General features: G+C 40.9%; 4 protein-coding genes, 1 long non-coding RNA gene and 1 pseudogene across 18 annotated transcripts, besides 7 other annotated features; 1 reads left to right on the top strand and 5 right to left on the bottom strand.

Moving 5' to 3' along the window:
- ZNF449 (zinc finger protein 449) lies at positions 26788-45405 on the bottom strand. 4 transcript variants are annotated; one of them, XM_047441915.1, is made up of 6 exons: positions 44301-45405; positions 42019-43182; positions 41317-41447; positions 40887-41091; positions 30196-30309; positions 26788-30008 (listed from the first exon to the last, which is right to left on the bottom strand). In XM_047441915.1, exons 3-6 carry the CDS (start codon positions 41323-41325, stop codon positions 29125-29127), a joined length of 1212 nt encoding a protein of 403 aa, XP_047297871.1. In that variant the 5' UTR covers positions 41326-41447; positions 42019-43182; positions 44301-45405; the 3' UTR covers positions 26788-29124. The 4 variants fall into 4 exon arrangements, with proteins under 4 accessions (XP_047297871.1, XP_016884840.1, XP_047297870.1 ...); XM_017029351.2 differs by having other exon boundaries at positions 45366-45405; XM_047441914.1 differs by lacking the exon at positions 41317-41447 and having other exon boundaries at positions 42729-43182.
- Positions 45144-45363: a silencer, noted in NCBI's record as "silent region_21019". NCBI's record gives its function as "represses an Ori minimal core promoter by ATAC-STARR-seq in GM12878 lymphoblastoid cells {active_cell/tissue: GM12878}" and the evidence as "EXISTENCE:reporter gene assay evidence [ECO:0000049][PMID:35858748]".
- ZNF75D (zinc finger protein 75D) lies at positions 46092-141612 on the top strand. 8 transcript variants are annotated; one of them, XM_047442485.1, is made up of 7 exons: positions 46092-46940; positions 94162-94433; positions 95943-96471; positions 97728-97920; positions 98638-98729; positions 99066-99192; positions 102355-104410. In XM_047442485.1, exons 3-7 carry the CDS (start codon positions 96061-96063, stop codon positions 103062-103064), a joined length of 1533 nt encoding a protein of 510 aa, XP_047298441.1. In that variant the 5' UTR covers positions 46092-46940; positions 94162-94433; positions 95943-96060; the 3' UTR covers positions 103065-104410. The 8 variants fall into 8 exon arrangements, 7 of the variants coding, with proteins under 7 accessions (XP_047298441.1, NP_009062.2, XP_047298443.1 ...); NM_007131.5 differs by having other exon boundaries at positions 46092-48433; XM_047442487.1 differs by lacking the exon at positions 98638-98729.
- Positions 46334-46493: an enhancer, noted in NCBI's record as "active region_29980". NCBI's record gives its function as "activates an Ori minimal core promoter by ATAC-STARR-seq in GM12878 lymphoblastoid cells {active_cell/tissue: GM12878}" and the evidence as "EXISTENCE:reporter gene assay evidence [ECO:0000049][PMID:35858748]".
- Positions 51687-52187: an enhancer, noted in NCBI's record as "H3K4me1 hESC enhancer chrX:134471939-134472439 (GRCh37/hg19 assembly coordinates)". NCBI's record gives its function as "activates a minimal SCP1, AML or CMV promoter by ChIP-STARR-seq in primed H9 embryonic stem cells {active_cell/tissue: H9 hESC(primed)}" and the evidence as "EXISTENCE:reporter gene assay evidence [ECO:0000049][PMID:30033119]".
- Positions 52188-52688: an enhancer, noted in NCBI's record as "H3K4me1 hESC enhancer chrX:134471438-134471938 (GRCh37/hg19 assembly coordinates)". NCBI's record gives its function as "activates a minimal SCP1, AML or CMV promoter by ChIP-STARR-seq in primed H9 embryonic stem cells {active_cell/tissue: H9 hESC(primed)}" and the evidence as "EXISTENCE:reporter gene assay evidence [ECO:0000049][PMID:30033119]".
- LOC105373342 (uncharacterized) lies at positions 59691-62759 on the bottom strand. 3 transcript variants are annotated; one of them, XR_007068342.1, is made up of 4 exons: positions 62645-62759; positions 62366-62443; positions 61610-61723; positions 59691-59827 (listed from the first exon to the last, which is right to left on the bottom strand). It is a non-coding gene; the product is annotated as an uncharacterized LOC105373342 (long non-coding RNA). The 3 variants fall into 3 exon arrangements; XR_007068341.1 differs by having other exon boundaries at positions 62649-62759; XR_007068343.1 differs by lacking the exon at positions 61610-61723 and having other exon boundaries at positions 62649-62759.
- ETDC (embryonic testis differentiation homolog C) lies at positions 80542-80721 on the bottom strand. Its single transcript, NM_001358449.1, has one exon. It carries the CDS (start codon positions 80719-80721, stop codon positions 80542-80544), a length of 180 nt encoding a protein of 59 aa, NP_001345378.1.
- Positions 86663-87290: an enhancer, noted in NCBI's record as "NANOG-H3K27ac hESC enhancer chrX:134436837-134437464 (GRCh37/hg19 assembly coordinates)". NCBI's record gives its function as "activates a minimal SCP1, AML or CMV promoter by ChIP-STARR-seq in naive H9 embryonic stem cells {active_cell/tissue: H9 hESC(naive)}" and the evidence as "EXISTENCE:reporter gene assay evidence [ECO:0000049][PMID:30033119]".
- Positions 87291-87919: an enhancer, noted in NCBI's record as "NANOG-H3K27ac hESC enhancer chrX:134436208-134436836 (GRCh37/hg19 assembly coordinates)". NCBI's record gives its function as "activates a minimal SCP1, AML or CMV promoter by ChIP-STARR-seq in primed H9 embryonic stem cells {active_cell/tissue: H9 hESC(primed)}" and the evidence as "EXISTENCE:reporter gene assay evidence [ECO:0000049][PMID:30033119]".
- On the bottom strand, positions 92367-93160 carry LOC100421043 (tigger transposable element derived 7 pseudogene; annotated as a pseudogene).
- Positions 116518-117060: an enhancer, noted in NCBI's record as "OCT4-NANOG hESC enhancer chrX:134407073-134407615 (GRCh37/hg19 assembly coordinates)". NCBI's record gives its function as "activates a minimal SCP1, AML or CMV promoter by ChIP-STARR-seq in primed H9 embryonic stem cells {active_cell/tissue: H9 hESC(primed)}" and the evidence as "EXISTENCE:reporter gene assay evidence [ECO:0000049][PMID:30033119]".
- Positions 136617-138340, bottom strand: ETDA (embryonic testis differentiation homolog A). 2 transcript variants are annotated; one of them, NM_001355522.1, is made up of 3 exons: positions 138103-138140; positions 137397-137634; positions 136618-136973 (listed from the first exon to the last, which is right to left on the bottom strand). In NM_001355522.1, the coding sequence occupies exon 3, from the start codon at positions 136922-136924 to the stop codon at positions 136745-136747; it is 180 nt and encodes a 59-aa protein (NP_001342451.1). In that variant the 5' UTR covers positions 136925-136973; positions 137397-137634; positions 138103-138140; the 3' UTR covers positions 136618-136744. The 2 variants fall into 2 exon arrangements, with proteins under 2 accessions (XP_024308092.2, NP_001342451.1); XM_024452324.2 differs by lacking the exon at positions 137397-137634 and having other exon boundaries at positions 136617-136973; positions 138103-138340.

Raw genomic sequence — 143802 nt, 5'->3', positions numbered from 1 at the left:
CATAAGGAAGATACAAAGGCCCATCAGTCAACATATTATCATGGGGTGATGTCAAACCAATCATAATCCCACCTGTAACCCAAATTATAACCTTAATGATTACCAGTACTTTTTCAATAGTCATGAAAATCACAGGGAGAAAGCATTCTCACTTTTCTTCCTGTGACATCAATTCCACGTTCTCCTTAATCTATGCTGGCAGCTCAAGTTCCTGGTGAATATTTACCTGGCAGGGTGACTCAAGCATTCATTGCCAAAGGATCTGAGTCCTTGCAGGTGATGTCATCATGGAGTTGCATCAGTTTTCCACTGAACTTTAGAACTGGACTTGGGAGTGCTAAGTGATGCCCCAGTGAATCTCCTCAGTTCCAGAAGTAGTCTTCTTTTCCCCATTGTGATGCAGCAACCCAAATTCCCTTTGGTAATCTGGATGAGTCACTCACTCTTTCAGTATGGTAATTTCTTCTCAATTATCGGTTTTTTGGGGCAAGGGGATGAAAATGGACAGAGGACAATAGCTCAGTGTCAGTTTCCAATTTAATGGAACCATAGATACATTTCTTTGGAGAGTCATTCTTGATTTGAGCTTTTAAAATTCCAAACCACTAAGCCTAATTTTGGGGGAAAGAAAAAGGAGAAAATATGTAAGTAGGTTTCGGGTGTTTAAATTCTGGTCTTGGTTATTTTTCATACATTTTCTTAAAAATGACAGGTAGGGAAATGAATCATCTGACTGAGTGCTTGTGGGTTTTATGACAGTAGATGCTATTCAGCCTCTCCAGTCAGTTGCCAAAGAATACAGTTTGGAATTTTGTTATACAAAACAATTGTTATTTAATGTCCTTTTATTATTTAACTAAAATTTGGGACTGGTCTTTTTCAAAAGCTTTATTTAACTTACTCTCTTCTTTTTAATTTATAAATAAGGAAAGTATTTGGCTAAGTGCTTATGGTTTTATGCCACTGAATATCCCCAAGCTGCCAGCAAGGCTAGTTTTGTGTTTTGTTTTATAACATAAATGTATTTTCTATAACATTCTGCTGTTTAAAAATTCTTATTATTTAATACCTTTCCTTGTCTAATAACGTGATGGTTAATTTTATGTGTCAGCTTGGCTGGGACAATGGGTGCCTAGATATTTGGTCAAACTTTATTCTGGGTGTGTCTGTGATGGTGTTTCTGGATGAGATTAACATTTGAATTAGTAGACGGAGTAAAGTAGATTGCCCTCCATCATGTGAGTGGGCTTCATTCAATCAGTTGAAGGCCTGACTAGAATAAAAAGGCTGACCTTTCCTCAAGTAAGAAGGAATTTTTCCTGCCTTTGGACTCAATCTGAAACATTGGCTTTTGTGGGGCCTGAAGTCTGCCAGCCTTTAGAATGGAACTACCTGTGAACCCCGAACATCTGAGACAGGTCTCAGTTAATTTAGAAAGTTTATTTTGCCATGAGAATGTGCACCCGTGACACAACCTCAGGAGGTCCTGACAACATGTGCCCAAGGTGGTCAGAGCACAGTTTAGTTTTATGCATTTTAGGGTGACATGAGTCATCAGTCAATATATGTAAGACGAACATTGGCTTGGTACGGAAAGGTGGGACAACTGGAAGCAAAGGTGGGACAACTCAAAGTGGGGAAGGGAGTCCCAAGGCATAGGTAGATAAGAGTTTCTATGCTTCATTACGTTTATTGATTTGCATATGTTGAACCAGGCTTGCATCCCAGGGATGAAGCCCACTTGATCATGGTGGATAAGCTTTTGGATGTGCTGCTGGATTCGGTTTGCCAGTATTTTACTGAGGATTTTTGCATCAATGTTCATCAGGGATATTGGTCTAAAATTCTCTTTTTTTGTTGTGTCTCTGCCAGAGTTTGGTATCAGGATGATGCTGGCCTCATAAAATGAGTTAGGGAGGATTCCCTCTTTTTCTATTGATTGGAATAGTTTCAGAAGGAATGGTACCAGTTCCTCCTCGTACCTCTGGTAGAATTTGGCTGTGAATCCATCTGGTCCTGGACTTTTTTTTGGTTGGTAGGCTATTGATTATTGCCTCAATTTCAGAGCCTGTTATTGGTCTATTCAGGGATTCAACTTCTTCCTGGTTTAGTCTTGGGAGGGTGTATGTGTCCAGGAATGTATCCATTTCTTCTAGATTTTCTAGTTTATTTGCATAGAGGTGTTTATAGTATTCTCTGATGGTAGTTTGTATTTCTGTGGGATCAGTGGTGATATCCCCTTTATCATTTTTTATTGCGTCTATTTGATTCTTCTCTTTTCTTCTTTATTAGTCTTGCTAGTGGTCTATCAATTTTGTTGATCTTTTCAAAAAACCAGCTCCTGGATTCATTGATTTTTTGAAGGGTTTTTTGTGTCTATTTCCTTCAGTTCTGCTCTGATCTTAGTTATTTCTTGCCTTCTGCTAGCTTTTGAATGTGTTTGCTCTTGCTTCTCTAGTTCTTTTAATTGTGATGTTAGGGTGTCAATTTTAGATCTTTCCTGCTTTCTCTTGTGGGCATTTAGTGCTATAAATTTCCCTCTACACACTGATTTGAATGTGTCCCAGAGATTCTGGTATGTTGTGTCTTTGTTCTCGGTGGTTTCAAAGAACATCTTTATTTCTGCCTTCATTTCGTTATGTAGCCAGTAGTCATTCAGGAGCAGGTTGTTCAGTTTCCATGTAGTTGAGCGGTTTTGAGTGAGTTTCATAATCCTGAGTTCTAGTTTGATTGCCCTGTGGTCTGAGAGACAGTTTGTTATAATTTCTATTCTTTTACATTTGCTGAGGAGTGATGTACTTCCAACTATGTGGTCAATTTTGGAATAGGTGTGGTGTGGTGCTGAAAAAAATGTATATTCTGTTGATTTGGGGTGGAGAGTTCTGTAGATGTCTATTAGGTCCACTTGGTGCAGAGCTGAGTTCAATTCCTGGATATCCTTGTTAACTTTCTGTCTCGTTGATCTGTCTAATGTTGACAGCGGGGTGTTAAAGTCTCCCATTATTATTGTGTGGGATTCTAAGAAAATGTGGCACATATACACCATGGAATACTATGCAGCCATAAAAAATGATGAGTTCATGTCCTTTGTAGGGACATGGATGAAGCTGGAAACCATCATTCTCAGCAAACTATCACAGGACAAAAAACCAAACACTGCATGTTCTCACTCATAGGTGGGAATCAAACAATGAGAACACATGGACACAGGAAGGGGAACATCACACTCTGGGGACTGTTGTGGGGTGGTGGGAGGGAGGAGGGGTAGCATTAGGAGATATACCTAATGTTAAATGACGAGTTAATGGGTGCAGCACACCAACATGGCACATGTATACATATGTAACAAACCTGCACGTTGTGCATATGTACCCTAAAACTTAAAGTATAATAGTAAAAAAAGAGTTTCTAATTAGCCTTTCCAAATGAGGCAATCAGATATGCATTTATCTCAGTACGCAGAGGGATGACTTTGAATAGAATGGGAGGCAGGTTTGCCCTAAGCAGTTCTCAGCTTGACTTTTCCGTTTAGCTCAGTGATTTGGGGGTCCCAAGATTTATTTTCCTTTCACATATCCCATCAGCATTCCTGGGTCTCAAGCTTGCTGACTCACTCTGCAGATCTTGGGACTTGTCAGCCTGCATAATGTGTTAGGCAATTCCTTATAACACATATAAGCAATACGATATATATATACACACACACATATATAATACTAAAAATTATATATAATATGCATCATATATTAAATATATATAAATATCCTATATTGTGCGTATACAATGTGCTCTAATATGTATGTACATGTGTGTATACACGTATACATATACACACACATACATATATATTAGGGCATATATATATATATATATATACACACATATATATATATATATATATACACATATATATATATATATATATATATATATACACATATATATATATATATATACACCCTATACCTTATTGGTTTTGTTCCTCTGGAGAACCCTAAGTAATACAACTAGTATTTTTAAAAATATTTAAATTTTTTGTGGTGTTTCCAGTGTAAAATTTTACACATTGAGCATCAGACTGGTCAAGCCCCTGTTGTTTAATAACAGCAAATGCCTAGAAGTGCCACTGAAAGTAGTTTGGCATTTCATTCGCCAAAACAATTGCATGTTGAATGTCATGTTATTCAATTGAATTTGACCATTTGTTCTTTTTTTGTAAATTTCCCTTTGAAAAGTAGAACATGTTCAATTTGCAAATGAGGAAATTAATGGTCAAATTAAGTACTCTTTGTTTTCAGGAAGCGAATGGCTATTGGAGGTCATGTCGTACACTTTTGAATTTCATTTGACAGCATAATTGTGTATTTAATATAATGGTATTTCTTTTAATTTTGGACTCAACCCTCTTTCCCAGGTATCTTGCATAAAAAGATGTGCGTGGTGGTTTCTATTTACAAACAAGGAAGATGGGAGTTGTCATGGTTTCTATTTACAAACAAGGCGGATGGGAGTTGTCAGGAGTCAGGCTGGTCAGGACAAATAATGGTGAGAATAGGCTTCCCTATCTTAGGGTTCACTGGGCCCATCCCTTTGGCCACTCTGTGCTGACTGTGCCTTAATACTTCCAATGTGCACATATTGGCTGATGAAATAGTTCCTTGAGTGCCTATTTATATTTATGCCTCCATTTTGTGACAACTAACGTGTAGTCAAGGGGAGAACTGAAAGAAAGGAAAACTCTTGTCTCTTTCAAAAACCTGAGAACCATAATTACTGACAGTAACCTGAATCTTGCTTTAAGATAAAACAAGAATTCTTCCCTTTTATATCATTCTATTTAAGTTGGCTTATTAGCATTTGTCTGGTTCATTCTTGATATTGACTTGCATTATGTATGTTAGCTCAAGTAGAAATAATTCAATGACTTCTTTAGTGAAGTAACATTGGTGTTCTCCAAATATCACCTTCCTGGATTACATTTAAAGTGAGAAGGATGGATTGCTGGTACTTGGATCATAGCGCACCTCTGCCCTTGGTACTCCATGTCACCCAAATTTCAGAAATTGTGACATTACCTAGCCTCAGAAATCCTGGATTCAGTCAGAGCCCTAGACCTTGAACATTATCTAAGTGTGGAAATCAGGTCCAGGTATCAGGCTTGAAGGCACTTTAATTGCATCCCCATTTCCAGTATGATCCTAGGGGCATACTTTCCAATTAAGAACAAAGTCCTCAAATCCTATATTATATGAGCGAATGTTCAATTTCATCCATTGTCTTCTATTCCAAGAGCTTACGCTTGTTGTCAGATGGCAGCAACCCCATTTATAATATGGAATTCTTAACAAAATTGTTTTGAATGTTATTAGTTTGCTTCTAATGTAAGAAATTTTCCAAATTACTATGTTACTAATTAATGACACTAATATACCATAAAATGCAGTTGTATCATGTGCATTTCATGGCATTAAGTGTCGTAGTGGGTAACATAGGAAGAAGCGCATAAAACCCATTTCAAAAATTTATTAGCCACAATCTTGCATAGTATATGAGTGTCTGTAATTGGTAACAAAGTAAGAACTCAAACCCCATTTTAAGGGTTACCCATAATTCTGAATGGGTCATTAGCCTGGATACTGAAGAATAAACTGAACTCTTTTGTACCTCTCCCTTCTAACAAATAAGTGGCTTTGCTTCTCAGTATAATGTTTTATAATTACTCTATAATGTTCCATTAAAGTAGGATGAACTATATTTCCTTCGTAAGGGGTGTTTAGGCCTCTGAGGCAGCAATCTTATCTGATACTGTGGTTTTTTTCGTGCAGTCCCTACCTGTATTGGTTTCCTGTGGTTGCCGCAACAGGCTGTCATAAGTTGGGTGGCTAAAAACAACAGAAATGTATTCTTTTACAGTTCTGGAGGCCAGAAGTCTGAATTCAAGGTATCGGCAATGCCATGCTCCCTCTGAAGGTTCTAGGGAGGAATCTTTCTTTGTCTTTTCCCAGCTTCTGGTGGCTATTGGCAATTCTTGGCATTCCTTAGATTGTAAATGCATCACTCCGATCTCTGCCTCCATTTTCACATATCTTCCTTTGTGTATCTTCTTTGTGGGTGTCTCTGTGTCTTCTCCTCTTCTTAGAAGAACACCCGTAATGGATTCATGGCCCATTCTAAACCCAGGATGATTGCACATGGAGAGGAGATCCTTAATTATATTTGCGAAGACTCTATTTCCATATAGGGTCATATTCAGAGGTTCCTGATGGACATGAATTTTGGGGGACATGATTCAATCTACTACATCGTTTGGCATTACCATTCACTCTTTTGGATTACTTTGCACAGGCTGCATGACTGAGTACCCTGGGGTCAACAACCATTTTCAGAAGTTCCTCTGGATAAAGCAAAGAGGAAGTATGTCCCAACCACTCACCTAAATGAGTTTCCAAGTTACATAATTTTTCTGCAGTGGCGCTGGGCTGTCCACCCACAGGCAAGTCTTTTGGCAGATTCATACAGTCACCATCTCCTGTAGAACCTGTGATGGAAAAGTCCAGTACCGGTGAGCCTATGGGCCTGTAATATGAAGAGGGTGGAATGGAATCACTTGTCAAGATCACCTAGACAAGTTCAGGGTATCCTTATGGTGTGCAAGGTTACGGGTGTTTTGTGAAGGGCAGTTCCCTCTTCCTGTCCCCTGTGCATCATTAACAATGATATGAAAAGCCCTTCCTGGAGATGCTAAAGATAGGGACTGCCAACAGTGGCAGTCACTCCCTGAGTACTGCTGACTCATTCCATGATAGAGACCCTGTTTCTATAACCTGTTCCTTTCATTAGACAGGGGGATCTTTTTCTAGTCCTTATTTGTGTTCCTCATGTACCCTATGGGAGCCACTGTTATAGAGACATTGACAAACTTAGACTGTTCTGATTTCAAATAAACCTGATTTTGACTTTTTTAACACCAAAGTTTTGATCTTTATTTTTATCTTTTTTTTTGTTTTGGAAAGGCTTGACATAGCGGGAAGCAGCAGGAGGGTAGACTGGATGAGATTGTAGAAAACAAACTTCAGGAGTCCAGGGAATGTGGGAGTGCTGCTCAGGTGCCTTTGTCTCAGGGGTGACAGCATGGATTGGAATGTTATTTAAAGCTAGCTCTATCTATGAAAAAGGGGAAAATGGAACCTGTGGACCAAGTGGATGGTGGGGAGTGGTAGTCTGCCAGTGTCTTCTTGTAGTGATGGAGTGGAGTGGGCTTCTGCTAGGGGTCCTGGAGGCATAAGCCAGAAATTAACATAATATGTAGGCCAATACTTCTCAAAATCTTTACTTTCCATACATCGTTGTCCATTTTCTTGCTTTGCAGATATTGCTGAGACCACAAAGCATGTTTTATTCACAATAAGTCTCCAGTGTCTGAGTTTGAAAGACCTTTGGCTCATTCTCACCAACTTTCATCTTCAAGCCTGAGTATCTTCAGTCATAAAATGGGAATCATACCTTGCTACCAGGGATGTTATAGGATTGAGTGTGATTATCTTTGTTAAGTGCCCAGCACACAGAAGGTAGTACCCCTGTTTCCTTAATCCATAATTAGTTCCCCATTTTCTTAATCCAAATATTGGAGCAGAACATTATGGTGCCTGGTTTAGTATTTCTTCCTACACAACCTCCCATCCCCCACGCACACTCAAGCACACTAGACTTTTGTCATCATTTCCTTTAATTGTTTGTTTCCTTTCCCAGGGCCAGCAAGTTTCCTCAGAGATTACATGGGCTTCTCTTTGGAAACTACACCTCTGTAATACTGCAGGAAAGCAAGTGGTGGCCCAGAACCCAGGGCTTTTTCCTTGCTCTGAGCCATGTTCTTTTCTGGCCAATTCAAGACATTTTACATGGATGCTGACTTAGCTCAGTGCCCAGCAGGACTTACTATGATCTGTCCAGCTGTATGGGCTGGAGGGCGCCTGTTAACTAGCATTGCCAGAAAGGTCTCTGCTCTTTTCCAGCCTATATGAAGTCACTTCTTTTCTGGGCACACATGATTAATTCATTGATGATCAAAGAATCATCAAAGCAAAGACTTTTGATAATTTCAGGGGAGGAATTGCTAAATATAAATATGAACTATTATAAAATGTTCTCAAATGTACACTGTAGGTGCTGCTGTTGATCTTTACTTTTATCCTTTTGACCTTTTTTCTCAGGTTTTTGACCTTTCTTCTCAGTAGATAACTCTGGTGATTCTATTCTTCTATATGCATGGGTTTCATTCACAGGGAGGTGTCATGCACCTGATGTCAGGAAAAGCTACATAATTTGCAGGACCCCAGAGCAAAATAAAATCAGAATTCTCTTTTGCAAAAATTATCCAGAATTTCAAGATGCCAACAGCAAAGCATTAAACCAAGCATGGGGCTTTGTTCAAATGCACAGGTTTGTACACCCATGAATCTAGGTATTCCCTACATGAAGGTCAAAACCCCTAAATTTCCATTTGCTTAGAAACTAAACACTCTACCTCACTTTTCTAAAGCACATTGATATTTCAAAGCCTTTTCACTTATTATCATAATTTATTAAATTATGTTAAAGCCGAGGAAGGTTAGGATCATTGTTATTTTCTACCTGTGAAAAACTGAGGCTTCATGTATTCAAAAAAAGCTTAAGACCACTTATTTGATCCATGGTAGCCAAGGTCTTCCATCAGGTGACTTGATGGTGACTAAGGGCCAGCCACTCACCATCCAGACTTTAATTGGCTCTTGACCAAAATGTTGCTCATTTGGTAGATAAAGAAGGTTGTGAAATTGGAACTTATCTGTGAAACCTCTTCTACCTTAGAAATTCAGTCATCCTGAATATCTTTATTGCACTAGGCTGAGGAAGACCTCAATGCATTGTTTGGTTCAATGAGCAATTCTGATGAGGACTGGCATTCTGGGGTCACAAAGTGGAGGAGTCCAAGAAAGGTGACTGTAATTGGTGGCAATCTCCAGAACTAGGGACACTTCCCAGGGAAATAAAAGGTGATTCGTCTTCAGATTTATCGTAGAACATGGATCCTTGGATCATTCCCAAGGAGATGACTCCTAGGCCACTTTTCGGCCTTCTACTCATCTTCCTTCTGTTCAGTGCATGGTTCCTTATTGGTGAGAATATTAATTATTAAGGTGATGTATTCCATATCATATGCATTATCAAATTAAGTGTGCTTTCCTTCCCTTTGTTATCATTACTGGAAAGAGAATGGATTATAACTGAAATTTTAAGGCAAGGCCATTGACATTGACTCTATGAATTATCCATGGAGAAGACAATTTTGCTAGTATTTAATGAAAAATCACAACACACAAAAAGGCTGGATGTGTTCAAAAATTTTTGAATAATTTTTGAAATTATAGATGTAATATATGCTTAGGTAGAAGATCTAGAGACTTCAGAAGTGTGTAATGAAATTTTAAATTGCCAAAAATCTGTCTACCCAGAATTATACCCACTATTACCATTTTCATGTGTTTCTAGTTAGGCTTTCCTATGATAATATCCACTTTTTAATTATGATCTTTGATATTGATTTTTAGCAAATACCTTTATGCTTTCCCACTCAGAAATTTGACTTCATTCAGTGGTTTCTTTTTTTACATTCAAGTGTTTTCATATGCAAACATTATGCTCACTGTTAGAAAAGGCATAGTGACAGCTCCTCCAGTGAGAATTTGTTAGATATGCTAATTTTTTTAAAATATAGTTTTCTGGAAAGATTTGTATGGAGTGGCATCCAAAAGGTATAACTTCAATTTAGTACATATAGGAGTGATGAAAACCCTATGATCCATACAGGAAGATTTGTTGTTTCTTTGTATGGCTTAATGCAGACTAATTGTCGGTCTGGCTTTTAGAAAGGTAAATGAAGTAAGAGAAGGGATTTTCTATTTCCTGTTGATATTTGCACTCATGGTGTCCTGAGTTGGTTCTAAGAATAAGGTATCTCCTCAAAAAGGTTGTCAGGGTTATGTCAGGTTTCCCAAAGGACAAGAGGCACTGACTAGCTACTTCAAACCTTGCATTGAAGAGGCCTAGTGTTTTTGTGTCTACATATAAAGACACAATTCAAGAAGTTGTGTCAAGGCTTGGAAAGAGCTGATTAGGTTGCAAATCCCAAGCTATACTGGATAGAATGTCTATGTGTCTCTACTTTTAGTAGTGCATTAAGTGGCACAGAATAGCCTAGTAACTGCTATATTCCCAAAGAGCAGACCTACAGGCTTTCACTAGAGCTTTCCTATCAGAGTCAGATCTTACTTGGGTCTTTCCCCTTCTGATGATGCACTGATTGATGTCTGGGCAAGGGCTTCACTAAGGGAGATTGAGTAGGAAATGCTGGCTAGAGACATGGTGGGAAAGGAGTAGAGAGAGAGGTAGGACTATTTATGGTGCACAAAGGAACCTATGTAGCCTCCTGCTCAGAGGGTGACTTCCTTTCTTCTCTAAATGTGATATCTGCCCAACACATCCAACTTATTGTTTTACTGTTTCCCTTTCAGCTGCAAAGTGCCTCCCTCCCTCAGGATTCTTGTAGAAGTAAGGATATGTGGGAGTAACAGAAAAGTAGCCCTATTTACTTTAAAAAAATTGTCAGCAGGGTATACTAGTTCTCCAAAGAGGCAGAACCAATAAGATATATAGATATAGATATATGGGAGGGTATTTATTAGGAGTATTAGCTCATGCAATTATGGAAGCTGAGAATTCCCATGATAGGCCATCCACAAGGTGGAGACTAGGGAAGCTGGTGGTGTGGCTCAGTACAAGTCTGAAGGCCTCAGAACCAGGGAAACCAGTGGTGTAACTCTCAGTCCCAGGCCCAAGGCCTGAGAATCTGGGTGGGCACTGGTGCACGTCTCAAAGTCCAAAGGCCAGAAAATCTGGAGTTTTGATATCCAAGGGCAGAAGAAGGGTGTCCCAGTTTCAGAAGAGACAGCAAATTCACCTTTCCCCTGCTTTCTTGTTCTATCTGGGCTCTCAGTGGAGTGGATGGTGCTGACCCACATTGGGTAAGGAAGGATCTTCCTTACTCAGTCTACTGATTCAAATGCCAATCTCTTCTGGAAACATTCTCACAGATATATCCAGAAACAACACTTTACCAGCTATCTGAGTATCCCTTAATACAGTAAAGTGGACACCTAAAATTTACCATTACGTAGGGGAAAGGAACCTTCTCCACTGGAAACTATAAGTGTGTACCTCCCACTTTGAATGCTATCTTTAATCTTCCTAGTGGCTAAGTTTTTTTATTTTTATTTTTTAAATTTTTTTTGCCTAGTTTCCAACCACAGATGGGAGACATTAACCACTGGAAAAAAAATGTAACTCTGTATATTCTTCCTGAAAGAAGATTTCCTGTTAAACCCAGCCAACAGAAGAACCCACACAGCATCAGCCAATTTAAAAGGGGCACTGATTTACTGGAAACGACTATTATGACCATTGTGATGGTGCTGCTGTTGCTGGCAAAGATGATAATAAGAAAATAGCCACAGCCACCAATGATTTAAAGCTTACTAGAATCAAGAATTGTGCTCAGTTCTTTATGTCTATCTCACTTAATCATCTCAAAAAACCCTATAAGTACTATTTTTATCTCCATTTTATAGGTGAGATTAATTATTCTAGCATTCATCATCATAGTTGTTGTCGCACACTGAACCTTACCTTTATTTGGTTGGATGTTTTCCTATTGTTGTGTCACAATGAAGCATATGCACATTCCAGTATTATTCTTCATGCTTGCTGTCTCAACTGAACCTTAACATTATTATAGCGGTCAGCTTCATGCTACTCTCACACTAAACTCTTTCCTTATTCCAGTATTCACATTCCTGTTCTTTGTCTCCCACTAAAAAAATAGACACATTCCAGTGTCATTCCATGGTGGTTTTCTCACACAGAAGGATAACCTTATTCCAGTGGTCATCTGCATGCACGTTGTCATAAATTGAACTTTTACCTAATCCTAGTGGTAATTTTCTTTTTTTTATTTTTTATTTTCCTAGTGGTAATTTTCATGCTTATTTCCTCACTGTGAAACATAACCTTATTAAAGTGGTCATCTTCATTCTTGCTCTCTCACAGTGAATTAGAAATGTATCCCAGTAGTCATTATCATGCTTGTCTCACATCGAGCCTGAACATTACTCAAGCAATCATTTTCATGCTAATTTTCATACACTGAAACTTAACCTTATCCCATGATTCCACTTCATGGCTGATGTCTCAAAGGGAAACTTAGCATTATTTCTGCAATCATCTTTATGTATTTTGTCTCATACTGAACCATAAATATATTCCAGCAGTCACCTTCATTTTTATTATAGTTTCATTGAACTATAGCCTTATTCCATCCATCATTTTTGTACTCCTTTTCTCATACTGAAACTTTGCCTTATTCCAGAGGTCATCTTCGTGCCTCCTTTCTCAAAACAAATGCTATCCTTATTCCAGTGGTCACCTTCCTGCTTATTGTCTCACACTGAATACTACCCTTATTTTAGTAGTAACCTTCATCCTTATTGTTCAGGTCTTACCTTTATCCTTATCCCAGCTGTCATCTTCTTGCTGGCAGTCTCACACTGAACTGTAACATTATTCCAGTAGTGTCCTTCTAGCTCTCTGCTGCACATTGAACCTTAACATATTCCAGCTGTCATCCTCATGGTTTTTGTGTCACAAAGGACCTTAATCTTTACCAGAATTCATCATAATGCTTGTTGATCATTTACCTTAGCTTATTTCAGAATCATCCTTATACTTTTTGCCTCATACTTTGAACATTGACATTGTTTCAGCAGTCATCATTACACTCGAAGTCTCACATGTGATGTTAACTTTTCCAGTGGTCATCTTCATGTTTGTTGTGTCATACCTAACTTCACCTTTATTCTAATGTTCACTTTCATGCCTATTATAGTAGTCATTTTTCATTTTCATGCCTGTGGTCTCTTAATGACCTCAACCTTTGTATTACTCTGTCCTCACACTGCTATAAATAAATATCTGAGACTGGTTATTTATAAAGAAAAGAGGTTTAATTGGCTCACGGTTCTGCAGGCTGTATAGGAAGCATGATGCTGGCATCTGCTTGGCTTCTGCTTCTGGGGAGGCCTCAGGAAGCTTACAATCATAGTGGAAGGCAAAGGGGAAGAAGACACATCTTACATGGCTGGAGAAGAAGCAAGAGAGAGCGAGGGGAGATGCTATACACTTTCAAACAACCATATCTCATGATAACTCATTCACTATATAATACCAAGGGGCAATGGTGCTAAACCATTCATAAGAACTCCACCCCCATGATCAAATCACCTCACATTAGGTCCCACCTCCAGCATTGGGGATTACATTTCAACATGAGATTTGGGTGGGGACACAGATCCAAACCATATCAACCTTATAACAGTGGTTATCTTCATCCTTGTAGGCTCATAATGAATCTTTACCTTATTCCTGTGGTCATCATTATCTCCCACTGAAGCATAACCTTAGTACAGTCATTATCTTCATGCTTGTCACATATTGAGCCTTACATTTTTTAGCAGTCATCTCCTTGCATGTAGTCTCACAAGGAACCTTAAAATTATTCCAGCAGTCATCTTCATGCTTCTCATGTTACACCAAACCTCTACCTTATTTCAGTATTCATCATCATGCTTGCCATTTCACATGGACCTGGAATCATATTCCAGCATATGACCCATATTCATTTTTTTGTTGTCTTTGTTAAAGATATTGAACCTTAACATTTTCCAGTTGTCTTCATCATGCTAGCTGTCCCACAATGAAACTTCATCTTGTTCCAGTGCTAATCTTCACTCTTATCTCACCCTGCAGTATAATCATTTGTAGTAGTCATGCCCATTCCTGTTTTTTTCATGCTGAATAGTTTTTCCAGCAGTCATCATCATTAAGGTGTCACATGCTGAATCTTAAACTAATTCCAGAGGTCATCCTTTGACTTATTATCTAATACTGAACATTAGCCTTATTCCAGTAGTCATCATCATCCTTACTGTCTTACATTAAATCTTAACCTTATTCCAGTGATCATCTTCATGTTCTTTGCCACACAAAACAAATTAAACCTTATTCAAGCAGTCATCTTCTTGCTTGCTGTGTCACAGTAAAGCACAGTAAAGACAACCACTTTTGGTCTTTACTTTCCTGCCTGTTTTTTCACAGTGACATTTAACTTCATTAAAGCAGTCATGTTAATGTTCCATTTACTTTTGCACACAATCTTAACCATATTCCAGCAATTATCTTTATGCAGGTGTCCTCACATTGATCTTAAACTGATTACAGCACTCACTTTTTGTTTATTCGTTTGTTTTTAGAGATGGGGTCTCACTCTGTCACCAAGGCTGGAGTGCAGTGACACAATCACAGCTCACTGCAGCCCTGAACTCCTGGGCACAAGCGATCCTCCCGCCTTAGCCTCCTGAGTAGCAGGGACCACAGGCACAAGTCACCTGTGGCACAACTGGCTAATTTTATTTTTTATTTTTATTTTTAGAAATGAGATCTTGCTATGTTGACCAGGCTGGTTCAAACTTCTGGCCTCAAGCAATCCTCCCACCTCAGTCTCCTAAAGCACTGGGATTACAGGCATGAGCCACTACACCTGGCCTTAGCGGTCACATTCATACTTGTTTTTCTCACACTTCCCAGCAGTCATCTTCATTCTTATTGCCTCACACTGAATATTAACTTTATTACCGTGGCCATTTTCGTGTTTGATGTCTCACGCTGAAGCATAAGCTTATGCCAGTCGTCATCTTCATGCTTCTTGTCTCATCTGAATGTTGCCTCATTCTCATTCTAACAGGTATCTTCTTGGTAGTTGTGTCACACTAAACATTAACCTATTCCCATAGGTTGTTGAAATACTCTAAATCTTAATCTTATTCCAGTGGCCACATTAATGGTGTTGGGTCCCACTGAACTTTAACCTTATTCCAACAGTGATCTTTTTTTTTTTTCTTTTGCTGCAGTGAACCTTAACTTTATTCTAGCAGTCATCTTTATGATGGTTGTCACTGACTGAAACTCAAACTTATTCCAGTGCTGTACTTCATGCTTCTTGTTGCAAACTGTATATTGATTCCAGTGGCCAACTGAATACAAGATATCACACATGAAGCAAAACATTATTCAACTGGCCATCTTCCTGCATTTTGTCTCACAATGAATCTTTCTTTTTTCTTTTTTTTTTGAGACAGAGTCTCACTTTGTTGCCAGGACTGGAGTGCAGTGGTGTGATCTCGACTCACTGCAACCTCCGCCTCCCAGGTTCCAGTGATTCTCCTGCCTCAGCCTCCCAAGTAGCTGGGATTACAGGCATGCCCCATCATGCCTGGCTAATTTTTGTATTTTTAGTAGAGACAGGGTTTCATCATGTTGCCCAGTAGTCTCAAACTCCTGACCTCAAATGATCTGCCCAACTCGACCTCCCAAAGTTCTGGGATTACAGGCGTGAGCCACCGCGCCTGGCTTCACAATTAATTTTAACCTAATTCCAGCAACCATCATCATGCTTGCTCTTCCAGAAGGAACTTTTATCTTATTCCTGTGGTCATTATCATGGGGGCAGTCTCACACATAATCTTAATCTTATGCAAGAAATCATGTTCCTGACAATGTGTGACACTTGACCTTTACCTTGTATCAGGGGTCACCCTCAGGTTTGTTGACTCACACCGAACATTAGTCTAATAGCAGCAGTCAGTCAGCTTCATGCTTGATGTCTCACAATAAACCTTATCTGTATTCCAGTGGATTTCTTCGTAATTATAAGCTCACACTGATCATCTTCATGCTTGTTTTATCATAGTGAATTATAACCTCATTCCAGTGATCATTTTCATGTTATTTGTCTTATGCTGACAAACCTTCCTCCTAACCTTCCTTCAGCAGTTATGTTCATGCTTGTTGTCTCACACTGAAGCTTAACCATTTTGGTAAGACATCTACTTGCTTATTGTCACATACTAAACCTTAACCTTATCTCAGCAGACATCTTCATACTAGTTGCCACACTTTGAACCTTCATCATATTCTGATAGTCATGTTCAGATTTGTTGTCTCATTCCGAACCTTTATTCCAGCAGTAATCAGCATGTTTGTTCACACTGAATACAATTTTTTTTCAAGACTCACTCTGTTTTCTTGAGATGGAGTTTCACTCTGTTGCCCAGGCTGGAGTGCAGTGGCACGATCTTAGCTCACTGCAACCTCTGCCTCGCGGGTTCAAGCGATTCTCCTGCCTCAGCCTCCTGAGTAGCTGGGATTACTGGCATGCACCACCACACCCAGCTAATTTTTGTATTTTTAGGAGAGATGGGATTTCACCATGTTTTCCAGGCTGGACCCAAACTCTTGGCCTCGAGTGATCCACCGGCCTCGGCCTCCCAAAGTGCTGGGAGTACAGGCATTAGCCACCGCGCCCAGCCTTCACACTGAATACAATTTTATTGCAGCACTCATCTTCCAGATCTTATCACACACTAAAGAATAGCTTTAATCTAGTCGTTATGATTGCTATCTCATGCTGAATATTAACCTCATTCTAGCAGTCATCTTCATGCTTACTGTCTCATTCTAACCCTTACTCATAACGCATCAGTTATTTTCTTTGTTGTTATGTCACACTGAACTTTCTCCCATTCCTGCAGTTAACTTCTAGTTTGTTGTCACACTCTAAACCTTTATCTTATTCTAGCAGTCATGTTCATGGTGGCTGTGTCATACTGAACTTAAAATTTATTAATCTAGTGATCTTTTTTGTTGTTAATTAACAACAAAAAAGTTCATTTTTTGTTGTTAAACTTAGTTTAATTTAACCAAACTGTTAATTTAAATTAAGTTTGGCCTGAGGATGTCTCCCTACCTTAAGTCTGTAAAGAAACTGAAAGCCTTATTTAGGAGTATATATTTTTTGGTAACATCTAGCTGAGTCTCAGAAAATTGCAACAGTCAAGCTTCAGCCAGTCACAGGCTGCCAATTGATCATGCCCAAATGAGGCAAATGCCAAGCTGTAACCAATCAAGCTATTTCTGTCCCTCATTTCCATGTTCTTTTCTTCTTTTTTTTTCTCACTTCCATTTTCTGTCCATAAATACTGCCTGTCCACTTTGCAAAGCAGAGCTCTCTGAATGTCTTCAGGTTCTGAGGGCTGCCCAATTTGTAAATCAGTCTTTGCTCAATTAAACTCTGTTTAATTTGTGTGGTTTTTTTTTTTGTTTGTTTTTTGAGACAGGGTCTCTCTATGTTACTTAGGCCAAGCTAGTCTTGAATTCCTGGGCTAAAGCTATCCTCCCTCCTCAACATTCTGAGTAGCTGGGATTATGACGTACACCACTGTGCCCAGCTAGTCTTTCTTTTAAACAGAACCTAACCTTATTTCAGCAGTCATCTTCGGAATTGTTTCTCATATTGAGAGCACCTTATTCCAGGGGCCATCTTCATGCTAATGTCTCACACTGAACCTTCATCTTTTTACTATAGTTATTATGCTTGGTATTTCACACTGAACCATAACCTTTCCCAGTGAAAATTTCTTGCTTTTGACTGACATTCAACCCTATACTTACACAAGTGGGTATCTTTCTGTTTGTGTTCTCAATCTCAATCTTTTTCCACCCAACTTTATTGACAAATAAATATTATATCTGTTTAATGTCCACAATGTGATTAATACACATTGTGAAATTATTACTATGATTAAGCTAATCGACACATCCATAACCTCACAGTTACCATTTTTTTGTATGATGAGAACATTTAAAATCTACTCTCTTAGCAAATTTCAAGTATACAATCAGTATAATTATACTCATCATGCTGTACATTAGACTTCCAGAACTGATTCATCCTGCATAACTGAAACTTTAACCTTTAAGCAACATCTCCCAATTTCTCCCACACCTCCATCTCCTAGCAACCACCATTCTACTCTCTGCTTGCATGAGTTCAACATTTTTAGATTCCACATATAAGTGAGATTATGCAAAATTTGTCTTTCTGTGCCTGGCATACTTCTCTTAGCATAATGTCCTTCAGATTAATCTATGTTGTCACAAATAAAAGGATTTCCTTATTTTTAACATTTGAATACAATTCTATTTTACGTATATACAGGCATGCCTCAGAGATATTGAAGGTTAGGCTTCAGACCACTGCAATAAAGCAAATATTGCAATACAGCGAGTGACACAAATTTTTGGTTTCCTAGCGCATACGAAAGTTATGGTTATGCTATACTGTCATCTATTAAGTGTGCAATAACATTATGTCTATGAAAACAATGTACATACCTTAATTTAAAATACATTATTACTAGAAAAATTCTAATGATCATCTGAGGCTTCAACAAGTTGTCTTTTTGCTCGTAGAGGATCTTGTCACAATATTGATGACTGATGACTGATCAGGGTGGTGGCGACTGAAGGCTGAGGTGGCTATGGCAGTTTCTTCAAATAAGACAATGATGTTTACTGCACCAATGGAATTTTCCTTTCAAGAAAAATTTCTCTGGAGCATACAATACTGTTTGATATCATTTTACCCACAGTAGACCTTCTTTCACAATTGGAGTCCATCCTTTTAAACCTTGCCACTGCTCTATCAACTAATTTTATGTAATATTCTAAATCCTTTGTTGTTATTTCAATAATGTTTATAGCATTTTCACTACAAGTAGATTCCATCTCAAGAAACCACTTGCTTTGCTCATCCAAAAGAAGGAACTGTTCACCCTGTAAAGTTTTATCATGAGATTGCAGCAATTTGGTCACATCTCCAGGCTTCATTTCTAATTGTAGATCTCTAGCTATTTCCACCACATCTGTAGTTACTTCCTCTACTGAAGTCTTGAACTCCTCAAAGTCATCTACAGGGTTGGAAACAACTACTTTTAATCTCCTGTTAATGTTGGTATTTTTGTCTCTTCCCATAAATTATTAATGTTCTTAATGACATTTAGAATGGTGAATCTTCCAGAAGGTTTTCAATTTACTTTGCCCAGATTGATTAGAAGAATCACTCTCTATCAATAATGGTAGAGAATGATTCTCCTACCCACTATGGTAACCATAGCCTTATAAAATGTATATCTTAAATAATGACTTGAAAGTCAAAATTACTTCTTGATTCATGGGCTGTAGAATGGATGTTGTTAGAGTTGGAATGGATGTTGTTAGTAAGCATGAAAACAACATTTATCTCCTTGTAGATCTCCACCAGAGCTCTTGGGTGACCATTACATTGTCAATGAGCAGTAATATTTTGAAATAGATCTTTTTTTTTCTGAACAGTAGATCTCAATAGTGGGCTTAAAATAGTCAGTAAAGCATGGTGTAAACAGATGTGCTGTCATTCAGGCATTGTTATTCCATTTATAGAGCACAGGCAGAGTTGATTTAGCATAATTCTTAAGAGCCCTAAAGTTTTCAAAACGGTAAGTGAGCATTGACTTCAACTTAAAATCACCAACGGCTTTAGCATCTAACAAGAGAGGCAGTCTGTCCTTTGAAACTTTGAAGACAGGCATTGAATTTTCCTCTTTAGCTATGAAAGTCCTAGATGGCTTCTTCTTCCAACTGAAGGCTGTTTTGTATACATCGAAAATCTATTGTTTAGTATAGTCACCTTTATGAATTATCTTAGCTAGATCTGGATAACTTGCTGCAGCTTCTACATCAGCACTTGCTGCTTCAGCTGGCACCTTTATGCTATGGAGATGCCTTTTTCCTTAAACCTCATGAACCAATCTCTGCTAATTTTAAACCTTCCTTCTGTGGCTTCCTCACTTCTCTTAGCCTTCATAGAATTGAAGAGAGTTAGGGCCTTGCTCTGGATTAGGCTTTGGCTTGAGGAAATGTTGTAGCTGGTTTCATCTTCTATCTAGATCACTCAAACTTTCTCCATAGCAGCAACAAGGCTGTTTTGCTTTCTTATCTGTGTGTTCACTGGAGTAGCACTTTTAATTTTCTTTAAGAACCTTGCCCTTATATTCAAAACTTGGCAATTTGGTACAAGAGACCTAGCTTTTGGCCTATCTTGGCTTTTGACATGGCTTCCTCAGTAAGCTTAATCATTTCTAGCTTTTGTTTTAAAGTGATAGAGGTGTGACTCTTCCTTTCACTTAAACACTTAGAAGTCACTGTAGGGTCATTAATAGGCCTAATTTCAACATGGCTGTGTCTCATGGAATAGGGTGGCCTAAGATGAGGGAGAGAGATGTCAGAATGAGTGATGATTGATGGAGCAGTTAGAGCACACACAACTGTTTATCAATTAAGTTCACCATCTTATGTGGGTGCAATTTGTGGCAGCCTGATATGGTTAGGCTCTGTGTCCCCACTCAAACCTCATCTTGAATTGTAATCCCCATGTGTTGAGGGAGGGACCTGGTGGGAGGTGATTGGATCATGGGGGTAGTTTCCCCCATGCTGTTCTCATGATAGTGAGGGAGTTCTCATGAGATCTGATGGTTTATGTTTGTGGGGCTTCCCATCCACCCGTTGCCTTGTGCTTGCTTCTCCTTCATCTTCTGCCATGATTGTTAGTTTCCTGTGACCTCCCCAGACATGTGGAACTGTGTCAATTAAACCTCTTTTGTTTATAAATTGCCCTGTCTCAGGTAGTATCCTTATAGCAGTGTGAGAATGGACTAATACAGATAATTGGTACCAGGATAGTGGGGAGCTTACTGCTATTAAGATACTTGAAAATGTGGAAGTGACTTTGGAACTGGGTAGCAGGCTGAGGTTTAAACAGTTTGGAGGGCTCAGAAGACAGGGAGATGAGGGAAAGTTTGGAACTTCCTAGAGGTTGTTAAATGGTTGTGATCAAAATGCTGATAGTGATATGGACAATGAAGTCCAGGCTGAGGTGGTCGTGGATGGAGATGAGGAACTTATTGGGGACTGGAGCAAAGTTCACTCTTGCTATGCTTTAGCAAAGAGACTGGTGGCATTTTGTCCCTGCCCTAGACATCTGTGGAGCTTTGAACTTGAAAGAGATGACACAGGGTATCTGGCAGAAGAAATTTCTAAGCAGCAAAGTATTCAAGATGTGACCTGGCTTTTCCTGAAACCATACAGTTATATGCATTCACAGAGATGATTTAAAATAGGAACTTACATTTAAAAGGGAAGCAAAGCATAAATGTTTAGAAAATTTGCAGCCTGACCATTTGGTAGAAAAGAAAAACCCATTTTTGGGGGAGGAATTCAAGCTGGCTACAGAAATTTGCATAAGTAACAAGGAGCCGAATGTTAATAGCCAAGACAGTGAAGAAAATGTCTCCAGGGCATATCAGAGATCTTGAAGGCTGTCCCTCCCATCACAGGCCCAGAGGCCTAGGAGGAAAACATGGCTTCATGGGCTAGGCCAAGGGCCCCGTTGCTCTGTGCAGCTTCAGGACTTGGTGCCCTGTGTCCCAGTCACTCCAGCTCCAGCTGTGGCTAAAGGGGGCCAAGGTACAGCTAGGGCCATTGCTTCAGAAGGTGCAAGCCCAAAGCCTTGGTGGCTTCCACTTGGTGTTGGGCCTTCAGGTGCACAGAAGACAATAGTTGAGCTTCGGGAACCTCTGCCTAGATTTAAGAAGATGTATGGAAATGCCTGGATGTCCAGGCAGAAGTGTGCTGCAGGGGCAGAGCCCTCATAGAGAACCTCTGCTAGGGCAGTGTGGAATGGAAATATGGGATTGGAACCCCCACACAGAGGCCCCACTGGGGCACTGCCTAGTGAGGCTGTGAGAAGAGGCCCACTATCTTCCAGACCTCAGAAAGGTAGATTCACTGATAGCTTGCACCATGCACCTGGAAAAGCCTCAGGCATTCAATACCAACTCATGAAAGCAGCCGCAGAAGCTGTACTCTCTAGAGTCACAGGAGCAGAGCTGCCCAAGGCTGTGGAAGCCCACCCCTTGCATCAGCATGCTTTTGATATGAGACATGGAGTCAAAGGAGATCGTTTCAGAGCTTTAACATTTAATGACTGACCTGCTGGGTTTCAGACTTGCATGGGGCCTGGACCCCTTTGGCCAATTTCTATTTGAAATGGGAACATTTACCCAACTGTAATACCCAAGATACCCCCATTTTATTTTGGAAGTAAGTAACTTGCTTTTGATTTTACAGGCTCATAAGCATAAGAAGGGTCTTGCCTTGTCTCAGATGAGACTTTGGACTTGAACTCTTGAGTTAATGCTGGAATGAGTTAAAACCTTGGGAGACTGTTGGGAAGGCATGATTTGTTTTGAAATATGAAAAAGACATGAGATTTGGGATGGGCTGGGGTGAAATAATATGGTTTGGCTCTGTGTCCCCACCCAAACCTCATATCGAATTGTAATCCCCATGTGTTGAGGGAGGGACCTCATGGGAAATGATTGGATCACGGGGGTAGTTTCCCCCATGCTGTTCTTGTGATAATGAGGGTGTTCTCAGGAGATCTGGTTGTTTGATAAGTGTCTAGCATTTGCCTTCTGCACTCTCTCTCCTGCTGCCTTCTGAAGAAGGTACTTGCTTCTCCTACCTCTTCCATCATGATTGTAAGTTTCCTGAGGCCTCCCCAGCCATGTAGAACTGTGAGTCAATTAAACCTCTTTTGTTTATAAATTACCCAGTCTCAGGTAGTATCTTTATAGCACAGTGAGAACAGACTAATACACACCCCCAAACAATTAGAGTACTAACATTAAAGATTATTGATCACAGATCACCATAACAGATATAGTAATAATGAAACAATTTGAAATATTGTGAGAATTACCAAAATGTGACAAAGAGACACAAAGTGAGCACATGCTTTAGCCACAAATCTGGGTTGCCACAAATCTGCAATTTGTCAAAAACGCAGTATCTGTAAAACACAATAAAGTGAAGCACAATACAACAAAATCCCTGTATGCGTATCTCACATTTCCTTCATCCATTTATCAGTCTATGTATACTAAGATTGATTTCATATCTTAGCTATTGTGAAAAGTGCTGCAATGAACATGGTAGTGTAAATATCTCTTTGGGATATTGATTTTAATTAAATATATATGTAGAAGTGGTATTGATGGATCAGATGGTAGTTCTATTTTTAATTTTTTGAGAAATCTCAATATTGTTTTCTATAATGGCTGTACCAATTCACATTCCCACCTAGAGTATACAAGGGTTCTTTTTTCTCCACATCTTCACCAACACTTATCTTGTTTTGTTGTTGTTGTTTGTTTGATAACAGCCATTCTAACAGGTGTGACATGATATCTCATTGTCGTTTTAGTTTGCATTTTCCTGATTAGTGATGTTGAGCATATACCCGTTAGCTATTTATAGGTCTGTTTTCTTTTTTCTTTTTTTCTTTCTTTTTTTTGAGACTGAGTCTCACTCTGTCGCCCAGGCTGGAGCGTAGTGGCACAGTCTCAGCTCACTGTACTCCGCCTCCCGGGTTCATGCCATTCTCCTGCCTCAGCCTCCCGAGTAGCTGGGACTACAGGCGCCCGCCACCACACCCGGCTAATTTTTGTATTTTTAGTAGAGACGGGGTTTCACTGTGTTAGCCAGGATGGTCTCAATCTCCCGACCTTGTGATCCGCCCACCTCAGCCTCCCAAAGTGCTGGGATTACAGGCGTGAGCCACCGCGCCCGGCCTATAGGTCTGTTTTCTAAATGCTTTAGTGTCTGTTTCCCAGTTGTTCATCCTACCAGATGTTATATCTGCTTTAAAGATATTACCACTCTCTACTGCTGTGTAACGAACCACTCCAAAGTTCAACAGTGTAAAACAATAGCCATGTTATTATGCTTTCAAATTATGTGAGTTAGGAATGTGGACAGGGCACAGAGGGATGGCTCTTCTCTATTCAAGATATGTAGGGCCTCAGCTAGGATGACTCAAATGTTTCGGGGTTGCAACTGCTGGAGCTGAAGGATCCACTTCTAAGACAAAATGAGATGGCTGAGGTGGCTGAAGAACAAGCTCAGTTCAGAATAACCACCAGACAGCCTACAGGTGCCTCTCCATATTGATCAGACTTCCTACATGGGATCCAAGAGCAAGTGCTTCTACTGAACAAGATGGAAGCTACAAAGTCTTTTATGACCCCACCTCAGAAGTAACAGAGTATCATTTCTGCCATATTCCTTTAGTAGCAGTCTCAAGCCTGCCCAGATTCAAGGGCAGGGGACAAGAGACTCCATTTTTGATGGGAAAATAATTTGAGGGTATGCTTTAAAACTCCCAACAGGTAAAGAAATCAAGACTTGGAGACTTTGTCAAGGTCATTTGCTTGGTAAACAAAGAACTTCTCGGTGTTAATTATACAATCTCTCTGCTTGTAAATGGAGGGATTGGGGTTAAGAATTGTACACTTCTGGCCAGGCACGGTGGCTCATGCCTGTAATCCCAGCACTTTGGGAGGCCGAGGCAGGCAGATCACTTGAGCCCAGGAGTTAGAGACTAGCCTGGCCAACATGGCGAAATCCCATCCTACTAAAAATACAAAAATTAGTCAGCCATGTTGGTGGGCACCTGTAATCCCAGTTACTTGGGAGGCTGAGGGAGGGAGAATTGCTTGAACCCGGGAGGTGGAGATTGCAGTGAGCCAAGATCGTGCCACTGCACTCTAGCCTGGGCGACAGAGCAAAACTTCGTCTCAAAAAAAAAAAAAAAGTATACTTCTTTTTCTCTTCCCTGTTCCCTTGGTATGTGTGTGTGGGGTGTGTATGTGTTACAGCAGCATGTAAGTAACATCTTAGGGAAAGGGACTCTAGTCTTCCCAAGATGAACTGTACTTCTTGGGAGATAAGGCAGTACAAGTGTTTCCTTCCACTCCAGGCTAAAATGAAGGGCCTCTAGTTCTTCACTGCTCACCCTCTACTTTCCCGCATTCATAGGAAAGGAACCTAGTTGAGAAGAGGTGGCTGAAGAATTACTGTAGAATACACTTCAAAGTAGAGGTAAACAGATCTCTTCTAGGGCCAACAGGTAAGGTATGATTTTCAGGAAAGGCCTCAAGTTTTAGAGTTCTGAAGTTATCTTCAGTAATTAATACATTTATATTCTTGTACTAGGTGATAAAGATGTTCATTAAATGTAAATATTTAAAATATACCAATATTTTAGTAATTTTTACTATCTTAGAATCCTTAGGAAATGTAAACTTAGGTCTTGCTAGAACTCTGAGAAGTCCTTTCTGACAATGCACAAAAAGCTGGATAGAGGCTAACCTATGTATCACTCCGGGAGAAAAAGATTTACCACCACTTCCAATCCCAGTGGTTAAAGTCTCAGGGATTGGGAACTGAGTAAACTGATTATCAATGCTAAGGAGAGGCTAAGAGATGAGCTCTCTTACCAACCCATTTCACATCTGTTACAGAGGACTATAAAAGAAGCAGGGGGCTGGGCCCAGATTTAAGGGTAAGCTTCAGTTATTTACGAGAATATTCAGCCCATATCAGTAGGCTAAAAATGAGAGAGGGTTATAGGAATAAAGATGACTCAGTTTTCTGGAGGTGCTCAAGACTGTTTCTCTTGGGGATTCTATGGTGAGTGCAGGTGCAAGAGGACAAAGTGTAATGACTCTCTTCCCCCACCTCATGGGGAGGCTTGGGGGCTGGTTCCCCTGTTTATTCCCTATTTCTCTGGATTTTAGCCTACACAACATCCTCAGTACACTATGAAACAATCCCTGAGAATTCAGGAGGGCCACAGTCGCAAAAACCTCAAAGTGCCCTGTGCAGGTTCTCTCTGCTTTCAGAAAGACAAATAACTATGGGATCCTGAAGGAGAGCGTTCTCAGCCTGGTTTGAAGAGTCCCGGTCTCCCCTAGGTCCTTTAGCTTCCTGTTTTAACTGCCTGCCTCAATGCCCAGGCAGCTACTAACAATTGCTGTATAACATCCACAGAACAGACCAAAGGTGGTGGAAAAAACTTACCAAGGGAAGGGGGAGTACAAAGGTTCAGGGAGGCAGAATGGGGAGCAATTCGATCTTGATGTCACCAACCCTTCACAAACACCAAGAATACGCCTAAAGACATTAAAGTAATTGAGCGGTCCAAGGCTCTATTCTAAATTTGCACCCTATAGAGCCCTTATTTTCTAAGGTTTTAGGATACTTAACAAATTTTATAAAATGTAGGTCTTTAAAAAAGCCTAAATGAGCTTTCAAAGCAGAAATAGAATGAAACTTGTTCTCTAATCACAATGTAGCAAAACCAAAAATTAAGAGGAAAATGGCAACATTGTATATCTCTTAAGTCAAAGAGGAATTATAATGAAAACAACAACCATTTTGAAATCATCAATAAGAACATTACATATAAAAGCTATGAAGTATGTCCAAAGCCATAAAGAGAAGAAATCTATAGCTTTAAATGCTTTTATCATTAAACTACAAAAATGAGAATATAATACGGGGATATTTATTGAAAGCTTACAGTGTGTAGGGCCAGAGCAAAATATATTTCATTTAATCTTCATAGTACTTTTGAGGTAGGTACTGTAATTTCCCCTTTATAATAGCTAGGAGGTAGGTACTGTATTTTGCCCTTATCTTTTTGAAATGCTCAGAAGTACAATTAGACATAGAAGTATAATTATCCATGCAATGTTCTAAATATGTTATCTGTTTCCAAGAACTATTTCATGTGTTTCTTGATTCAATACCAGAAATATTTATTCTTATATATAGGGCACTGTAACAAAGAATATTAGACATTCTCTAACTTGTAAAAATCTAGTCAAGTATATTTGATATAAATGAGAGGGAGGATGCAACTCATATTATGATTGCAACTAACCCTACTAGCCAAAAATGGACTGTATTAAATGCTAAAAATGATGCATAATCACAGTGCCATGGTTGCAGAGAGAAAAGCGATTCCAACTTGGGATGAGGACAGAGTCAATTGCCATGCTTGTTGCCACTGTTCAGGGAAGAAGCTCTAAGTTGTTCAAATAATTAATTAGTGCAAGTGAAGCAGGAAGAGCACATACATTTCCGCTTTATTCAAATATTGCATAAATACAGAGCAGTTGGGCACATCCATTCTAAGGCACTGTTCTGGTTTGAATGCAATTCCACAAGAGAGAAAAGAGAAGCCATTACATTCTGTATTTTTCATCTCTACATTCAGACTCCTCCTATATTATATGTTTATTGCTACTGGGATATCAATTTGAGCCCCAGACTTATAGCAGCATCATATGTTGACCTGGATGACAAGAATTAAAGATACATCCTGGGTCTAGCAATTGGTATAATTGGCACTTAATTACAAACTCTCTTGCATTATTCTCCACCTGTTTCCCAACTCTTGTTTAACTAAAAATATTATAAAATCTTTATGAGCCTGATCCATGAATTATATTTCTTTACTAGCTTCCACTAAGCCTAGAACAGGACTAGTTAGGCACATAGTAGATACCCCCCAAAGTATTTATATCACTCTCGAGAACTTCAATGGAATAAAGACATATACTTTTCCTAATTGTAGTTCAAGGAAAGGATGACTGAACATCTTCATAAAGGGAAAATGCCTGAATGTCTTATTTCTTGTATTTTATAACAAGGAACTAGGCTCAATGAATATTTTCATGTTTTAACAGGTTTAACTGACAATGAGAAGTCTTCCCTTGCTTTGGGAATTTGAGCTGTTACCATGATTACATGAGAACATTTATATAAGTAGCAGTGTGTGTGTGTATGTAATTATAAGTAAAATTCAAAGAGGTTGAGAATCACTGGGAAACTTATACATTATCTGAATTAGTGATCCTCAGCTTCTTAAAATGATATGTGTATATACATATGTGTGTGCGTGTGTGTGTAAATGTAAGTAAAATTCAAAGAGATTGAGAATCACTAGGAAACTTAAAAATTATCTGAATTAATGATCCTCACCCCCTTAAAGTAGTATGTGTGTGTGTCTCTGTGTGTGTTACACAAATTCATATATATTTTAAGAATTTTTCATAACACCCTTAAAACAACTGGAGATAACTAGGCTTGGGAGCAACATAACTATACTGACAGCTATAGAAATATCTGTTTAAGGCAGTGTGTTCCAAGAGACATTTGCAGAATATTAGTTCTGTAGCTTATTATTGGGTATATGAAAAAGGTTTTGGGGTCAAATAAGTTTGGAAAACATTGAGCCAAAAGAGGTGCTTTTTCTCTCCTTTCTAGAGGACCTCTCAGAGATTCTCATATGCTGATGTGTACTATGAACCTAAGAAGGCGAAACAGCAGGAAGTAATTCCCAAATATATTTGCAGAATATCTAGCAGAACTAAGTATTCTATGACACATACATAGGGAGATGCTGAATTAAAGAATGGGTAAAATTTTAAAAAGCACTAAAAGACACATGATTGAATACCAAAGGAGAGTGAAATACCAAAGGAGAGCAAAAGACCCTGGTTCTTCAGTCAATCAAAATTAAATTAGATTCTGCTTGTATAATTTCAAGCTTAAAATCTTAATTTCCTTAAACATAACAAATTTCAGTGGAAATAACCCAGTTCTTACCAGGCAAATGACATCCCCTTCATCCTTGTGTTCCTGACACATTTTTATTGTTTGACAAAATTCACTGTCTCCTTTCTTGCCACATGGGACACATCTAAAGCTTTGAATGAATATAATCATCTTTAATAATGACAGCAGAATAACTATAGTACTGCTATAATCAATACGTCTGATAGACAGGTTTATCCACTATATTGACCCTACCTCTAAAAGGATTGTCATAATTTATATGCTTTATGTTTACACCTATGATACAGTTGCCTTGGAACACAAAATTTTTCATTGTAATTAAAAAAAGAAGAGTTGTGCAGACAGAAGAAATCAAATCTAAGAAAATCACAGGAGTAGATAAATACTCTAGAATTCATATACCTTGGAAGATGGGTTTTAAAACTAGTAAAAAAAAAAGCTGTCTATGTTCTTATAAGCTCAAACAAAAGCTTCCAAGACAAACAGCCTGCTGCAGGTTAAGATTTTTTTTGAGTTAGTGTCAATTTGTGTAAGACCTGTTTCCCTTAGCAATTCTTAAATAAGTCCTCTAAAGTGAGTGACCTGGTGCATAATAAGGCCGGCTCTCTGTCTGAAGCTTTTAGAACAATGAGTACACTTGTATGGCTTCTCCCCTGTGTGGATTCTTAAATGAATAACGAGGCTTGGTCTCTGTCTAAAACTTTTCCCACAATAATTACATTTAAAAGGTCTCTCTTCAGTATGCGTTCTCTGGTGCAAAGTAAGAGCTGTCAGTCGACTAAAACTTTTCCCACAATTATGACATCTATGAGGTTTTTCACCTGTATGAGTTTTCAGATGTCTTTTAAGACTTGATCCATGACAAAAACTTTTCCCACACTCAAGACATTTATATGTTTCTTCTTCAGAATGGGTTCTCTGGTGCCCTATAAGATGTGACCGCCGAGTGAATCGCTTTTTACATACAGTGCATTCATAGGGTCTCTCCCCTGTATGAAGTCGTTGGTGTCTATAAAGGTCTGAACTACGAAGGAATCTTTTCCCACATTCAGGGCATTTGTGAGGTTCTTCTCCTGAATGAATTCTCTGATGCCCAGTAAGTTGTGACTTCCGAGCAAAACATTTTCCACACTGAGGACATCGGTGAGGTTTCTCTCCTGGACTCTTTTTCTTGTGGGGTTTAGGGTTGAGAGGTTCTTCCAAGTTGGAGTTCTCAGGTGTCTCTCCCAGAGTGGGGTTCTGCTGATCTACCAGTTTTGCTAAATCTGTCTGTAAATCCTCTGGGGGGGTTTCCCATTGATTTTCTAACTGTACATAGTCTTTTTGCAAAATGGGACCCTGGAGAGCATTCCCCTCTAAAGTTACAATAAATGGATACATAGTCTCCATTTTTTTCTGTTTTGAAGTATCTTCTTCATTTTCTATCCCGATCTCAAAACCTGAGAGAAGAAATAGAAACTGCAGATGATATTGTGTTCCATGGAGAAAAGAAAGTGAAGGAAAATGAAGAGTTATGTTAAACCAGTGGCAGGAACATAGAAATTCCTAAATAGAATTCCAAACTCTTTATTTAGGTTAAATTTTTCTTTTTTTTTCCCACTAGTATATCAAAGAACAATTACTTACCTATCTTGGAATCAAGTAATTGTTTCATTTCTTTAGAATCCTGTAATTCCTTCACCCATGGCTCTTCTCTATTCTCCAATGAGAAGTTCATGTCAAGTTTTGGTAATGGATATCCTGGCCAGAAGAAAGATGGGAAGCATTACAGTTTGGCTCATCAAAGGTTTTTCCAAAATTTAGGCTGATTTCTTGGACAGATAGCCTCTTAGTATCTACTTCCTTCTCCATTACTATTACTTCACCTGAGTCTCTTACAACAGTCTTTTCTTTAAAAGATAAGAGCAAAATGAAAATGAGGTGGTGTTCAATTCAAAGCTATTCTCTAATCTATGGAAGGTGAGTGAATAAATTCTGTGCTGAAATCAATGCACTAAATCATTTCAGCATCTATTTTGATACTAGATTTGTTTAGGTTAGAGCTAAAATATAAAGTAAATTTCATAAAGTTTTGCCATATTAATACTGGGAAACACTGCTATTGAGTGCCAAATGAAGAAAGAGAGGTGAAAGTAGTAAAGTGTTTACTGGAAAAATTTCAGTGGAGTCTTTTGAATTTAAACGAAAATTGAACTGGGTTGAACCTAGCAAAAGCAGCATTTATGTTGGTTTCCGCTGAAGTCTAAAAGTGGATTCTCTTAAAATTAGCCCAGATAACTTATACAGGTGAAAATGACTATAACCCAAAATGACTACAAAATAGTATTTCAAAGTGTCAATCTAAGGACAACCAGGTGAAGTTTCCAACCACTCACTCTCGCCTTGTCTGACCACCCCTCTCCTCATTGACAGCTGGTGTTGCTTACATCCTCTTTTCTGAGCCCCTTATTCTCCTCCTTTATCTCTGATCAAGTTTACTGGTCTTCAATGAAATGTGGGCTGTAAATTACTAATTTGATATCTAAATGTAGGCTGATGTTTAAATATTAGTATTATTAAAATGACATTAGGAATTTAGTTTGACTAATGTTAATCTGACGTAAAATTTAAATTCCAGAACATTATATTCAAGGCAGAGGAAGTGGGCTAAAATACCTTGTTTTAGTTTTTCATGAAAAAAAAATTTCCTTTTTAAGATTAAGAAACTAAAGCTGAATTTCAAATAAAAGTGCTGTTTAAATTCACTATTTTGTTTTCATTTGGATTTCAAAGCTAAGAGTGAAATTACAGGGTAATATGAAACAGGTCAAATAAAATTCAAGGTAATAGATCAAAAGAAAGCTGCTGTGAAGTAAAAGATGGAGTTTCAATTGAAACTTGGAATAGGAGAGAATAGCAAAGGCTTAGGTACAAAATACTGACTTATAATCTAAATGAATGGTAATTTGAATCCACATGACAAAGCAGCACAAGTAAAAATAATTACGTAATGAGAAAAGACAGTATTGCTTCTTTCTTTTGTTAAAAGATGTAAAAGGCAACTGTATAAAAATATGTATATAGTGTATTGCTGGGCATACAACATATAGAAATGTAATATATTTCCCAATAACAGCAGAAATGAGGTGGGTAAGAGCAAAGTGTATGGGACTGAAGAAATGACTCCAGTTGGTAATTCAAATCCACAGGAACAAATGAAGAAAACCAGAAATGATAAACAATGCTAATATAACAAAAGTTATAATATATATGTATTTTCCTTTCTTCTTTCAGCTTCTTAAGAGTCTTAAAATTATATAAAGCAATAATTATAACAATGTATTCTTGGGTTTAAAACATTTTTGATGTAACATGTATAATAGTAATATCACAAAAAGGGGGAAAAGAGAACAGAGCTACATAGGAGAAACATTTCTATATCTCACTGGCATTAAGTTAGTATAACTTTGAAACCAATGATAAGATGTACATGGTAAATCCTAGAGCAACCACTAAAGAAATAAAAGTAGTAAAATTATTAAAGTAAGTAAAATATTACATGAGAAATATTTACTTAATGAAAAAGAAAGCAGTAAAAGAGGGATAGAAGAACAAAAAAGACTTGAGGCATATAGAAAACAGAAAGCAAAATGGCAGATATAAATCCAACCATATCACAAATGAAATTAAATGTAAATACATTAAATGACTTAATCAGAAAGCAGAGAAGGTCTGACTGGATTGAAAAGATCCAACTATATACTGTTTATAAGAGGTATACTTTAGATTCAAAGATACAAACCGATTGAATGTAAAGGGATGGAAAAAGATATATCATACAAGTAGCAACCACAAGAGAGCCAGTCAAAATAGGCATTAAAACAAACAAAAAAACCCCTGTTACTAAGATATACAGGATCATTTTATAATGATAAAAATATCAATCCATCAGGAAGATATAACAATTATAATCATGTATGCACTTAATTTCTGAGTACTAAAATATATAAAACAAAACTCAACAGAAATAGTACAAGAACCAGATAATTTAACAATAGTAGTTGGACACTTCAATAACTCCTTGCACTAATAGACAGAAAATCTAGGCAGAAGATCAATAATACAAGACATAGAAAATACTATAAACCAACTAAACATAACAGAATAGAAATGAGAATCTAGCAATAAATCCATATACCTGTCCTGTGGTCAACTGATTTTGAAAAGGGTTTCAAGGATATTCAATATAAAAAGAATAGCCTTTTCAACAAATAATGCTGAGACACCTGGATGTCTCCACGGGAAAAAATTATTATTTGGACCTCTACCTCCCACCCTATTAAAAATTAATGAAAAATAGATCAAAGTCTTAGATGTAAGAGCTAAAATTATAAAACTGTTCGATGAAAACACAGGAGAAAATTTTTGTGACCTTGGATTAGGCAATTATTTCTTAGATAAGACATCAAAAGCACAAACAACAAAAGAAAAAACAATTACATATGACTTCATCAAAATTAAAAAAATATTTTGGGCTACAAAGGACACTATCAAGAAAGTGAAAAGATGGCCTACAGAACGGGAGAAAATACCGGCAAATCATATGTCTAATAAGGGACTTTTATCTAGAATACACAGTTGACCATTGAACAACATGGGTTTGAACTACACAAATACACTTACAGGCAGATTTCCTTCCACCTCTGACAGCCCTGAGACAGCAAGACTAAACTCTCCTCTATTCTGTTGATCTACATGTCTATTCTTATGGAAGTACCACACTGTCTTAGTTCATTTGTGTTGCTATAAAGACCTTTATAATGATCCACTTCCACTTAATGAATAATAAATATATTCTCTGCCTTATGATTTTCTTAATAACATTTTCTTTTCTCTAGCTTACTTATTGTAAGAATACAATATATAACAAATATAACATATGAAATATGTGTTCATTGACCATTGATGTTATCAGTAAGGCTTCTAGTCAACAGTAGGCTATTAGTAGTTAAATTTGGGAGAAACAAAAGTTATGTATATGGATTTCCAACTGCACAATAGGTCAGCACCCTTAACCTCCACATTGCTCAAGGGTCACCTGTATGAAGAACACATACAATTCAATAATAAAAAGACAAATAATTCAATTAAAAATGGGCAAGGGGACTAAATAGGTCTATGAAAATATACAAATGACCAATAAGCACATGAAAGCATGTTCAGCATCGTTACTCTTCAAAGAAAGAAATGCAAATCAAAACCACAATGAGTCACTATTTCATACCTATAGGATGGCTAGAATAAAAATGTCAAATAATAATAATAAATGTCGCCTAGGATGTGAAGAAATAAGAGTGCTTGTACACTGCTGGTCGGAATGTAAAAGAGTGCAATCAGTTTGTAAAACAGTCTAGAAGTTCCTGAGAAGTTTAAACATAGAGTTACCATATGACATAGCAATTGTGCTCCTAGGTATATACCCAAGAAAAATGAAAACATACATAAATACAAAATGTCATACTGAAATTTTTATAGCAGCATCATTCATAATAGCCAAAATATAAAAACAATCTAAATGTTCATCAGCTGTTGAATGAATAAACAAAATGTGGTATAATGTCACAATGGACTATGCAACCATAAATAGGAATAAAGTACTGATACATGTTACAACATAGTTGATCCTTGAAAATATGCTAAGTGAAAGAAGCTAGTCATAAAAGGCCACATATTGTATGATTCCATTTATATGAAATATCCAGAATTGGCAAATCTACAGAGACAAAAAGTAAATTAGTGGTTGCTTTGGAGTGGGAGAGATGGGGGCCAAAAAGTGATAGCTAAAGGGTACAGGGTGGTGACAGTTGTACATATTGTGAATATACCAAAAAACATTAAATTGTACACTTCAAAGGGGTGACAATGTATGGTATGTGAATTATATTTCAATAACGCTATTTTAAAAAGATGTAAATGTAAAAAAAATTTAAATATTGACATCATTAAATGATATTAACAAATTAGTTTGGCTAACATTAATCTGAAGTAAAATTTAGATTTCAGTACATTATATCAAATCCTAGGAAGTGGTGTAAAATACTTTATTTTACATTTTCACAGGGAAAAAAACAATAGATTTTAGATTAAGAAATATAAAATACACTTCCAATAAAATGTTTTATAAACTCACTATTTTGTTAACAAAGCTTGGTTTAAACCCAGGAGTGGGATAACTGAATGATGTGGTGGAAGAGGCCCCCCCAAAAAAACAGAAATTATACATTTAAAAAATAACTAAGAGTAGAATTGGATTGTTTGTAACACAAAGGATAAATACTTGAGGAGATGGATACCCCATTTACCATGATGTGATTATTATGCAATGCATGCAATGTATTAAAATATTTCATATACCTCATAAATATATACACCTACTATGTACCCACAAAAATTAAAAAAAAAATTTTTAAAAGTTAGTGGAAAAAAATAAACTGGAGTTCATAGATTAAAGAAAGCTGCCATCAAGCAGAAGTGAGAAGGAATTGAAACTGGGGAGAGCAGCAAGTAGCAAAGGCTTAGGGTGGTAGAAGCCTGGAGGCCCAGGAGATCTCAATATGAAAGCCAGAAAAACAGTTTTGGGAATGACAGGAATTGTTCATATGGCTATTCTCATCTTACAGAGCACAGATTTGAAACTCTTAAGGTTATAGATTTAATCAAATATCACTTCAAAACCAGGCCCAGACACCTGCTCCTTGGGTAAAAGAAGCTCTACGACCTAGCTGAAGGACTAAAAGTAGCCCTGGAAGCAGAATCTGGTACCCATGAGATCTAAGGTCAGAAGTGTTACTACCAGGCAGCTGTGTCTCATGGGCTTCCCATATTGGCCCTCAAGTCTAGCTGCTACCTTATGTACAGCACCAAATTACAGAGGTTTGAGTACTTTTGCTTTGGTTCCTTGTCCCCAGCATCATACTCCTGGTGCCAGCTTTCAAAAAGCTTGGCCCCAAATTGGGTGCATCAGGACAGTCTCTACACCTTGGATGTGAGAACATGGTGCTCATAGTTGAGCTTCTTCATGGATGCCAACCTAATGCACTTCTTATATGTGTAGCACAGCCCACCACAACCCTGTGGTCCTGAGTAATATTCAGATACTTCTGGACACTGTCACCAATTTATTTGCATTTCTCAACCTTATTTTCACAGTCCATGTCAGCTAAAACCAATTCCCATTCACTTTTGACCCATGTCTCACCTTTAGGTATCAGTTCCCATCCTCTACTCTTATATATTGAATAAAATACCACCACCAATGCTGAATAAAACTGACACTTACTGAAAGGGTTTCCACAGATATTTGCCCTACTCTGTTGGCCAACATAGCGAGAACAGTTATGGCTCTTACATAGCAAAGATAAGTGAAGATGAGCAGAATTTGGCATTCCTATATATTGTGGTGGGAGGATAAATTGGTACAATAATTTCAGAAGTCAATTTGACAATATCTATTAAAGTTTTAAATGCCCATTAATCAATCAATTCCAATTCTAGAAATTTATCATATCAATACCCGCATATATAAGTATTCTCCAAATGTTTTCTAGTTTGGCTCCATGGCTTCTGGGTCAATGTTGAGTGGCAATAAAAAAGCAGGCCTTAATGCCTACTTCTGTCAAGGAGCTCTTTTCTTTACCCTCAATGTAAGCTATCTGTAAAGCAACTATTATTGGATGAGTGGTTTTACAGTAATAGAAGAAACATTAACTGCTGGTCAGTAAAAAGAGAAGGGCCCTACACTCTACTTCTGTGAGCTCATTTTCTTTTTTAGCTCCCACAGGAATGAGAAACACAAAGAAATGATAAATGTTTAAGGTGACAGATATGCTAATTACCCTCATTTGATCATTACACATTGTACACACATATCAAAATATCACTCTGTATCCCATAAATAGGTACAATTATTACATGTCAATTAAAAATAAAAGGAAAAAAGGAGGGCCCTACAGATAGAAACCAAAGCCTGTTACCTTAAATTTAATCATCTCTCCTGGTTTTGAGACCATAGTCTAGAATATTAGTTTTCCAGTGACAATAACATATTGCCCAGGATGTTAAACTCATCCTCTGGCTATAGCTAAGAGATCCATCATAGGTATATTATATTTGACCAAATTAAGTGAAGAAATTTTACTTAGGAAAAATTAACTGAAGAAAAAAAAAGGAAATTATTTTTGATTTTTTTTTTAAGTAAAAGGCTATTAAGTCCAGGCATGGTTGATTCAAAATACGCTCCCAAATTCTTCGGTATTCTTTCCTTCAAGAGGTGGAACTTCCTTTTCCTTCACTTAAGTGTGGGTTGGACTTAGTGACTCTTCTAATGAACAGAATATGGTATAAGTATGGTATGTAGGTAGGTTATCAAAGACATTGTGTCATCCTCCTTGCTTTCTCTTGGATCCTTTGCTCTGGGGGAAGCCTGCTGCCCCATCATAAAGATACTTAGGTAACCTATGGAGAAATTCCTTTGGCAAGGAATTGAGGCATCCTGCCAGTCCCTGATGACATCTTCACAACAACTACAAGAGAGACTCTGAGCCATAAACATCTAGTAGATCACTCCTGAATTCCTCTCAAAAATAGTAACATGATAAATACTTTTTCCTTTAAGCTGCTAAGTTTCGGGGATAATTAATTGCCCTTCAATAGCTATCCCATGCAAAGAGGGAAAAGCAATTGGAGATTAACAAAGAAGGTGCTTCATTGAATGTTCCCCCCATCCTAAACTCAGGGAATGGCTTCATTAAACCCCATTAGCAAAGACTGTCTCGTAAGAGCTTCACTACACCAAGAAATGTCATTACTATAGTTGGGGGTTAGATATTAGCTTATGGTAAATTTTTTGGTATAGTAGAATAATCTGAAGAAGTTTAAGTTATAAGAATCTTCTGATGCTTTCTAGACAGCATTTGTTTGTCCTGTATTTTACTTTAAATTTTCATCTCTCATATTCTTCATCACCAAAAAGATGTGATCTTTTACATTTCACACACATTCCAAATGAAACCTCATCAATTGAAATGAAAAACCCAAAGCTTTGACAACTCAAAATGCAATCCAGTTTTGGTGTACGAATTTTGAACTCCATATTTTCAAAGATAAGCATGATATATTTTATGTTTTTAAGACTAGCGTCTCCTTGCCTCTTTTCTTTCTGATTGCATACATTCTAATATTATTGCCTATCTCTGGCATCAAAGTGTCCAGCATGAATTCAAATAAGGGATTTTGTTTTAAAGTTTATGTCTTCCTTAGGTCACTTTATATTGTTCACTTAAGTTCTCTTTTATTTTGCAATGAATGTGTATATGTGTTTTCAGTTATATTACATGAAAAAATATATATGCACAATTCATATATACTCAACAACCTAATTTTTTGCTCATAGGAAATAGGTTCCAAACATTAATATAAAATCAATTGACTTCTTCCATTACTTTTGAATTTCTTTTCCACTCAGCTGGCATCTTGTGCTTTCCATTCAGTCCACAATAGAATGTATTTCATGTAATACATCAAATATACTTTTGTTTAAAGTAAAAGTTTAAGTAACCTTTAAATAATAAAATAAGCCTTGCAACATTTTTCAAAGCATAATATATCACTTTAAACGGTGATAAGAAAAGGATAATTTCCTGTCCTCCAATTTGTAATTTTTATCTGTTAAATTAATTAATTCTACCTATCCTTTGTTAAATATACTAGATTTCCATGTGCTTTAGAGAGCAAAATATTAACACCAGATAAATATTGCTACTATGTGGTATTTGTACCTGCAGTGTTGACAAAAGGAGCGAATTAACATGGAGAATCAGAATGCAAATGCAGAAAGAGTTATACTTCAAAATATTACTAGCTAAGTTTTACTACTTGTTCCAGGCATATACACATAAACCCGGTTTTGTTTTTTTTTTTTTTTTTTTTTTTTTTTAGAATTCCTCAATAGACTATGAAATGTAGATGATGTAAAGCTTGGAACATAAATGGCAATATATAGTTCTGCTTTGACCACAATATGCATACTTGTAAAGTTTTCCTCTTTTGTCACTTTTATTTAAAAATATGCTGGAGACCCATAAGCACCTCAAACTCTGTATGTTCAAATCTAAACTCAACTTGACCCACCGAATCTGATCTTCCTCTTTTGTTTGTCATGTCAGTGAATAACATTACCATCTACCCAGTTCAATGGCCAGAAACCTGGATTCCATCCTTACTCCCTTCTTCTCCATCACCCTGACACCCAATCACCAAGCTCTATATTTCACACCTGCTAAGTATCTTTTGAATTACATTTTCACTCCATCATCACCAACATGCCCTTGCTCTAGAACAACATCTTCTCACCTGAATGATGGCAACAACCTCCCAAATGGGGTCCCTGCTTTCAGTAGTATGTATCCATTCCTACTATAGCCAGAATAATCTCCTAAAATGCAAATTTGTGTGTATCATTCTGGTACTGGAGAACCTCAAAATGGTTCCCCACTTCCCTGATAATCAAGTGTGACTTCTCCATGAGGCTGCAAGTTCTTCGTGACCCAGGACCCTGCTTCTCTCTCCAGCCTCTTCTATTGCCACTCCTGCCCCACTGCTCTTCTATGTCCCTTGCACTGCAGCAGGAGGTCTTCTCTCTGCCTTCAGAACGTTGCACATGTTGTTGCTTTTGATCCCAGCCCTCTCCGCTTCCCATGTACACCACTCCACAGGCTCACTTTGATCCATCCTGTAGGTTTTAACCCAGATCCTCCTTCCTCCAGACTTCCCTCTCAGCCAAAAGCTGGTTAGGTGGCCCTCCTCCATGCTCCTGGGCATCCTATTCCTCCCAACATACCATTTACTGTCAGATTTCTGTTACATACAGGACAAAACGTCCTACTAACATATCTGAATTGTCCACTGAACTGTAATCTCCAAGATGACCAGAGCTGCTTTCCAACCTTGTGTGCTACTGAATCCCCAGGGTCTGGCATGGTGTCTGGCTCCTCAAAGGTGCTCGTAGATAGTGTACAAATGAATAAATGATATTAATATGATGTGGAAAGGGGCATGGTTCCTAATCCTGGGTACTGAGCTAGTTATGGATGGATCAGACATTTATATTTTATAACTTGGACAGTTCTTATTTTCATTTTTTATGTGTCTTCTGTGGTCTCAGTATTTAACAGTCTCTTGAACGTGCGAACATGTTGAAACAGTACCTGGGGGAGTCGGGGAGAGGATTCTGGCCACACTCGGGCCAAAGCTTTAATGTGAGGGGTAGAAGAGGTACAGGGAACACTGGGTAAGAAAACCCCAAAGGAGAAGCCGGGTGTAATGGCTCACGCCTGTAATCCCAGCACTTTGAGAGGCCAAGGCAGGCGGATCACCTGAGGTCAGGAGTTAAAGACCTGCCTGGCCAACATGGTGAAACCCCGTCTCTACGTGTGGTAGTGCATGCCTGTGATCCCAGCTACTTGAGAGGCTGAGGCAGGAGAATCACTTGAACCTGGGAGGTGGAGGTTACAGTGCGCCGAGATTGCGCCACTGCACTCCAGCCTGGGCGACAGAGCAGGACTCCCGTCTCAGAAAAAAAAAAAAAAAAAATAGAAAACCCCAAAGGGGAATAAAATATAGGAGCAACTGGACTATGTGATCGTGCTGCCTTTCTCCACTTGGACTTTCTCCTTCTAGAACTAATCCCTGTGGTGTCTGGGCCAGTGATTCTCAAACTTTAGTGTGTGTAGCACTCACCTGCAGAGCTTGCTAAACATGCACCTGTGGTGTTCATGCTGCAAATGGTCTGCTTACTACAGTTTGAAAAACACTGTAATAGGTTTTGATTTAATGAGGTAGATATTTCCTTTAGACTGCAGTAAGTGGTTGATCTTACAGGATCTAAATAGACTATATTACTAAAGTATTAAGTTTGAATAAGGCTCTGATGCCATAAAAGCAACCGAGGCCCTTGGGGCCCACCACATCACAGTTCCTGTTGATTAAAATTGGGCTGAGAAATGAGTCCTTATCCAGAATCCAAACTCCCATAGTTTTCCTGTGTAACATTCTTGATCAAAAGACTCCTTATCAGGGTCATTAGCTTAAAGGGTTCCTAATCCCAGGGTTCTATCCAAAGTGCTTTGTTCCCTACTATTCCCAGAGAGACTTTTTCCTCTTCTTTATCTGAGTGGTCAATTTCCATTGAGTAATTGGTGTTTCTAACCCAACCCCAACCCTTGAGAGTTCCTGAACTCTCAAAACAGAAACAAAAGAAAGGAGAGAAACCCTTGCCTTACCAGGGTCCAGAAAGTTCTGACATTCTCCAGTAGCACCATAGTTCAGCTCCGGTGGCCCTGCCTGTGGGATCCATGCCTCTGCTACTGGGGCCTCCTGGGCAGGTCCCATTACCTGGAGTGCAGGTGACTCTAGGTGCATGGTTGGTGGTATGTGTGCCGTTCCCACTGGTGCCAGTTCTTCCAAGAGCATGTCATGCATATCAACCTGGGGGAAATGCCAGAACCATCACTCTCAAGTCTAGACCAACAGTGCCCAGTAGAATTGTATGAGAATCATGCATGTAATTTTAAATTTTCTAGTGGCCATATGAATAAATTTTTTAAAAAGTAAGGCCAATCTTAATAGTACGTGTTACTTAATCCAGTGCAAACAATCAGGATTTCAACATGTAATCAATATGAACAATTATTAGTGAGATATTTCACCTACTTTTTTCATACCAAGTCTTCTGCATGTGGTGTGTATTTCATACTTACAGCAGATCTCAATTTGTATTGGCCATATTTCAAGGGCTCAAGAGCTGTACATGACTAGTAGTGACTGTATTCAGCAGCAAATGTCTAGACCACATGAAGATAAAATCTTATATAGTAAACAAAACCAAGGAGACAGAGAAAGGAAGGGCAACCACCAACCCAAGTACCCTAGGGAGACAGAAAACTTCAGAAGACTCCTGTTCAGGAGCCCTGAAGCTAACAGCTCCTGCAGAGAACCCCCATAGACAAGACTGGAGTATCCCTGATGCCCATCTGGAAGCTCCTGCTCCCTTTTCCCAAAGATACTGCCCTCTCTCAGTCACGGCACTTCTGAAAAGAGGCTTTACACAGTCATTCTGAATGGCAGACAGTGCCACTGTCCCCATGGGGAGTTTTGGATATGCTGACAGGTGGTGGCTATCAGAATTTAATGGAACATAATTTACAATGCAGAATTGTTCTAGGTCCCTACCAAGTGTGGAATGTCCCACTCAAACATTCATGTGAGTAAAAAGAACCTGTCAAGAACCCCACCTTGTTGGTCAAATAAGTACAATTGTTTGTTTTGTTTTGCATAGTTTCAGCACAAATGAAATTTTCTAGGAATGCACTAATGTGAAAAGCAAAGACTACACTGCTTATTGTTCAGATTTACCTAGAGTCGTATGCCATTTTGGAAAATCACATGACGAGGAGCAACACTGTTCGTAGTACTTGAGCTTTATCAGTCTGAATTTCTGGCTGTCCCATTCACAATGATTCTAAGCATAGATGCAAACATCTGACAACTTCATGACATTCGGTCAGGCCCAAGCACATATATGTACAAATCCCTATCAATTTATAACAAACTATGTTTCTTTTCCTTTATATTCCTTCTAGACTTGATTCAGGGTTGGCAAACTTTATAAAGAGCCAAATAGTAAATATTTTAGGCACTGTGGGGCACATTCACTGTCAGTTCTTCTCCTTCCTCTTTTTTTCAATGACCTTTCAACAAGATAAAAAAACCATTACATACAGAGTATACAGATAAACAGGGTATGGCTAGAATTGGCCTTCAGGCCATGGAGCAATTTACTGATGCTTTGGGTTGATGTATGTGGGTAGATTATGTTGTCTATCAATTTCATTTGTGCATAGTAAAGTGGACATTATAAACTATTTGTTATAGAAGGGGAATTGAGTCTGATAGAGTTAAAAGCACTGACTCATTTGCTGAGTTCAGCAGAAGAGAAAAAGGAAGAGGACTCTGGAGAAATCTTGAGGCTGGGGAATGACATAGAGACAAATGTGTGGTCTAGTCCCAGCTGCCTCAGCTACTTCCTTTGGACCAATCACAAAGATCCCACATTCTTTTCTTACCTGCTGCTCTGGTATCTCAAGTTCTCTCTGTAAGTCTTCTATCAGTGACACAACTCTTTCTCTATTCTCTGGGCAGTGCTCCCTCACCCAGGTCTCTATCTCTGTGGGCAGGATAGTTAGGAATTGCTCCAACACTAGCAGCTCCAGGATTTGTTCCTTAGAGCGCATCTTTGGCTTCAGCCATTGACAGCAAAGCTCCCAGAGTTTGTTAAATGCTTCATGAGGCCCAGCTGCTTCTCTGTACTGGAACTGCCTGAAGCGCTGACGGAAAACTTCACAGTCAGTATCATATTCTTGAAACACAGAGCCTTGATTCAAGGATGCCTGGATTGCACAACCCAGGGCCACAGCCATCGCCCCCTTCCAGCAGTTTACAGTTTATCTGGAGCCTCACTTCTCAGATTCCGACTTGTTTCTCTCTGAAATCGTTGGGGTGGGAGGGAGCCACCTACAGCTAAGGACAGAAAAAAATGAGAAAGGAGAAACAGGAGTGGTCACAAGAGGGCTTACTTACCTCGGTCAACTTCTTTTTTACCAAAGAACCTGTTAACTTCTTTTTTACCAAAGACCTAAAGTAGTTCTTTATTTTTCTCTTGGTTTTGAGAATCTGATGAAAGCTTCAGACTCACTTCCTAGAAAAATACACATACACATCCTTTTCTGCATCTAGTTTCAAAAGTTTATAAAATCTCAAAGCCTCTAGAATTGCGCTTGCTGTCCAATATGGTAGCCAACAGCCCCATGTGACACTTTAAGTTTAGTCAAAAATTTAGTTTCTCAGTAATATTAGCTAAATTTCAAATGCTTAATAGACTTCACTGCAAAAAGGTCTATTGGACAGTTCTGCTCTAGAATTCCATGGTCCCAGGCTAAGGACCGTGAATTTATTAATAAATGAACCCTTATAGATCTCTTTGCATTTAACCCATTCCCAGTTTAATTCCAATTGTCATGTGTTTCTGAATATATGTAGATCTCAAAAGAAATGGCGAAGGAATACTAACAATACTTCCAAAAAACTCTGAAAGTCCATCTAGCTTTAAGTATCTCCTAATGGCCTTCGACCAAAGTGAACTTAGGTAGAGCCATGGTTTGCAAAGGCAGCAAATTGTCCATCTCTCATTCTTGTCCTCACCGAGTCTGCGTAATTCCCCCAGTAACCCCATGCCATTCCTTCCCCACTCCCCTCCACCATAGCATTCCAAGAGGATCTCCTATGTGAAAAATACACTGCAATAGGGAGGCCATTAGGAATTTGCTATGCATTCACAACAACGGATATTTATTGAGTTCATGCTATGTGCCAGGTACTGTTCTAAGCATTCTACATATACTTGTCAGTTAACCCTCACCCAAGGTTAGGAGCTGGGTACTAGTATTATCCCCTGGATACAGATGAGGGAATTGAGGTTTGAGGCTTAGGGGGATTGAACAACATGTCTAAGGTCACATGGTAAATGCCAGAGGGAAATGGTGATTACGTCAAAATCTATATTCTCCAGCAATCAAAAGGTCTAAAAACATCAAAATGTTCTTGGTATAGTCTTTGAGGTCACAGAGACAGTCACATACATGTTTCTACAGGTCTCAAGACCTGTATCTGCCCATGTGCCTTGGGTCCTCTCTCTCTGCATGTGCTGAGACAGCTGCTGTAGTTGTCCTCTTCTCTGGAGGGGATTCAAGGGAAAAAAAGTACTCATGACTCTCTTCCTCCCCAGTCAACCTAAATCAGCACTCTGTCCTTGTATCCCCCTTTACCATGATGGTAGCCCGACTTTAGCAGATCGGTTTAGGTATAATAACCTGCTAGCTGTGTGACCCTGACACCCAGTGCCTCTTTTGTAACAGAAGATAATCATAGCATCTACTTTATAAAATGTTCTGCATGGATCCAATTGCATGCGAAGCGAATAGCAGCATGCCCGGCACAGAGGAAGCACTCAATTAAAGTTTATTGCTTGTCAGGAGTCATTCCTAGGGGGCCTCTATTTCCCAGAGTCTAGGCACCTAACCGTTGCTGGAGGGCATCCAGGAACTGTGCTGTTTTTGGCTCTGGACCCACCCGTTAATCTGCGCCAGCCTCACAGCTGGTCAGCCCTTCCCTGACTGACCCAAAACCTTCCACCACGTCTACCAGGGAATTGACCCTTCGGGTTTCCTTCGATGGACCCTTCCCAGAGAAACGTTCATTTCACTGTGGGACCAGTGATTTCTCTCCAAACCTTCTCGTAGGGAATCCACCCTCATGGGGCCTATAAGAAAAGCGATGTGTGTAAAGAGAGCACTTGAGGAACGGCAAGAGTGACACGTCCCTAAAAAGTGTAAAAGCTGATTCAAATTCGGATGCTAGTGTCTCGGGCGCGGCCCCTGTTCGCTCTTGGGCGACGAGGCCCCGACGCCTGGAGGGGAGCTCCCAGCCCAGAAGGACTCCCGGGAAGGCCCGGTCGGGTCGCAGGGAGTGGTGGCGGGGACCCTGGCCGGATAGGGGCCCACCGCCCACCACTCCTTCCGGCGCCCGCCGCCCGGGGCACAGCTGGAATCACCCAGTTAGCATGGCCCCGGCCACGGAAAGGAGCCCCGCTACCCGCGCCCGCGCCCCAGGGAACGGCCACGCCCTCTGGCCGCTCGGGGACTCACCGCCTCAGCGCCCACGGTTCTCCCAAGCTCACCGGCAACTGCCCAGGGCGCAGGCGCGGGACTGCGCTACGGACTACATCTCCCGGCAGGCCACACGCCGCCCGCCGGGCTGTGCGCCCACAGGGATGCTGACGTGGGAGGGGCTGGGACTCTTCCTGGCTTCCAACCAGCCTCAAGCTGTTTTGGAAGGGCTCCCGTTTCCTGTTTAAGCGCTTCTTAGTCGCAGGGTGTTGGGTGGGGCGAACCCCGGGTCGTGATCCAAATGAGCGCTTCTCCTTGAGCCTTGGAGTAACTGGAGCGGGTGGGGACCACCTTTAAATCTGTTACGACCCGGTCAGTGATTCTTAAACCTGGCTGTGTGGGGAGAATTTGTAGGGAGAGCTTGTTAAAAAGTCGTATTTCGGGGCTCCACCCGCTACCCTGACGCATTGAATCTCACAGGAACCCGGGGATTCGCATTTTAATAAACCATCCTGGAGATTTTGACTCCGGTCGTCCGCCTGCAGTTCACAGTGGCTTTGGATTTGCTTTTTAGTATCCCCATCTTCAAGACCTAAGCTTCGATCTAGCGAACCCGCCCATTACCCTCTGCCTTCAACAGCCACGGAGGTCTCTGGGGTTAAGGTTTGCCTGCGGGCCCCGCCTCTTGTCTTTCAATTGGTCCCTCGCTGGTCCCGTCCTGGAGCCAAATTTTCTTTTCTGATTGGTCAGCTGCGAATTGTGGCTAGACCTGATCCAATGGCCGCTTGATACAATGGTGTCGTTCGGGAAACGCAGCCCTAACGTTGGTCCTAAGCTGACAAATTGGTCTGTGGACGCCAAACTTCCGTGCTAGGACTTTCTGCGTGTGGACCGGGGGCCTAGTCCTGCGTGGGTCCAACACAGACAGGAGAAAGCTGCCTGCTTTTGTGCCTCCCGGAGGTCCTGGTAGAAGCGAAACGGGGACAGGAGCTGCAGCGTCCCAAGCCCAGTGAGGCGAAGCTACTGGAGACAGCTCTGCCGGGTCCAAAGTTGGGCTCACCGGCTGGAACTTGAAACCGGAGCACGCCGGACTCCTGCTGAAGCCATCATCTCTCTCTCCTGGCCCCGGGCGCCTTGGCCGGCGGGCACAACTGGTTTCGGGGCCAAGGTGGTCTGGAAGCCTGACTGTGGCGTCTGGCCTGGGCTCCCGCGAGCGGAAAAGGTTCCCCTCCTGTGAGAGGGAAACTATGGAAGTTCCTACGCCCGGAGCCAGAACTCCTGCTGCTCCCGCCCGACCCAAGGTCTAGCTTGGCGGCCTCCCACCTGTGCTTCTGAGGGTTCTGCTTCCAAGAGGCTGCTGGTGCCCGGGACACCAGCAGTTTCGCCATGGGTGTTTCGCCATGGGAGTTTCGCCATGGGTGACTTTGGCCTGAGATGCGCTCCATGGAGCAGATTCTGGAGTTGCTGGTGTTGGAGGAGTTCCTGACTATCCTGTCCCAGGACATCCACAGCAGGGTGCAGAAGCTGCAACGGGCGAGCTGTGAAGAAGCTGTAACTCTTTTAAAGTATATGTATGACTTTTAAAAGAGAGAGCTTGTGAAACTGAGGGAATAGGTGAGTGAGAGAGAGGTTTTATCTGCCATCTTCCTCAAGGAGGCCCAGCCTCCCCTTTATTCATAGGGTTCTGGGTCTGGTGGGTCCAGAGGACTGAGACATCTCGCTGTCTTAATTCCCCATTCAGATTTTCTTGATTGCCCTGAGTAGACCTTACACGGGCCAGTGATTTTTTGTTGTTGTTGTTGTTGTTGTCTTCTCTGGAACCTTCATCCTCCAGATTTCCCCCCAGTGCAGTGAAGAGTGTGCTATTGCTTTTGGTTTCCACGGGGAGGCAGTGTCGCTGTCATAGTGTCCGCTCTGGAGGTAGATCAAAGGGGGCTTTCAACTCCTGGCTCTGCTCCCTACTAGCTGTGCGACTTTGGGCAAGTGACTTTTGCTTGGCTGGGCTTCACTTTCTGCACTGGTCAAATGCAGAAAGGGTAATAGACCCTTCTGGGGTTGTTTGGAGGATTAAAGGGAGAGCAGTATGTCCGTAATAATCGCACTGCTGGCACACAGCTAGTGCTTGAAACTGTGAGCTGCTGTTAGGTTAGGGGCAGCAGTCTGGTCTCCTCTGCAGAGATGGGTCTCAGTTAATTGTGAACTTAAACAGTTTGGCACTGAGGCTTTGGGGTCATTGCCCCAGGGCCACCCAAGTAAGCTTGTCTAATTGAGAGGAACAGGAGCAGCTGGAGAATGTGGGGGAGGAACCGAAGACCTATGGGGGACATGTGTGTACTGAAATGGGCTTTCTCCCCACACCCTCCACACAAGCACATACACACATTCACTCTGGGTCATGGCATCATAAAAACCTTGAGTTTAAACCATCCCTTTCTCTTGTTGGGTCCAAATGGACAGACTCTGGTTTTCTATTGAAGATTTACACGCAGATTCCTGTCATAATTTTTCTTTTCTATCGAGCCCTGTCATGATGATAAGTGATAGCAGGTTGGTTCCTAGATCATACACCATGGACCTAGCACAGAAGTGTTTTCAGAAGAGCCTTTTCCTTACAAAACAGCATGAAAGTCATTGAGCCAATGGATACTGAGATTTCAAACTGGAGCCAATGGATACTTAGAGGAGCCCTGAAGTGTAGAGTAGTTGCTACTTCTTGTTCACTAGGTCTAATTAGCATGTCATCAGTGTAACAGACTAGTGTGTTGTCTTGTGAAAGAGAAAGGTGATAAGATCCCTGTGAACTAAACTATGATGTAGGGCTTGAAAATTGATATACAATACGCCTGAGGTAGGATGGCGAAGGTGTATTCCTGGTCTTACCAGCTGAAAGTAAATTGCTTCTGGTGGTCTTTACTAACAGTTATTGAGAAAAAAAGCATTTTCAAGGTCAAGAGGTACATACTAGGTTCCAGGGGATATGTTAATTTGCTCAAGAAATGAAACCACATCTGGAACAGCAGCTGCAATTGGAGTCATCACCTGGCTTAGTTTACAATGACCCACTACCATCTTCCAAGATCCATCTGCCTTCTGCATAGGCCAAACAGGTGAGTTAAATGGGGATGTCTGCATATTTGAAGTCACTGATGGTATTACTAATCTCTTGCAATCTCTCTAGGAGTATGGTATTGCTCTTGGTTTGCTATTTTCCTAGGTAAAGACAGTTCTAGTGGCTTCCACTTGCGTTTTCCTACCACATTAGTCCTCACTCCACAGATCAGGGAAATAGTATGAGGATTCTGTCAGTTGCTGAGTATTTTTCTTCCAATTATACATTCTGGAACTGGGGAAATAACCATAGGATAAGTTTAGAGACCCGGAGGACCCATTGTGAGACAAAGCTGAACTAAAACTCCATCAATCCCCTGACCACCATAAACTGTTAACTCTGACTGGTGAACTGCAGTGACATTTTGAGGCTTTTGGAATCAGTGCTAGTTCAGAAGCAATATACAGTAATCGCTGAAAAGTTTGATTGTTTCATTTTCCCTACTGCACATTCACCCCTAAAGCCATAGATCTCTTTGGGGAAAGCTGCAGAAAATTAGCAGTATATATTTTTGGCAGTGGAGTGGAGTGGAGTCCTTCTTTATTCATAGGGTTCTGGGTCTGTAAATTGACTCAAATCTGGGAATTGATCGAAGGGCTAGGACTATTTTGGTGATTCAGGTTAGACTTCTGTGCACTCAATCTAGAACTCATCCACTTATATATATCAAGGAAGAATTTAGTAGACTGCCATCTGTTTCTCTTCAAGGGACACCATGACCAACTAATCAATGCCATATGTCCCTGTGAGTCAGACTATTCTTATTGCTGCATTGAATCTGCTGCCCATTACAGTAACTATGCACACTTTGTCTTTGTCAATTAAGTGCCCCCACTTGGCCCCTGCCACCCCACAATCCAGCTATCCTCATTACATTTAATTATACCGGTTCAGTGGCAGTAGTTTCCTCTAGAATTTCTGACCTATAAAGAAGAGCAATTACAAAACTTTTTGGGGTTGCAGGGGCTCCTCTCACAAATCTGTTTCTCAGTCACGAGACGTATGTTTTTTGGACCCTCCAACATGGGTGAGCAGATCAATCCACTTTAACGTTTCATGGGCTGGGCACAGTGGCTTACGCCTGTACTCCTGGGCAGAACAAGTAGAATCCAGTGACACCCCTCCCCCATAAACACACACTCACAGAGTCCCCGGACACTGTGCCTGCTCTAAGATTTGGATTCCTAGCAATATCAAGGTACTTGTTCTTCTGAATTCACTTATAATTTCTATTCTCTATTAGTCCCTTTAGACCCTTCCTCAAAGATTAAAATTTCAGGGGCACTGGCATCAACATTTTAGCTTATCAGCTGTCACAGGCTTTAAAAATTCAGAAAGGAGGGTCTTGTGCTCAGAGATTATCATTAAGCATTACTACTTATAATTTTGGGGATTTGGAATCGAGGAATATATCCAAAATGGGGAGATTGTCTAAAAAATTAAGATGCATTGATTTGATGAACTATTATGTAGAGATTAAAAATGATACCCATAAAATATGACCAAAAGCTAATCATTGGATTGTGGTGGAGGGTGTACAGGTGTTTACTGAACAGTTTTTCCAACTTTTCCATATGTAGGAAAATCCTCATAGAAAAAAGCTTGGGAAAGTCTAGAAAACATAAAACAAGACCTAAGTATGACATAATTTCTACATTGGAGCACACATGAAAAGAAAGAATAACGCTTTAGTTTGTTTTCATGTATGAAGTGCATAAAGTGAATCACAACTGTAAAAGCATTTGCACTAATTCTGAATTTGTCTCTCTTCATTGGGACCATCTCCACATTCTTCCTATCACTGTTTAAGTACTGTGGTGCCCAAAGTTGTGCACAGCTCTTTCAGTGACTGCTGTGTATGGAGAGAAGTTCAGAGCACAATTTCTTAGAGCTAGACTTGTGTTTAAGTATACATTTGCTGAACCTCAAATCTTTCGGAGAGATATAGATGCTGATATCTGACCCATAGGAGGGAGTAGGGCTCTTCTAGAGCTGGGCAAGGTGGAGCGAGGGAGGGGGCTGGGCACAGGGTAAATATGTACTGTCAGGCAGGCTGTACACTGCACAACTCCAGGATATATTGCATGTGAATGAATCTACTTTAATTGCAGAGTGCACAATATGTGTAAATGTATGCAGCGACCCTGGAGGGAGGCTTGGGAAAGAAGTGGGGAGTATTGAGACAGGAACCATGAAAGGTTGGGAATTCCGGAGCATAATGGCATGCTGCCCCACATCCTACTGGTAGCTCTGGGAGTGAGACCTGCCCTCAGTGCCCCACACCAACAAGAGGCAGCAACAGGAGTTCAGAAATGACAGCCTGGTATTTAGGAAAGAGAGGTCCTGCCACAGTGCTGTCAGATTCCCTATGGGTCATTTGTAGCATGAATGAGTTCCAGCTGCAGGCCCAGAAAGAGAATCCACAGAGGCACTGAGAAGACTGGTCAGCAAGACAAGGACCAGGACTTGAAAGAGAATGGTTCAGAGTATGTAGCTGTCCTGACTAGAGGCCATGATGGAAACCATCAATACCACCATCTGTGTGCCAAAGGCCAGGAAGAGTCAGTCTTATCTGTTGAAGATAGAGGGGAAAATGGCAAACACTCAAAGACCAAGGGAGATGAGGGAGCAAAAGGGACAGGCCCATCCTCCTTGCTGCAGTCATCTGTAGCCAGACAATTTCTTGGGGAGGAAGACGAGGGGAAGAAGAGTGAGAGTCAGAAGAGGAGTTGAAGGAGAAGGAAGTGAGGATTGGGTAGGGAGAGAGGGAGAGAAGGGAGAGGAGGACAAGAAGGAGAAAAGCAAGGAGAAGAAGTAAAGGAGGAAGAATAGCAGGAGGGAGGTGAAGAGAAGGGGGCATGAGGAGGGGATGAAGAAAGAGGAAAAGGGGGAAGGATTAGGAGGGAGAGTAGGGAAGGGCACATGAGAGGGACAGGGCAGCCTTCATAAGGATATTGGACTTTAAATCTACACAACTGAAATCAAGAACAAAATAAGCAATTAATTGCCTAAAAGTGATTATATTTTAAACCAGAAGGAATTGAGTCACCTTAAAGTGGCAAGGTTTGGTAGTTTCTTCTATCAGTAGAAATAAGAGTTTATGAGCATGTTGAGATGAGTTATAAAGAGAGTCACATTTCTGATCAGCTCAGTTGTTACTTCAAATTACAGATCTACTAGAAAGTGTCAACATCTGCAGAGTTTCCAAGTATTGCCAAAATGCTTACATGTACATTAGGAAATTTCTCTAGCTGAACTTCATGAAACAGCAGTTTTACAATACCTTATCAGCTATTATATGGATGAAAGTTCTCCATGCTAAAACAAAATTAAGAAAACCTGAGTTAAAGAAAAGAAATATGTACTTGTAATCGCATGCTTTCTTGGAATCTTTGGTACTGATGGGTACCATCTGCTTCCATCCTCTGACACCCCCTCAGGTATACAGTGCCCTCAGGCTGCCCCAGCTGTCTAGAGTCCTCTCTACCCCAGATTGCGGAGACAATTCTGAGTCTACCTGTCTTGTGCAGAAGCCAGGAGACAGAAGACAGTGCAGAACAGGAAGGGGAAGGAATGTTCTCTGAGAGAGGAACAGGTCTGTTGAGTGCACCTTTCCACAGATGCACCCAACCCCCAACTGGAATAACTGTTGCTTCCTCCTCTGCTCATTGTGTCTCTGATCCCTCCCCATCCTGCGAGCTCTGTCTCCTGCTGCATCAGTGACCTTCCTCCTCCTTGCATCTCATCCCTCTCTCACATGACAGTAGATCCTTCACCTCTCAGGGCTTCTCAACCCCCAAAATCCTCAAATTGCATCATCTTTCCTCTCTGCTTACCTCACACACCAAATTGACATGAGATGCACCCTGTCCTTGCTCCCTCTCCTTCTTGACCCTTCCCTGCCTCCTTTGCCCTGAGTCTAGAGCTGACGCCCTCATCCTACTGGCCTGCTTTCCAATGACATAAGGGAACATCTCGGTAGTGAATGCCACTTCTTCTTAGCAGTTTTCCTTCACATCTCACCTCTCAGAAGCATTTGACGACTGCTTGGAGAATTCTCTTTGCATTTAGGATTCCAATATTTACCTCCTCTGACACCATTTACCTAATGCACTCCTCCATTCCTGCCACCTACATGTGGGTGTCTTCAAGACTCTGTCCTGAGCAAAAAGAAGGTACAATTGAAAGTTTTCACGTGATTCCAGTTTTATAACAGGAAAAATGGGTAGGTATGTAGAGAACTGAGTAGAAGGAAATATATAAAAATGTTTACAAATATTTTAAAAAGTAAAAAATGAATAAAAGTAAAAATTTGAGTGGTTCTCTCTGGATAATTGACATTATGGCAGTATAGTTCACTCTTTATTCTCTGCTTTATGCCATTATGAAATTATGAAACTAAAAGGCCTCTGCAGTAAGAAACCAGCTTTGTAATCAGAAAGAATGCACTTATTTTCAAATAAAATTAAAAACACAGGTTACAAAAACAAAGTAATAACAGTGTAATGACTGTAAGTTGAGAGAGAAAAAATTATATACATTGTATATATGTGTGTGTATACAAAGTAAGGACAAGAAGAAAATAAAGCAAAATATGAAAAGCATTTTGTTTAGATAGCAAGAAAAAAGTTAATTTTCCTTATCTTCATTTTCAACATACCTTTAATGAATATCTGTTTACCTGCCCCCACACGCAGATAAGTTCCATGTCATTCTAGGTGCTGTGGGGTTAAGGGCCCTCAGGCTACAGATAACACACACCTAGTTCCAATCGTGCCTCTGCAACTTACTAGCTGTGTGTCCTTGGGAAAGAACTTCAAGGACTTCTTTGCAGGTATCTGATTAGTGGAGGTCCCTAACAACTTAATGACATTGGCCAATGATTGAATGTAAAGCACAGAAATCACACTTGAAGAATAGTCTCACTGTCAAGGGATCCCCGAACAAAGGCTCCTGTGGTTTACAAACCTGGGAATAAGGAGAGGGGAAGGTCTGGAGTGAAAAAGTTCTGAGTACTGAGCCAGCATGGAGAAAGGTGTCTTGAAGATTTCTTTTCCTCTCTCCATAAGGAAGTTCAGGCAGAGGCACCAGGGCTAAAGGCCCCGGATAAGTGGGCTAGGAGTAGGGCTAGGGCTAGGAATGCAGATATAGGTAAGAGGATGGCTGCCTGGGTAGGGGACTGAGCCCTTGACTGCAGCTCCCTTTGGACAGTGCAGTGCATTGGCTGTGGACCACCTCTGATGTAAGGAGGGCAGCCTTTCACCCAGATCATGAGGGCTGCCTAAAAAGTCACTCATACGTTTTTGGCCAGGAGCCAGACTCCTCAGATATGGTTAGATATTTCATTCCATTTTCCTTTGAACATGTTCGTGCATATTATGTACCACAGTCTTTGTCTATTTGGGCTGCTATAACAAAATACCTTTGACTGGATAATTTATAAATAGCAGAAATTTATTGCTCACAGCTCTGGAGGTTGGGAGTCCAAAATCAAGGCACCAGCAGATTTGGTCTCTAGAGAGGCTTCACTCCTTGCTTCATAGATGGTGCCTTCTTGCTGCATCTTCACATGGCACAAATGGGTAGGGGACTCACTCAGGCCTCTTAAAAGGACACTAATCCCATTCCTGAGGGTACAGCCCTCATGAATTAATCTCTTCTCAAAGGCTCCACTTCTTAATACTATCACATTATTAGGTTCCAACATATGAATTATGTGGGGACAGGAATATTCAGACAGCAACCACAGTAACAAAAAGGTTACTTTTTCTTAATGAAGAAAACATAAGGATAGTATTTAATGATGCGAGTTTAGGTGGGAAGCAAAAACAAAAAAAGGATAAGTTGGTGATTACCATAAAATTCAGGATAGTGGTAACCTTTAAGAGGGAGGGAGAATATTGTGATTAAGAGGGGCCAGGTGTGAGATTTCAAAGTTGCTGGCAAGTTGTATTTATTTATTTGGATGGCAGTTCCAGGTTTTACTTGCGGTGGATCATTGAGCTGTGTATACCTGTGAAGTACTGGTTTATCCATACACACAGACATGCATATAGCACAATTATATATGAGTATATGTATGTGGGTGCTCAGGACTTGGAGGTGAAGTCTTTATATACCATGCCAGGGCAGGTAAAGCACAAGCTCAGCTTTTGATCTGTTTTCTTCTCCCAACACTCAGAACACAACTCACTCATCCTGCCAAGGAGAGTAAAAGGCTTCATCATTTCCTTGGATTTACCTTGAATGTTGATCCTAAGTCACCATAGCTGTGAGGTAGGGACAGTGTCCTGGAGACTAAATTGGCTAGAGGGGCAGAAGGGGAGTGAGAAGGCAACTTCAGGGAGGCATTAGGTAAGTCCTGGTGGTCGAGCTAGAGCAAGCCAGGAGAGCAGTGCCTCCCAGAGAAGGGGCATTCAGGAGCTGCTCCCCGTGATGCACTGGAATAGGGAAAGGGGATAGTCAGTACTCTCCATCGAACTTAGAAGAAGATCCCAAACCTTCTCAGATATAACAAGGTCCTAGGAGAAGTTGGCCCTGCCTACTTCTCCCAGTCTACCTCCTCTCAAACTTCAACCTCTCATCACTGCCCCAGCCATTCTGCCCTCCTGTTCTTTAATCCCCATGAGGTCCTTTACTCACACACATTCTTTTCTCAGACTGGGAAGTAAAAAGAAGTAGGTCCTTGCAGCAGTTGGGACTAGAGGGTTTGTAGAGTTGCTTGGGGTCAAAACAGAGGTTAGGGGTGAAGAGGATTTGGAAGGTGCTGCCACTGCTAAGAGGCCCAGGAGTAGCAGCATACAGGGAAGGTAAAGAGGTAAAGATTCTGGACCTCCAATCTTCTCTGGGCCATGTGCTCCCTCATAACTGTGGTCCTGGGGGTAAATGTGAGGTTAAAAAGAAAGTATTTCAGGCACTGGATTCCCTGGCACTAAGAAGAAATAGTATTAGCATGCACATGTATAATAAATATACATGACACACTGGGCGATGATCAGAGACCCTGCACTGGAATCATGCAGCTGTGTGTTATGATCATCGCCTAGAGCACAGGCCCCTCCATACACAGCAGGGAGCCCCTTCATCTTTTTTCCTTCAAGCTGGCACTAGCTTGAAGTGGAGTGAGAGAGAGTAGGGCAGCCCATAGAAAAGATGGAGGGAGAGGGGGTCCACCCCTTCCTGGTTTCATTCCTACTTCTTGTTCCTGTTCCTTTTCCTACCCCTAGAAGGCCGAGCAGTGGTGGGCATTGTGCTGCTTTCTTTGAGAGCCTTTGGGAATGATCAAGGATCTCCCTGCATATTTGGCATTGGTTCTTCAGGCACAGGACAACGGATGTTGGTCAAGCTCCACAGGAAGTGAACTTATCAGACTAGGACTGTAAGCCCCTAGACAAACCAAAGGAAACCAGAGGCCTGGAGGCATCCTAAGGCTGATGAGTGTGGACATGACTGGTCCTCTGGAGCAGGCCCAGGGAAGGGTCACTCTCTACCCCAACCTGGCCTGGGGGAATGGCATCATAGATTGCTTGGGGTAGAAAGTGACCCCTCCCACTATTATACCAAAAAATCATTTACAGATTTTCTCTTTTCCTTTCCGCCAAAATAGCAATTGGGTGGTTTTCAGGTTAAAGTCTTCAAGACAATATGCCTCTCCCATGGAACATATCCATGGTTCCATTAAATTAGAAACTGACAATGACCAATTGTTTCCTGTCCATTCTAAGCTGTTCAGGTTGCAGAACTGATAGCTGAGAAGGGGTGTTGAATAAGTAAGTAAACTGGATTATTAAGGGGGAATTTTAGTTTGCTGCTTCATAGCGATGAAAAGATGATTATTTCTGGAACTGAGGGGATTCACTGGGGTACCTCCTAGTACTCCTGTGTCCAGTTCTGATGTTCGTTGTAAAAGTGCTGCAATTCCATAATTATATCACCTCTAAAGACTGAGATTTTTTAGACTGATTTTTTTTGGGGGGAATTAAAACTTTGGTTGCCCCACCAGGTAAAGATCCACCAATATTTTGAGATTTTGGCAGAATTTGTTTTGCGGGAAGGTAGGTGGGATGATCTATTCTTTGTCCATCCCATGATATTGTGTAGGAAAATGTCTCATCAGCCTTAAGGTTACAATTTACAATTTAGATTTCAAGTGGGATTATGATAAAAAGTGACCTCACCCTATGATAATATAAGGGCTAATGGGACTTTGTGTGGTACCCTGTGCTAGGCAAAGGGTTCCTTCATCTGCTCAAAGCAACAGTGGGTGCTGGTTGTGGGAAAAGTGGTGGATTATTTTTTGTTATTCTCAGTTTGTTTAATCAGATATATCCTACTTCCTTCTCTATACTGCTCTGTTCCTCAGGTACTTGACACATAAAGGCTATATCACCTGGCCTTCCTTGCCCTCTGACTAGTGGGGCCAATGAGAGGCAGCAGGCATATGTATTTGGCCAATAAGAGGCAGCAGGCAGAAATTGAGGTGTGGAAGGAGAGAGTATTTCCATGACACAGAATAAAACACTCCAATCAGCCTCCGGTCCTGAGGTTCACCTGCACCAAGAATTTCTCTGTTAGGGTTACACATAACCTCCTCTAAGATCACTTAAGAATATTCTTCTTAGGAGAATCCCAGCCAAATTTTCTTTCTCTCTCTCTCTCTGCCTCTCTCTCTCTCTCTCTGCCAGTCACTCCCCTTTTGGATTTTTTACTTGTGATTCTGATTTCTGGAGCAACAAATCAAGCCCTCTCAGTGAACACTTAGAGACTACTTAATTTCCCCAGTAAGTTTGAGGTGAAGGGTACTTTCCTTCTGTAAACTTAGCATACTATACAACCTCCATGAAGTGGGGCTTCTCTGGTCTCCAGCCTACCCAGATTCTCCCATGTGTGTACATACTCTCACATGGGTGAATAGTGAGAGTTCATTCCACTGTTTGTGATTACCTTATTTACCAATTCTCTGTGGATGGACAGGTAACTGCCTGTGAGATGATGAGTAGTTGATATCAGTTTTTCTAGGAAGTCAGCCAAGTCTGAGACTAGATAGAGTACCAGTTGAACATCCTGCTACACTAGTTTGAATCTTTACTATCTTTGTATGTAACAAACTTGTCTTACTTAGTCCAATTGGGCTGCTATAACAAAACACCATAAACTGGGTAACATAATAAAAAGAAAGTCTATTGCTCCCAGTTCTGGAGGCTGGGCAGTCCAAGATCAAGATGCCAGCAGATTCAGTTCCTGGAGAGGGCTCACATCCGGGTTTATATAACAGTGCTTCCTCACATGGCAGAAGGGATGAATGAGCTCCTTTGGGCCTATTTTATAAAGGCACTAATCCTATTCATGAGGGCTCCACCCTCATGACCCAATCACCTCCCAAAGGCCCCACCTCCTAATACTATCACCTTAGGATTTCAACATATGAAGTGGAGGGGTGGGGAACAAGCCTTCAGAGCATAGCATAAGCACTACTGGACCCTTCTATGCTACTTGTTTTCTCACTCAATATGATGGTGAGATTTATCCATGTGTAACTATGCATCCTAATTTCTGTCTCTTCAGTTGTGTGGCCATGGGGTATAGGAGGTTGGCTGTTATCGGCCTCTGCTCCTGTGGGTTTTACTCCTTCTTGGCCTACCTGCTGCTCTTTCAGTCTCCATTCCCCACCTTTTCTCCTCCTCGCAGCCACTGTTTGATGCTGGACTGCAGGAAAATAGTCACCGATGCAGGAGTGTCCAGGCAGTGTTCCCACCAACAGTGCACCCAGGAGGCCCTTCTACCTTGTAGTCTCTAACCCCTCCCCATTTCATCCTACAGCCAGCTGCATCCTCTGAAGAGAGGCTGGTGGCTATTTTTTGGCAATATTGAATCAGAGCAGGGACAGAGAAGGCGACAGGGACAGAGAGGAGGGTGAAAAGGACATGGAAGGGTTAAATTTTCTACCTAACACAAATCTGGAAGAAACCTGGCTAAGGGGAGAGACAGTAACAGCGCCTTAGATGTAGGTGGAGGTGGAGAGACAGGAAGAGGCCTTGGGGAGTGCTGGACAGGTTGTGAGGACCCAGAGAATTTGGGAGGAGAGGAAGAGGGCACAGAAGGACTGCTTGCAGGCTTATTTTGCAGCTCACAGGAAAGGACAAGAGAAATGCTTGGAATTTGCAATGGCTTTAATGGTTGACCTTATGTTAATTTCATCTTACTCCTAACTTAAGCTTGCCCATATCCACCATGGCTCTGACCTCTTTGCAATCCCTGTCCCCTCTTCAGCTTGAGCTCTCACTTCTCAGTGACCAATTGCCTACATAATTCTCATTTCACTTGTCTCAGAGCGAATACCTGTATTTCCCAGTCCTTTAGCTTTTTTTTCCTGGAAGCCATGTCACAGTCTTGTTATCCTCTGGTTTAGTTCCACTTCAGTCAAATGAATTCTCTTCAATTGGCTGTGGCCTAAACAGATTTATTTCAGATGGCACAAATAAGTGCACCTGGGGATTCTACTTCTTTGGGGACAATGAGAAGAACAACTGCTTTTAGAAGGATCTGAAAGTATGCTGTTCCCTATATTAAAATGCCTTGTGCTCTAATTTTTTAATATTAAATAGAACCAAAAATCCACAATGCTGTAGTTTCTAAATGGTGCTCTCATGAGCATCAGAATAAAAAGGTATCCTAAACCTCCCACCCAACTCATGGGTTCATTATTCTCAAATATCTTTTCATCTGGGTAAGCAATTAGGTTTTAGAGGAGAACTGGATGGATATCTCTTCAAAATCGTTAGGGAGAGGAGTCTTGCATCCTTGCATGGCCTGGTACTAACCTAAGTACTCCCTTGCTTTGAAAAAAAAAGAAAGATTTATGGTGGAAGAAATCTGATCTGCAGCATGACCTGTATCTCCCCTGTGTCTGAGTGCTCCTGCACAGAATGTTTAGAATGAATAGAATCCCCTGTCCAGTGTAACTCAAGAAAGCCATATCAGCATAAAAACATATCAAACCAAAATAAATGAAAACACAGCTTCTATTTCAATAGCTGAAGCTAGGGAAGAATTTTATTCTAATACTTTTTAAAAAAAATTATTTTCCAAGATTCTGTGTAGGCATGTGCTTGTAAGTCACGTGATTTTTTTTGGCAAAGGCCAGCTCCACCCTGGCATTGCTCGTGTCAGCATCCACAACCACTTTGTCAGATCCACATCATTTCTGTGCCTCCCCAGTTGTCTACCGAGTAAAAAACTCAGCACATTGTTGGGGGACATGTTGGACTTTAAGTATTCATCTGCCTTCCTCCTGATATTTGGTGCAGGTGTGCTGGGACTGACTTCAGAGAGTCCTTTGTCCGTGACTGGTAGACTCCACGTTGCCTCAGAAAGACAGCACAACCAAGAAAGCCTGGTAAAAATGATGAAATCAAGATAACCAAGTGGACCCAGGGGTCTTTTCCTCACTGTCCACTATCACATCCCTATCACATCACCCCCACACACGCACACCCATACCCACACAGACACATACTAACACACTCTGCTACCAGCAGCAGTCATAAGAGATTGCTTTGGGCCATGATCTGATTTAAAATGCCAACGATACTATTTCTTTCATTCTGTCATACACACGGGTCTGTATCTAGAATCTGCTCTGTTTTATTGAGGCAATTTTCATCCCTGTTTTAATTTCTAAATCTATTATGTAGGTTTTCATGTCTTGTAGGCCAAGCTCCCTATCAAGGTTATTCCCATATGTGTTCTTGTCCTTTTAATTGAATAATCAGCTCATTTTGTTTCATGTCAAATTCATATGGAGGTTCATGACTGTGCTTGCACTGAGTTCACAGATTAAAATGGTGGCAGAAATGATATAGTAATTAATTTTTCAATCTAGAAATAATGGTATAATAGTGTCAAACAGGAAACATATAAAAATGTTTCATGAATAATTCTCAGTATTTAAAAAAATCATATTCAGGTATATCTGATGGCCAGTGTGAACTGGATATATTATTCCTATTATTTCATAATTTATTCTTAGAGGAGCATACAATATCTTCTTTTATGTGTTTAGCTTGTGTCTACCTTACATTTTTGTCAAACTGGGTGATTTCCTTGGTTGACAGAGGCAATTTTTCTGAATTCCTATTGTTAATAGATTGTTATATCAATAATGTGAAATAAAAAGCAGCCATTGAAAAAGATGATGGGGTTCTCTATTTAAAGGCATGACAGCACTTTGGGAGGCCGAGACAGGCAGATAGCCTGGGCTCAGGCGTTTGAGAACACCCTGGAAAAAATGGTGAAACCCCATCTCTACTAAAATACAAAAAATTAGCTGGGCATGGTGACATGTGCCTGTAGTCCCAGGTACTCGGGAGGCTGATGCATCACTTGAGCCTAAGAGGCAGCGGTTGCAGTGAGCCAAGATCATACCACTGCACTCCAGCTTGGGCTACAGAGTAAGACTCCGTCTCAATAAATAAATAAATAAATAATTTTTAAAAAGGCATGAAAAATATCTCTAAAAAGTGGTAATTGAAGAAAGAAACTTGCAAAACATTATGCATTTTATCATCCTATTTTTGTTTCTTCATGGAGCCATATATAAAAGTAAATGCAGAAAACAAGGTCTAGAAGAATTTACAGCATAGTGATGATGGAAGTTCTGGTATAGAAATGTAAGTTGGAGGACTGTAAGAAAGGAGTTGGGACTATCAGTTGTATAAGTGTCATTTTTGAGTGTATTTCCACAAAAAAGCATGAGAATATGTGTGCAAGCCAATTCTGTCAGTGGTATTTAAATGAAACAAGATTCTTCAGAGGTACAGATTTGAGACATGGACAGGCAACACTAAGGCAAGTTGACCTACAGTCATTGTCTCACCTATTTCTTCCAAAGGAATTGTTACACAAGGAGCGTGGTCAGAGGGAAGTCATCCAAAACCAAAAACCCACAAAAACATAGACAATGAACCTGTCAATGGAGTTCAAGGAAAGAGAACAGACGTAGCCAGGGAAAATTGTCAACCCTGTCTGTGACTTTAAGAGGTTCTCCTTGCATTGGGAAAGTGAAGAGGTGAAGACATCTATTGTCTAGTCCCTTAGGCTTCCTTGGCATCCTCTGTTTTACCAGTAATACAGTAATGAGAAGAATAACAACACCAGCAATACGAACATTACTCACCCTCCTCAGCTGAGCACTGTCTGCTTGCCAGGCACTTCTCTGAGGGCTTGACATGCAGAAACTCATCTAGCCTCATAACACCTTGAGGTGGGTGCAACTGTCATTCCCATTTATCTAGGGCAGGAGACAGGCACAGGAAAATCATGGAATTGGCACAAGGTCACATAGCTAGTATGTGGCAGTACCAGGATGTGAACCCAATTAGTTTGGGTTCAGAACTAATTTGTTTGGAACACTAAACATGGCCTCAGGGTCTTTACATGGTTCTACCTGGGGTAGAAGAAAACCTGGAGGACTAAGCCTTTCCTGCCACTCAAACAACAGAGTTTGTGACTTGGGTCACAAACGTCCCACTTTCAGGCACTTGTACCTCAATTTCCTCCCTTCTTATGTGAGACTGAGTGGGGAGCCAGTGTGGACAAAAGCCACATCTACTCATAATAGTCATTTTAGTTCCTCAGGGAAACAGCACTATAAAAAACACAAAGCTCTGTCCCCACCATTATCCCTCTGTCAGCCTGGAAAATTCATGTCCTGCCTCTGGACAATACCCATATGGGTCACACTTTAATGGTAACAATATAGTTATTCTAGATCAGAGACTTGGAAGGGAATATGGCTTGAAACATATGGGTACTCTCAGTCAAATTTCTGCAATTAAACACCCCATTTACATGAATTGTGTATTATAAAAGTGATAATTACAGTCATGACCAAAGCTGGGTGTAGAGACTGAGAGAGAAAAGGGAATACTACCTTGTACTGAGTTCTCTTGTAGCTTTCACTGGGTGATTGGATCTTGAAGTCAGAATTGCTGATCATTGCCCAGTGGACCTGTGGAAATGCAATGAATACTGTTAACAGATTTTGGTAACTCCTCCCACAGAAGTTACCAAAATATTTTAACAGTGTTCTTGGCCTGTTAACAGATTTTGCATGAGCCAGGGAATAGCTCTGAGGCCAAGATAACTGAGTGTCTAGGGAACAGATATTACAAAGTAATATCTACCCCCTCTGCCAGCACCTCCCACTTACTCACTGTATTCAGCCCTGAACCAGGAGTAACCCTGGTGGTAGTGGCTAGTGTTTAGTTCTTGTCATTGCAAATGGTAACAGGGTTCTCAGCTGCATTGTGAGTCATCATGACTCCTGTTGGCACTTAACCAATCATGTCCTGGGACTCAGAGAAACAATGTAGGAGAAAGAGAAATTAATTTTTCCTCTCTCTTCTTAACCCTCTCTCCCAGACCAATTGCTACTCCTTTGGGAACTGTGGCTGCTCAGTGGTCTGGGAGATAAAACATCTAGATACAACCAGATAATGTAGCATCTTTACTTGCCATCAACAAACTAATTGAACTCATGAACTCCACCCCTGCTGTATAATGGTAGGGTGGGGACTGTCATTTGTCCAAATTAGTAAAACATCATTACATACAGACATGGCTGAGAACACAGGCTCAAGAGACAGGTGGTCTGATTTTTAATCCAAGCTCTGTGGGATTTTGGGCAAGTCCCTAAACCTCTGTGATCTTCAGGTTCCCCTTTTGTATGGTAAAGATAACAATAGCACCATCATTCTTGGGAATTTCTGAGGATTATATGAGATGATGTGTTCGGAATTGGTGGGTTCTTGGTCTCACTGACTTCAAGAATGAAGCCGCGGACTCTCGCGGTGAGTGTTATAGCTCTTAAGGTGGCGCGTCTGGAGTTTGTTCCTTCTGATGTTCGGATGTGTTCGGAGTCTCTTCCTTCTGGTGGGTTCGTGGTCTCGCGGGCTCAGGAGTGAAGCTGCAGACCTTCGCGGTGAGTGTTACAGCTCTTAAGGCAGCGCATCTGGAGTTGTTCGTTCCTCCCGGTGGGCTCATGGTCTTGCTGGCTTCAGGAGTGAAGCTGCAGATCTTCGCGGTGAGTGTTACAGCTCATAAAAGCAGTGTGGACCCAAAGAGTGAGCAGTAGCAAGATTTATTGCAAAGAGCGGAAGAACAAAGCTTCCGCAGTGTGGAAGGGGACCCAAGTGGGTTGCCCCTGCTGGCTCAGGCAGCCTGCATTTATTCTCTTATCTGGCCCCACCCACATCCTGCTGATTGGTAGAGCCGAGTGGTCTGTTTTGACAGGGCGCTGATTGGTGCGTTTACAATCCCTGAGCTAGACACAAAGGTTCTCCACATCTCCACTAGATTAACTAGATACTGAGTGTCAACACAAAGGTTCTCCAAGGCCCCACCAGAGTAGCTAGATACAGAGTGTCGATTGGTGCACTCACAAACCCTGAGCTAGACACAGGGTGCTGATTGGTGTGTTTACAAACCTTGAGCTAGATACAGAGTACCCATTGGTGTATTTACAATCCCTGAGCTAGACATAAAGGTTCTCCAAGGCCCCACCAGAGCAGCTAGTTACAGAGTGTCGATTCGTGCACTCACAAACCCTGAGCTAGACACAGGGTGCTGATTGGTGTGTTTACAAACCTTGAGCTAGATACAGAATGCCGATTGGTGTATTTACAATCCCTGAGCTAGACATAAAGGTTCTCCAAGGCCCCACCAGAGTAGCTAGATACAGAGTGTCGATTGGTGCATTCACAAACCCTGAGCTAGACACAGGGTGCTGATTGGTGTATTTACAATCCCTGAGCTAGACATAAAGGTTCTCCACGTCCCCACCAGACTCAGGAGCCCAGCTGGTTTCACCCAGTGGATCCTGCACCGGGGCTGCAGGTGGAGCTGCCTGCCAGTCCCACGCGATGCGCTCGCACTCCTCAGCCCTTGGGTGGTCGATGGGACTGGGCGCCGTGGAGCAGGGGGTGGCGCCTCTCAGGGAGGCTCAGGCCGCACAGGAGCCCATGGAGGGGGTGGGAGGCTCAGGCATGGCGGGCTGCAGGTCTCGAGCCCTGCCCTGTGGGAAGGCAGCTAAGGCCGGGTGAGAAATCGAGTGCATCGCCGGTGGGCTGGCGCTGCTGGGGGACCCAGTACACCCTCCACAGCCGCTGGCCCGGGTGCTACGTCCCTCATTGCCCGGGGCCGGCAGGGCCGGCCGGCTGCTCCGAGTGCGGGGCCCGCCAAGCCCATGCCCACCCGGAGCTCAGCTGGCCTGCAAGCCCGCTCGCAGCCCTGGTTCCTGCTCACACCTCTCCCTCCACGCCTCCCTGCAAGCTGAGGGAGCCGGCTCTGGCCTTGGCCAGCCCAGAAAGGGGCTCCCACAGTGCAGCGGTGGGCTGAAGGGCTCCTCAAGTGCCACCAAAGTGGGAGCCCAGGCAGAGGAGGCGCCGAGAGCAAGCGAGGGCTGTGAGGACTGCCAGCGTGCTGTCACCTCTCAATGATATTACTAAAGCACTCAGAACAGTGGCTGGCATGCACTGGCTCTGAGCACTCTCTGCATGCCAGCCACTGTACTGAGTGCTTTAGTAATATCATCTCATTTAATCCTCCTCCCTTAGCATTTATCATGTGGTCACCTCAGCCAACCTCTGATTTAAGCAGTCACCATTGGATATACATTTCCTTGAAAGTGTGTCTCATCAGTAGGGTTGTTTCCCCTGCCTTCTTCCCATTTCCAAAGAAGACATCTTAGAGTAAGGCAAAGCTCATGGTCCTCACAGTAGCAGAAGGGGCAGGGCTCCTGAGTCTTAAGCTGGTCTCTACACCATGGCCGATGGTCAGGTCCTTGGCTATGGAATTGCTTGTTTTCACTCAGGAAAGGACATTCCATTTTTGTCCCTGAGATTTCTGCTAGCATCTGCTGTTGAGAACCTCAGCTGGGCTAACACAGCATGTACCGTATTCTCAGAGACCTAAGACAACTACGCTTGCAGCCATGCATGACCTCAATTCTGGTTCTCCTAATGTTAGAGCGTGGGCATCTGGGCCTGAAGCCCTGCTGCCGGTGATACTAATGGTGCTCAGGTGAGTCATGACCTTAAGTCACTTGCAACACTGTGAGATCCAATAGCCTACCGACACACTGACCTTCAGCCTCTGACTACAGTGTTACTGGTGTCACAGAGGTGTATGTGTCCTGAGGCAAGAAACTATATTTTTATTAGTGCACTAAGAAGCACTGATGTAATGTCCAATTCAAACAAGAGTTAGTATACTAACAGCAGCATCCTCTGTTTTAAAGTATAATTGTATACTGCACATAATTGTTGCAGCATTTATTATTAATTTAACAGGTATCCACACATAATAAGACAATGTCTCTCCATTACTTTGGAAATCAACTTTTTACTAGTTCAAATGTTTTCCACTTTACCTGGCCTGGATTAAGAACATAGTCACTAACATAAGGTAAATGTGTATCCAAGTTCCATTGCTGACACTTATAAATTATTTTTAGATCAATTGGGTTCACTTCTCTAAGCTTCATTTTCTCATCTGTAAACTGGGGTCATAATCATTCCTACTTCAAAGTTTGTCAAGAAAATGTGTCATCAAGTATCTTACCTCCATTTTTCATCTTTTACTGTGACGGATTTTAATCAGTGCCTCGGGTTGCCTGCCCTCCTCTCCCCAGAAAGCCTCGGTATGTGAGTAATAAACCTCTTAAAAACCTTCTTTGGGTGTGCGTGTGTGTGTGTGTGTGTGTGTGTGTGTGTGTGTGCTGCAACAAGTATTGGTACAGTGAGCATGCTTTCTAAACAATGTCCACTATCACAGAGTATCTTTGATCTCTTGGTTTGGCTTCCTCACTGGCTCAGCTGCTGACTGAAAGGATGCACTTTGAGCTGCCTTCTGCTAGAAAGCTTGCTCTTTGAGCTATGTTTCTTTGCTCTGCATTTATTGAATCCTACCAAGCTTCAGTTTAACTAACCTAATATGGAAATTTCAACAGTTAACTTTGGGGATAGAATTATGGGATTGGGGTCATCCTTAAAATGACCCTGGGTAATGTGTCTGGTTCCAAATGTATCTGTGTGTCTCAGATTACATTGAATTCCAGAATAAGCCATGACTGTCACTGGGCTCAGGGGAACGAATCTTACCCTGTGACTACTGTCTGTAAGTCTCAACCAGGCATTGGCCCCATTCTGTAGAACTCAATGGAAAGAATAATGCCCTGTGCAATCTATGTGCCCATGAGGTGGTCACTCATATGGAGGAAGAGCAGTTACCATGTGGCAGGCTGACTTCTTGCTCCTAAAAGCAAAAGCCTCACTAGGACCCTACAAAATGCTTTTGTTGTCACTGCAGCCTATGACTTTGTAACAACAGAACCCCTGATTATGTTATTGGAAAATGCTAATGATATTTTCATGTGCCCTGTTGCACAATCAAGGGGTCCATTCAAACCCGACTTAAGCCCAGGATCCTTAAACCCAGTAAAGCAATCATTGCCATAAGGAAGGCTGCTAACTCTGATAATAATAACTTGAGACTATCTGGAAGAAGAAACCAATAAATATGAGCAGGGTAGGGAAGACCTCCCAAAGTGTATTTAGCATTTCCTTAAAAAACCTGAATACAAGGGTGAAGAAACAAAATTGACCCAATTGGAAGGCAAGCATTTACTAAAATACTATATACAACAGAAAAACAAAAGGGTGCTGATTTGTTTTTATACCTCTGGATTCAGAATTAATTTTAACACCTGCTAAAATACACCAGTTGGTAAACCTTCATGTCCTTAATCAGTACTGGGGTCCAAAGTACAGCTATATCTGGGGATCCCACTACATTTAAACAAAGTACCCCCTATACTCTTAGGGCAGTTATCAAACATAAAATAGAAGATACACAAGTATGCCTTACCTTAAACAACAGAACTGTTACATTGCCTAATTTTCTATGGCCGTAGTCCCCATTGCCCTATCTCATAGTGGGCATGGATACTCAGACTCAAATGAGTAAAAAGTTAAAATTAAGTGTTTGGCACAATCAGCTTGAGTTTTAAAAGGACCCCATAGACCCTGCGCACACTACCTCATCTCCACCAGTTGAAATTATGCAGGCAAATATAAATTAAAACAGGTCCTTTAAGTATTGAAACCCATTATCTGTATCTATATGTCAATATCTATATCTATCCTATCTGTCTATCTATCTGTCTATCTACCTATCTATCTCTCTATAAATACATTTGGAGAGAAAGAGAGAAAGTGGTAATTATCTCCCTTGTATCTCCATTTAACAGCTCAATTTGACCTTTTCTTAAACTTGGAAAAAATAAATGGCACTTCATGGCATATTTCCTCAACTTTGATGTCAAGGTTGAAAGGCCTTGATTAAGGCCTTTGTATTAGTTTTCTGTTGCTGCTCTAACAGATAACCATGAACTTAAGTAGCTTAAAATGACACAAATATATTAACATTGTGAGTGTCAGAATTCTAAAATGGGTTGACAGAATTATGTTCCTTTTGGCAGCTGCGGGGGTCCGTCCTGCAGACCCTGACTCAACAATGGATGAATAAAGTACACTGACACACAGGTATTCTGCTTTGCCGGTCCAGCTGAGTGTCCAGGCCACTTAGTAGCAGCCGAGGTCCTGACCAGCTGGTGAGACTCGCATTTATTCAGCAAAGATTAATTGACAAAGGCTTGAGTCAACACCACTAGAGGGTAATTGACATTGTGGACTTCCCGAGTAGAAAGCAATTAAGCACCTGCAGTAAATCAAAGGTTAGTCTTAGGACCACATGAGTAAACAAGTTAGTTAGATAAACTACTCTACATTCCTTTGTATTTGCACCCTGAGCTCTCTGGCTCCTGCATAGAGACTCTGGCTGCCTTCAGCCAGATCTATTACCGAAGTTATGCAAACTCTCAGGCCTTCCAAGAGCATTTGTGGCTATTATAACTAAAATTTTTCCCACCAGCCTGATTGAACCCCCACAGGTAGCTCTAGGGAAGAATATATTCCCTTGCCTTTTCCAGCTTTTACATACTTCTCACATTCACTGGTTGCTGGTTCCCATCGCGTCAACCTCTGCTTCTGCAGTCACATCTCATTCCCCAAATCTGACACAAAAGCCATTAGACATGAGCTCCTTTATCAACATCCTGACATCTTCCAGCTTTCTCTGCCTACTCTTCTGTAACAATGGAGAGATGTCTAAGCCCTTTCCCAAATCCCTCCACTGTGCACATGGCCTTCATGAAGATTTTGCCTTTATGGGGACTTCACTCCTGCATAAACATCCAACACTAATTGCTTCTCTTCCTACATCAACAATGTTTCCTCTTTCTAATTAATCAAAAGAAACAATTCTGGAATCTATTTAAAAATATAAAATTATATAAATAAACCTTGCTATAATTTGAATGTGTCCCCTCCAAAATTCATGGGTTGGAAACTTAATCCCCAGTACAGCAGTGCTGGGTGGTGTGGCCTTTGGGAGGTGATTAGGTCAAGAGAGTTCCATCTTCATGGATGCATGGATGGATTAATGCTGTTATTAAAAGGGCTTGCAGGAGTGGATTCACCCACTTTCACTTTTCTGCCATATGAGGACACAGTGTTCATCCTCTCTAGCCCTTCTACCTTATACCATGTGAGGATGCAGCAAGAAGGCCCTCACCAGACCAGGTGTCAGTGCCTTGATCTTGGACTTTCCAGCCTCCAGAACTGTGAGAAAATACATTTCTGTTCTTTATAATTACCGAGTCTGTGATAATCTGTTATAGCAGCACAAAATGGACTAAGATAACCCCCCCCAACCTTGCTTCCCCTTAAGTCTCATTTCTTTCCTCTGTAGCAACTTCAAAAACTGACAAGACGAGCATAAAGAGAGATCATTTCCATTTATGGAGATGCAAAAATCCTGAAGAAAAATAACCAAACAAATCCCATAATGCATTGGAAGAATTGTACATCGTAACAAATGGAGATTATTCCCATAAAGTAAGAATAGCATAATTTTAGGAAAATGACCCATATTTTTCTCCATGTTAAGAGCTCACAGGGAAAAAAAGTGAAGATTTTGAGGATGCTAAAACACAGTTGGAAACCATCATTCATCATTTTAAAAAGTTACCTAATATGGATAAACATTTATTTGCCAAAACCATCAAAAATATTTCAAAGCAATTGTCAGTATCATGTATATACAATAAAACAGTAACCAGACAACCAGATAAGGGCTATAAGCAGTTTTTCTTGTATTTCAAGATGCTTACTTTTTTACATTTTAACATTTCTGAGATCAAGAAGATAATGATAAGATATATATACTTTAAATGTATATTATTAAATTAATGGTATGCCTTAAGAATTAAGGATATTCTGCTCTAAAGGCCAATTAGTATGGATTGGGAACATATATTTTATTTTCTAGATTCTAAGATCTTTTTTTTTTTTTTTGAGATGGAGTCTTACTCTGTTGCCCAGGCTGGAGTGAAGTGGCACGATCTTGGCTCACTGCAACTTCTGCCTCCCAGGTTCAAGTGGCTCTCCTGCCTCAGCTTTTCAAGTAGCTGGGATTACAGGTGCATGCCACCATGCCCAGCTAATTTTTGTACTTTTAGTAGAGACAGGGTTTCACCATGTTAGCCAGGCTGGTCTCAAACTCCTGACCTCGTGGCCTGCCTGCCTTGGCCTCCCAAAGTGCTGGGATTACAGGCATGAGCCACCTCACCCAGCCAAGATCCTCTTTTAAGGTTCTGAAATTATATCATTTTTGTTATATATGTCAAAAATCTGACAAATGTCTGTTTGGAAATTGCAAAGATAATTTTTAAAACTAAGAAACAGTAGGTAGAATATTAAAATATTTAGAGAATGCCAAAAAGATTCTCACACTGGCTTATCTATTTTGACTCTCATCCTTCAAAACTAAACACTATGGTATAATGAAAAACACCACTGACTAAGAGACAAAAGTTCTACTTCAGGTTTGACCAAGAATTAACTGTGTGCCCATTACTTCCATTTCAGGTCCTCATGACTTCTGAACTGATCTTTTGCAGAACCATATTGGCCCCCCAACTTTGCCTTATCCTTAGACATTTCAGTAAATTTCCCTAATCACCTCCACAATCATTCAAAATGTATTTGTGGCCTCATGTAATGGCCAAAAAAGACCACTCCTCATAGGAAGATGTTAGATTACCCACTACATTTCTTACCTTTATTACAAAGGAGAGAGTTTCTACCCTGGCCTGGAAGCCTCTATGCCCCTGCTGCCAATATTTTGTCCTCAATGCACCAGATGACATACTTCAGAGCTCTGCTGTGGTACACTTGATAAAGCACATTGCAGAACCACACACTTCTTTGATAATGCTTATATTTGTTGCATGTAATACAAAGTGGGAACTTCTACAACAAAATAATTAATTAGAAGAACATAAGTACTTTACAGAATCCAAGAAACCAAAGCAGCAAGCATGCTTCGCAAGGACAGAAACAAGGGTAGCTCAAGAGAACTCAATAGTAGGTATTCTAAATAATGTTCTCTATACAGAAATGGCAGTAATGAAACTTAGAGGAAAAACACTGAGTTTTGGGGTCTAGTTCCAAACTCCAAATTATCAGGAAAAATACCTGATTGGCTCATCTAGGGTGAGGTGACAAGTATCAAACCAAGTAGCAATGGCCATGGGACTCAGTCACACAGAAAATAGAAGAATGTGTGTACAGTTGGAAGGTCTCAGAGAAAAGGAGTCTGTTGGACAGAATGACCAGTCTGTGACTACTGCCATTTTTCATGACCATATATCAACCCACATTACAGATGTAACTTAGTGAGAGAAAACATCTCCCTGTTTTCCTTCATATATTATGAAATATTTACTTTTTCTAGTATTTTGTCTATCTTACGTCAAAGATTTAAATATCTTTGACCTCCTGTACTAAATACCACGCCACATCAGTTTTAGTTGCCTTTCTTTTTTCCTTAGGCTAGTTTTTTGGTATACCATTTCTAAACCAATGGTAGGAACATTTTAAGGCATCTTTTGTCTGGAATATGTTTTAGCATGTACAGCATGAAAGTTTTATATGTTTATTAATTTTTGTTTATAATTGTTAATGAATATTAATTTTGTTAATGAATATATATTAAACCAATTAATAAACAGTCACAAAGCTGCAAACCGTTTTAATAATTATTAAAGTTTTAATTTTTTAATGGATTTTGGTCATCTAAGTTCCGAAATGAAATACACCAAACTTGTTCTTACTTTGCCAAATTGTCCTACTGTTTCTCAGAATCAACATTTTTAGACATTATGTAGAAACACTCTTTAACCTAGTTGTGTCAGGCTTAGTAGAGAAAGGAAAAGAAAGAAAGTTGGAGCTGGAAGAGGAAAGTTGGTAAATGTGGTCAGTAGTGCATTTTGTGTGACCAGGCAAGTTCTGCAGAACCTCTTCTGAACACCTTCACCTGTGTAAAATCCCAGAGGCATTAGTTAATCTCCAACCACTATGGCAGGATATGCATCTGAGAGCAAAGAGGCAAATGGCAAGCAGAGATCACAAAGGTGCAAGAGCTAGAGTAGTGATAGAACCAGTGCCAGGACGATCTAAATTCCCTTGCATTGTCAATACGCAAAAAAAAAAAAAAAATATATATATATATATATCAAGCCATTGCTCACCTTGGCTCTTAGACACAAGTGAGCATAGGCTACCACACCCAGGGCTAAGGTGAGTGCTGAGGTGTGAGTGGTGTGTGCACTCCCCACCTACCGACTTAGGCTGCTGTCACTGAAGGTGACACTGCACCCAGTAGCAGCTATGCTGTTACTGCCCACCCAAGCATCCTGCCAGTGGTCTGATGATTGCTCTTCCCCTGCCTCTCATAGGCAGCACCTGTACATATCATCAAGAGGCCCAAGGACAAGCCATCCTGGCCAAGCTTTGTCCCTCCTCATCCTACCTTCAGACAGAGCACATAGTCCAGGAGCCAGGGGATTACCAAGCCCAGTCCACTAACATTGGCACCTGAATACTCCTCCCAGGGGCCTGAGGTTGTTCTTACCCACCCAGCTGCCTCTACCACAGGTGACACCTACCTGTGGGCCAGTTTCCAGGCCACTACAGCCACCACTGCCCGTACCAGCATGAACCACTTGGGAAGCAGAGCATCATCCCACCACCACCACTGCCATCACCCTCACCACACTGACTGCCCAGGATCCTGAGAACCCACTCACTTGCCTGATCCATATATGCCTCTACTGGCATCCAAGTAAGCTACCTGGAGGCCCAAGCATTGGCATGCCTGGACCTGCTAACAATGGTGCCAGTGTACGCCACCCTGGGACCCAAGGACAGGCATGCTTAGCCCACTGCTGCCACCAGTGGGGTCCAAAGACTGGCATACTTGGTGTACCAGTCCCCCGCAAAACTGTTTCACAGCCTCCACCAATAACTTCACCATAAGCCAGCAAGGAAACCTTAGATACCACTGACACTGTTTATAGCCAAAGAAATCATACAGAGACTACACTACTTCATGCACCCAGAATAACAGCCAAAGTGCCCTACTCAACCAATACTATAGATAGATCTTCAGGAAAAAGCCCTCCTCTAACAAAGCAAATTCAAAAAATTGAAAGAAGTGACTGATACACCAGATAGGCAAGTATCAATGTAAGGACGCAGGAAACACGAAAAAGCAAGGAAACATGACACCTCCAAAAGGAACAAAATAATTATCCAAAACCAGATTTCAATCAAAAAGAAATTCATTAAATCCTGGAAAAATAATTCAAATTATCAATTCTAAAGAAGTTCAGTGAGATAGAAGAAAATTCTAAAAAATGATAAAAAGAAATCAGGAAAACAATTTAGGACATGAATGAGAAAGAAATATCTATCATTAAAAAAAATTCTGGAACTGAAGACTACATTGAACTGCAAAATGCACTTGAAAAACTCCAACAATAGACTAGATCAAGCAGAAGAAAGAATCTAAGATCTTGAAGAAAGGTTTTTAGAAATAACCTGGACAAAAATAAAAAAGAATGAACAAAGCCTTTGTGATATATGGGACACCATAAAGTAACCAAATATACAAATTATTGGTGTCCCAAAAGGCAAAGAGAGAACAAAAGATTTTGAAAACCTATTTAATGAAATAATAGATGAAAAATTTCCAGGTCTACCAAGAGGTTTGGACATTCACATACAGGAAGCCCAGGGATCCTCAAACATACAATGCAAAAAGATCTTCCCCATGGTACATTATATTTACAATGTCTAAAGTCAATGACAAATAATTCTAAAAAAGCATCTAGTTACCTATAAAGGAACCCTTATGAGACTAACAGCAGATTTCCCCACAGATATATTATAGGCCAGAGAGAATGAAATCATATATTCAACGTGCTAAAAGGAAAAAAAATCTGCTAGCCAAGGATACCATTTTTGGCAAAATTATATTTCATAAATGGAGGAGAAATAAAGTCTTTCCCAGATGAGCAAAAGCTGGGGGAATTCATCATCACTAGACTGCCCCTACAAGAAATGCTCAAGGGAGTCATAAACCTAGAAGCAAAAGGACAACATTTACCACCATGAAAACAAAATGTTAAGTATTAAGCTGAATGGTAATGCAAACATACAGATGAGAAAGAAAAAGTGCTCAACTGATACCACTACAGGTAATTTCCAAACCACAGTGACAAACGATAAGGGAAAAAAAGGAACAGAGATTATACAAAATAACCAGAAAACAATGAATAACATGACAGAACAAAACCTCACATATTAATGGTAACCTTGAATATAAAAGGATTAATTTCTCCACTTAAAAATATGGACTGGGTAAAAGGGTAAAAAAAACATGATCTAACTACGTGCTGCCTATGATAAATGCACTTTACATATAGACATGTATGACTGAAAGTAAAGGGGTGGAAAAGTATATTCCACACTAATGGAAACCAAAAGCCAGCAGGAGTAGCTATGCTTATGTCAGATGAAAGATACTTTAAGCCAAAAATAGTAAAGACAAAGAAAGTCATTATATAATGATAAAGGGATCAAACCAGCAAGAAGAAATACCAATTCTAAATATATATGCAACCAACACTGGAGCACCCAGATTCATAAAGCAAATATTACTAGATCTAAAGATTTAGACTCTAATACAGTAATTATGGAGGACTTCAACACCCACTCTCAGCGTTAGACAGGTCATCTAGACAAAGAAGAAGTGACATTGGATTTAAACTCAACTTTAAGCCAAATGGACCTAACAGACGTTTATAGAACATTTCATCCAACTACTGCAGAATGCACATTCTTTTCATCAGCACATGGAACATTCTCCAGGATAGAGTATATGTTAGGCCACGACCAAAAAAAGGCTCAACAAATTATAAAAATTGGAATCATACCAAGTAACTTCTCAGACCACAATGGAATAAAACTAGAAATCAATATTAAGAGGAACTTTGGAAACAATACAAATTCATGGAAATTAAAGAACATGCTCCTGAACAACCACTGGCTCAATGAAGAAATTAAGATGGAAATCAAAACATTTTTTGAAACAAATGAAAATAAAATAAAGCATAACAACACCTGTGGAATACAACAAAAGCAGTGGTAAGAGAGAAATTTATAACAATAAAGGCTACATTGAAAAAATAGATTTCAAATTATCAAACAATGCACCTCAAGGAACTATCAAATTAAGAACAGACCCAAAATTAGAAGTAAAGAAACTTAAACTATCAGAGCAGAATTAAGTGGAGACTAGAAACAATAGAAAAGACCAATTAAATGAAAAGTTGGTTGATAAACAAAATTGATAAACCACTAGCTAGAATAATCAAGAAGAGAGAAGACCCAAATAAATAAAATCAGAAATGAAAAAGGAGGCATTACAATTGATACCACAGAAATACAAAAGATCATCATAGTATTATGAACACCTATATGCTCATAAACGGGAAAACCTAGAGGGAATTGGTAAATTCCTGGAAACATACAACCTGCCCAGCTTGAATCAGGAAGAGAGAAAGCCTGAACAGACCAATAACAAGTAGTAACATTAAATCACTAGTAAAAAATCTCCCAACAAAGAAAAGTCTGGGGTTGGATAGGTTCATTGCTGAATTCTACCAAATACGTAAAGAAGCAATACCAATCCTTCTCAAACTATTAAGAGAAGGGAATTCTCCCTAACTCATTCTACAAGGCCAGAATTACCCTGATACCCAAACCAGACAAGGGCATAGTAAAAAAGAAAACTATAAGCTAATATCCCTGATGAGCATAGACACAAATATCCTCAACAAAATACTAGCAAACTGAATTCAACAGCACATCAAAAAAGATAATACACCATGATCAAGTGGGAGTTATAACAGGAAATGTAAGGATGGTTTAACATATACAAATCAATAAATGTGATACATCATATGAACAGAATGGAGAACAATAACTATATTATCATCTTGATAGATGCAGAAAAAAACATTTGATAAGACTCAACATCCCTTTACGATAAAAACTCACAACAAACTGTGCATGGAGGGAGCATATCTCAAAACAATAAACGCTATATATGACAAAACCACAGGTAAGATCATACTTCATGGGGAAAAGTTGGAAGCCTTTCCTCTAAGAACTGGAACAAGTTAAGGATGCCCATTTTCATGACTCGTATTCAACACAGCACTGGAAGTCCAAGCCAGAGCAATCATGCAAGAGAAAGAAATAAAACACACCCAAATTTGAAAAGAGGAAGCCAAACTGTTCCTCTTTGCAGGTGACATGATCTTATATTTAGAAAAATTAAAAGACTCCACCAATAAACTCTTAGAGCTGATAAACAAATGTGATAAAGTTGCAGGATACAAAATCAACATATGAAAATCAGTACTGTTTCTGTACTCCAATAATGAAATAGCTGAAAAAGAAAGCAAGAAGACAATACCACTTCCATTAGCTACAAAAATATAAAATACCTAGGAATAAATTTAACCAGGGAGATGAAAGATTTCTGCAAGGAAAACTACAAAGCACTACAAAACACTGATGAAGGAAATTGAAGAGGACACAAACAAATGGAAAGACATTCCATGCTCATGGATCAGAAGAATTTGTATTGTTAAAATAACCATATTGCCCAAAGCAATCTACTGATTCAAAACGCTAATGCCATTTTTTTCACAGAAATAGAAAAAATTATCCTAAAATTCATATGGAACAACAACAACAAAAAAAGCCAGAATAGCCAAAGCAAACCTAAACACAAAGAATAAAGCTGGAAGCAACACACTACTGGACTTCAAAATACATTACAAGTCTATGGTAACAAATACAATATAGAATTAGTATAAAAATAGCCACTTAGACCAATGTATAGAGAACTCTGAGATAAATTCATATATTTACAGCCCACTGATTTTCAACAAAGGCACCAACAACATGCACTGAGGAAATGACACCCTCTTTAATAAATGGTGCTGGGAAAGTTGGATATCCATATGTGCAGTAAGGAAATTAGACCCCTACCTCTAACCATATACAAAAATCAACTCAAGATGGATTAAAGACTTAAGACCCAAAACTATTAAACTAGTAGAAGAAAACATAGGGAAAAATCTTCAGGACATTGGCATAAGTGAAGATTTTATGGCTAAGGCTTCAAAAGCACAGACAACTAAAGCAAAAAGAGACAAAAAGGACTATATCAAACTAAAAATCTGCATAGCAAAGGAAACAATCCATTGAGTGGAGAGATAACCTGCTGAATGGGTAAAAATGTGTGCAAACTATTCATCTGATAAGGGATTAATATTCAGAATATACCAGAAACTCAAGTCAAGAATAATAAAACAAATAATCCCATTAAAAAGTGGGCAAATGCCATAAATGGACAATTCTCAAAAGAAGACATACAAATGGCCAACAGGTATACGAAAAAAGTACTCAACATCACTAAATATCAGGGAAATGCAAATCAAAACCACGATGAGATACCATCTTACCCCAGTTTGAATGGCTACTATTAAAAGACAAAAAAAAAAAAAAGTCACAGATGCTGGCAAGGATGTGGAGAAAAGAGAACTCATACACTTTTTTGGGAATGGAAATTAGTACAAACACAATGAAAAACAGTATAAAGATTTCTCAAAAAAACTAAAAATATATCTACTATATGATCTGGCAATCCCACTACTGAGTGTCTATCCAAAGGAAAAGAAATCTGTATGTCAAAGGGATACCTGCACTCGCATGTTTATCACAGCACTATTTACAATAGCAAAGATATGGAATCAATCTAGGTGTCCATCAGTGGATGAGTGGAAAAAGAAAATGTAGTGTATATACACCCATGGAATACTATTTGGCCATAAAAAATTCCGCAATCCATGTTGCAGCAACATGGATGGAATTGGAGGTGATTATGTTAAGTGAAATGAGCCAGGTACAGAAAGGCAATTATTTCATGTTCTCACTCATGTATGATAGCTAAAAACGTTGATCTCATAGAGGGAGAGAATGGAATAATAGATACCAGAGTCTGGGAAGGGTGTGTTGGTAGGAAGTATAAAGAGAAGTTGGTTAATGGGTACAAACATACAGGTAGATGGAAGGGATAAGTTCTAATGTTTGATAACAAAGTAAGGCGACTATAGTTAACATCAAATGTACTATGGATTCCAAAATAGCTGGGAGAGAGAACTTGGTATGTTCCCAACAGATAGAAATGATAAATACTTGAAGAGATGGACACCCCAAATACCCTTACTTGATCATTACATAGTCCATGCTTGTAACAAAATAACACATGTATCCCATAAACAGGTACAAAATTATCAATAAAAAATCAAGCCATGTCCTGAATGGACCTAGGGGACATTTTGCTAAGTGAAATGAGCCAGGCACAGAAAAGGCAAATACTTCATGATCTCCCTTCTATGTGGAGTCTAAAAAGTTGAACCCATAGAAGCAGAGAAGATAATGGTGGCTGCCAGGGCCTGGAACAGTGAGGGGAGATGTTGGTCAAAGAATACAAAATTTCAGTTAGAAAGGAGAAACAAGTTCAACAGATCTGTTGTTAAACATGTTAACTACAGCTAGTAACTAACTGTATTGTATTCTTGAAAACTGATAAAAGAGTAGATTTTAAGTGTTCTCACCATACACAAAAAAATGATAAGCATATAATGTAATGATAAGCATATAATTAGCTTAATTTAGCCATTTCACAATGTATACACATTTCAAAGCATGATGTTGGACATGACACAATTTTTATTTATCAATGAAAAATGAATTAATTTAAAAGATCAGGCCATTTCCCACTGTGGGTTAGAGTCTACACCCAGCTCTCCTTCCTGACTGCCTTACAGCTGTCAGCTGCTGATTGCACCCTCAGAGTCTCAGCCTTCTTCACCATGCTTTGCTGGCTCACTTCTCAGTTCATTCACTCTTCTCAGCGATTTTGTCTACTGCCATGTGTTACAAGGCCTGAAATTCCATGTGCTGCCTTGGCATAATTGAGCCTCACAGGGCATCAAAGGCCTAGCCACGATTTTCCCTGCTCTCATCAGATATGCTCCCTACCAAGTGGGAAAAGCTCACCCAGCTACATCCCCTATCAGCCAGATCAGCTGCATATCCCCTGGTATTCAACCAAAAAGACTGATTCTCTACCAGCTGGTACAGCCACTGTTTGATCCTGAACTGCAGCAAAATAGTAACCAACAGAGGAGTATCCAGGCAGCTTTCCCACCAAGAGTGCACCCAAGAGGCCCCTCTACCTGGATGTCCTCTAAACCCTCCCCTTCCAACCTACAGTCAGTTGCATCCTCTGAGGAGAGGCTTGTGGTTCTATTTTGGCAATGCTGAATCAGAGCAGGGAAAGCAAAGTTGACAGGGACAGGGAGGAGAGTTAAATGGACATAGAGGAGTTAAATTTTCTATCTAATACAGATCCAGAAGAGACCTGGCTAAGGGTAGAGAGAATAACAGCCCCTTAGATGTAGGTGGGGGAGGGGACACAGGAAGGGGACTTGGGAAATGCTGGACAGGTTGTGAGAGCACAGGGAATTGGGAAGGAGAGGTGGAGGGGACAGAAGGACTGCTTGCAGGCTTATTTTGCAGCTTACGTTAAAGGACAAGAGAAATGCTTGGAATTTGTTATGGTTTTAATGGTTCCTTTTATGTTAATTTCATCTTATTCCTAACTTAAGCTTGCCCATATCCACCATGGCTCTGACCTCTTTGCTCTCCCTGTCCCCTCTTCAGCTTTAGCTCTCACTTCTCAGTCACCAATTGTGCACATAGTTCCCATTTCAGGTTTCTTGGAGTATCTGACTTGCTCAGGATATTTCTTAGGGACAGAGGTTTTTCAATGGGAACCATCTCATATGTCTTGTTGGACTATTGGGTGGCTTCACTTCAGGAAAATTAATTATCTTTGATTGGCTGTGGCCTGAAGGTTTGTTTGACATGACACAAAAAAGCCATCAGGGCATTCCACTTTCCTGGGGACACTGAATAGAGCAGTTGCCCCTGGAAGGCTCTGTGGACATGACATCTGCAATGATGAAACATGTCCCAAACCCCCGGCCCAGCTGTTGGTCTGCTCTTAAACGATGTCTTTTCATTAGGACAGGCATTAGGTTTTAGAGAGAAACACCAGGGTGGTCTCTTCAAAATGGCTAGGGATTAGAGTCTTTGGTCCTTGAATGCCAAGTACTACATCACTTCGACTTCGCAGTGTTTTTCAGATTGATGGGGGAGATCTGGTGTGCAGCATGATCTCACTCTCTGCTCTGTGTCTGAGCACCCCTGCACTGTGCGTTAGGATGAACAAAAGCCCCTTCCAGTGTAACCCAAGTAAGCCCTGTCAGCAAACACACATCCAACCCAAAGGAGTGAAATGACAGACTCTGTTTTAATGGCTCAAACATGGGAGGAGTTTATTGTTCTAATTATAATTAATGTCTCAAAATTCTGGGCAGGCCTCAGCACATAAGCCACATGACTTTTTGTCCAAGGCCATGTTCACCCTGGAGTTGCTTTATGGCAGCATCCATAGCCACTTTGACAGGTCAGTGTCACTTCTGTTCCTGCCCAGTTGTCTGTTGATTAAAAAGACCTGCACATTTTTGGTGGGCTTCTTGCATTTGAAGGATTTGCCTGACTTCTTGATGTTCAGTGCAGGCTCACTGGGACTGGCTTTAGGGAGTTCTTTATCCATGAAGCAGCAGCCCCAAACAACCTCAGTAAAACAGCACAACCAAGGAAGCCTGAAAAAGATGATGAATTCCATGTAATCAAGTGGATCTGGGGACCTCTTCCCCACTGCCACACACCCACACACACTTTGGGCCATCATCTGATTTGAAATGCCAACCATATCATTTATTCAATCTGTCTCACACATGGGGCTGTGTAGGAGCCTGATGGGACCCGGGACATTAAGGACACACTGTTGTATCAATCTGATCATCACCTGACACACACAGACCTGTTAGATTGTACTCAAAGTGCTAGCTTATAGCTCAAGTGTCGACGTAATTCTTACATTCGCATTAATTTTAACTCAATTCTATGTTGCTGTTTTGCAGAGCTGCCTTCTTTTCACCTCTGAGTTTTCCCTGTACTTGGGATAGGGGCTTTCTTCTACTGCATTTTGTGCAGCAAGTTGAGAGAGTAGGTCTCTTTGGTAAATCTATCCATAACAAAATTCATTATTTTACATCTGTATTTCTTCATTCTACAACCTACAGGCTGCTATAATTTGTTTCCTCATTCCAAATCTCTTTATGTTACTTTAGCTTCAAATAGGATTTGCCTTCTTTGAAAATCACTGGTGACGCAGGTATGGATCTTACTCCAAACCCTTGTGTAAGAAATAAACTGGACATTCTCAGGTGCTACCTAGTTTCTGTTTCTAAGGCCCATCCTTCTGAGTTTCCATCCTGGGAACATAATCTCAGTTATTTAAAGATTGTACTCGCCTCTGATAACTGACCCAGTCTCACCCCAAAAAGTGCTGAGTGGTATTATACTTGAATCTGGCATAATGCCAAGGCTAGGGGTGGATGCCAACTGTGTTCTCTATTTTGACCTCAAGAGAGATTAAAGGACTTGCCCAAGTGATAGAAAGGTGAGATTGGAACTGAAAAAAGCCTGTATCTGAAGCCTGTGTTTTTACCCACTGCTCTATAGTTTCTCTGTATCAGTTTGAACAAATGACTCTCCCATACCTTCCCCCCCATTACCAAACAGGGTTGAGGTTTATCAGGTAGATTAGTTAGGTTATGGCACAAAAGGATGCTCTATGATCTTGGTATATCAGAATATTTTACCTGTCAGACCACTCAGGTTTCTTTTGAAGAAAGACCTGGACCAGAGAGTAAACAGTGAGAGGAAACATGACTTCTTTCCTTAGCACACTCTCTCTTTTTCCCTGAGTCCCAGGGCCTGATTGGTTCAGAACCAAGTGAAGTCACGGTTACTATGATTACTCACGACTGCTCTCAGAACGTAATGCCAACAGTCTGCAAGATTCAAATACTGACAACCATCACCTGGCTTCCTTCTGGTTCAGAGCAGAATAGGGTAAGTGGAAGTTGCTGGGAGAGGAAGTAGGTATATCTTGTGGCTGGGTGCCATCTACATGTCTCCTTCCTGGATGGGACATTCAGCTATCCTGGCCTCAGAGCTTGTCCCTGGCTTGTGCAAAATCCCTTCATTAAAATTTATCCTTTGTGTAGATTACAGCACCCACTGCATCTTGCCAGGTTCCCTGGGTAGTGATCAGCGACTTTGTCTGCCATGTTCCAATCAGGGAATTAGTGTTAGGTTGAATTTCCCATTTGCTTGTCAATCTCTGCATCCAGTTTTGGTCATGACTCTGCAATTACTCCCTCTATAATACACAGTTCATGTAAATGGAGTGTTTAGTTGCAGAAATTTAACACTGCAGTTAAACACTGCTGTGTCTCACACAACTGTGTGACCCCCTCCCAAAGCTCAGAGCAGTGGAACTCCACACTTTTATTCTGTGGACCTGGGATGCAGGTGGGCTTTTAATGCCTTGGAAAATCTTATGCTAAAACTAGACTAGTTTGTTGAGACATATGCATATGTCTCAAGCCATATTCCCTTTCAAGTATCTGATCTAGAATAACTACATTGTTACCATTAAAGTGTGACGCAGGTGGGTAGTGTCTATATGCAGGACATGGATTTTCCAGGCTGTCAGAGGGATAACGGTGAGGACAGGGCTTTGTGATTTTTATAGTGGGGTTCTCATGAGGAACTAAAATGACTGTTATGAGGAGATGTGGCTTGCCTGCACACTGGCTGCCCACTCAATCTTATGTAAGAACTGAGGAAATTGAGGTTCCTGTAAAGCGACCCAGGTCACACACTCCCTTTCTTGAGTGGCAGGGAAGGAAGGCTCAGTCCTTCAGGTTTTTTCCTAGCCCCCACAGAACCATGTAAAGACCCTGAGGCTGTGTTCAGTGTTCTAAACAATTTGCAGTGGGAAGAGAACTTATTGGTATTCAGTATTTTATTAACAAAGAAAGTGGAAAACTCTTTCTCTTAAGGAACTGACATCCTAGAAAACCATGGCAATCACCTAGGAAATAGGCCAGGAGAGGTTGATTGATAGATGTTAAATGCATAAAAGCTTTTCATACTAGGCCAGGCACAGTGGCTCACACCTATAATCCCAGCTGGATTATAGCCTCTGGAAGGCTGAGGTGGGTGGATCGCTTGAGCCCAGGAGTTCAAGACCAGTCTGGGTAACATACGGAGACCCCATCTCTAAAATAAAAATAAATGAATACATAAATTAAAAATCTGCATAGTCTTCCTTAAATAGGGAATATCATAGAAATAAAATGTCCTATTTACATTGGTTGCAAATGTTATGAAACACCTAGAAAGATGAGGACAAACACAAGGAAAACACACATGCAACTTTTTATGAGCTTCCAGTTTGAATATTCACATAACATTTTAAAATACTACATTTTTTGAAAAGGAAGATCAATTTTTGCAATGGCATCAATTCTCCTCTAAATAAATCAGTAAATCCAGTGCAATCCCAATCATAATTTATAGCACAATTTTGAGTGTATGTGTAACTGGAAGAACAGATGCAATTATACTGGAAAAAATGCGAAGGATTATGTAAGAGGGGGAGCTTGTCATTCTGGACTCAAAACTTAGTCTGTAGTATTAGCAAATGAAACAGGAATTGATAGACATGTTCATGGGCCAACAAAGATATTCTAGAAATACATTTATGCATATGTGGGACTCAAAGAAATGATATAGCTGACATTTAAAATCACAAATTGTCACAAAGCTTTTTATAATCCCGTGTGTGTGTGTGTGTGTGTGTGTGTGTGTGTGTGTGTGTGTGTGTGTATGTATCTCTGTTGTCCTGTCTTCCTGAAGCCATCTGTGGATCTGTGGAGTCAAGCAGTCATGGCTCAGGGACACTCTGAAGTCAGTCCCAGCGCATCTGCACAGAGCACCAGGAGGAAGGCAAACAAATACTTAAGACCCAGTCTGGCCTCTAAATCCATGCTGAGCATTCTGCTCAGCAGACAGCTTGGGAATCACAGAAATGATGCGAATCTGACAGAGTTGCTGTGGACACAGACGCAAACCATACCAGGGTGGAATTGGCCTTTGTTAAAACACTATGCCATTGACCCATCTCTATACCACAGGGAGCGTAGAAAATCCAGGAAAATGGTGTGGATCAATAAATCCTTCCCATAATGCAACTGTTACAAATAGAAGCTGTTTTCTCACTGCTTTTGGTTGGATGTGCCTTTTGTTCACATGGTTTCTTAACTTCTCACCTGTCTCTGCTACCCGAGACCACAACAGATGAACTCTAGCTACTCCCCTTTGAGAGAGTGTTTACTAACATTGCAGAGTCTGGGGGTGTTGGATTCAAGAGAGGCCCTGTTTAGAGAAGGTGGAAGGACGGCTGAGTGGGCACGTGGAGAAGCCCTGCAGCCCTAAATTTCTAGAGGGAGGTGACTTTAAAAGCCCACTTAGAGGTCTTGGTTTGTCTCCCTTGAAGTTTGGGGGAGGGAGTGGGTAGCTGTTATAATCAAATAAATTTAAAATGAGAGTGGCTTGCAGAGTGGGGAGGGAATTCTCGCAAGAGATATACTTCTTCAATTGAGAAAAAGAGAGAGGGAGCTAATGAGGTAACCAGAAATTCCTAGGAAAGAAAGAATCGTCTTTTGGCTGTTGGTGCAAAATAACTTTGAGCCTACAATTCTACTTCTAGCCAGACATTCAAGTGTGAGTGTAAATTAGCATACAAGGTGTTCAAATGTGGGTTCCCTAAAAATAGACCCTGAGGCACACTTATGAGTAGAAAGTGCCTATGTAGGAGGGAGTCCCAGGTAGCACTGGTAGGGGTGTTGTGAGATTTAGAAGGAATGCAGCCAATTAAGTGGCAAGAATAATCTAGCAGGTTACCAGTGTGGGCAATTTGAGCTAATTCCCAGGGGGATCCTATGGGAGACTGTGTCGGGCAATTTGAGCTAATTCCCAGGGGGATCCTATGGGAGACTGTGTCGAACCCACACCTGACATTCATCCCAAGGGTAGGATGAAAAGTCTTGAGGGTATTTAGCCACCAAATAACCAACCATACTTCTTAAAGGACTTCCCCCAGGGGTGATATAAATCTCTGTCACCTCCAGTTGGCCTTGGGTCAAGTCCAGCATGCTCTAAGGGTGAGACAAAAGGCCTCCAAGGCAGAGAGTCATGGCAATTGCCATAAGCAACCTTGTAGATGCAAAGGTGAGACATAGCTCCGCAGGGCCAGAGTCTAAATATGTAAGTCAGTGTCAGAATCTTTTTGGCACTGTCTATTCCTTAAATAAGTCAATACTCACCATTTGTGAAAATCTTCATTGAACTGGAGCTACATTTCCTCTCTATAGGTAGCATGTTTTAAATGTTTTATCAATTATCAATTTTAATTGGAAACTGGTTGTAGGAACTCTGTCCCAGAGAGTTGTGAGATGCATGGTTAGCCGTCGAAGGAACATTTGCATTGTAGACATCAAAATCTTCCCCCTGGGGAAAAGAAAGCAGGATTTTTGTAGTGTGTCCTGCTTGCAGATGTGCCATGCTGGGTGTTGGGCACAGGTCTCTCCCTGGGATTTCATGGAGATCTTTGGCTGCATTTGTCAGAAACTCTATTCTTACCATTCAGGCTACAGGGGCCCAAGTTGCAGTGTCTCACCTCTTGTTGAGAGGTTCCTCAGCACGTGGAATACAAACCTCCTCCTCTCCAGGTCTCCCATAGCAGCTGGAACTTTATTCATGTTCCTATCATTATATTCTCTATGGAATAGGATGAGTTGCTGGTTAGCTTGCTTCCACCCACCTATGCCCATCCAGGCCCACGCTCAGCACACTGTCCCCATAGTGGGTGCCCCTATCCCCAGGGATTCTTGGAAATGCTGTTCTGGGTGGTGACTCCATTTCAGCACTGACATAGTCACTGGCAGCCAGAGATGGCCTTCTCAAGCTTATGTTGGGAGTCTAGTAATGAATCCTTTTTGTTACAGTTCAGATGGGACTTGCAATGCCCAGCTCCACTGGTGTTGCTGTTTGTTTTTCTTCTATCTCCAGTCTTACAAATCAGTGATTATTGATGAAATGCTGAGAAGCTACAACTTCTGGCTGCTCTCTTTGAGCATTATGTTAGGTGACTGGGGCCTCCTGTTTGTTCTGTTTAAGGAGCCCAACTGCTTGTCCTCTGGATTAACTTTAAAAGAGTTGAATTAGACCAGGCATAGTGCCTGTTTACAGCAATGCAGGCTATAGGGGCTTAGAAAGAGGCTATACTTAAGTATATTCCTGGGAAACTTCTATACTTGTATATCCCTGAGTCTACACACCTAACTGTTGCTGGTGGGCATCTGGGGACCAACCATTAATCTGCTCCAGCTTCACAGCTGGCTAGCCCATCCCTTGTGGGGAAAAGAGAGATCAGATTGTTACTGTGTCTGTGTAGAAAGAAGTAGACATAGGAGACTCCATTTTGTTCTGTATTAAGAAAAATTCTTCTGCCTTGTGATGCTGTTAATCTGTAACCTTACCCCCAAACCTGTGCTCCCTGAAACATGTGCTGTGTCAACTCAGGGTTAAATGGATTAAGGGCTGTGCAAGATGTGCTTTGTTAAACAAATGCTTGAAGGCAGCATGCTCCTTAAGAGTCATCACCACTCCCTAATCTCAAGTACCCAGGGACACAAAACACTGTGGTAGGCCGCAGGGACCTCTGCCTAGGAAAGCCAGGTATTGTCCAAGGTTTCTCCCCATGTGATAGTCTGAAATATGGCCTCGTGGGAAGGGAAAGACCTGACCGTCCCCCAGCCCGACACCCATGAAGGGTCTGTGCTGAGGAGGATTAGTAAAAGAGGAGGGAACGCCTCTTTGCAGTTGAGACAAGAGGAAGGCATCTGTCTCCTGCCTGTCCCTGGGCAATGGAATGTCTCGGTGTAAAACCCGATTGTATATTCCACCTACTGAGATAGGGGAAAACCGCCTTGGGGCTGGAGGTGGGACATGCGGGCAGCAATACTGCTCTTTAAGGCATTGAGATGTTTATGTGTATACATATCTAAAGCACAGCACTTAATTCTTTACCTTGTTTATGATGCAGAGACCTTTGTTCACGTGTTTACCTGCTGACCTTCTCTCCACTATTATCCTATGACCCTGCCACATCCTCCTCCCCGAGAAACACCCAATAATGATGAATAAATACTAAGGGAACTCAGAGGCCGGCGGGATCCTCCGTGTGCTGAACGCTGGTCCCCTGGGCCCCTTTTTTCTTTCTCTATACTTTGTCTCTGTGTCTCTTCTTTTCCAAGTCTCTTGTTCCACCTAACAAGAAACACCCACAGGTGTGGAGGGGCAACCCACCCCTTCACTGGCTAGCCCATCCCTGACCTATGCAAAACTTTGCACCACACTATCACATTATACTCCTTCCCTTTTGTGATTTAGATCACGACTGACTACGGTTACTGTTCAAATAGAGATCACAAGGCTAATTGAATGCACTCTTTGTGGTAATAAGATACCAAATTATAAACAAAGCCTAAGGCCATGCCAGTCAAGGGTTAAGTCCCGCTCTGCTACACTTAAAGAATAAAGTATGTTCTAATTGCCACAGAACTTTTCTTTCTCTCTAGCAGCTAAACAAGCACTGCCCTAGAGATAAGCAATATTGAAACAATTGCAGCTCACTCACTTGCTGACTTACTGACCTCCACTCACCTGTTCCACAAGCCATAACTACAGCTTTTATTGGACAAGAGATGGATTTCAATAACTCTCTCCTGATAAGAGACCACTGAACATGAACTGATTCTGGCCAGTTTAAGGCTGCACACTGAATGCCTTCATATCCTTGCTTCACCTTTGATGTATAGGGCCTAAATATAATGTATTTAAATGTTAAGTCTCTGCCCCAAAGTGAACATGAGATGCATGTAACATATGTGTTTGCTTACCACACATGCACATATCCCCGCTTCATGAATAGTCATAGCTCCCAGCCACTCCAGCTCCAGCCACGGGTAAAATGGGCCAAGTTATAGCTTGAGCCATTGCTTCAGAGGGTACAAGCCCCAAGCCTTGACAGCTTCCACGTGGTGTTGGACCTGTGGGTGTACAGAAGTCAAGAATTGAGGTTTGGGAACCTCCACCTAAATTTCAGAGGATGTATGGAAATACCTGGATATCCAGGCAAAAGTCTAATTCAGGAGCAGAGCCCTCATGGAGAACCTCTGCTAGGGCAGTGCAGAAGGGAAATGTGGGGTTGGAGCCCCCATACAGAGTCCCCGCTGGGGTACTGCCTAGTGGAGCTGTGAGAAGAGGGCCACCATCCTCCAGATTCCAGAAGGGTAGATCCACCAACAGCTTGTACCGTGTGCCTGGAAAACTGCAGGCACTCAAGGCCAGCCATGGGAGACTACCCCTTTCATCAGCATGCCCTGGATATGAGACATGGAGTTAAAGGAGATTATTTCAGAGCTTTAAGATTTAATGACTACTCCAATGTGTTTGGGTCTTGCATGGGGCCTGTAGTCCCTTTGTTTTGGCCAATTTCTCCCATTAGGAATGGAAGCATTTATCCAACGCCTATATCCCCATGGTATCTTGGAAGTAATGCATTTTCTTTTGATTTTGTCTTGTCTCAGGTGAGACTTTGGACTTGGACTTTTGAGTTAATGCCGGAATGAATTAAGACTTTGGGGGACTATTGGGAAGGCATGATTGTGTTTTGAAATGTGAGGACATGAGATTTCGGAGGGGCCAGGAGTGGAATGATATGGTTTGGCTCTGTGTTCCCACCCAAATCTCATCCTGAATTGTATTCCCCACATGTCGAGGGAGGGACCTGTAATCCCCATATGTTGAGTGAGGGAAGCGATTGGATCATGGAGATGGTTTCCCCCATGCTGTTCTCGTGATAGTGAGTGAGTTCTTATGAGATCTGACAGTTTTATAAATGGCAGTTTTTCCTGCTTTCTCACTTCTCTCTTGCCACCTTGTGAATAAGGTGCCTGCTTCCCCTTCACATTCTGTCATGATGGTAAGTTTCCTGAGGCCTCCCCAGCCATGTGGAATTGTGAGTCAATTAAACTTCTTTCCTTTATAAATTACCTAGTCTCAGGTATTTCTTTATTGCAGTGTGAAAACAGACTAATACGCCTGTTGAATATTTATGCTTGGCCAACCAAGCATGCATATGGTTCAGCATAAAGCCCTGCCTCATCCTTCCCTCCCTCAAAGCGCTTGCTTTTTGTTTGCAGCCAGAGGCTGCACTTCTCTCCTGCAGGTTGTCATCCCCTACTTAAGAAATAAAGTTCTCCTTTCTAAATGGATAAATTGTGTGATTTTTTTTTTTTTTTTTGAGATGGAGTCTCACTCTGTCGCCCAGGCTGGAGTGCAGTGGTGCAATCTCGGCTCACTGCAACCTCCGCCTCCTGGGTTCAAGTGATACTCCTGCCTCAGCCTCCCGAGTAGCTGGGACTACAGGCATGTGCCACCACACCCAGCTAATTTTTTGTATTTTTAGTAGAGATGGGGTTTCACCACGTTAGCCAGGATGATCTCAATCTCCTGAACTCATGATCCACCAGCCTCAGCCTCCCAAAGTGCTAGGATTACAGGCATGAGCCACCGCACGCAGCCAAATTGTGTGATTTTTAAGTTGACACAATGAAGGTCCACTTCTGACTTTCCCCTTTTGCATAGGGTCCATTTGGCCCTGAGCTGTCAATTTCCAAGTGTGAATGCTACCTACTTTGTCCCATCACTTTATGCCTGGAAAAAAGTGCAGGGGCAAGGACAAGGGGAAGCTTTATAACATTCAGTTCATTTCCTTCTTCTGCTTCTTTGTATAAGAAAGGGCCAACTTTTGATCATTTTTTGTTCAGCTGTGACATTCTGCTGCAAAAAGAAGATTGAACACCGAATACCACATTAATATGGTATTCCTAGATGACTTATTTGCAGAAACTGACCTGTTTATCCTAAAATTCATATGGAAATTCAAGGGACCCAGAGTCTAAAACAATTTTGAAAAAGGAGAACAAAGATATAAGATTCATATTTTGTAATTTCAAAACTTACTACAAAGCAACAGTAATCTAGACAGTGTGGTATTTGCATAAGACTAGACATTTAGATCAATAGAATAGAATTGAAAGTTCAGAAACAAAGCCATACACCTTGAGTTAACTGATTTTCACCAAGGGTGCCAAAACAATTTAATAGGGAAAGAATAGTCTTTCAACAAATTATGCTAGGTCAACTGAATATCCATATGCAAAAAAAAGAAGTTGTACCTCTATCTTAGATCATACACAAAAATTAACTCAAAATGGATGAAAGATCTAAATAAATTAGGGGCTAACATTATAAAACGTCTAAAAGAAAACACAGGTGTAAATGTTTGTGCCCTTGGATTAGGTGGCTGGTTTTTCAGATGTGACATAAGAAACTAAAGAAAAAATAGATAAACTGGCCATTACAAAATTAAAATCTTTTGTGCAGCAGAGGACACCATCAAGAATGTTGAAAGTTAATCCACAGAATGGAAGAAAAATGTGCAAATTATATGTCTGGCTTGTGTCTAGAATATATAAACAATGATTACAACTCAATAATAAAAGACAAATAACAGTTAAAAATGAGCAAAGGATCTGAAAAAAGTTTCTCCAAAGAAAATATACAAATGCCTAATAAGCACATGAAAATATGCTCAATATCATTAATTATAAGGGAAATGCAAATCAAAGCACAATGAGATGTCAGGATACACTCACTAAGATGGATATAATTTAAAAAGGCATGTAATAACAAGTGTTAGCAAGAATGTAGAGAAATTAGAACCCTCACACAGTACTGGGGGGAATGTAAAATGGTGTAGTCCCTTTGGAAAATAGTCTGGCAGCTCCTCAAATGTTTAAACATAAAGTTAACATATGATCTAGCAATTACACCACTACAAATGTATGTAAAATAAATAAAAATATATGTCCACACAAAATTTGTCCACAAATGTTCATAGCAGCATTATACATAATGGTCAAAAATTGAAAAAATTCAAATACCAATTAACTGATGAATGGATAAACAAAATGTCATATATCCACACAATGGTATATTATTCAGCAGTAAAAAAGAATGAAGTAATGACACATGTTACAATATGGATGAAGCTTGAAACCATTATGCTTAAGGAAAAAAGGGAGACACAAAAGATCACATATCATATGATTCCATTTATATGAAATATCCAGGACAGGGAAATGTATAGAGAAGAAAAAGTAGATCAGTGGTTGCCTAGGGTTGGTGCTGATTGGGAGGTGGGGGATGACAGGAAATGAGAAGTTAAAGCTGCATGGTTCAATATTTTTTTGCGGGGTGAGGTAAATATTCTATAATTGATTGCCACATTGGTTACACAACTCTTTGAGTATATTTAAAAAACACTGATATTTAGAATACTTTAAATGAATGAATTATGTGATTTGTGAATTATATCATAATTTAGCTGTTTAAAAAATTCTAATTACTAGAACCAGAAATCAAAGTCATGTTTAACAACTCACTATTATGAGGCCTTGATTTTGAAAGCTACCAATTTTAGAATTGAATCTACTCTGAAACTGTTCAGAGTAGATTCTACTTGTTTGATTAATACTTGTTGCATCTCCTTCGGCATGAAATGAAACCTTTAAAATTCAGTTGTAAAATAAAAAAAAATCAGTGAGGTTGTCCAACCTCTGTCTCACAGCACATCATTTAAATTTAGCCATCTGTTGTTGTTCTTCATCAGTCTCTCCTCTTTTTTTGAACAACTTCCTTTGTAATCACAAATTTGAGAGGGGGAAGGTAACCCTTTTCTTCATTCTCATTTATATCCTATCTTTTTCTAAGTTGGTTTCCAGTTTTCCATATTTCTCGAAAATTGATCTACATTTTTCCTCCTCTAAGCTGCTATTGGCTGAATGTGTACACCCAAAACTCCTAGGTGGAATCTGTAATCCCCAATGTGATGGTATTTGGAGGTGGGGCCTTTGGCAGGTAATCAGGTTTAGATGGGGTCATTAGTATGGAGCCCCCATGATGGGATTAATGCCCTTATGGAAAAAAAGAAAAAAAGACATCAGATCTCAGTCTGTCTCTTTGCATATACACACAATGAAAAGGCCTTGTGAAGACATGACTAGGAAGAAGACCCTTACCATAAACCCAACAACAATGCTGGCACCCTGATGTCAGACTTCCAGTTTCCAGACCATGAGAAATGTTTACTGGTTAAGCCTTCATCATTTTCAGATTCCTTTCTGTAAAGACGTCTTAGGTATTTGCTATAGTTGTTTGTTTTACTCCATCTCAACTTTGCTCACTTAAAAATTACGCATTCTTGGTTTGTGGGTTTGACTTTGGAAACTCTTTTTCCTTCTTTATCTTGCTCATCATGACCTTATTCAAAATTACAATATTCTCTTTAAGTTGCTTCCACCTATAAAGTTGTTTGCAGCTCAAGATCACACCTTGATTTATTGGGTGAATCAAGGTTGAAGTGTTTAGGGGAAAGAAAATGACTTTTATCTGACCATCCTCACTGGTTAGTGATTCATTGAAATGTAAGCCTGGGGATTATACAGAAGTCACAGTGCCCTGACTTCCTCTTCATTGAGTTATAAAATGTTATGTTGAAAATGCCTGACTTGAAGAATATAGTTTTGAAAGAACCATTCTGAAGACGATGCTCTGATGAACCAAACATTTTTACTAAGTTTATATATCATAGATAATGCACTGTGTCCTTTTACACACCTTTGGGGAGCTTCGATTTTGAATGATGATTGACTTTAACTTAGTGTCATCTGCATTTATATATAGAATCAAACAGGTGCTTTTTACTTTCCTCCTGGACATGCAGACATCTCTTTGGCTTGTCTGAGTGGTTTTTCACACTGGCTTCCAAAATATGTCAGTTTCATCCCCATTGTAAAACTAAGCTACACCCAGTTTCTCCTGTTTAGATTCACATTGGCAATTTTTGTCCAAATGGCTCAACACTTGGTAAATACTGAAAACTTGGAGAATACTGACAACCCAAGATATTCAGCTTCTTAGAAAGATGATTCTGTAAATATGAAATACCTTGCCCAGAGAACTATGCTAAGCACTGCAGGAGATAAAGATGGAAGCAAGATTTCTGTCCTCCAGGGAAAGCATAATGTAGTAGAAAAAGGACAGGATATGACAACAGGATACCTAAATTCCTGGCTAAAATCTGCCACTGGTAATCTATGTGACCCTGAACATGAAGTAGTAGGTGAAGTCATGTCATGTCATACCATTTCAAATTATTTATATGTCAAAGAGAAGTATAAATGGGACCTATCTCAAAAGGTTAAAATCTACCTAACAAGAATAAAACAAGATAATGGTTGGGGAGCACATGTCTGATAACTAGAATATGGTTTTGAAAATGTAAGGGACTGTTGTTTCTGATCTAGCGAGAGGCTTGACCAGGATCAAATTGCCTTTTACTCAAGGAGGCTTTTGATAAGTCTAGTGACTACAGCTGGAGCTCTCTCTGGCTGGGACTCAGGAAGGCCCAGAACACAGCTCTGCCCACAAGAGTGCTGAACTGGTTCTGACTTTGTGAGCCACTCTTCCGTGGCCCCTAGACCTTTGAGGTGGCATCTCTTACTGGGTGAGGCTCCTGGTAGAATGGGCTGCCAGCCGCCAGGAAGCCAGCAGGAACAATCTGGATGCACAATACGTGGCAAATCAGGGATAGGAGACCTTGGCACCAGGAGTCTGTAAGCTACATGGCTCCCAGGGAAGAGCCATTTGAGGGGCTCCTCTAGGCTTCCAGCAGGGCTAGAGACTCGGTAGCATTAACTCTTTCTTGCATCCAGGACCTAACTGGAGCAGGAGGCTGGTTCTTCTGGGATGGAAAGGACCCCCGGGACAGTTCCTAACTTGGCTAGGCTGAGACTTCGCAGGTAGAGGGAGGGGGATAGCTGGGCGTAGCTGTCACAAAGCCACCGGAAATGCATCTTTCATTTTCTGGTTGATTCCGGTTCAGGTCCACAGAACTCGACCCTGGAAGAGAGAGTCGGGGTCAGGTCTTCGGGAGGTGGAGGGATCGAATGAGGGAACTGATATTCCAAGACTCCCCACATCTTGGAGCTTCACTCGCCAGGCATCCCGCGCTTTCCTGACGTCGCTTCCCCTAGTGGTGCAGCAGCGGAGAGCTTTGCTACCCAGAGCAGCAGGGAGGCGTGGCCACAGAGGCAGAGGCGTAGTCGAGCCGAGGAAGAGGAAAGTGGCCTCCGGGGAAGCCAGAGCTGACTGAAGGTAACCGAGAAGCTGATTTTCTCTTTAGATTCGTTTTAGCGATCCCCTGAGAAATACCGGCCGCTCCTGCCAGTTGCAGCCTTTGGGGCTGCTGCGTAGCAGGGAATGAGGGTGGGGGATGTGATACAGTATTTTTCAGTGGGCAGTGGCGCCACTGACAGGCGGCAGGTCGCCTGGAGAGCTGGTGGGAGTTGTCCACAGCGAGGCCGCCTGGCCGCAGGCTCCTACAGCCACTTCTTACCTATGGAAGCAACTTCTTTCTACCGGATGTACAAATATAACCCAGGGATACTAGTGAAGCACACTCAAAGGTTGCCCACGTTCAGAGTTCTTGTGGGCATCCCTGTGGTTGATCTATAAGTTGTAGTGAATCAGGGATGGGGATTTGGGGCAGTAATGTCTACCACCACACTCAGCGAAACTTCCTGATTTTTGATGGCTTATGAACATAACACCAAAGAAAGGGTCATTTCAACATTAAAGACAATGGCTTCTGCTGACAAAAAAATGTAAGAAGTGTTCCTGTACCTCCTGAGCCTGAATGGTCAGCAAGGAGCCAACCATTTTTTTGAATACCTGTGGCATCCTTGAAAGAATTTTGTTACTGTTTCTGCTGGATCACCTCAGGGAAAATCAGTTTTGAGGACATGTTAAGTCAGGAGAAAGGTTACCATTACTAAGACCCTTCCCATCTATAAAGAACCTTAATCATCACCATCTCTCTTTCTTTTTTGTTTTTAACCACCTGACATTTGTATATATGTAAAGGAAGACCATCTGTAAATTTTTCCAGTTAAAGTAAACAAAAAATTTAATACGCAAGTACAAACCTGTGCAGTGCCCTTTATAAGTCTTTCGAAGAAGTACTACACCCTGCCACATCAAATGTTGATGATCTGCTTGCTTAGCGGGAGGGCATTTGCTTACTTTTTCTCTAATTACTTTACTTCTACTCTGATCTTGCTGTCTCAGTTCTCCTACCAGCATTGATACAGTATAAAAGGGAATATTAAGAGTTCCATTTAGTAAAAGGCTTCAATCTAAATGAGATGAAGGGATATAGAAACTGTTTTTCCTCTGACTAAAGAAAAATGATTGGGATGATCTGTTAAAGTTTCGAGAAACTCAAATAGGCCCTATTTGCCAATATAGGACAGGAAACCCACAGATTAAGTATTGGATAATCTCAAAGCTCCTTTTGGCCAATTGGTGCCAGTTTTCTCACCCACCAATCTTTCCTCAACTGTTAAAAAAAAAAACAGGAAATACATTGATTGACATTTGTCTTCTCTTAGCTGTGCTTTGTTTCAAAGTTGAAAAACAAAGAAAAGGAGAGAAACTTACCTCCTGAGTAATCTAATCATGAATGTTCTAATTCTTGGCAGTTGATTTTAAAGAAGAAGCCAGACAGGAACTTTTCTCTTCATTTTCCTCTAACAATAAATAGCAAGTAAATATGTGTCATGTGATTTTCTTCTTGACATGTACTTTTCTTCTGCTCTCCCTCAGTGCTCTTGGGAAGAACAATTCATTGATTTGGTACCAACCTGATGCACCCTGATTTGTCAAAGGTGGTACCAGGTGGGTGTCAGTGTCACATACAAGAGTAAAACTGTTCCTAGAGCAAATGGCGATGAGAGAGCTGAACGCGGATTCATGCTCAAGCCCCCAGATGGGGGCTATGTGGGAGACTAGTGGGTCTGTGAAAGAGAACTCCAGTCAGAGTAAGAAATACAGCACAAAAATAGAGAATCTTGGTCCTGAGAGCGCTTGCAGGCACTTCTGGAGCTTCCGTTATCATGAAGCAACCGGACCGCTTGAGACTATCAGCCAACTTCAGAAATTGTGCCATCAGTGGCTGAGGCCAGAGATCCACTCAAAAGAGCAGATCTTGGAAATGCTGGTGTTAGAGCAGTTCCTGAGCATTCTGCCCAAGGAGACCCAGAACTGGGTGCAGAAGCATCATCCACAGAATGTCAAACAGGCTCTGGTCCTGGTGGAATTCTTGCAGAGGGAGCCTGATGGAACAAAGAATGAGGTAAGAAGAAAGATTGCCTACATGTACAATGAAGTAGGATAAAAGTGGATATATCAGAATGGAGGAGTTATCAGAGAATTAGACAGATTAAGTCGCTCTTCTGTTGCTCCTTTAGGACAGCTAGCAAGGATCTGAAATGACATACATGCATCAATAGTCCACAGGTTTCAAGATTTCTGGCAGAGCCTTTCCTTGTCTTAGAGAAAATAAATGCATTTTGTCTTCTCTAGGGCCAGGGTGAATTGATGGTGGTGGGCCTAGTCTGGCATGGGCAAGGACAAGAGTTGAGTTCTTAGAAAAAGAGAAATAAAGGGCAAGAAAGAGTTGGGAAAGGGGAGAAGATCCACAAGATGGGCAGCACTTACAGAGACCAAAGGAGAGAGAGGTTAGCAAACAGAAGTATGAATCAAGCGGCTCTGGGGAGACTGCAAAGAAAGAGAACAAAATGGAAAGAAAAAAAGGAAACAAGGATATGGAAAGACGACAATTGCCAACAGAGAAGTGGAGGGAATCAGGATGCTAAGGGGTAGTATCTTCTATAGCAGAAACACACATCTCTGGGCTGGGAGGAAAGAGCCTCCATTGCCCTCACTTAGTGGCTTGTCATTGGCCCTTCTGGTGAGTGGGAAACCAAGGTTTGTCCTTGGAAGATGGCAGCACACTTTCTTTTTTCAGGAGCCTACCTTGAAAAATCCAGGGCAGGCCATATTTTTGGTGTCTTATTACTACCAAATCATGTGAAGAGAGATTAGAGCCCAACTCTTCTCCCCATTTATTCTTCCATCCATCTCCATTCCCTGTGAAATTCTTTCCTGGAGGATTGGAAACTGGCTAACAGGAAAGTTTATTTCACTCAATTCCTTTTCTTTTACAGAAAACCAAAAGATAAAAATTCACTAAAACAAGGATCCAAGTCAAGAAAGTAAACCAGTGAAAGTTCCCCAGCAGGGGAACAGGCTGCCTACCCAACTCTGCTAGTGGCTTGAGCCAGGGCTCTGTGCATCTGGGTGGGGGCCACTGGGTTGGGGGGCGGGGATCTGCAGTAGTCACAGCTTTTTCTATTTTATCCTAATTATCCCAGATTTTGAGTATAGTTCTTTATGAGAACATAGTGGCACAATACCTCTTCATTCTTTTTATTACTTCTCTAATGTCATGCATTCCCCAAATCTGGGCTCTGCTCTTGTTCCTCCCTCCACTACCACCCCAAAACCAAAAGTAAGTTCTGTGCTAATGAGGATGGGGATTATTTCTAGGTCACAGCCCATGAGCTGGGAAAGGAGGCAGTGCTCTTGGGAGGAACAGCAGTGGCCCCAGGCTTCAAGTGGAAGCCAGCAGAGCCCCAACCAATGGGTGTGTTCCAGAAAGAATATTGGAATACATACCGGGTACTACAAGAACAGCTGGGCTGGAACACTCACAAAGAAACCCAGCCTGTATATGAAAGAGGTGAGGAGCTTCATCATAATTGTCTTCTCCTGGGAGCTGTGGTAGTAATTAGTTCACCTAGAATGTCCTGGGAATTTTCCAGGTGGCCAGCCATGCTAGCAGCTATGATGTCTCCCAGGTGGGAGTACAGTGGGTTGATGGTGGTTGAAGGTGGGGGTCAGCCTGGGGGACAGAAATATCCAAACCACAGAACCCTGCTATTCACACTATAGACTCTACTCCTTTGAAACTTGAGAGGAGAGAAGAAGATGGAACAGGGACAGGTGGGGCCACCTCCCTCTCATAAGTTGTAGGAAAAATTGGGGACAGACATGGGCTATCAGTGGCAGAATGTGATAAAAATTGTGCACTAGGAAAAAGTAATAAAAGACAAAAGTCTCCCACATTACCTACTGTACACTGGAGGACCTGAGCCTTTCATTTCCAAACCTTCAATTCTTGCCCAGCTTATGGTATGAGAGGAAAAATGAATAGATTTCCTTTGATTAATTTCTTTTATGAAATCTAAAGAGTTCATGAACTGGGGAACTGGTTGTATGAGTGGTAGATATTTGGTTCTTATTTACAATGAGATGGCCACTTCTTGGCACCACACACACACTTGTCAATGTGACCCATCTTTACTGAAGGCATCCTGATGTTCTTTATTTTAGAAATCAGCTTGGGATGTTTGTAAATAGGAAACAGAAATTTTCCCTGGCTATTTTCTACCCACAGCTGTGCATGATCAACAGATGTTAGCCCTTTCTGAGCAGAAAAGAATCAAACACTGGAAGATGGCATCTAAACTCATCCTGCCTGAGTCCCTGGTGAGCTGTTATTTCTGGCTTTTTTCAGGTGACTTGACTGTGGCCTTGCCTCTGCTTGTCCCTATTGCCTAGGACTCATAGTGTCCAGCAGGTGCTTTGAGGCATTTTAGCCCCAGTTATTCTCTAGGCAACTAGGCTTGGCACAGTGGGAACTGGGCACCTCCCAGGTGATTTACTGATCCTCTTTGCTCCTTCCTTTCTGCCTTCTCACTTTTTTCCCCTAAATCTTGTACTGTTCACATCTTCAGCACCTGGCCTACCATGTAATTCAGAAATGGGTGGTAGGACAGCTTCTGAAGTGGCAAGTACTAAACTATAGCCCATTCTCTTCTTTAGAGTTTGTTGACATTTGAAGATGTGGCTGTGTATTTTTCTGAGGAAGAGTGGCAATTATTGAATCCTCTTGAGAAGACTCTCTACAATGATGTAATGCAGGATATCTATGAGACTGTCATCTCTCTAGGTAAAGATTCTTCCTTCCCATTGTGTAGAAGTTAAGTAATATATTATGTCCTCTGTTTATGGAAAATGCACCCCTGTGAGAGAGTCCCACTGTTCCAACAGCTGATTGATTCTCAACTTGATGATGTATGGGAAATAAAGGGATTATCAGGATCCCCTGGAGAGCTTTTTGTAAATACCTGTCTCACTTCTGCATTCTAAATGGAATTATTTTGACTGTGAAAGATTTTACTTTTTTTATCTTTCATCCAAACACACCCTTCTCTAAAAAACATAAAAGCATGCACATCAATGGCATTATTCCACAGAAAAATTAATAACTAATCTGTAAATCAACAACAATAACAATGCAAACAAAAGTTTAAATGATATGTGGAAAGATTTACAGGTAGGCATATGGCTCTTAGTTTAGAAAATAATAATTCAAGTCAATATCAATAAAAGTTAAGGAAAAGTTTCTAATTTCCAAACATTTTTATACAATTTTTTTCCAACTACAATATTTTATAGATCTTTTGTGAGAAGAATATTAGCGTAATCCTAAGAAAGATAACATTCAAGTGATCCTATGCAGGTCAGGTTGCCTTGTTAAAATGAGTTAGAATTCACATAATTCCAATAGTATTATTGCCTCTTGAAATTTAAATGTAGAGCATATCCATCATATTCAAAATGAGTTCCACAACTTACATTTATTTTGATCTAGTTGGAAATAAACCCTAAATTTAGGAATGGTAAAAAAATATATTTAACAAAGACATGGGATTGATCTAAATTTTACTTCACAGGTAAGAGAAAATTACAATTCAGTATGAGGACACTTCATAAGTTTTACCAATGCCCCCATTTATAATTAGGCCAACTGTATCTTGAGTGTATATGAATGTTTGAATAAATACATACTAACATATACAAACCAATTCACACCACACGACTCTTCAAAGATGTTGCTTGAAATGGCTTATTCTCTGGTTTGGGATAAGCGGTGTAACACAGTCACTTAATTTTCTCTTAATCATTTTTTCCCTTTTGTTTATCATGATTCACTTAGTATGTTTCATGTGGGTCATTGATATATTTTTGCAACAAAAATCCAGTAGCAGTAAGCAGAAATGTTAACTTAAAGGACTACTAGGCAATCAAAGTTTAAATTATCACATGAAAATAGAGCAGATCACACGTAAAGGTCTTCTGCCATGGGATATATTGTTCCATGACTGAAAATTGTGATGTGGTTCCTAGAACATAGCTCTTGCTCTAAGGTGATACATATTAATGTGTAGCTCCAGTCCTTACAAATTAAGTCTGTATTTTACTGGTTTGAGAAGGTGAATTTCTGTGTGTGTGTGTGTGTGTGTGTGTGTGTGTGTGTGTGTGTGTGTCTGTGTGTGTGTGTGTCAGAGTCTCACTCTGTCACCCAGGCTGGAGTGCAGTGGTGCAATCTTGGCTCACTGCAACCTTCACCTCCCAGGCTCAAGCAATTTTCCTGCCTCAGCATCCCGAGTAGCTGGGACTACAGGTGTGTGGCACCATGTCTGGCTAATTTTTGTATTTTTGTTGGAGACATGGTTTCACCATGTTGGCTAGGCTGGTCTCAAACTCCTGACTTCAAGTGATCCCCTGCCTTGGCCTCCCAAAGTGCTGAGATTACAGGCATGAGCCACCACGCCTGGCCTGAGAAGGTGAATTTCTTGCCACAAACAAATGCAAAATGCCTCTGCAATAGCGGGTGAAGCCCACTCCCAAGGGCTTAAAGAGTTCAACTTTGAAATAGGGCAGCATGGGCTGCCTCTGCATTTCTTCATAGCAAGTCTATATGCAAGCCACTGAGCAGCACCACTGATGGGAATCCAAAGGAAAACGGCTATAGCACGGTGAAAATCCACCATGGTAACATAAAGTGATTTCTCAATTAAATATTTTGCTATATCAAAGAGAAGTAGGCAAAGGCACATGGTAGTAAATCTAGTCAGAATGTCTGCAGGTCCCCATTACCTCAAATATCAGTGAACTCAGGGACCAACCAAGGTTTACACTGATTATTTTGATATATATAAAAAACAAAACAAAACAGAAAACCTTAACGTTTTCAAGCATTTATGGCACAGACATAGGGAAGTACAAATATCGTAGCTTATATCTTCAAAAAGCTGGGCAATTTAAAGTGCTGCTACAGTGAATCAGAGTCACAATTTTAACTTCATTCTTATATTTGATACATTTTTGTGTGTAGAGTACAGGGTGTGCAAATTAAGCAATTTCAGTAAATATTAGAAATGTCAATTATTTTGCAAATATAAAGTGAGTGAAATCAGCTAATAATGCAATACAATAAGACTTGTGTTAAACAGAGCTTTTTCCCCATGAATACTTTTTACTCTTTCCTTTGAACATCTCGATACTTAAATACATTTCCTTTTATTGGCTTGCAGAAATTAAGCAAAAAGTGAACTATTACCTAGCTACAAGATACTAAATAGTATAAGAGTTTGGAGCTGTCCAGTTGTAATAAATAGAAAATAACAAATATAGTGAAATATGCTGCAAGTTAATGCTCAAAAATGCAGCCTTCTGAGTTACAAAGTACACAATCCTACTAGTCTTCTGAAGTTGTCATTAGTTCATGGAAAATGTAAAAAAGAGCAGAAACTCCATTTAGCTTTTACCTTTCCAGCAGCTCCAGTGCTAAAGTTATAGAATCATGTATGTTTGCCCAAGACCAACTGCACATTGGCGCTAGTCACATATTCTATTTTATCCAGAGTTCAATCAACAAGTCTTTATTTGCACTTCTTTTTACATTCAGGAAACAATAAGCCTACCCAGGCAGCCTTCTGTTGATAGTTGCCTTCTTCTGTTGGGTGTGGGGATATAAGCCACCCTGCTATGTTATTTTTTTTTTCTGGGGTCCTAAACCAGTTTGTCTTTTTCTTACCATTTTTAGAATTTTCTTTTTGTTATCTCATATCACTTAATGGGTTTGTTTTTGTGCCTATCAGGGAGGATCAAGGAGAAATGGGTCTATGCCATTTTGTCCAGACTGGACCAGAAATCACTTGTTCCTGTATTTCTTTTAAAGCAATCATCATTGACTTTTCTCTCCATTTATGTAGCTTTCTTTCACTGGGACACAGATGGCTGATTATTCTGTTTATTCTAACAGGGTTAAAGCTAAAAAATGACACTGGAAATGATCATCCTATATCTGTTTCTACATCAGAAATACAAACATCAGGATGCGAAGTATCAAAAAAGACCAGAATGAAAATTGCCCAGAAAACAATGGGCAGGGAAAATCCTGGTGATACACACAGTGTACAGAAATGGCATCGAGCTTTTCCAAGGAAGAAAAGAAAGAAACCTGCAACTTGTAAACAAGAGCTTCCAAAACTTATGGATCTTCATGGGAAAGGCCCCACAGGGGAGAAACCTTTTAAGTGTCAGGAATGTGGGAAAAGCTTCAGAGTTAGCTCTGATCTTATTAAACACCACAGAATTCACACTGGAGAGAAACCCTATAAATGTCAACAATGTGACAGGAGGTTTAGATGGAGTTCAGATCTTAATAAGCACTTCATGACCCATCAAGGAATAAAACCATATAGATGCTCATGGTGTGGGAAAAGCTTTAGTCATAACACAAATCTACACACACACCAAAGAATTCACACAGGAGAGAAGCCCTTTAAATGTGATGAATGTGGAAAAAGATTCATTCAGAACTCCCACCTTATTAAACACCAGAGAACTCACACAGGTGAGCAGCCTTATACGTGTAGCTTATGCAAGAGAAACTTTAGTAGGCGATCGAGCCTTCTTAGACACCAGAAACTCCACAGAAGAAGGGAAGCATGTCTAGTGTCTCCAAACTGAGGAAAGTTACCATGTAGAGCTTGACTTTAGAAGTGGTGAAAGAATACAAAATTATGAGGCACCCAATGATAGGAATCTGTGATTAATAAAACATTTGGGAAGGGTACATGTTACACTTCACAAAAAGGAATCTAAGCTGTCTGTTTTATTCAGCATTGCATCTTCTGTGCCTAGCACAAGAGTTGATACATAAGGAGTACTTTATAAATAAAAAAATGAAAGTGTAGTGATGAGATTCCTTTAGCTATCTATCTATATGTATATATCTGGTTATTCAAAGCTTCCCCACCCCCAGTCATCTAAATTTTTCAGGTATCAAGTGCTCAACAGACATATGATAGTCAAGGCTCTTAGTCTCATTTTTTACTCTTTGTCAAGAGAAATGGAAAATAAGAGTACTTGGGCCCTCTTAAGGGAGCTCAGAGAGAATTACTAAATTAGGGACAGTTTCAATAGTTATCATTCTGTCTACATGAACAATCAAGACCAGGACTCAGGGAACTTTACTCTGTAACAGAAAGAGAGGATTCAGTGTTTGCCCTGGGAGAATTGTCCCATTCTTGTTGCTTCTCTCCTGAGTACCCACTACCACAATGTCTTCTGTCAAGGAATTACAAGTAGCAAGGGAAGGTCTGAATGTAAGGACAGGCCTAGGGACCTTGCAAGCACTTGATATCTCTCCTCTTGCTGACTTTGTCAACATAGACATATAGTGAAATGATGAGGGAGGCAGTCTTGGCCCTCATCCAGGTATCTGGTTTTTTTTTGTAGAAAGCACAGATAAGTGGTAAATGGTCTTTTTCTGACTTTCATTATGTGGACTGGATGGAGGCTTTCAAACTGGTGCCATACTGCTGCAGGACCTAAAGGGAGCCCCATCTTTATGGCTGATCAACTACAACCCTATATGCCTGAATACTCTGCAAGAAGGCCTGGAGATTTTGCAAAACTGATTTATTGAGAATGGCAAGGAGAGCCTTGTGAACTTTTAGCTTTGGTGCACAGCTGATACCAGGAGGGAACATCCTGAAGTGTCAGAGAAAAGTAAGGCATATGGCTCACAGTGATGATGCCAGTCAGAGCCAGGCCAGATGGAAATTGTTTTCTGATGTTACTGGTTTTCTTTTCCCTATTAGCCAAAGTGACTATCTCTTAAGAGAAGATAATGTGACGTCAAGGGAAGTTGGAAGGCATGGATTTATATCTATGTCAGATCCTGGTTTATAATGTTGGCCAAGGCTTATTTATATATGTTTATTTAGTATTCCATAAAATTGTACTTCGTAATGAAAATGACACATTTTATCTTAAATTTAGACAATAAACAAAACTTTGTTACCAAATCACTCAGAAATGGCCAATGTTTGCTTTTTTGAAATGGATGTCTTCAGATATTTTTTCCACCAAGAGACCGTTCTAAGCCTGTTTCCAAATTTATAAAATGAGGATTATAATTCCTACTTCTTAGGGCTACTGTGAGGATTAAATGCACACATGTGAGCATGTCTGACACAATGATTGGCCACATTTGGTGTTTCCTAAACATTTGGAACTTTCTTCATTCTTCCTTCACCTAGTTATTTAGAAAAGAAAATAAGCTTTGTCTACTTGCCCAGCTTTTAAGCATTCTTCATTAATGAGTTTTCCATCATTTCTAGCTGGTTTTTAGGCCCACTAATGATGGTCAGAATGGTAGCCTTCTGGCATGACATTCATTTGGTTCTAGAGGTGCTCCTCTCTAGTCAGCCTGAAACAATACACTGATGTCCCAATTCAGCTAGCTATACTGCTCATGAGTAACAAAACCAAAATATACTACAAACCCTCAACTTGAGATTCCTGAAAATGGAGGGGAGGTGATGGCTAGGGGTGGAATTTTTGTGGACAGTATTTATGCTACTAGGTGCATCCTCAAGCCAATAAAGTAGAAATGAAAGAGGAAAGAGGTGACTGCACATAATGGCGACTAAAAAGAATGAAAGTGCTAAGCCAAAAGGAGGAAGTGACCTGGGAGGAAAGGATCTCATATTCCCAAAGGCTTGGAGACTATGACTGCCTCACCACCCCTCCTCCTAGAATGATCTGAGATTGTGCCCTTGAAACTAAAATGGGAAATTCAAATTCCTGCAGGGGACTCCATTCTCTTTGTGTGAATCCATGTTTGCTAGCATCCTGGATAGCTGCTATCATACCACCATTCAAATAAATTTATTCATGTAGCTTTTATAAAGAAGGGAGGTTAACTAAAAAATTCAAGGATGTACTAGGTCAATGGACCCAGCAGTTATACTCATGAGAATCAGCAAAGTCCCCCAGAACAAGTCAGCAAAAGAGCACTCCACTTTCCTAAAGCTGCTTACCCCTGTTATAATACCTGTTACCTTCAAAGCTTATCGTGCAGGTCCTCATCTACACTGGCATCATTATCAGCAGGGTTTGAGAGCAGGGAACATGGGTTCTATTTGAGAGATCAATTATTTAAGGCAAGTGGCAGGAAGTGACTGCCTTTAGATGGGTCTGAGCAGAAACAGAGAACTGGGATTTGTTATTCCAAGTTCAGATACTCCACCATCATTTGAATACAAGGGCCCCAGGAAAAAGCACATTCTCATCCCTGAGGTTGTGGAACAGGATCTAGAAATCAGTGCTCCTGGCTGACTCATTAGTGCCCAGTCTGCCCTTCAGCCCTCTGACACAGTCTCCTAGGGCCACATTCCCCGTGCATCCTGACTACTCATGTCATCCCTTGCCAACTCAGAAAAAGAGGAGAAATGTATGTCCATGGAGATATGGGAAGTAAGGAAATAAATGGCAGAATGAGATAAAGGGAAGAGATGTCATTCTATTGCATAACTGCCCACCACCTTCTCAGTACATGGCTAATAGACATGAGCTCCATTGCCTTTCTGAGGACACAAGAGAAAGGCAGCATACAAAAGCTCAGGAACTGGAGAAATGGACAGATTATTCATTCATGGGACAGAGTGAAGAGGCAGAATGCTCCAATTCTTGATCCCACAGACAGAGATGGAACTGAAGAACTGAACCAAGTGTGAGGGGGTATGAACTCGTTTTCCAGTCTCTGTGCTCCCAGAGAAGATGAGCTGAGCAGAGAAAGATAAGAAAGGGTCTAGGAGAGCAGAGTTTAGCAGGCTTTTTCCACTTGTGTGCATTTGTGAGGACTGAGATTGGAAGTCAGGGACTCAGGGAGCCGAATGCCATTGCTTGCTGTGGATGAGACACAAGAGCATGTGAGTGGGTCAAGCCTACCCTGTGCCAGACTCAGGTCTCCACCTTTTCCCTCCCAGCAAACAATGACATGGTTTCTACCCATGGGCCTTTTTGGGTTCCTTCTAGCTCCTTCTCCACTCCCAAGAAACCTCTTCCTCCTTTATTGCCTTGTTCTGTCTGCCACAGGCCAATCCTGCTCCTGCCACTTTGCCACTTCCATTCTTTCAGGGAAGGAGAGGAGGAGGGGCCCAAAGACAGGGTGTAGTGAGTGTTATTGTGTTCCACTATTCCCAGAGGAATGGGCACAATAACTGAGAGTGGAAAGGCAGAGTTGGGGAGAGAAGAATAAACAAAACGGAATCATGGCCTAGTCTTCTGTCAAGTAATTTAAAGGCTCTCCTTGCTACTTCCCCTTTAATCCTTGAAAAACACTAAATGGCAGGTAGGTGGGCATGGTGATGACCATGTTGGGGAGGAAGCTGTTCCTCATTTAAAGGAGGGGGCTACCTACAAACTTCTGTTCTTAGCTCAACAGCAAAGCCCTCCCATTCTCATTCTTGTTTTCTTTGCCTTCCTCTTCTCCCTCCATGCTCCCTGATCCTTCCTACCATTGTGGGTTCATGCATGAGACACTGGTAGAGAAGAAGGGACAGGAAGCCAGGGAAACTCTCAAGGACCATCAATCATGAGATATAAAGGGAGAGGTCAGGAGCCATGTTTGAGAGCAGTAGAGGGATAATATCACTCTTAGATCTGGACAACCCAGGGAAAGAAGAGAGGGAAGGAGGCCAGGTCAGCTTTGAGAAGCAGTTCTGCTCCAGGGCTGGGAGTTAGGGAGGAAGTAGGGAGGAGGACCTATGCAATGCCAAGAAAGATTTCCCTTGTCCCTCTTTAGGCTCTGTGTATCTCAGTGTGAGACTTGGGATGATTAGTTGACCATAAATGTATGATTTTGGTGGCTGGTAAGATGGCCAAATAGGAACAGCTCTGGTCTGCAGCTTCCAGTGAGATCAATGCAGAAGGTGGGTGATTTCTGCATTTCCAACTGAGGTACCCAGCTCATCTCATTGGGACTGGTTAGACAGTGGGTGCAGCTCATGGAGGGTGAGCAGAAGCAAGGTGGGGTTCACCTTACCCGGGAAGTACAAGGGGTTGGGAGAACTCCCTCCCCTAGCCACGGGAAGCCCTGAGGGACTGTGCCCTGAGGGATGGTGCATTCCAGCCCAGATACTACACTTTTCCCATGGTATTCACAACCCACAGACCAGGGGATTCCCTCAGGTGCCTATGCCACCAGGGCCCTGGGTTTCAACCACAAAACTGGGCAGCTATTTGGGCAGACACTGAGCTAGCTGCAGGAGTTTTTGTCATAACCCAGTGGCACCTGGAGAACCAGCAAGACAGAACTTTTCACTCCCTGGAAAGGGGGCTGAAGCCAGGGAGCCAAGTGGACTAGCTCATTGGATCCAACCCCACGGAGCCCAGCAAGCTAAGATCCACGGGTTTGAAATTCTCGCTGCCAGCACAGCAGTCTGAAGTCGACCTGGTACGCTCGAGCTTGATGGGGGGAGGGGCATCCACCATTACTGAGGCTTGAGTAGGTGGTTTTCTCCTCACAGTATAAACAAAGCCACCAGGAAGTTCAAACTCGGCAGAGCCCACCACAGCTCAACAAAGCTACGCTAGCCAAACTGCCTCTCTAGATTCCTCCTCTCTGGGCAGGGCATCTCTGAAAGAAAGGCAGCAGCCCCAGTCAGGGGCTTATAGATAAAACTCCCAACTCCCTGGGACAGAGCACCTGGGGGAAGAGGTGGCTGTGGGCACAGCTTCAGCAGCCTTAAGCGTTCCTGCCTACAGTCTCTGAAGAGAGCAACGGATCTCACAGCACAGTGCTCGAGCCCTGCTAAGGGACAGACTGCCTCCTCAAGTGGGTCCCTGATCCCCATGCCTCATGACTGGGAGACATCTCCCAGCAGGGGTCAACAGACACCTCATAAAGGAGAGCTCCAGCTGGCATCTGGCAGGTGCCCCTCTGGGACAAAGCTTCTAGAGGAAGGAAGAGGCAGCAGTCTTTGCTGTTCTGCAGCCTCTGCTGGTGATACACAGGCAAACAGGGTCTGGATTGGACCTCCAGCAAACTCCAGCAGACCTGAAGCAGAAGGGCCTGACTGTTAGAAGGAAAACTAACAAACAGAAAGGAATAGTATCAACATCAACAAAAAGGACGTCCACACAAAAACCCCATCTGAAGATCACCAACATCAAAGACCAAAGGTAGATAAATCCATGAAGATGAGGAAAAAACAGCACAAAAAGGCTGAAAATTCCAAAAACCGTAATGCCTCTTTTCCTCAAAAGGACCACAACTCCTCGCCAGCAAGAGAACAAAACTGGACGGAGAATGAGTTTGACAAATTGACAGCAGTAGGCTTCAGAAGGTGGGTAACAACAAACTCCTCTGAGCTAAAGGAGCATGTTCTAACCCAATGCAAGGAAGCTAAGAACGTTGAAAAAAGGTGAGAGAAATTGCAAACTAGAATAATCAGTTTAGAGCAGAACACAAATGACCTGAAGGAGCTGAAAAACACAGCACGAGAACTTCATGAAGCATACACAAGTATCAATAGCTAAATCGATCAAGCAGAAGAAAGGATATCAGAGATTGAAGATCATTTTAATGAAATAAAGCATGAAGACAAGATTAGAGAAAAAAGAATGAAAAGGAACAAAGCCTCCAAGAAATATGGGACTATGTGAAAAGACCAAACCTACATTTCACTGGTGTACCTGAAAGTGACAAGGAGAATGGAACCAAGTTGGAAAACACTCTTCAGGATATTATCCAGGAGAACTTCCCCAACCTTGCAAGACAGGCCAACATTCAAATTCAGGAAATACAGAGAAAACCACAAAGATATTCCATGAGAAGAGCAACCCAAAGACACATAATTGTCAGATTCACCAAAGTTGAAATGAAGGAAAAAATGTTAAGGGCAGCCAGAGAGAAAGGTCGGACTACCCACAAAGGGAAGCCCATCAGACTAACAGCGGATCTCTTGGCAGAAACCCTACAAGCCAGAAGAGAGTGGGGGCCAATATTCAACATTCTTAAAGGAAAGAATTTTCAACCCAGAAGTTCATATCCAGACAAACTAAGCTTAATAAGCAAAGGAGAAATAAAATCCTTTACAGACAAGCAAATGCTGAGAGATTTTGTCACCACCAGGCCTACCTCACAAGAGTTCCTGAAGGAAGCATTAAATATGGAAAGGAAAAACCGGTACCAGCCACTGCAAAAACATACAAAATTGTAAAGACCATCGACACTATGAAGAAACTGCATCAAGTAATGGGCAAAATAACCAGCTGGCATCATAATGACAGGATCAAATTCACACATAAAAATATTAACCTTAAATGTAAATGGGCTAAATGTCCCAATTAAAAGACAGAGAGTGGCAAATTGGATAAAGAGTCAAGATCCATCACTGTACTGTATTCAGGAGACCCATCTCACGTGCAAAGACACACATAGGCTCAAGATAAAGGGATGGAGAAATATTTACCAAGTAAATGGAAACAAACAAACAAACAGAAAGGGTTGCAATCCTAGTCTCTGATAAAACAGACTTTAAACCAAGAAAGATCAAAAAAGACAAAGAAGGGCGTTACATGATGGTAAAGGGATCAATGCAACAAGAAGAGATAACTATCCTAAACATATATGCACCCAATACAGGAGGACCCAGATTCATAAAGCAAGTTCTTAGAGACTTACAAAGAGATGTAGACTCCCACACAATAATATTGGGAGACTTTAACACCCCACTGTCAATATTAGACAGATCACCAAGACAGAAAATTAACAAGCATATTCAGGACTTGAACTCAGCTCTGGACCAAGCAGACCTAATAGACATCTACAGAACTCTCCACCTCAAATAAACAGAATATACATTCTTCTCAACACCACATCCCACTTATTCTAAAATTGACGACACAATTGGAAGTAAAATACTCCTCAGTAAACGCGAAATAATGGAAATCATAACAGTCTCTCAGACCACAGTGCAATCAAATTAGAACTCAGGATTAAGAAACTCACTCAAAACCTCACAACTACATGGAAATTGAACAACCTGCTCCTGAATGACTAGTGAGTAAATAACAAAATTAAGGTAGAAATAAATAAGTTCTTTGAAACCAATGAGAACAAAGATACAATGTACCAGAATCTCTGGGACACAGCTAAAGCAGTGTTTAGAGGGAAATTTATAGCACTAAATACCCACAGGAGAAAGCAGGAAAGATCAAAAATTGACACCCTAACATCACAATTAAAAGAACTAGAGAAGCAAGAGCAAACAAATTCAACAGCTAGCAGAAGACAAGAAATAACTAAGATCAGAGCCAAACTGAAGGAGATAGAGACATGAAAAACCCTTCAAAAAATCAATGAATCCAGGAGCTGTTTTTTTGAAAAGATTAACAAAATAGATAGACTGCTAGCCAGACTGATAAAGAAGAAGAGAGAAAAATCAAATAGACACAATAAAAAATGATAAAGGGGATATCACCACTGATCCCACAGAAATACAAACTACCATCAGAGAATACTATAAATACCTCTATGGAAATAAACAACAAAATCTAGAAGAAATGGATAAATTGCTGGACACATACACCCTCCCAAGACTACACAAGGCAGAAGTCGAATCCCTGAATAGACCAATAACAAGTTCTGAAATTTAGGCAGTAATTAATAGCCTACCAACCAAAAAAGCCCAGGACCAGACAGATTCACAGCCGAATTCTACCAGAGGTACAAATAAGAGCTGGTACCCTTCCTTCTGAAACTATTCCAAACAATAGAAAAAGAGGGACTCCTCCCTAACTCATTTTATGAGGTCAGCATCATCCTGATACCAAAACCTGAGACACACACACACACAAAAGAAAATTTCAGGCCAATATCCCTGATAAACATCAATGAAAAAATCCTCAATAAAATACTGGCAAACCGAATCCAGCAGCACATCAAAAAGCTTATCCACCACCTTCAAGTCAGCTTCATCCCTGGGATGCAAGGCTGGTTCAACATATGCAAACCAATAAACATAATCCATCACTTAAACAGTACAAATGACAAAAACCACATGATTATCTCAATAGATGCAGAAAAGGCCTTCAATAAAATTCAACACTCCTTTGTGCTAAAAAGTCTCAATAAACTTAAGTATTGATGGAACATATCTCAAAATAATAAGGGCTATTTATGACAAACCCACAGCCAATATCATACTGAATGGGCAAAAGCTGGGAGCATTCCCTTTGAAAACCACCAAAAGACAAGGATGCCCTCTCTCACCACTCCTATTCAACATAGTATTGGAAGTTCTGGCCACGGCAATCATGCAAGAGAAAGAAATAAAGGGTATTCAAATAGAAAGAGAGGAAGTCAAATTGTCTCTGTTTGCAGATGATATGATTGTATATTTTAAAAACCCCATCCTCTCAGCCCAAAATCTCCTTAAGCTGATAAGCAACTTCAGCAAAGTCTCAGGATACAAAATCAATGTGCAAAAATCACAAGCATTCCTATACACCAATAATAGACAGATGAGCCAAATCACGAGTGAACTCCCATTCACAATTGCTACAAAGAGAATAAAATACCTAGGAATCCAACTTACAAGGGATGTGAAGGACCTCTTCAAGGAGAACTAGAAACCACTGGTCAAGGAAATAAGAGAGGACACAAACAAATGGAAAATCATTCCATGCTCATGGATAGGAAGAATCAATATTGTGAAAATGGCCATACTGCCCAAAGTAATTTATAGATTCAGTGCTATCCTCATCAAGCTACCATTGACTTTCTTCACAGAATTAGAAAAAAAACTACTTTAAATTTTATAAGAAACCAAAAAAAGAGCCCGTTTAGCCAAACAATCCTAAGCAAAAAGAACAAAGCTGGAGGCATCATGCTACATGACTTCAAACTATACTACAAGGCTACAGTAACCAAAACAGCATGGTACTGGTACCAAAACAGATATATAGACCAATGTAACAGAACAGAGGCCTCAGAAATAACACCACACATCTACAACCATCTGATCATTGACAAACATGACAACAACAAGCAATGGGGAAAGGATTCCTTATTTAATAAATGGTGTTGGGAAAACTGGCTAGCCACATGCAGAAAACTGAAACTGGATCCCTTCCTTACACCTTATACAAAAATTAACTCAAGATGGATTAAAGACTTAAATGTAAGACCTAAAACCATAAATACCCCAGAGGAAAACCTAGGCAATATGATTCAGGACATAGGCATGGGCAAATACTTCATGGCTAAAATGCCAAAAGCAATGGCAACAAAAGCCAAAATTGACAAATGTGATCTAATTAAACTAAAGAGCTTCTGCACAGCAAAAGAAACTATCATCAGAGTGAACCGGCATCCTATAGAATGGGAGAAAATTTTTACAATCTATCCGTCTGATAAGGGGCTAATATACAGAATCTACAATGTACTTAAACAAATTTACAAGAAAAAAAGAAAACCTCATCAAAAAGTGGGTGAAGGATATGAACAGACACTTCTCAAAAGAAGACATTTATGCGGCCAACAAACTATTAAAAAAAAGTTCATCATCACTGGTCATTAGAGAAATGCAAATCAAAACCACCATGAGATATCTCACACAAGTTAGAATGGCAGCCATTAAAAAGACAGGAAACAACAGATGTTGGAGAGGATATGGAGAAATAGGAATGCTTTTACACTGTTGGTGGGAGTGTAAATTAGTTCAACCATTGTGGAAGACAGTGTGGTGATTCCTCAAGGATCTAGAACCAGAAATACCATTTGACCCAGCAATCGCATTACTGGGTATATACCTGAAGGATTATAAATCATTCTACTATAAAGACACATGCACAAGTATGTTTATTGCAGCACTGTTCACAATAGCAAAGACTTGGAACCAACCCAAATGCTATCATTGTTAGACTGGATAAAGAAAAAGTGACACATATACACCACGGAATACTATGCAGTCATAAAAAAGGATGAGTTCATGTCCTTTGCAGAGACATGGATGAAGCTGGAAACCATCATTCTCAGCAAACTAACACAGGAACAGAAAACCAAACACTGCATGTTCTCACTCATAAGTGGGAGTTGAACAATGAGAATACATGGACATAGGAGTGGGGGGAACATCGCACACTGGGGCCTGTCTGGGGGTGGGGGCCTAGGGGAGGGATAGCATTAGGAGAAGTACCTAATGTAGATGATGGGTTGATGGGTGCAGCCAACCACCATGGCACGTGTATACCTATGTAACAAACCTGCACATAGTGCACATGTATCCCAGAACTTAAAGTATAATTTAAAAAAGAAAGAAATATAACTAATCATATGATCCAACAGTCCCACTACTGGGTATTTGTTCAAAGGAAATGAAATCAATATGTCGAAGTGCAGCTTATATTTGCTGCTGCACTATTCTCAATAGCCATGATATGAAATCAACCTAAGTGTTCATGAGTAGATGAATAAAGAAAATGTGGTATATAAAAAAAGTATGATTTTATTTCTGGGCTCTCAATTTTGTTCTATTTGTCTATATGCCTACCCTTATGCCAGTACAACACTGTTTTTAATTATTATAGGTTTGCAGTAATTTCAAAATAAGGAAGTGGGAGTCCTCCAATATTGTTCCTCTTTTTCAAGATTGTTTTGGGTATTGGATGTGTCTTGTAATTCCATTCATTTAACCAATTTGCACAGAGAGAGAGAGAAGCCAGAGTCTGAATGGTAAGAAATTTTTACCCTTTTGCTGTCTTGCCAGATTTTTGGGTTCCCTCTCCCTGAGCAGCCCTAGTGACCCTGCTTGACTGTATGCAAACCATTGCCATGGATTAAGAATATTTTCAAAGAGCTTACAAATTTTTGAGAAATCAGGCAGAGAGAGAAATATGACTCAAATTCTGTTTACGAAAGTATACTCAACACATTTAAAGTATCAGGAAGCCTAAAATCCCAAAAGTTAGTGTAAGGTTAAAAAGCTGGTGTGTTCTATCAATTCCTGTGGTCCCAACAAAGTTAGCCTAGGAATTTCAGATAAATGGAACAAAAGATGACTTGCTAGAAATGCATAGGAAACAAAATATCGATTCACAGAACCAAATGAAAGCCTTCCACTAGAAACTAATAAATATATTATATATACATATGTAAAATATATATATAGTTTTATATGTGCATACACAAGCAACGCCAGAGGAAAATAAACAGCAAATGAATAAAAATTAGAAACAAAAACAAATAAACAGGAAACCAGCCCTAAATTTTTTCTACTCAATCTACCTTGGAGGCTACAGTCTTATGCAGGGACCCAAAAAAACCACACAATGAATGTTTTATTCCTGATAGACAAAATAATAACTTTAAGTTCACCAATATCATCATACATCCTGTGCAATCAAGAGATTTACTCTAGGCAAACAACCAATAAGTACTCCAGTGCCAGCACTATACATGCAAAACAGTAAACATAGTGTGAAGCAATTGAAAGCATGCATGTGATAAATTTGGCTCCACACTAAATCCAGCTTCATGCTTAACTATAGTTTAAAAATTTGCCAAACTGCTGATGCCTTTCTTTACAATACTTATTTTGCATTAATCAAGACTAAGAGCTTTAACTATGAAAATGTTAATTCGCCAATTCTCTTTCAGGTTTTAAAGAATATTTTATTATCTTAACTTTTTCTACATCTTTTCCCCCTATTTACTGGTTCCTTACTACATTGTTTCATGGCTAACCTTTTCAAATCTGTAATTTGAACTAACTTTTAGGTAACTTATGAATTAGACAAAATTACTTTTTTCTCACTATTAGCACAACACTTTCTGGCACATTTTGTAAGCAGAATTATGTGTTACCTAGAGTTCTTATCCTTGGTAACCTAAAACTGTAGTGAAACCCTAAAAAGCAAGAAACCCCAAACTGTCAGATATGGGCATTTATAGATAAGAACAATACATGATTTTAGAAACATATTTCACCATATCACAGCCCTTTCTTTATTGGAAATGACCCAGATATTAAGTGAGCATCAAAAATAATTTTAAGTTTTTAATTTACACGTTTGCCTAAAATATTTATCCCATTCACTGTACACAATTCTTTCACTTTTAACAGTTTATCTAGATTACTTCTGTATACTGAGATATTAGACACTATCTTTTAAAGTTAGCTATTTCCTTGTTAACCATACTTTTAATAAACAGCGAGCATCATTTAGGTGCTCATGTAAACCTAAGTAAGAGCCTCAAAGTTAAATACATGGGTATTTTTGTCAATAACTCAGAGGATTTAGCTAACATTAAATTACTCTCATTTTTCATAAAAAAAGGCATGCTAACCAAGAACATTTTGCTTTGGCTGGGTTTATAGTTTTATTACCTTCTATGCCAAACCCTGACACCTCAAAATATCTAGCAGAGACAAATATAAAATCCAGACAAAAATGTATGCTGACAATTCTGAAGGCATTTCCATTTTTATTTTACCAATAATTTTAAAACCAGCATGTTTAGTAAAGTTACACTTAAGTCATGTGAACTTGAAAATTGCGTAGACTTAGTTACTTAATTTCTGAGTGCTCTTTTACTTACAAGACAATTTGGTGGACACAACATATAGCTATAAGTGTACATACAAATAAACATATCAAGGCATGCATATACACACACAAAGAAAGATTCAATAGCTTTTACCTTGGAACCCTAGCCACGAGATAGCAATACAAGCTCACTGGTTTTACTTTGTTTGCCTCAATAGGTAATCCAATGAAGGCTGTGAACCAAAATTTTGGGTAAAGCAGTTTCCATGGCAGTTTGATTTTTAAAGGCCAACCTTCTTCAGACTCCAAAGAACACTGGCACCAAACAGCACCAAAGGAGAACATCACATACTAATTAGGCCTGACCCTGTTTAGAAGAGCAGCACCAAAGCCTGGATACATGCAATTCCATTCCATTTTCCCATTCAACAGCAAACTCCAGATTCCAAACAGTATGGGGGCCAAACAGTATTGCAACTGCAAGAGAAAATTCTAAGGAGGGCTTAGTATTATGCCCCAGAGCCTTTGCCCAGGGGATCCCTCTTGGAGAGGTTGAGGTCCAGAAGATCCCCTGGGGCATTCCTTTTTTGGGGTCCACTCTTAGAGTGTCAGACTTCTTTGACCTTAGGTGGGCACTGGTGCTGCTTTGCATGTCTTCCCTCCAGAGGCAATGGCCTACTATTAGCTTTCCTTTGGTTCCTGTGTGTAATCCCTGACTTTTAGCATCCTTATGATTTGATAAGGCCATGCTTTCCCATGCTTTCTGTTCCACTAGAGTGATAACCATGAACTGTAATAATAGGAACTGGAGGCTCGGTGGGCTTCTTTTGTCCTAAGTCAGTTAAGTAGGATTAGGGAAGAATTTAGCATAAGAAAAGAAGGTTTAGGTTACCTGAAACATGTGTGAGTTCGCCCTGAGCTGCGAGTTTGCCCTGAGCTGTTCCACAATTAGGGATCAGAGACCACAACCAAAAAAGATAGAAAAGACTCCTTCAGAGTGGCCCCAGCCAGAACCCGGCAGTTGCCTCCATGTTTAGGCGCTGCCCATCAAGAGTCCTGAGTTGGAAAGGAAAAGAGAGAGAGAGGGAGATATTCCCCTGTATGGAGCAGAAAGGAAAAGGTGAAAAATAAATCCCAAACTTTAGGCTTACCTCCTGGCTGGCTCACCAAAGTATGTTATAATGGAGGGTGTCCAGGTTCTTGGCATCTTGAATGAAGAATTGGACGGAACACACAAACAAACCAAGGAAAGAATGAAGCATCAAAAGCAGAGATGTATTGAAAATGAAAGTACACTCCACAGGGTGGGAGTGGGCCTGAGGATAGGGGCTCAAGAGCCAGATTACAACATTTTCTGGGGTTTAAATACCTTCTAGAGGTTCCCATTGGTTACTTGGTATACACCCTACATAAATGAAGAGAATAAAGTAAAGTTACAAAGTCATTTACTAGGTGTACGCCCTATGTAAATGGAGAGGATATTTCCTGTCATAGCTGAAGTGTTTCCATTTGATGTAGTTCTAGGAAGTCAGCGTGAATTGGCCTTATGTTCTCTTCCTCCAGACTCTATTCTCCTGCCTCACTTCTCTAGTGCTTTTACTACCTTTACCTGCAGTTCTTTCCCCAAATTTATTGTGTTCTGCACTTTTAATTTTTAAGTAAATCTAATTTACACTTGAGGCATTTTCATCCCGCAACTGAGATAAGCCTAAAATGCTGTTCTGGGTTACTGTTCAGTCTCTGCTTTGTATATTTGAAAGTAATGAGAACACAACTAATAAAACTCAAATGACTTCGACACACAGTGTTTTCCCCCACTAAAAACATGGTTGCATACAGTTGAAATTATGAAAGCTAAATATTCTTGTCCTTGAAACTCCTCTACTGACTCTGTTAGAGTAGGCAGATAGCTGGATATGAGCAGGAGGGGGAGACCCTGAGATAAAAAGGAGATCTGGAAAATCTCACACCCCAGAGACCAGCAGAAACCGACATGCTAGATATGAGCAGAGAAGAGGGGTAATACCTATGCAGGAAGTAATGCCCCTTAAGACACCCAGTAATCACTCACTATGCAGTTAGCAGGTCAGAATGTGGCTAGTTACATGCTGGTAAGAAGAGAAAGAGGGCAAAGGAGAAATTCTTAAGAGATATGCAGATGCCATAAGTACAGATTTAGTTTTATACAACATTCTGGATGTGGTGGTAATAAGCAATGCAGCCATTCAGCTTGTTCCCATGTCAGCCAGATCAGCTGCACTTTCTCTGGTCCTCAACCAAATGAGATTCAGTTCTCTGCCAGACTGAAGCGATTAAAAACAAAACAACAACAAAAAACAATCATGTCTTTCCATAGGAACAAGAAGGTAGGCATGCCATCACCATGTGAGTAAAAAGTGTACCTCCCATAGGACTTACTGGTTCACTTTGCTCCTAAGTGCAACCCAGTTGTGGTCTTCTGTGTTGTGCTATGTCCTCCTCCCAGGGTGGTGAGTATATGAGACCAACAAACTGCTGCCAATCTGATCTCTTCAGTGATGGGTAATATGTGTTCAGCCATCTGGAGTTATTTAGAGTATGGAATCCTTCCTTCAACAATGGGGTGAATAGGAGGTGACCAGAACATGCTGTGACTCCCATTTTGTCTTTCGTGAAAGAATGCTGAGATCATTATATCCAGCATTCATCTTTGCAGAGTCACTGGCTTTGCAAGACATTAATAGAAGTCACTTCTGGTTCAGGAGACTAGGAAGAGAGGGCATTGGCTTACTTTCATTCATTTCTAGAAATCTGCAAATGAGAGGCACTATTTTAATACCTCCTTAATATTTATCAAACACCCATTATGTGTCTAGCATGCATTCATCATGAATGGCTTTTTAAATTTCCCACAAAAGAGTACACATATATTCACGACATAGATTTGCCTTCATCCATATTAGTCATGCTATGAGAGCCACAATTCTTGGACTTACAAACAAGCTCCCTAATACCGTTGTTTCTTCAAAACATTACTTTGTCCAGTAACTCTTTTTATGGCAACTGAAGATGGTACATGAGCTCAGGTCTGTGAAATCTACCAGTCTTACCATGACCCAGAAACACCTGGCCTCATACAGTGCTAGAGCGGCCTGGTGAAAACTCAGTTGTAGCATTATAGAGGAAACAGAAGCCTGCAAGGTTGAAGGGCTGTTCTATAGGATATAACTCAAGTTCTGTACTCACAAGCAACCTATGGAGCCATTCTGCAAAGCCAGGATGGGATAGAGAGTGACCTCTCCCACTCTTATATCCAAAAAATGATTCACAGATTTTCTCTTTTCCTTCTCCCCAAAATAGGAATTGGATGGTTTGGAGGTTAAAATATTCGAGGCAAGATGCCTCTCCCATGGAACATATTCACGGTTCCATTATCTTGGAAACCGACACTGACTCCTTGTCCCCTGCCCATTTTCAGGTCTTTGGGTAACAAGAGTGGGAGTTGAGAAGGGGTCACTGTCCTGAATGGGTGAGGGATCCAGATGACCATGGGGAGTTTGGCTTGTTGCTTCCTAATGTGGGGAAGAGAACTAGTTCTGGACCCAAAGGGATTTAGTATGGCACCACCTAGCACTCCCATGTCCAGCTGTAATATTCCATGAAAAACTGATGCAATTCCATAATGGTATCACTTCCAAGGATTCCTATCTTTCAGCAACAAATTCTTAGGTTATTTCACCGGGTACACATCCACCAACATTTCCAGGTGCTGGCAGAGTATAAGGAAATGGTTTTACAGGGAGGGAGGTAAGATAAATATTTTTTATTTTTATTTTTAATTTTTGTGGGTACATAATATATATGTATATAGGTATGTATAAATATGTGTATATATATATATATATATATATATATATATATATATATATGAGATATTTTGGTAGAGGCCTGCAATGTATAATAATTACATCATGAACAATTGGGTATCCATCTCCTCAAGAATTTATTCTTTGTGTTATAAACAATCCAGTTATACTATTTTAGTTATTTTAAAATGTACAATTAAATTATTATCAACTATGATCCCCCTGTTGTGCTATCAAATACTAGGTCTTATTTAGCTTTCTATTTTTTTTTGTACCCATTAACCATCCCCACCTCCCTCACTGCTCCCTCACTGTATTTCCTAGCCTCTGGCAACCATCCTTCTATTCTCTATATCCATGAGTTCAATTGTTTTGATTTTTAGACCATATACATAAATGAGAACATGTGATGTTCATCTTTTTGTGCCTGGCTTACTTTGCTTAACATAATGACCTCCGCTTTTATCCAGGTTGTTGCAAATGAAAGAATCTCATTCTTTTTATGACTGAATAGTAATCCATTGTGTTTATGTACCACATTTTCTTTATCCATTCTTCTGTTGATGGACACTTAGGTTGCTTCCAAATCTTAGTTATTGTGACCAGTGCGGCAATAAACATGGGAGTGCCGATATCTCTTTGATATACTAATTTTATTTGCTGTATATACTCAGCAGTGGAATTGTTGGATCCTGTGGTAGCTCTATTTTTAGTATTTTGAGTATCCTTCAAACTGTGTTCTATGGCAGTTGTAGTAATTTATATTACCACCAAAGATGTAGAAGTGTTCCCTCTTCTCCAGATCTTCACCAGCATTTGTTATTGCCTCACTTCTGGAAAAATAACACGTTAGCTGTGGTGAGATGATATCCAAATGTAGTTTTGATTGGTATTTCTCTGATGATCAATGATGTTGAGGACCTTTTCATATGTCTCTTTGTCATTTGTATGTTTTAAGAAATGTCTATTCAGATCTTTTGTCCATTTTTAACTGGATTATTTGATTTTTTCCTGTAGAGATTTTTGTGCTCCTTATATGTTCTGGTTAATTCATCCTTTGCCAGATGGGCACTTTGCAAAAATTTTGTCCTACTCTGTGAGTTGTCTCTTCCCTTTGTTGGTTGTTTCTTTTGCTGTGCAGAAGGTTTTTCACTTGATATGATCCCATTTGTCCATTTTTGCTTTGGTTGTCTGTGCTTGTGGGTTGTTACTCAAGACATTTTTGCCCAGACCAACGTCCTGGAGATTTCCCCCAATGTTTTCTTGTTTGTAGTTTCAAGTTTGAGGTCTTAAGTTTAAGTCTTTAATTCATTTTTATTTTACTTTTGTATATGGTGAGAGATAGGGGGTCTAGTTTCATTCTTCAGTTTATGGATATCCAGGTTTCCGAGCACCATTTATTGAACAGACTGTCTTTTCCCCAGTGTATGTTCTTGGCACCTTTGTCAAAAATGAGCTCACTGTAGGTGTTGTGGATTTTCTTCTGTGTTCCCTGTTCTGTTACATTGGTCTATGTGTCTGTGTTTATGCCGGTACCATGCTGTTTTGATTCCTATAGCTCTGTATTATAATCTGAAGTCAGGTAATGTGATTCCTGTAGTTTTCTTCTTTTTGCTCAGGACAGCTTTGGCTCTTCTGGGTCTTTTGTGGTTCCATAAACATTTTAGGATTTTTTTTTTCTATTTTTGTGAAGAATGTCATTGGTGTTTTAATAGGGATTGCATTGAATCTGTAGGCTGCCTTGGGTAGTATGGACATTTTAATGATATTATTCTTCCAATCCATGAACATGGAATATCTTTCTATTATTTTGTGTTGTCTTCAATTGCTTTCATCACTGTGTTATACTTTTCATAATAGACATGCTTCACTTATTTGGTTAATTCTTAGGTATTTAATTTTATTTCTGAGTATTGTAAATGGGACTAATTATTGACTTCTTCATATTGTTCACTGTTGGCATATAGAAAGGCTACTGATTTTTGTATATTGATTTTGTAATGTGCAACTTTCATAAATTTATCAGTCCTAATACTTATTTGGTGGAGTTTTTAGTTTTTTCCAAATATAAGATCATATTATCTGCAAACAAGTATGATTTGACTTCTTCCCTTGCAATTTTAATGCCCTTTATTTCTTTCTCTTGTCTGACTGCCCTAGGTAAGACTTTCATTATTATGTTGAATAACAGTGGTGACATTGGGCATCCTTGCCATGTTTCAGATTTTAGAGGAAAGGCTTTCAATTTTTCCCCATTCAGCATACTAGATGTGGGTTTGTCCTACATGGCTTTTATTATGCTGAAGTATGTTCCTTCTATATCCAGCTTTTGAGGATTTTTACCATGAAGAAATATGGACTTTATGAAATGCACTTTTAACATCAATCAAAAGGATCATATGTTTTTGTCCTTCATTCTGTTGATGTGATGTATCACGTTGATTGATTTGTATATGTTGAATCATCCTTGAATCCCTGGGATAAATCCCACTTGTTCATGATGAGTGATCTTTTTAATGTATTGTTGAATTCTGATTGCTGGTATTTGGATGAGGATTTCTGCATTAATACTCATCAGATATATTGGTCTGTAGGTTTTTTTTTTTTTTGGTGTATCTTTGTCTAGTTTTGGTATCAGGGTAATACTGGTCTTGCAGAATGAGTTTGGATGTGTTCCCTTCACTACTTTTCAGAACAGTTTTGAGTAGAAGAGATATTAATTCTTCTTTAAATGTTTGATAGAATTCAGCACTGGAATATTGTGTCCTGGATTTTTCTTTGCTGGGACACTTTTCCTGACAGCTTTTTGCTCCTTACTTGTTGTTGATCTGCTCAGGTTTTGGATTTCTTCCTTGTTTAATCTTTGTAGGTTGGATATGTCTAGCAGTTTATTCATTTCTTCTAGATTTTTCAATGTATTGGCAAATAGTTGTTCATAGTAGCCATTAATGATTTTTTGAATTTCTGTGGTATCAGTTGTAATCTCTCCCTTTTCATCTCTGATTTTATTTATTTGGGTCTTCTCCATTTTTTTCTTAGCCAGTCTGGCTAAAGGTTTGCCAATTTTGTTTATCTTTTAAAAAAACTGAGCTTTTGTTTCATTGGTCTTTTGTATTGTTTTCTTCATTTTTCACATTCGTTTATTTATGCTCTGCTTTTTATTATTTCTGTTATTATAATTTTGGGTTCAGTTTGCTCTTGCTTTTCTAGTTCTTTAAGATGCATCATTAGGTTACTTATTTGAAGTTTTTCTTCTTTTTTGATATAGGCACTTATAGCTATAAACTTCCCTCTTGGTACTGATTTTGCTATATCCCATATGTTTTGGTATGTTGGGCTTCCATTATCATTTTTTCAAGAAATTTTTCAATTTCCTTCTTTATTCTTTCATTGACCCACTGGTCATTCATGGGTATGCTGTTTAATTTCCATGTGTTGGTATAATTTCAAAAATTCATCTTCTTGTTGATTTCTAGTTTTATTCCATTGTGGTCAGAAAAGATGCTTGATATTTTTTCAATGTTTATGATTGTTTTAAGACTTGTTTTGTGACCTACCCTTGAGAATGATCCATGTGTCGAGGAAAAGATTGTATTCTGCAGCCATTGGATGAAATGTTCTGTAAATATCTATTAAGTCCATTTGTTCTATAGTGCAGATTAACTTTGATGTTTCTTTGTTGATTTTCAGTCTGGGAGATCTGTCTAATGCTGAAGTTGGGATGTTGAAGTCTCCAGCTATAATTGTATTGGGGTCTATATATTTCTTTATCTCTAATAATATTTGCCTTACATATCTGGGTGCTCCAGTGTTGGATGCATATATATTTACAATCCTTATATGCTCTTGCTGAATTGACCCCTTTATCATTACATAAGGACCTTCCTTGTCTCTTTTTATAGGGTTTTCCCTGAAACCTCTTTTGTCCAATACAAGTGTGGCTACTCTTGTTCTTTTTGGGCTTCAACTGGCGTGGAATATCTTTTTACATCTTTTTATTTTCAGTCTGTGTGTATATTTATGAGTGAAGTATGTTTCTTGCAGGCAACAGATGATTGGGTCTTGTTTTTTCATTCATTCAGCTACTCTATGTCTTTTGATTGAAGAGTTTAGCCAATTTACATTCATTGTTATTATTGATAAATAGGAACTTACTTCTGCAATTTTGTTATTTGTTTTCTGGTTGTTTTGTGGTCTTCTCTTCCTTCTTTCTTTCCTTCCTGTCTTCCTCTTAGTGAAGGTGATTTTCTCTGGTGTATGTTTTAATTTCTTGCATTTTATTTTTGTGTATGTGTTATATGTTTTTTGATTTGAGGTTACCATGAGGCTCAAAAATACTATCTTATAACCCATTATTTTGAACTGATGAGAACTTAATACTGATTGCATAAACAAGCAAGCATGCAAAAAGAAAACTAATAATAATTCAACACTTTAACTTCATCCCTCTGCTTTTTAAGTTTTTATTGTTTCTTGTTATGTCTTATTCTACTGTCCCTGTCTTGAAAAGTTGTTGCAGTTATTATTTTCTTTCATTCATCATTTAGTCTTTCTACTTATGTCAACTGTAGTTTACATAACACAATTACGGTGCTATAGTAGTCTATGTTTTTCTGTGAGCTTACTAATACCAGTGAGTTTTGTACCTGCTGATGTTTTCTTCTTGCTCATTACCATCATTTTCTTTCAGATTGAAGAACTCTGTTTAGTATTTCCTGTAGTAGAGGCCTGGTGTTTATGAAGTCTCTCAGCTTTTGTTTGTCTGGGAAGGTCTTTATTTCTTCTTCATGCTTAAAGGACAGTTTTGCCTATGTGCTTTTATTCTAGGGTAAAACTTTATTTCCTTTACCACTTTAAATATGTCATGCCACTGTCTCCTGGCCTATAAGGTTTCCATCGAAAAGTCTGCTTCCAGATGTATTGGCACTCCATTGTACGTTATTTGTTTCTTTTCTCTTGCTGTGTATAGGATCCCTTCTTTATATTTGACCTCTGAGAGCTTGATTATTAAATGCTTTGAGGTAGTCTTCTTTAGGTTAAACCTGCTTGGTGTTCTATAGCCTTCTTGTACTTGGATGTTGACATTCTTCTCTACCTTTGAGAAATTCTCTGATATTACCCCTTTGAATGAACTTTCTACCCCTGTCTCTCTTTCTACATCCTCTTTAAGGCCAATAACTCTTTTTTTTTTTTTTTGAGACAGAGTTTCACTCTTGTTGCCCAGGCTAGAGTGTAATGGCGTGAACTCAGCTCACTGCAACCTCTGCCTCCCGGGTTCAAGCGATTCCTCTGCCTCAGCCTCCCGAGTAGCTAGGATTACAGGCACATGCCACCACACCTGGCTAATTTTTGTATTTTTAGTAGAGATGGGGTTTCACCATTTTGGCCAGGCTGGTCTCGAACTTCTGACCCCGTGATCTGCCCGCCTTGGCCTCCCAAAGTGCTGGGATTACAGGCGTGAGACACTGCTCCCGGCCTAAGGCCAATAACTCTTAGATTTGTTCTTTTGAGGCTATTTTCTAGATCCTGTAGGCATTCTTCACTGTTTTTTATTATTTTTTCTTTTGTCTCCTCTGATTATGTATTTTCAAACATCCTGTCTTCAGATTCACTAATTATTTCTTCTGCTTGATAAATTCTGCTATTAAGAGACTGATGCATTCTTCATGATGTCATTTGCATTTTTCAACTCTAGAATTTCTGCTTCATTCTTTTTTAATTATTTCAATCTTTTGTGAAATTTATCTGCTAGAATTCTGAATTCCTTCTCTGTGTTATTTTGAATTTATTTTTCTCAAAACAGCTAATGTTTAATTCTTTGTCTGAAATGCCACATATCTCTGTTTCTCATGAATTGGTCCCTGCTGCCTTATTTAGTTCATTTGTTTAGGTCTTGTTTTTCTGGATGGTGTTGATGCTTGTAGATGTTCATCTGTGTCTAGGCATTGCAAAGTTAGGTATTCATTGTAGTCTATGCAGACTGGGCTTGTTTGTGCTTGTCCTTCTGGGGAAGGCATTTATTATGGTTTGGCTCTGTGGCCGCACCCACACGTCATGTTGAATTGTAATAGCCACATGTTAAAGGAGGGGCCTTGTGGGAGGTGATTGGATCATGGGGGCGGATTTTGCCCCTGCTCTTCTCGTGATAGTGAGTTCTCATGAGATCTGATGGTTTAAAAATGTGTGGCACTCCCTCCTTTGCTGTCTGTCTCTCCTGCTCCACCATGTGCTTGCTTCCCCTTCTGCTATGAGTGTAAGTTTCCTGAGGCCTCCAAGTCACGTTTCCAGTTAAGCCTGAAGAACTGTGAGTCAATTAATCCTCTTTTCTTCATAAATTGCCCAGTCTCAGGTAGCTCTTTATAGCAGTGTGAAAATGAACTAACACACCATTCTAAGGAATTTGAAGGGATGAAGACTCATAGAGGCACCACCTTGGTGGTCTTAGATAAGATCTCTGAGGGGGCGTTCCAAGATGGCCAAATAGGAACAGCTTCGGTCTGCAGCTCCCAGCGTGATCGACTCAGAAGATGCGTGATTTCTACATTTCCAACTGAGGTACCTGTTTCATCTCACTGGGACTGGTTGGACAGTGGGTGCAGCCCACAGAGGGCGAGCTGAAGCAGGGCGGGGTGTCGCCTCACCCAGGAAGCACAAGGGGTCAGGGGATTTCCTTTTCCTAGCCAAGGGAAGCTGTGACAGACTATCTGGAAAAACGGGACACTCCCTGCCCAAATACTGTACTTTTCCCAAGGTCTTAGCAACTGGCAGACAAGGTGATTCTCTCCTGTGCCTGGCTTGGCGGGTCCCACACCCACGGAGCCTTGCTTACTGCTAGCCCAGCAGTCTGAGTTCGATCTGCGAAACAGCAACCTGGCTAGGGGAGGGGCGTCCGCCATTGCTGAGGCTTGAGTAGGTAAACAAAGTGGCAGGGGCAGCTCAAACTGGGACGAGCCCACTGCAGCTCAACAAGGCCTACTACCTCTAGACTCCACCTCTGTGGGTAGGGCTTAGCTGAACAAAAGGCAGCAGACAACTTCTGCAGACTTAAACATCCTTGTCTGACAGCTCTGAGGAGAGCAGTGGTTCTCCCAGCACAGTGTTTGAGCTCTGAGAATGGACAGACTATGTCCTCAAGTGGGTTGCTGACCCCTGTGTAGCCCAACTGGGAGACACCTCCCAGTAGGGGCCGACAGACACCTCGTGTAGGCGTCTACCCCTCTGGGATGAAGCTTCCAAAGGAAGGATCAGGCAGCAATATTTGCTGTTCTGAAATATTTGCTGTTCTTCAGCCTCCGCTGGTGATACCCAGGCAAACAGGGTCTGGAGTGGAACTCCAGCAAACTCCAACAGACCTGCAGCTGAGGGGCCTGACTGTTAGAAGGAAAACTAACAAACAGAAAGGAAAAGCAACAACATTAACAAAAAGGTCATCTACACCAAAATCCCATCTGTAGGTCACCAACATCAAAGACCAAATGTAGATAAAACCACAAAGATGGGGAGAAAGCAGAGCAGAAAAGTTGAAAATTCTAAAACTCAGAGCACCTCTTCTCCTCCAAAGGATGGCAGCTCCTCGCCAACAACAGAACAAAGCTGGATGGAGAATGATTTGATGAGTTGACAAAGGTAGGCTTGGGAAGGTCAGTAATAACAAACTTCTCCAAGCTAAAGGAGGATGTTTGAGTCCATCGCAAGGAAGCTAAAAACCTTGAAAAAAGATTAGACGAATGGCTAACTAGAATAAACAGTGTAGAGAAGACCTTAAATGACCTGATGGAGCTGAAAACCATGGCATGAGAACTTCGTGATTTATGCACAAGCTTCAATACCAATTCGATCAAGTGGAAGAAAGGGTATCAGTGATTGAAAAAGAAATTAATGAAACAAAGCAAGAAGACAAGGTTAGAGAAAAAAAAGTAAAAAGAAACAAACAAAGCCTCCAAGAAATATGGGACTATGTGAAAAGACCAAATCTACGTTTGATAGGTGTACCTGAAAGTGATGGGGAGAATGGAATCAAGTTGGAAAACACTCTTCAGGATATTATCAAGGAGAACTTCCTCAACCCAGCAAGGCAGGCCAACATTCAAATTCAGGAAATACAGAGAACACCACAAAGATACTCCAGGAGAAGAGCAACCCCAAGACACATAATTGTCAGATTAACCAAGGTTGAAATGAAGGAAAAAGTGTTAAGGGCAGCCAGAGAGAAAGGTCGGGTTGCCCACAAAGGGAAGCCCATCAGACTAACAGTGGATCTCTCGGAAGAAACCCTACAAGCCAGAAGAGAGTGGAGGCCAACATTTAACATTCCTAAAGAAAAGAATTTTCAATCCAGAATTTCATATCCAGCCAAACTAAGCTTCATAAGTGAAGGAGAAATAAAATCCTTTACAGACAAGCAAATACTGAGAGATTTTGTCACCACCAGGCCTGCCTTACAAGAGCTCCTGAAGGAAGCACTATACATGAAAACAACCAGTACCAGTCACTGCAAAAACATGCCAAATTGTAAAGACCATCGATGCTATGAAGAAACTGCATCAATTAACGGGCAAAATAACCAGCGAACATCATAGTGACAGGATCAAATTCACACTTAACAATATTAACCTTAAAGGTAAATAAGCTAAATGCCCCAATTAAAAGACACAGACTGGCAAATTGGATAAAGAGTCAAGACCCATCAGTGTGCTGTATTCAGCAGACCCATCTCACGTGCAGAGACGCACATAGGCTCAAAATAAAGGGATGGAGAAAGATCTACCAAGCAAATGGAAAACAAAAAAAAGCAGGGGTTGCAACCCTACTCTCTGATAAAACAGACTTTAAACCAACAAAGATCAAAAGAGACAAAGAAGGCCATTACATAATGGTAAAGGGATCAATTCAACAAGAAGAGCTAACTATCCTAAATATGTATGAACCCAATACAGGAGCACCCAGATTCATAAAGCAAGTCCTTAGAGACCTGCAAAGAGACTTAGCTCCCACACAATAATAATGGGACACTTTAACACCCCACTGTCAATATTAGACAGATCAACAAGACAGAAGGTTAACAAGGATATCCAGGACCTGAACTCAGCTCTGCAACAAGCAAACCTGATAGCCATCTACAGAACTCTCCACCCTAAATCAACAGAATATACATTCTTCTCAGCACCACATCACACTTACTCTAAAATTGACCACATAGGTGGAAGTAAAGCACTGCTCAGCAAATGTAAAAGAACAGAAATCACAACAAACTGTCTCTCAGACCACAGTGCAATCAAATTAGAACTCAGAATTCAGAAACTGACTCAAAACCACACAACTACATGGAAACTGAACAACTTGCTCCTGAATGACTACTGGGTAAATAACGAAGTGAAGGCGGAAATAAAGATGTTCTTTGAAACCAATGAGAACAAAGACACAACATACCAGAATCTGTGAGACACATTTAAAGCAGTGTGTAGAGGGAAATTTATAGCACTAAATGCCCACAGGAGAAAGCAGGAAAGATAAAATCGACACCCTAACATCACAATTAAAAGAACTAGAGAAGCAACAGCAAACAAATTCAAATGCTAGCAGAAGGCAAGAAATAACTAAGATCAGAGCAGAACTGAAGGAGATAGAGACACAAAAAACCCTTCAAAAAAATCAATGAATCCAGGAGCTGGTTTTTTGAAAAGATTGACAAAATTGATAGACCGCTAGCAAGACTAATAAAGAAGAAAAGAGAGAAGAATCAAATATACACAATAAAATATAATGATAAAGGGGATATCACCACCGATCCCACAGAAATACAAACTACTATCAGAGAATATTATAAACAGCTCTATGCAAATAAACTAGAAAATCTAGAAGAAATGGATGAATTCCTGGACACATACACCCTCCCAAGACCAAACCAGGAAGAAGTTGAGTCTCTGAATAGACCAATAACAGGCTCTGAAATTGAGACAATAATTAATAGCCTACCAACCAAAAAAAGGCCAGGACCAGACGGATTCACAGCCGAATTCTACCAGAGGTACAAAGAGGAGCTGGTACCATTCCTTCTGAAACTATTCCAATCAATAGAAAAAGAGGAAATCCTCCCTAACTCATTTTATGAGGCCAACATCACCCTGATACCAAAGCCTGGCAGAGACACAACAAAAAAAGAAAATTTTAGACCAATATCCCTGATGAACATCTATGCGAAAATCCTCAATAAAATACTAGCAAACTGAATCCAGCAGCACATCAAGAAGCTTCTCTGTCATGATCAAGTGGGCTTCATCCCTGGGATGCAAGGCTGGTTCAACATATGCAAATCAATAAATGTAATTCATCACATAAACTGAACCAACAACAAAAAGCACATGATTATCTCAAGAGATGCAGAAAAGGCCTTTGACAAAATTCAACAGCCCTTCATGCTAAAAACTCTCAATAAACTAGGTACTGATGGAACGTATCTCAAAATAATAAGAGCTATTTATGACAAACCCACAGCCAATATCATACTGAATGGACAAAAACTGGAAGCATTCCCTTTGAAAACCGGCACAAGACAAGTATGCCCTTTCTCACCACTCCTATTCAACATAGCGTTGGAAGTTCTGGCCAGGACAATCAGGCAAGAGAAGGAAATAAAGGGTATTCAATTAGGAAATGAGGAAGTCAAATTGTCCCTGTTTGCAGATGACATGATTGTATATTTAGAAAACCCCATCGTCTCAGTCCAAAATCTCCTTAAGCTGATAAGCAACTTCAGCAAAATCTTAGGATACAAAATCAATGTGCAAAACTCACAAGCATTCCTATACACCATTAAGACAAACAGAGAGCCAAATCATGAATGAACCCCCATTCACAATTGCTACAAAGAGAATAAAATGCCTAGGAATACAACTTACAAGGGATGTGAAGGACCTCTTCAAGGAGAACTAGAAACCACTGGTGAAGGAAATAAAAGAGGACACAAACAAATGGAAGAACATTCCATGCTCATGGATAGGAAGAATCAATATCGTGAAAATGGTCATACTGCCCAAAGTAATTTATAGATTCAATGCCATCCCCATCAAGCTACCAATGACTTTCTTCACAGAATTGGAAAAAATTACTTTAAAGTTCATATGGAAGCAAAAAAGAGCCTGCATTGCCAAGACAATCCTAAGCCAAGAGAGCAAAGCTGGAGGCATCACACTACCTGACTTCAAAGTGTACTACAGGGCTACAGTACCCAAAACAGCATGGTACTGGTACCAAAACAGAGATATAGACCAATGGAACAGAACAGAGCCCTCAGAAATAACGCCACACATTTACAACCATCTGATCTTTGACAAACCTGACAAAAACAAGAAATGGGGAAAGGATTCCCTATTTAATAAATGGTGCTGGGAAAACTGGCTAGCCATATGTAGAAAGCTGAAACTGGATCCCTTCCTTACACCTTATACAAAAATTAATTCAAGATGGGTTAAAGACTTAAATATTAGACCTAAAACCGTAAAAACCCTTGAAGGAAACCTAGGCAATACCATTCAGGACATAGGCATGGGCAAGGACTTCATGACTAAAACATCGAAAGCAATGGCAACAAAAGCCAAAATATACAAATGGGATTTAATTAAACTAAAGAGCTTCTGTGCAGCAAAGAAACTACCATCAGAGTGAACAGGCAACCTACAGAATGGGAGAAAATTTTTGCAATCTACTCATCTGACAAAGGGCTAATATCCAGAATCTACAAAGAACTCAAAGAAATTTGCAAGAAAAAAACAAACAACCCCATCAAAACGTGGGCAAAGGATATGAATAGACACTTCTCAAAAGAAGACATCTATGCAGCCAACAGGGACATGAAAAAAAGCTCCTCATCATTGGTCATCAGAGAAATGCAAATCAAAACCACCATGAGATACCATCTCACACCAGTTAGAATGGCAATCGTTAAAAAGTCAGGAAACAACAGATGCTGTAGAGGATGTGGAGAAATAGGAACACTTTTACACGTTGATGGGAGTGTAAATTGGTTCAACCATTGTGGGAGACAGTGTGGCGATTCCTCAAGGATCTAGAACTAGAATTACCATTTGACCCAGTAATCACATTACTGGGTATATACCCAAAGGATTATAAATCATGCTACTATAAAGACACATGCACACGTATGTTTATTGCAGCACTATTCACAATAGCAAAGACTTGGAACCAGTCCAAATGTCCATCAATGATAGACTGGATTATACACCATGGAATACTATGCATTCATAAAAAATGATGAGTTCATGTCCTTTGTAGGGACATGGATGAAGCTGGAAACCATCATTCTCAGCAAAGTATCACAAGGACAGAAAACCAAACACTGCATGTTCTCACTCATAGGTGGTAATTGAACAATGAGATCACTTGGACACAGGGCAGGGAACATCACACACCAGGGCCTGTTGGGTGGTGGGGGGGCTCCGGGAGGAATAGCGTTAGGAGAAATACCTAATGTGAATGATGAGTTGATGGGTGCAGCAAACCAGCATGGCACATGTATAAAACCAGCATGTTGTGCACATATATTCTAGAATTTAAAGTATAATAATAATGATGATAATAATAATAATAAAAGATCTCTAAGAATTCCTTGGATTGCCATGCGGAGACCTCCCCTCCTCCAGAAACAGATGCCATGCAAATGGAGTATGGTGCTCTGTGCTGAACACCTGGCACTGGCTTGTGGTGATGCAAGTCCTCTGTGGCTACCACCACTGGGACTGTACTGGGCCTGACGTGAAGCCATCACAGCAGTGGGCCTTGCCCAAGGTCATTCCCTTCAAGGCAGGGAGTTCCCCCAGGTTCTGGGTATGTCCAGAGATGCAGTCTGGGAGCCAGGGATTAGAGTAAAATACCTTCGCAATTTACCTTTTGTTTTGTTCGACTGCAGCTAAGCTGGCGCTCCAACTACGATACAGTTTTCCCACTCTTCCCTCCCCTTTGCAAAAGTATAGGAGTCTCTCCCTGTGGCCACCATCACCACTGGTCCATGGGGAGTTCTGTCAGGCCATCACTGATGTTCACTTAAAGCCCAAGGGCTCTTCCATCAGCTTGTAGTGAATGCTACCAGGCCTGGGGCTCACTCTGCAGGGCAGTGGGCTCCCGTATGGCCCAGGGCGGGTCCAGAAATGCTAAGAGCTGAGGCCTGGACTCGAGGACCCCAACAGCCTGCTTCTTGCTCTACTGCACTGGCTGAGCTGGTACTTAGGGTCTAATACAAAGTCCCCTTTACTTTTCTCTGTTCTTGTTTCAAATGGAAGGAGTCCTTCACCATAGCTGGGAGGACGCTGGGTCATCCCTGAAGTCAGCACGCCTCAGAGCCCAAGGCCCATGGCTTACTCCCTGCATCTCGCTGGGTGTTATTCAGTGCCCAAGGGCTCTTTAGTCAGCAGGTGATAGGTCCTGCCAGGACTGGGTCCTTTCCTTCAAGGCAATGGGCTCCCTTCTGGCCTAGTGTGCATCTAGAAATGTCGCCCAGGAGCTAGGGCCTGGAAAAGGAGCCTTACAACTCTGCCCAGTGCCCTATTCTACTGTGATTCAGCTGGTATCAAAGATGCAACATAATGTCCCCTTTAATGTGTTAGTCCATTTTTATACTGCTATAAAGGACTACCTTTATTCACTCTCCTCTCCTTAAGCAGAAGTAAGGGGACGTTTTAATTGCTATGAGCTGCACTACCAGGGGTTGGAGGAGGGATGGCACAAGGGCTCCGCTAGTCATGTCAGCTGCTGTCTCCCTAGGTCACGTGCCACCTGAGTTCACTGGTTGTAAGCCCAGTCCAGCACTAGGATTTCCTTAGAAACTGCAGTCGTTGTGTCCTAGACTGCCTTTTAAGTTTACACAGGACTCTAGAGCGCTTTTGCCCACAGTGGCGAGGCTTGAGAAGAAGCTCAAGTTTCAACTGATGGGAAGGGTGATTCTTCTGGCGAGGGCTGGTCCAAATGCACCCCCCCACACACACACCTGTGTGTGGGCACTGGCTGCACCCTGCATGGATTTGTTTTCAGCTGTGATAGGGCAGCATTGAGTTCAAGGTAAAGTCCCCCACTTGCTGCACTCTCCCTCCCCAAAGTGCACAGACTCTCCACGCTGGTGGATGGAGGAGGGGTAGCATTGGTGGTTCCAGACTACCTCTCTTGCCCTGTGCAATGCCTCTTTCAGTGATATGAAGTTAAAACCAGGTGATGTGATTGCTCACCTAATTCTTGGTTCTTGTGGCAGTGTTTTTTGTGTGCAGATAGTCGTTAAAATCTGGTGTTCCAGTGAAGGGAGATGGGATGAGTGGTGTAGGTTTCTATTCTGCCATCTTCATCTATCCCCTGCCAAGGTGACTTTCCCTTCACCCAGTCAATGTGAATGTGTAGGAAACTTTCTTGTAACCATTAGAGTTACAACTTAGGTTCCACATGGTATTATAATCAAATTGACCTCATCTGTTATGATAAGATGGCTCACAACACTGTGTATGCTACCATGTGTTGGGCAAGGGTTTTATTCCTCTGATTAAAGCAACAGTGGTGGAACAGTAATGGAAGTAGAAAAAAGTGGTGAATTGATTTGATTCTTCTCAGTTTGTCCAACTAGATATATGCTTCTCTGCAGGGCTGTGTGTTCCAGAAGGCTGATACCATGGAAGACATCACCTTGGCTTCCTGGCTGTCTGGTTAGTGATTTGAGCAATGAGAGGCAGCAGCTAGAAATGAAAGAGTAGAAGAAGAGAGTGTCTCCTGACACTGTGTGCATGGTCTCCAGTCAGCCTCTGATTCCTGTGAGTCAGCTGCATCCAGATTCCCACCCCCTTCCCCGTCCCGAGAAGGTTACATTTGGCCGCCACTAAGATCTCCTGAGAAAAATCTCTTCAGAGGAATTTTGGCCAAATCTTCTCTCCCTCTCCTACAGCCACTTTCCTCCTGAATTTCTTCCTTGTGAGTGTCACTTCTGGAAACAAAAGTCAAGTTCTCTAGGTGAACACTGAGTAGCCCCAACCTTCCAGTGAATTTGAAGTGTAGGAAGTTTTCCTCGTTTAAACTCGGCACAGCCTCCAATCCCTGGGAAGCATGCCTCTCTGGTCTCCAACCCACCCAGACTTCCAGTGTGAGTAGACACCTGTAGGTGAGTGAGTGGTCAGAGGTCACATGATTGTGATTACCTTCTTTACCAGGCCTCCATTGTTAGGCAACTCCTTGCAAGATGGGAAATAGTTGGTACCAATTGTTTTGGGGCACTAGTCAAGTCGGAAAGTGGACAGAGTTCCACTTGAATGTGCTGCTGCTCTAGTTTGGATAACTTTACTGTCTATGTATATACCCAAGTACTGCTTGGCACAGTTGGGTTTCTCTTTGGTACATAATTCTGTGCTACTTGTTTTCTCACTCAGTATGATGGTGAGATTTATCCACACATAACTCTGTATCCTAAATTCTGTCTCTTCTGTTGTGTGGCCATGGAGTGTAGGAGGTTGGCTGTTATTGGCCTCTGCTCCTGTGGGTTTGGCTCCTTCTTGCCCTACCTGCTGCCCTTTCAGCCTCCATTCCCCACCTATTCTCCACCTCACAGCCACTGTTTGATGCTGGGCTGCAGGTAAATAGTCACCGACATAGCAGTGTCCAGGCAGCGTTCCTCCCAACGGTGCACCCAGGAGGCCCCTCTACCTGGCAGCCTCTAACCCCTCCTCTCCATCCTACAGCCAGCTGCGTCCTCTGAGGAGAGGCTGGTGGCTCTTTTTTGGCGATGCTGCATCAGTGCAGGGACAGAGAAGGTGACAGGGACAAAGAGGACAGTGAAAAGGACATAGAGCAGTTTAACTTCGTACCACATAAAAAATCTGGAAGAGACCTGGCTAAGGGAAGAGAGAGTAACAGCCCCTTAGATGTAGGCGGGGGAGGGGACACAGGAAGGGGCCTTGGGGAATGCTGGACAGGTTGTGAGAACACAGGGAATTGGGGAGGAGGGGAAGAGGGGACAGAGGACTGCTTGCAGGGGCTTATTTTGCAGCTCACGTGAAAGGACAAGAGAAATGCTTGGAATCTGTGATGGCTTTAATGGTTCACCTTATGTAAATTTCATCTTACTCCTCACTTAGGCTTGCCCATGTTTGCCACGGCTCTGACCTCTTTGCTCTCCCTGTCCCCTCTTCAGCTTTAACTCTCACTTGTCAGTGACCAATTGCCCACATAGTTCCCATTTCAGGTTTCTCAGAATGAGTATCTGACTTGCTCAGCACATTCCTTGGGGACAGAGCTTCTTCAATGGGAGCCATCTCATGTGTGTTGTTGTCCTACCAGGTGGCTTCATTTCAGTCAAATGAATTATCTTTGGCTGTGGCCTGAGCAGGTTTGTTTGACATGACACAAAAAAGTGACCAGAGCATTCTATACTTTCCTGGGGACAAAGGGCAGAGCGGTTGCCTCTGGAAGGCTCTGTGGATATGACATTGGCAGTATTAAAACATATCCCAAACCCCCAGGCCAACTGTTGGTCTGCTCTTAAACAATGTCTTTTCACTAGGACAAGCATTGGGTTTTAGAGGGGAACACCAGGGCAGTCTCTTCAAAATGGCTAGGGAGAAGAGTCTTTGGTCCTTAAATGCCAAGTACTACATCACTTTGACTTTGCAGTGTTTTTCAGATTGATGGTGGGAGAGATCTGGTGTGCAGCATGATCTCACCCTCTCCCCTGGGTCTAAGCACCCCTGCACAGCGTGTTAGGATGAACAGAAGCCCCTTCCAGTGTAACCCAAGAACACCCTGTCAGCAAACACACATCCAACCTCAAGGAGTGAAATGACAGACTCTGTTTTAATGACTCAAACATGGGAGGAGTTTATTGTTCTAATTATATTTAATTTCTCAAAAATATGGGCAGGCTTCAGCACGTAAGCCACATGACTTTTTGTCCAAGGCCATGTCCACCCTAGAGTTGCTTTATGACAGCATCCACACCCATCTTGACAGGTCGATGTCACTTCTGTGCCTGCCCAGTTGTCTGTTGATTAAAAAGATCAGCACATTTTCGGTGGGCTTCTTGCGTTTGAAGGATTTGTCTGACTTCTTGATGTTCAGTGCGGGCTCCCTGGGACTGCCTTTAGGGACTTCTTTATCCATGATGTGTTGACTCCACCCAACCTCAGTAAAACAGCACAACCGAGGAAGTCTGAAAAAGATGATGTATTCTAGGTAATCAAGTGTACCCGGCAACCTCTTCCTCACTGGCACAAAACCACACACACACACACACACACACACACACCCCCATACACACACACACTGCTACCAGCAGTAGTCACAGGAGATTGCTTTGGGTCATCATCTGATTTGAAGCACCAACCATATTGTTTCTTCTATCTGTCTTACACATGGGGCTGTGCAGCAGCCTGATGGGACCCGGGACATTAAAGACACACTATTGCATCCCTCTAATCATTACCTGACACACACAGGCTTGTTAGATTGTACTCAAAACACTACCTCATAGCTCAAATGTCATTGTAATTCTTATATCCACACTAATTTTAACTCAATTCTATGTTGCTCTTTTTCAGAGCTGCCTCTTCTCACCTCTGAGTTTTCCCTGTACCTGGGATATGGGCTTCCTTCTGAACTCCATTATTCATGTTATGCAGAGTAATTCTCTTTGGTAAATCTATCCATGACAAAGTTCAGTACTTTACATTTGCATTTCTTCATTCTACAACTTGCAGGCTGCTATAATTTGTTTCCTCATTCCAAATCTCTTTATGTGACTTTAGCTTCAAATAGGATTTGCCTCCTTTGAAAATCACTGGTGAAGCAGGTATGAATCTTACTCCAAACCCCTGTGTAAGAGATAAACTGGACATTCTCAAGTACTACCGAGTTTCTGTTTCTAAGGTCCATCCTGCTGATTTTCCATCCTGGGAACGTAATCACAGTGGCTTAAAGATTGTACTCACCTCTGATGCCTGGCCCTGCCTCATCCCCAAAAACCCAGTTCTGCATTTCATTTGAATCTAGCACAGTGCCAAGGCTAGGGGTGGATGCTCACTGTGTTCTCTATTTTGACCTCCCAAGAGAGACTAAAAGACTTGCCCAAGTGACAGAGAGGTGAGATTGGAACTGAGAAAGCCTGTATCTGAAGCTTCTGCTTTTACCCACTGCTCTGTAGTGTCTCTGTATCAGTTTGAACAAATGACTCTTTGATAACCTCCCCCCATTACCAAACAGGGTTGGGGTTTATCAGGTAGGTTAGTTAGTTAATGGCACAAAAGGATGCTCTATGATCTTGGTATATCAGGATATTTTACCTGTGAGACCACTCAGGTTTCTTCTGAAGAAAGATCTGGGCCAGAGGGTAAACAGTAACAGCTTGGCACTCCCTCTCTTTCCTTGAGTCCCAGGGCCTGATTGGTTCAGCACCAAGTGAAGTCATAGTCACTATGGTGACTCACAATTGTCCTCAGAACCTAGTGCCAACAGTCTGCAAGATTCAAACACTGGCCACCATGCCTGGCTTCCTTCTGGTTCAAGCCTGAATAAGGTGAGTGGAAGTTGCTGGGAGAGGAGGTGGGTATATCCTGTGGCTGGGTGCCATCTGCATGTCTCCTTCCTAGACAGAACCCTCAACTACCCTGGCCTCAGAGCTTGTTCCTGGCTTGTATAAAATCCATTAAAATTTCTCCTTTCTGTAAATAAACAGCACCCATTGCATCTTGCCTTGTCCCCTGGGTAGTGATCAGCAACTTTGTCCGCCATGTTCCAATCCAGGAATTAGTTCCAGGTCAAACTTCCTACCTGCTTCTCAATCTTGCATCCATCTTTGGTCATGACTCTGCAAGTACTCCTCCTATAATACACAATTCATGTAAATGGAGTGTTTAGTTGCAGAAATTGAACACTGCAATTAAACATTGCTGTGTCTCCCACACTTATCTAAACCCTCCCAAAGCTCAGTGCAGTGGAGCCCCTCCCAAAGCTCAATGCAGTGCAGCTTCACACCTTTATTCTGTGGACCTGGGATGCAGGTGGGCTTTTAATGCTTTGGAAAATCTTATGCTAAAACTGGACCAGTTCCTTGAGACATACTCATATGTCTCAAGCCATATTCCCTTCCAAGTCTCTGATCTAGAATAACTACATTGTTGCCATTAAAGTGTGACCCATGTGGGTATTGTCTAGATGCTGGACATGGATTTTCCAGGCTGTCAGAGGGATAACGGTGAGGACAGCGCTTTGTGTTTTTTGTAGTGTGGTTCTCATGAGGAACTAAAATGACTATTATGAGATGTGGCTTGCCTCCACACTGGCTGCCCACTCAGTCTTATGTAAGAACGGAGGAAATTGACGTTACTGTAAAGTGACCCAGGTCGCACACTCCCTTTCTTGAGTGGCAGGGAAGGAAGGCTCACTCCTCCAGGTTTTCTCCTAGCCCCCGTAGAACCATGCTTTACATGGTTCTGAACACCCTGAGGCCGTGTTCAGTGTTCTAAACAATTTGGAGAGGGAAGAGAACATATTGGTGTATTTTATTAACAAAGAAAGTGGAAAACTGTCTTTCTTTTAAGGAATTGACATCCTAGAAATCCAAGTCAATCACCTAGGAAATAGACCAGGAGAGGCTGATTGAGAGAAGTTAAATGCATAAAAACTTTGCATACTAGGTCAGGCACAGTGGCTCTCACCTATAATCCCAGCACTTTGGAAGGCTGAGGGGAGTGGATCGCTTGAGCCCAGGAGTTCAAGACCTCCAGTTGGCCTTGGGTCATATCCAGCATGTTCCAACTGTAAGGCAAAAAGCCCCTAAGGCAGAGAGTCATGGTGATTGCCATAAGCAGCCCTGTAGATGCAAGGATGAGATGTAGCTCTGCAGGGCCAGAGTCTAAATACATAAGTCAGTGTCAGAATCTTTTTGGCACTGTCTGTTCCTTAAATAGGTCAATACTCACCGTTTGTGAAAATTTTCATTGAACTGGAGCTACATTTCCTTTCTATACATAGCATGTTTAAAAAAATTTTTTTTTTAAAGCGACCCAGGTCACACACTCCCTTTCTTGAGTGGCAGGGAAGGAACGCTCAGTCCCGCAGGTTTTCTCCTGGCCACATAGAACCGTGTAAAGACCCTGAGGCCATATTCATTGTCCTAAACAATTTGGAGAGGGAAGATAACTTATCGGTGTATTTTGTTAACAAAGAAAGTGGAAAACTATCTTTCTCTTAAGGAACTGACATCCTAGAAATCCAAGGCAATCACCTAGGAAATAGGTCAGGAGAGGCTGATTGATAGAAGTTAAATGCGTAAAAACTTTGCATACTAGGTGAGGCACAGTGGCTCTCGCCTATAATCCCAGCACTTTGGAAGGCTGAGCGGGGTGGAGCGCTTGAGCCCAGGAGTTCAAGACCAGCCTGGGCAACATAAGGAGACCCCATCTCTACAATAAAAATAAATGAATACATAAATAAATTAAAAATTTGCACAGTCTTCCAATAAATAGGGAATATCATAGATTTAAGCTATCCCATTTACATTGGTTGCAAACGTTATGAAACACCTAGAAAAATAATGAAGGTAAATACAAGGAAAACACACATGCCACTTTTTATGAGCCTTCAGTTTGAATAGTCACATAATATTTTAAAATACTACATTTTTCTTAAGAGGAAGATCAATTTTTTCAATGGCATCAATTCGCCTCTAAATAAATCAGTATATCCAGTACAATCCTAATGATAGTTTATAGCAGAATTTTGAGTGTGTGTGTAACTGGAAGATCGGATGAAATTATATTCCAAAAAAATGTGAAGGATTATGCAAGAGGGGTGGCTTGTCATTCTGGACTCAAAACTTACTCTGTAGTATTGGTGAATGAGACAAGAATTGATAGACATGTCCATGGACCAACGAAGAGATTCTAGAAATATACTCATGCATATGTGAAACTCAAAGAAATTTAAAAATCACAAGTTGCCACAAAGCTGACTTTTATGATTGTGTGTGTGTGTGTGCACATGCACGCATGTGTGTTAGGGAGGAGAAGTGCAGAGAGGCTTCTGGGGCTACTTGATGCTTCTCCTTCAGGTAATTCTAGATTCTATCAACTTTCACAGGTCCCTCTTCTGTGCTGTCTTCCTGAAGCCATCTGTGGAGTCAAGCAGTCATGGCTCAGGGACACTCTGAAGTAGGTCCCAGCACATCTGCATGGAGCATCAGGAGGAAGGTGGATGAATACTTAAGACCCAGCCTGGCCTCTAAATCGGTGCTGAGCGTTTTACTCAGTAGACAGCTTGGGAATCATAGAAACGATGCGGATCTGACAGAGTGGCTGTGGACACTGAAGCAAGCCATACCAGGGTGGACCTGGCCTTTGCCGACACGCCACACAATCAACCCACCTCTGCCCCCTGGGGAGGATGGAAAATCCAAGAAAATGGTGTGGATCAATAAATCCTTCCCCTGATGCAACCATTACAAGTGGAAGCTGTGTTCTCACTGCTTTTGGCTGGACATGGTCTTTGATCACCTGGTTTCTTGACTTCTGACCCGTCTCTGTGTTACCCGAGGCCACAGCAGATGAACTTTACCTACTGCCCTCCGAGAAGGTGTTTACTAACGTTGTAGAGTCTGGGGATGTTGGAGACACGAGGGGCCCTGCTTAGAGAAGCTGGAAGGGCAGCTGAGTGGAACATGGAGAGGCCCTGCAACCCTAAATTTCTAGGGGGAGGGGACTTTCAGGAGCCCACTTAGAGGTCTTGATTTGTCTCCCTTGAAGTTTGGGGGAGAGCATGGGTAGAAATTGAAATCAAATAAATTTAAAATGAGAGTGGCTTGCAGAGTGGGGAGGGAATTCTCGCAAGAGATATACTTCTTAAATTGAGAAAAAAAGAAAGGCAGCTAAAGAGGTAACCAGAAATGCCCAGGAAATAACGAATGGTCTTTCAAGTGTTGGTGCAAAATAACTTTGAGCCTACAATTCTACTTCTAGCCAGACATTCAAGTTCGAGGATAAATTAGCATACAAGGTGTTCAAGTGTGGGTTCCCTGGAAATAGACCCTGAGGCACACTTGTGAGTGGAAAACACTTACTTGGGAGGGAGTCCCAGATAGCACAGGTAAGGGTGTGGGGAGGTGAGACATACAAGGAATGCAGCCAATTTAAGTGGGAGGAATAAGCTAGCAGGTTTCCACTGTGGGCGACTGGAGCTAATTCCCAGGGGAACCCTATGGGAGACTTTGTAGAACACTCTCCTCACATTCATCCCAAGTGCAGAATGAGATGGCTTGGGGGTATTTAGCCACCAAATACCCAACCATTCTTGTTAAAGTACTTCCCCCATGGGAGATATAAATCCCTGTCACCTTCAGTTGGCCTTGGGTCATATCCAGCATGCTCTAAGGGTGAGACAAAAAGCCCCCAAAGCAGAGCGTCACGGCGATTGCCATAAGCAGCCCTATAGATGGAAAGGTGAGACCTAGCTCTGCAGGGCCAGTGTCTAAATACATAAGTCAGTGTCAGAATCTTTTTGGCACCGTCTGTTCCTTAAATAGTTCAATACTCGCCGTTTGTGAAAATTTTCAATGAACTGGAGCTACATTTCCTGTCTATAGATAGCATGTTTTAAGTGTTTTGCCAATTATCAGTTTTAATTGGAAACTGATTGCAGGACCTCTGTCCCAGAGAATTGTGAGATATGTGTTTAGCCATGGAAGGAGCATTGCAGACATCAAAATCTTCCCCTTGGGGAAAAGAAAGCAGGATTTTTGTAGTGTGTCCTGCCTGCAGATGTGCCATGCTGGGTGTTAGGCACAGGTCTGTCCCTGGGATTTCATGGAGATCTTGGGCTGCATTTGTCAGAAACTCTATTCTTGCCATTCAGCCTAGTGGAATCCAAGCTGCAGCGTCTCACCTCTTACTGAGGGGTTCCTCAGCACGTGGAATTTCAAGAACCTCCTCCTCTCCAGGTCTCCCATAGCAGCTGGAACTTTATTCATGTCCCTATCATTACTTTCTCTATGGAACGGGATGAGTAGCTGGTTAGGTTGCTCCCACCCACCTATGCCCATCCAGGCCCACGCTCAGCACACTGTCCCCATAGTGGGTGCCCCTGTCCCCAGGGATTCTTGGAAATGCTGTTCTGGGGTGGTGACTCCATTTCAGCACTGACATAGCCACTGGCAGCAACAGATGGCCTTCTCAAGCTTGTGTTGGGAGTCTAGTAATGAATCCTTTTTGTCGCAGTTCAGATGGGACTCGCAATGCCCAGCTCCACTGCTGTTGCTTTTCACCTTTCTTCTGTCTCCAGTCTTACAAGTCATTGATTATTGAAGAAATGCCAAGAAGCTGCAACAACTCCCAGCTGCTCTCTCTGAACACAATGTTAGGTGACTGGGGTCTCCTGTTCAGTTGAAGGGCTCCAGTTGAATGTCTTCTGGATTAGCTTTAAAAGAGTTGAATTAGACCAGGCATAGTCCCCATTAACAGCAATGCAGGCTATGGCAGCTTGGAAAGAGGCTATACTTAAGTGGGGTCCTATTCTTAGAGAGAAAACCAAGAGGGAGATTCAGAGCACGACCAGCGCAGCGTCAGTCAAAGCAAATTTGAGAAGGGAAAGGATCTTTGGAGTCTCACTGCCCATCCTTTATGTCAAATACCCCTTTTCACCACATTACATTATTCAATTATATTTCTGAAACTGTTTCATGGAATACTAGATCTATGAGATGTTGCTAACTGTCCTGTAAACAATGTACTCTCTTGGCCAGTATGTTTGGGCAACTATTCTGTGCTATATCCCCCAGTGGGTGCTATACGAAGTCCATCAGTGTTGAAGACTCCAAGAAGCCCTCGTGCACTCCTTTACCACTCCTCCTACTCTTCCCCTTACTCTGTCTATTCATCTTCCTCTCCTCCTTCCCCAGCCTCTCTTCCTCTCCCTCCTCTTTTTTCTCTTCTTCTTCCTCAGGAGGCTATCTGGATACAGAGAGAACTTAAATAAGATGACTGCACAAGAAG

This window comes from Homo sapiens, chromosome X, assembly GCF_000001405.40.
Source record: "Homo sapiens chromosome X, GRCh38.p14 Primary Assembly".
In the NCBI taxonomy this organism is placed as follows: Eukaryota; Metazoa; Chordata; class Mammalia; order Primates; family Hominidae; genus Homo; species Homo sapiens.
Note: the sequence above shows the minus strand (reverse complement) of the source record. Positions and strands in the feature narration are given on the sequence as shown.

What these genes read in the sequence shown, in the direction of transcription:
- ETDC (NM_001358449.1), bottom strand. Translation starts at nt 80,721, where the DNA reads ATGGATAAAGAACTCCCTAAAGCCAGTCCCAGTGAGCCTGCACTGAAC.
- ZNF75D (XM_047442485.1), top strand. Translation starts at nt 96,061, where the DNA reads ATGGCGATGAGAGAGCTGAACGCGGATTCATGCTCAAGCCCCCAGATG. An exon ending in TCATCCTGCCTGAGTCCCTG is followed by an intron (nt 98,730 to 99,065) that starts GTGAGCTGTTAT and finishes TCTCTTCTTTAG; the next exon opens with AGTTTGTTGACATTTGAAGA. An exon ending in TGAGACTGTCATCTCTCTAG is followed by an intron (nt 99,193 to 102,354) that starts GTAAAGATTCTT and finishes TTATTCTAACAG; the next exon opens with GGTTAAAGCTAAAAAATGAC.
- ZNF449 (XM_047441914.1), bottom strand. Translation starts at nt 43,082, where the DNA reads ATGGCTGTGGCCCTGGGTTGTGCAATCCAGGCATCCTTGAATCAAGGC. An exon ending in TCAGAACTTTCTGGACCCTG is followed by an intron (nt 30,310 to 40,886) that starts GTAAGGCAAGGG and finishes TCTTCTGGCCAG; the next exon opens with GATATCCATTACCAAAACTT. An exon ending in ATTACTTGATTCCAAGATAG is followed by an intron (nt 30,009 to 30,195) that starts GTAAGTAATTGT and finishes TTCTTCTCTCAG; the next exon opens with GTTTTGAGATCGGGATAGAA.
- ETDA (XM_024452324.2), bottom strand. Translation starts at nt 138,227, where the DNA reads ATGACTTCACTTGGTGCTGAACCAATCAGGCCCTGGGACTCAAGGAAA. An exon ending in AAACCTGAGTGGTCTCACAG is followed by an intron (nt 136,974 to 138,102) that starts GTAAAATATCCT and finishes CATCTTTTTCAG; the next exon opens with ACTTCCTCGGTTGTGCTGTT.